At 42.7% G+C, this 144,179-nt stretch overlaps 2 protein-coding genes across 3 annotated transcripts; both read right to left on the bottom strand.

Moving 5' to 3' along the window:
- Window positions 1-36,498: 36,498 nt before the first annotated feature.
- On the bottom strand, window positions 36,499-62,139 carry EDEM1 (ER degradation enhancing alpha-mannosidase like protein 1). Its single transcript, XM_079933156.1, has 12 exons — window positions 61,426-62,139; window positions 56,266-56,338; window positions 52,865-52,968; window positions 51,522-51,693; window positions 50,103-50,286; window positions 48,262-48,436; window positions 46,587-46,707; window positions 45,939-46,109; window positions 44,010-44,083; window positions 43,044-43,140; window positions 41,667-41,870; window positions 36,499-40,423 (listed from the first exon to the last, which is right to left on the bottom strand). Exons 1-12 carry the CDS (start codon window positions 61,941-61,943, stop codon window positions 40,334-40,336), a joined length of 1,983 nt encoding a protein of 660 aa, XP_079789282.1. The 5' UTR covers window positions 61,944-62,139; the 3' UTR covers window positions 36,499-40,333.
- Window positions 62,140-70,191: 8,052 nt separating this feature from the next.
- ARL8B (ARF like GTPase 8B) lies at window positions 70,192-136,163 on the bottom strand. Of its 2 annotated transcripts, none has more exons than XM_079933018.1 (7): window positions 135,822-136,163; window positions 87,172-87,248; window positions 85,751-85,824; window positions 85,033-85,126; window positions 74,874-74,941; window positions 74,221-74,291; window positions 70,192-72,340 (listed from the first exon to the last, which is right to left on the bottom strand). In XM_079933018.1, the coding sequence occupies exons 1-7, from the start codon at window positions 136,117-136,119 to the stop codon at window positions 72,291-72,293; spliced, it is 732 nt and encodes a 243-aa protein (XP_079789144.1). In that variant the 5' UTR covers window positions 136,120-136,163; the 3' UTR covers window positions 70,192-72,290. The 2 variants fall into 2 exon arrangements, with proteins under 2 accessions (XP_079789144.1, XP_079789145.1); XM_079933019.1 differs by having other exon boundaries at window positions 70,200-72,340; window positions 87,172-87,252; window positions 135,822-136,076.
- Window positions 136,164-144,179: the final 8,016 nt, after the last annotated feature.

The following is a 144,179-nucleotide window of genomic DNA, read 5'->3' as shown; positions in this document are numbered from 1 at the left end:
CGTGATCAGTTGGTAATGTCTGCATATATAACGAGGAGTGGAAGCCTGTATGCCATCCTGGCGTCCTCCTTCCAAAAGTCACAGTTGTTTAAAAGTTTATTCATCTAGAGTTATCTAGTATGTTTTATTATATATGGATAATTTAAAAGTATCTTTTAATGCTCAGCATAACTGATGGCATTAAAGAAATTACAGTACATATCAGCAATTTTCCACAATGGGCCGCTACTCAGCAAAGTGATCAAGGGTTTTCCCTAGACAACTGTGGAAGAAACTGATAACATGCTTACATCTTTATTGCTCACATCTAAGCTCCATAAAATTGGCTTCACCCAATTGGATTTCTCTTTAAAAATAAATAGTTGTTCTTTCCTATTCTCACCCAACACTTTAGAATTTGAGTGCTATAAAATGACTATGTAACCATGTCTTTCTGCAGTCCCAGCGTACAATCATTGGCTTTTTGCTAGACACATGGTCAGACAATACTGACAGCCTTGTTCAATAAAAGTGATGCAACCTGGTCACACATCTCCAAGGACCACATCGGATCATTAGGTAGAAATTAACTGCCTTTCTTGTCTGGTACCTCATTAAAGTTCAAAAATAATAGTTGTTCCAGCTAGTTAGCACTATTGTACATCTCCGAGTATCACCTGTAGTGCCTTGGTAAGAGAAACGACTTTATCGATTGATATCAGCAGAGACCTGGGAACGAATGATGTTCTGTTCATTAAACAAAAGCTGGAGTGCACAGCGACATGCCTGCCATCAGCGAAGCCAGACAGCCCTTGGCTTAACTGACATCTAAGTGGGACGAGATGAGAAGCCTCCAATTTCTCTTTTCTTTCTTTCTCTTCCTTTCTTGTTTGTGTTCTTTTCTTTCCTTTCTACTTTTCACCCTTTGTTTCCTTGCATTTCTTTTTTGCTTTGATTCTTTCCTTCTTCTTTTCCTTTCTCTCATCTTTCAACCCCAGTTACCTATTTCGAGCCCCTGAGACTGTGAGTTGTGAGCTCGACGTATGTCAAGAGCGCTCTTTCACAAGCCACACCTGGTCTACGAGACAGCTATCAGATCCTTTTCAGAGAAGGGCTTTGCCGCTGGCTGGGGAGGGCTAAGGAGGAAGGGAGCTCGAGTGGACTACCTAGCTGCCTCCTATCTGGTGCTGCCTCCATCGCTGAAACAGAGTAAGAGAAAAGTCTGGTTCCCACGGTCCTAAAGCTTCCTCTAAAATTATGTGGTAAGCTGTGGCTCGAGGCAGATATAGAAGGAAAATAACTTTCATCCACATTCTGTTTCTTTTTTTTTTCTTTAATAGGATTTGGGGGAAATATCATGCCATTCCTCGGTTGCAGCCAATGTTGGCCTACTCCCAGTTTGCACAGGGGCATAGGCTGCCCACTCAGAAAACAAACCAGTACAGAGAGAGCTAAGGGGGCTACACTTCGGCCTGCAGTTTACACAGGTGGTCGGTCACAGCTGAGAGTCTCACAGCAGAAAATTCACCGGCGCTCACAAGGTATGTCAGCCCCTCTCTCCGACAGAGCCCTCTGTCTTGTTTTGCCGCTGGATCCTAGACCCTATAAACCACATCTGACTTCCCTGAGTAAAAGATTGAGACTGAAACCTGGTCTGTGTTTATCATTCAATATTATTAGAAGATCACCTTTATCAAGGGCTTAGAGACACCAAGATTTTTGCATAAATTAACCTACTTTGATTTTCACAACGACCTTGTGAAGTGAGAACTGTTGTTGTTTCCATTTAACAGATGGGGAAACTGAGGCCTAGATGTGTGCACTTATTCGCCTGAGGTCACACAACCAGGGGTGGTGGAGCCATGATTTAAAGCAAAGCAGCAAAGCAGCCGGCCCCAAAGCCCTTGTTCTTGATCCCTACTGCCTCCCTTTAAAAGCCTACAGAGGTGTCTGTACAAGGACTAACCTCAAGTCCACAAAAACCCACAGACTGGGTACCACTGTCCCAGGCCCAGCTGAAGTTTCATTTTCTCTGTGACACCTTTTCTGTTGCCCCAGCCTGCGTGCATCTCTCCCCACAGAGTATCAGTTAGCATGTATTTCCATTTGTACTGAAATTTCACTTCTTTTTTTTTTTTTTTAACCATTTTCTCTGTCTCCCAACTAGACTATGAACTCCTTGAGGGTCAAAACACTTCCTTGCACTTCATATATTTGTCCAAAAAGGAGAGAGTTTCTCCAACGTGGCTTCGCATATCAGAGTCACCCAGGGACCTTGTTAAAAATACAGATGGCTGACACCCGTCCCTGGACTACTGCACTATTCTCTCCAGGAAGGGCCCCAGCATCTGTATCTTAACTCATTTCACTAAGTTCTTCTGAGGCACAGCCAGGCATGTAAACAGTTGTCTTAACTATCATATCTAAAAGAGGTTTAAGGAACTCTCTTCTTAAAATGGCAAAGGAGTCTGGCCATAGACATTTTTCATGACCACGCTACCGACCTTCCTCTACCCCCCAGATCCCCTGCTTAAAGGGGAGTTCTGAGTGGCCCCTTGTGCCCTCAAGTGACCCAGACCCAGGACTGTACTAGACCCTTGAGTTAAGAGGTACAGCCTGGCCTAATAGAAGCCCAGATCCACGCACACACTCCAGGCAAAGCTAAACTGTGCCAAGTGCTGTCCCAGAGGTGTGTGCAAAATGCCCTCGGAGGCAAGAAGAGGAATTTGGGAAGGCTTCTCCAAGGAGCTTACACTGGTTGAAGGATGAAGACGCATTACAAAGAGTGGCACTGGGGATCAATTTGGGGAAAGATCCAAGAATATATGTGAAAACAAGAAGAGGTAGTCAAAATTATCTGGGTTTTTTTTTTTTTTTAAACAACCCCTAAATTGCCATTAATAGTGAAATGGTTATAAACGATAAAATAGCTATACAGTGGAAACTCTACAGATGGAAAACAATGAATGCAGTAGAACTATATATGCTAATGTAAGATAATTTCCAAGATATAGCGTGAAAAAAAAGAGCAAAGTACAGAGCCCTGTGAATTGTATGATCCCATTAGTGCTTAAAAAAAAAAAAAGTAGTGGGAGTTGATAAGACTGGGGACACACACATTCACAAACACCTTTGCCTAAGGCAAGAATACCTCTGGAAATATACATGAAATACACTGGAAAGAGTGACTAGGGGGCAAAAGAAAGAATGTCTCACAATATGCTCTCTTCATATTGAGAGGTTAATGTGCTGTATATTAGTTCTTTGTTTAAAAAATGGGTTAAGTATTTTTTAATTAATTTTTATTGGAGTATAGTTCATTTACAATGTTGTGTTAGTTTCAGGTGTACAGCAAAGTGAATCAGTTATACATATACATATATCCACTCTTTTTAAGATTCTTTTCCCATATAGGTCATTACAGAGTATTGAGAAGAGTTCCGTGTGCTATACAGGAGGTCCTTATTAGTCATCTCTTTTTTATATAGTAGTGTGTATGTGTCAATCCCAATCTCCCAATTTAGCCCTCCTCTCCCCTTCCCTTTCGGTAACTAAAAGTTTGTTTTCTGCATCTGTGACTCTATTTCTAAGTATTTTAAATATATCTTGTTGGAGATCAAATAAAAGGAAAACAAATGCCATCCTACAGAACTGTTCCCTCCTCTGGTAAAAGGAGCCCCATCACTAGGGTGTCCAAATAGAACCTGGTCAACTGCCAGGCCTGATGATGCCGGCAAGGAGCGAGATGGATTCAAGCATTGATGTTAGTTGGATGAGATGCTGGGTACCAAGGCATCAGGAAACTCTCAGACTCTACATGCAATCATCTTCAGGCAGGGCTGGCATCACTGAATTCAAGGAAACGAGCCCATCATCAGTACTCAATAAAGTCACTGAATCCAAAATCTAATTAGAATGTCTACATTTTGAAAGTCTGCTAATACGTAATAAAGCCGCATTTAACCAGGATTTAAATGAAGTTAAATTTGTATTAACAAATACTCTAAAGGTCGGAATCATTACTTTCAACACAGGCAGGTAGCATCTACTACAAATATTTTTCCCCCCATAGGCTACTCCTTGGTTCTGTTGAAATTGGCGTGCCCACTGCCTCTCCCTGTCTCGCTTCAGCGCTGGGAGCCGTAATCTCCTCCTTCCTGCTCCACTCCAGGGCGGCACAGCCTTTGGGATGTGATCAGGTAGCTTTCTCAGGCAATTTCCTTCAAGCTCCTCATTGTTGAAAAAGAAATTTTTTCTGTGGCCTGAAAACCCCTGGTGGGTGTAATTCGAGGGGCTATGTCTCACCACCAGGAGGGTGAATGAAGGCAGGAGCATTAATCAAATTTGGAAACAACGAAGAAACTGTGGGTTCCGAGTGGATAATTAGCAGCCCACAGTGTCAGATTCTAGAACGCGAAAACTGGAGAGCCCTGTGGCTGAGCTGCATCCTTGTGAGATTCAACAGCCAATCTGCAGCATCCCCCCCCACCCCGCCCCCAACCCTGGGCTTTGGCTGCAAATATTACCTCCCAGTGCATAATGTCAATGTCATTAATTTACTGGTTGTTTCTATTTCCTATCTCACTGTCATGAACCACAAGAAAACTATAAATGGATCCATTTGGTATTGTTCCCAACATGGCATGGGGGGTTTCATGAGTGCTTCTAGCCAGAGCAAAGTGTTTCTTGAGCAACTACTATAGACAAAGGACATTCAGAGATGCATAGTTGATGTTTCATCAAAATAAGTAAATGTTCTATGTGGTGTTTCTCCACCTCTGGGCTTCTCATACTTTTCACCCAAACAGAAATGTTCTCCTACCTTTCAAGATTCTACCCCTCCTTCACGGCACAGCTAAATCCTGCCTCTTTAAACACCATCCCTGATTCTCTGATTCGCTTTCTCTTTTGAGACCCCATAGTGCTTTGTATGCTCTGAGAGTACATTTCATGAACGTCATGATATAATAGTTCCCTGCATATATTCCTTATTCTCCCTCCCAGAGATGCTTAATCAGTATCTCTCCCCATTCAGTGCCCAGCACAGAGCCTTAGAAACAGCAAGCTATCAAAATTTTTCAAATGAAGAATAGAAATTACCATGGAATATTGTAGTGGACTGAATAGTGGCCCCCAATATATATGCCCACCCAGAACCCGTGAATGTGTTTACTTGCCAAAAGGGTCTTTGGAAATGTGATCGAATTAAGGATCTCGAGGCAAGATCATCCTGGATCTACCACGTGGGCCCTAATCCAATGACGGATATTCTTCTAAGAGACAGAAATGAAGACAGAAACGTAGAAAAGGAGGAACCCTGTGTTGACCAACGTGAAGACATAGGCAGGGACTGGAGCGATACCGTGACAAACCAGAGACGCATGGAACCATCAAAAGCCAGACGAGGCCAGCAAGAATCCCCTCCTAGAACTTTCTGGAGAGAACGTGGCCCTGCCAACACCTTGATTTCAGACTTCTGTCCTACAAAACTGTGAGAGAACAAATCTCTGTTGTTTTAAGACTCCAAGTTTGTGGTGATTTGCTACAACAGCAAGAGGAAATGAATACAGATATGGTTTCGGGCTTTAAAGAAATTAGTTGGAGGGACAACACAGGCGAATTTTGTGGAAGGATATTCACACATAAAAAGACAACAGTAAAGTCCAGTGTTATGAGGTGCTACATGAGTTGCCCAGTTTTCAGATACCAGTCATTCATTCATTCTGTAAATATCAACTGATCACCTCTTATGTTCCAGGCTCTGATAACACAGCAGTGAACAAGGCGGGCCTGTTTCCAGCCTCACAGAGCTTAGAGACTGGGAAGAAACTGCAAAACTCAAAAGCCCCACAGGGCCCAGGCAGGGGATGGAAAACAATAAGGTAGTGTGGGTGGATCTCTCATTCACTCTCCCCTTTTGATAAAACAGAGATACAGAAAAATAATTCTCCACTTGAAAAAATAGCAGCACAACCATGATCGTAAATTGCAACAAGACTCAGGCTTCATTTGGAGAGAAACAGTAGGGAGGGGTGGGGACTGCAGCAAACTAGGGACACACACCGCAGCTAAGGGGCGGCTTCCTCTCCAGCCCTGGTTGCTGCCACATGGAAATGAGAGCAGAGCGTTAGGGTGCCTATTTTTAAGAAAAATCAGAATTCTAGGTTTTTGACTGCCGTCTCCTTTGAATGAAGGCTCAAACGCTTTTAAAAATGACAAACTGGAAAATAGACCAGTGCACCTAATCCTGCCCTTGTGCCTCCAGTGCCTTTGGCTCAGATATTAAATGAGTTCAAAAGAAAAATATCTCCCTATGAACTGTACCAATCAAAGAATGCACAAAACCTGTGAGACCTGAGATGGACCTTTAAAAGTGGGGATGTTCTTGGCAAGGAGAGGGAGAATATTCCAGGTTAGGAGAGTCTCTCATTGAATGGGAAGCTACATCAAACATCTTCAAGGCCTTTCCAACCCCCAACTGAGGCATAAAGATGGGACTGCATGGGAACCATGCCAGACAAAGAAGAGACAAATGTGTAAAAGGTAAGAAAGTCTGGTAAACGGAGATAAGAGAGTCTTCCTCTTTAAACTCTGTGCTTATGTAGATCAAGTGGAAAAGCAGAGCTTCCTAATTCCTTTCATTGCTCACGCTTATACTCAGAGAGGAAAAAACCATTCCTAGTGAGCATTTTTATGGACTTCTAAAATTCAGAGACATCTTGGAGAGAAAAGGAAGAAGAGGAGTTGAGAAAGCTGAAGATCATTTATGCATTCATTTATTTATGCGTGTAGAGCATCTGCTAAGTGCCAGGAGTTATCTTAGGAGTTGAGGATGCCGCCCTGAATAAAGCCGGCAAAGCCCTCATCTTCAGGGAGCCTCTATTCCCGTGAGGGAAGAGAGAGAACAAACAAATAGACAGTAAATACATAATATGTCAGTTGTTCCAGCCATGGGACTGACTCTCTGGAGAGGAGTTCCAGACAGAGGGAACAGCAAGTGCAAATGTCCTGAGGTGAGACTGATGGCGGCATGTTTGAGGAATAATTTAGGAGGCAGAATTCCCCTCCCTCCCCTGCATGACTCCCATGACTCTGTATGTTAAAGGAATTCTGCCAGTGTAATTAAGATTACTAATCTGTTGACCTTTACTGAGGAAGATTATCCAGGTGGACCTAACCTAATCACCTGAGTATTTTAAAAGCAGAGCGTTTGCTCTGGCTGGATGCAGGAAGGGAAGTCAGAGAGATTCAAAGCATGACAAGGATCTGAGGCACACTTGCTGGCTTGGAGATGGAGAAAACTGCACGGCAAGGAATTTGGGTGGCCTCCAGGAGCTAAGAGTAGCTCTCAGCTGACAGCCAGCAAGGAAGCGGGGACCTCAGTCCTCCAACCACAAGGAAATGAACTCTGCCAATAAGCTGAATGAATTTTGGAGTAAACTTTTCCCCAGAGCCCCCAGACAAAGAGCCCAGCAGACAAGCTGATTTTAGCCTAAGCAGAAAAAGTGGCTCAGCCCACCTGCAGTTCTGACCTACAAAACTTTAAGATAATAACACATGGGGTATGGGGGGGTGGGATGTTTTGAGCAGCTACAATTATAGTAATTTATTATGCAGCCACAGAAATCCAATAGAAACAGCAAGGAGATCAATAGGGCAGGAGTGGAGTTAGTCCAGTGAGACTGTTGAGAAGATGTTATCTGAGAGATAGAGGCCAGAAAATGCATGTCTTTGTATGCCTTGGTCAGACCACTGGATTTCCAACGAATGAGATGGGACGCCCCTTGGAGGGTCTGAGCAGAGGAAACATGGCCTTTACTTGGTCTTGAGAGCTCAGCACTGCTTGATGAACTGATATCCAGAGAAAGAACCCCACCGATAGAGTTCCCGATGAGCTCCAGAGGCACTGGTAAATACTTGATTATAAAATATTCAGAAGAAGCCGGCAAAACAAATGAAGAACAGCCAGAGAGGTTGGGAGATGGACCATATCAAATACAGCATTAAAGATATGCCAGCAGCTGAGAAGAGCAAATTCATCAAGAGAGATCACGTGAGGCAGCCTGAAACGCAACCATGCTTCCCACTTTGTTCAGCTCCCACACGCACTGGGGAAAACGCTTGCAGTAGATGCATTTCTATAGAGCACAAACGTATCTGTGCTGTACAGACTCAGCCTCAACCTGACAATTAGCTATGGCCAGGAATCTGATTACTAATAGTCAGGGACTCAGGGGGCAACCTTTATTAGCAGCGGAGTGCCTCACCAGAGACTGCATCCCAGAGGGAATCGGGCGATTGGAAAGATGACTAAGGAGCCCCGTGGTGGGAAAAATTAACCTGTAGACCACAAGATAATAACAGCAATAGAGAGACAGGCAGAGCGTCCCACACACACACCATGTCAGAAACACCTCAGGTATAATTAAACCCCACTCCAGAATTCAGCACCTTTCTGTAGTAACAATCTTTCCTTGCAGTCCTCGGCATTCTGTGGCCTTGGCAAACACCCCACCTCTTGACATTCGAGAGGTTTCGGTCCCATTTTCAAAGAACAGTCCTGGTGAAGATACTTTTGAAAATATGCTTTGTATCTGTGGATGCCTTTGCCGCTGAATGCTACCCCATCCCATCCCACCCCAGCCCAGGGCAGAATCTGTTTTCATTCCCTCTACCTGCCTTCTCCGTTTTCCCATCCCCATTTCACCACAACCCTTGGGTTGGACATGCCATGGGGACCTAATTGCAGGAGGCTGCCCCAGCAGGAAATGACCGAGATCTCCATGTCACATGGAGCTTGGGGAGGATGCCCTTGTGTGTCCACCGTCAGCACTGGCGACTTGTCCTTGATCCTGGTTCCTGGGCACCGTGGGCTCCTGAAGCAGGTTGAGCTTCCTGGATTTGGGATTGGCAACATGCTTTCTTGACTCATGTCTGATCAGTTTTAGCCCCATTGCCAATTTATCCTGCATTTCCATTCTTGCCCATAGTTGCTTTCTCCTGGCTTCCTGCTCTCTCTCTCTGTTCAAGATCCATGGTCAGAGCCCAGCGCTATTGGAACCAACTGTAACTAGGAATTCTGTAAACTAGGAAAACTCGTGATTCGATCACAAAGGGTGGTTGTGATGATTTGGAAGATAACACATATACAGCCTCGTGCAGGTGGCTGGCACATGATACGTGCTGAACCAACATGAACCATTTTTAGCAGGAAAGCTGGTGGATGGGTGAGAAACAGATCAGGATGGAACTCAGAGACAGAGAATAGAATGGGGATAGAATTTCAGATTCCTACTTCCATGCAGAAGGCCCTGTGCAGTGACCATGGATTCAGCCCTGCAGTCACAGAAACACAGACTCTGGCGCTTGGGAGTTTACTTAGAGCCGTATGAGCGTGAGCGTTCTGTGTTTGAAAATTCTAGGGATGGAAAACTCACTGGAGCCCTGCTTTAGCCTTCTCTGTCACAGTGATAACAATTACGATGTCTTCATTCAATGACTATATATTGAGTGTGCCCTATGTACTAAGCGCTAGGGACACTGCAGAAAGCGGTAGGGGACAGAGTAAATAGGTACCCACCATAAAGAAGTCGTTACAGTCCAGCAGATGGCATGAGTAACAGCCAGGTATGTCTTTCAGATACGGTGATCCAGGAAGGCTTTCTTGAGAAAGCAACATGCGCACTGAGACTTGAGGCAAATGAGAATTTATAAAGCAAGCCAACAGAAGGGAGTGAGGCAGAAGGAGCATCTGAGATGGGGAAAATGGTAGTCATCGTTTACCGCGTCACAAGCTGCTATATGCCAGCCCCGGACACGCCGTCTCATTTGACCCCAGAACACTGTGAGGAAGGTACACTTTTTTCCAGGAAATAACTGAAGCTCAGAGACGTCACCCAAGGCAAGTGGCAGCACTAATACTGAGTCTCGTCAGCATCTAGCTGTGATGCACAGCCTGGTTTTGGAAACCCAAGGTCAGAGCAAGGCAATGGACCAGACCAGTAAGAACAGAAAGACGAGGCTTCTGGGGCAGGGGGAAGGCCAGCAGCCACCATGAGTGATTTCAAACAATTTTCTTAAAGAGAAGTAATACTAGCCATTATGCTCTGAATGATAGGCTTGTGTCAGGCACTGTGCTAAGCCCTCCCCAAGCACCATTCATGGCCTCCTCCCAACACCCGTAAGATAGGAAACACTACACTCCCTGCTTTGTGGATGAGTAAAGGGATGTAACTTCCCCTCCCCTGCCCCCCGTTTCTCCCCCACCACCACGTCCCACATGGACCCAAGCAGAAGCCAGGATTTCAACCTGGAATAGTGACGGCAGAAGTGAGTGATGAGGGAGACTGTGAGACTTTAAACCATGTCTTACGAGCATTGGTTAAAACCAAGTTAACCTGGAGAAAAGAAGAATGCAACAGAGAGCGGGGATCAGACTCTGCGTTGGTGTTTGGAAGGTTATCTCTTAGAAGCTGGACTAGATTCGTTGACTTCAGAACACAGAACTCAAGTCACTGGGTGCAGTGGAGGCTGCCAATGCCCCACCCAGCTCCCTCGTGCCAGACCCATCCTCTCAAACCCAGGCTGCTAGGAGTGTCGGCGGCCAGGTTCTCACAGTGGCACCCTTTTGGGGAGAATTTGCACCACGGATGGTCCCACAGAGCAGCTGAATGTATGCACTGTCGCAGCCACTCTATTGGACCTGAATTTTGACACGCACAATGACTGTCGAAAATCCAGTCCCCTCCTTGCAGAGCTCGCTTTAATCAGAACTAAAGTACAAAAAGACTGCAATTTAGAGACAAAATAATCGCCACGCTACCCTGATTCTCTCCAGCAACTAGACACAAAAACTGAAAAAGGACAAACCAAATATAGCACCTGGGAAATACAGATCTGGAGCTCCTCCCTGCTGCTATGTTTTAATCCTTGGGGCTTTCCCTCGCTTGGATACTTTACAGGTCAACGATTTCCTTTCTCTTCACACACCTAACGTTTACCTCCTCGTTTTCATCAAGGAAAGATGGAGGCAAAAAGCAAAGATGCCTGGCTATAGCAAAAAGCAGTTGTGAAAAACATTACGCCAAGATCAAATATTTATGCTGCAGCAAGCCAGCCAACTGACTGTAATGTCAAAGGATAATACATCACTTGAAAAAAGGGAGGAAAAGCAATCAATGTGAACAGTATAATTTGCCTTTCATCAGGTGCTGTTGAGATCTTGATTTTTTTCTGTTGTTCATCTAACAATGATCATTTAGTACTTCCTTTTTTCTCGCTTAAAAATACGTTTCATTGGGCTTCCCTGGTGGCGCAGTGGTTGAGAGTCCGCCTGCCGATACAGGGGACACGGGTTCGTGCCCCGGTCCGGGAAGATCCCACACGCCGCAAAGCGGCTGGGCCCGTGAGCCATGGCTGCTGGGCCTGCGTGTCTGGAGCCTGTGCTCCACAACGGGAGAGGCCGCAACAGTGAGAGGCCCGCGTACCGCAAAAAAAAAAACAAAAAACAAACAAAAAAAACGTTTCATTTCCCTCCCCCAAGGCCCTCCGATGTGCAGTGTTATTAGATGAGGTTTGCGAAGAAGACATCGAATTCCATATTTTGTACCCTGTGAAAGGGAGCACATGTAGTTCTCTGTAGCCCGTGTCTCTTTTTCAGTGGCTTCCGCTGTTGTTACATGATTAAGAAATTGATTGACCTCTGAGGGACCAGGGCATTTCAAAGAGCACCCATGTTCAACTTACAGATTTCAGTAAATGAGACTTATGAAAAATTAGCAGCAGCCCACTAGTCAGTATTTCTCACGCCTAGCTACCCTTCCCCCCTCCACTACGCCCAAGCAGACAGCAGGTAATAAATTAAGTGGAGAAACAAAAGAAAAATGATAATGAATAATTTGACATCTCTTCGCCATTAATGTTTTCTAAAACTCTACTCTCAGTATTTTCAAGAGTACCATCCCTCTCATAGCATTTTTAAAAATTTTATCATTTACATCAATTTTTTTTTTTTTTTTTTTTTTTGCGGTACGCGGGCCTCTCACTGTTGTGGCCTCTCCCGTTGCGGAGCACAGGCTCCGGACGCGCAGGCTCAGCGGCCATGGCTCACGGGTCCAGCCGCTCCGCGGCATGTGGGATCTTCCCAGACCGGGGCACGAACCCGCATCCCCTGCATCGGCAGGCGGACTCTCAACCACTGCGCCACCAGGGAAGCCCTAATCCTTCAACAAGGTCATACTTAGAAGATAAACTGCCGGAAGATTTATCATCAGACTGTTAATTTCCAGTGAAAATGACCTGATTCTTACAGAGAGCTTAGTGCTTATGGAATTTGGTTCTCCTGATTTTAAAAAATTTATTTATAAAAGCTTTATCAGTATTTAATTCACGTACCACACAATTCATCCATTTAAAGTATATGATTCAATGGTTTTTACTGTATTCACAGAGTTGATTTTTTTTTTTTTTTTTTGAGTAACCTCTTTTGAGTAAGCCTGTTGTTTTTGAATTGGTCTTTTTGGAGAGAACACTAAAGAAAAATCTAAAAGAATTTTTAACCTCATGAACTTTGAACTCAAAGAATCAAATGCTACTTTTCTCCCACCTCACGGCTTCTTTCTTTGTAAATTTTTAGTATTACTTTTAGAAGAGCTCATTCCATCAGCGGAAGCCCTCTATGTCTAAAGTCAGTACAGAGGTACTTTTATCGGATTGAAGCTACATCTTTGCTCTGAAAAGCCTAGTTGGGCTTTACTACTGGAAAATAAACTCTTTGTTTCCCTCAATTTTCCTTACAGACATTTTTGAGCCCAGCTCACTGCAGGCTGACGTTTATGACTTCACATTTGCTCAAGGCAAGTGATGCACTAGCGGTAGCACCAACATGGATTCAGAAAAATCTTTATGAAATATCAATGAACCAAGGTTCACTTTTCACACTGTGCTGCCTGTGTGTGTGTGTGATTTGCATACACACACACATTCATTCATTCATAGAATAGCTCATAGGTCTGATTGTGTTATTTTTTTCCTTTTATAAGAGGAGATAATTAAACATGAACACTTATTGTTCCTTCAATTCCTATACGTCATTCCCTCTCACTCAAGGCTTCCTGCACCTCTTGGAGGGGTGGAGTCCACAAACCTGTGTTTTAAACAAACTTTCCAGGTGACTCTGATGGCCCAACATTGGGAAACAAAGCTCCTCTGCCACATACTGAAGACGAGATATTCAAAGGCAGCAGTGGGTGGCTTCACGGCTGATATTCAGTGACAGCAATGCACCAGAATTAAATCCCAGACTGCTGTCGTCTGAATGTCTGTAACCTACCAAAATTCATGTTGAAATCCTAACCCCCAAGGTGATGGTATTAGATGGGGGGGGTCTTTGGGCATTGGTTAGGACACGAGGGTTGAGCCCTCATGAATGAGATTAGTGCCCTTATAAAAGAGACCACAGAGAGCTCCCTCACCTCTTCCACCATGTGAGGACACAGTGAGAACGCACCACCTATGAACCAGTAAGAGGGCTCCCACCGGAACCCAACCATGCTGACACCTTGATCTTGGACTTCCTCCAGGACTGTGAGAAATAAGTTTCCATTGTTTATATGCCACCCAGCTGTGATAGCAGCCCCAAAAGATACTAACTGTTCTAACGTCTGAGAGCACCCAGATCTACGTGTATGTTCCTAAATGTGTGCTCTATGCCACGTGCAGGGACTACAGACAAACAAGACTCAGCTCTTGACTCTCTCTGTCCGGGGGGATCTGGACATGTAAACCAGTAGGTTACAACACAGTATTAAAAGTACGAAAACAGGGCCTCCCTGGTGGCGCAGTGGTTGAGAGTCCGCCTGCCGATGCAGGGGACACGGGTTCGTGCCCCGGTCCGGGAGGATCCCACATGCCGCGGAGCGGCTGGGCCCGTGAGCCATGGCCGCTGAGCCTGCGCGTCCGGATCCTTTGCTCCGCGACGGGAGAGGCCACAACAGTGAGAGGCCCGCGTACCGCAAAAAAAAAAAAAGAACAAAAAAAAGTACGAAAACAAAAATCTGTACGTTACAAGGCTGATGTGGGGACTTTACAAAACCACCTTCAGGTTTCCTATATCTCCTCTCTCTTCTGACCAACCCTCCCAATCCCCCACCCAAACGCATACCCCACACATATAATACACACACGCACCGTGTACATACACACACCCATGTACACACACCCCAGGTACACACACACACACCATGTACACACACACACCATGTACACACACACAGCATATACTCCCCACTCGCACATCACAGAAATAGGGTTGTTAGATTTAACAAATAAAATACAAGATGCCAGTTAAATTAAAATTTTAGATTAACATATTTGTGATATATGAAAAAGAAATTCATTATTCATCTGGAATTCTAATTTAACTGAGGGTCCTATATTTTACTTGGCAATTCTTCACATCTCTCTGTCTCTCTCTCTCAATCTCTCTCTCTCTCACACACATACCCACACATACCCTCTACCCTACTTCCACAGAGGTCTACTATATTGCTGGAAATCCCCACAAGTAAAGAGAGTGCTGAGTTACTATTTTTTTACCTTTCTATACTGTTTCCTTGAATTTTTAGAAGACATAGCTATTACATTTGAAGTTAAAAATCTAAAAATTGTTCAGAAGTATGTAAAACATGTATTTCATTCCATTAAGCCATCAGCATTCCTGCCAAGTTGCCCTCTCCTCACCAAGTGGGTGAACTGCTACAGAGAGAGCCATGTCTCAGGGAAAGGGGAGAGCTTTGGGAAGGGGAGGAACGTGGGTCCAGTGAAAAGGGCAGCTAGGAATGGACACTGGGGAAGGCAATCGGGAGGCATGGAGACTGCTAAAAGCTTTGACTGCTTTTTTAATGGTAAAACCAATTACATCAGTAGTAGTTACGAGGACTGCTACATGCGGTTGTGCAGTAAGTACACTGCAAAAGGGGCTCTGCTTGCCCCTCCAAATATCCAGAGGGCATCTTTTTCTAAAGTATATAAAGGCTACAAACAACTGCCTCCCATGAGTCGGCACTTAGGAAAAACTGTTACGTGCTAGCTAGTGCGCTAATTGGCTTAAGATTCATGACTCCCTGTGGAGATCTCCCTGTTACAGAAGGAAGGGGACTCCAGGAAATTCCGAGCACCAGTGGGTAACATGGGCACTTCTCCAGTTCATACATTGGAAGCTGTCACCCCTTCTTTAGCCTGGCCCCTTCCCGTCGGACTCCTAAGAGAGGTGAAGAATTGCATTTGCCAAAGATGGCCCGCACTGTGACTCTCCAGCCTGGAAACGAGGCAGGATTGCAGGTGCTTCAACCAATAGAGTAGAACAGAGTTGCTGCTGATGGAGTTGGAGGCTGGGTCACAGCAGGTGAGGCAGCTTCAGCCTCAGGTCTAACGACCCCGAAGCTGCTACGCTGTCAGGAAGCCACGCCAGGTCCAGAACCTGAATCATCCTCATCCAGATACCACAAATGTGCAGGAATGAGCCTCTGGGAGAGACCAGCCCCCTGCAGTTGCGTGACCACCAAACTCTGAGTCTTCCCAACGGAGACCCTGACATCCTGGAACACCAATGTACCACCTAGGAGGAACTATACCTTGTCTGCTTTCCTGACCCACAGGATCGATGGGCATAAATCACTACGTGTTACAGCAACTCGTACACAGTCATAGCGCCTAGAACAGGAGAGCAGAAGGCCAGGTGACCTATGAACCTGGTGAGAGCCAACAAACTCTATCGAAGTCTGCAGAACAGAGTGCTGTAAGCCAGGCCAAGAGCACTGTCCTCACACTGCCAGACCCGGGCTGCTTCCCTCTGGTCTAAACAGCACTTCAAGCCCATCTGACCACAGCAAGACGGAAACTGTGGGACATCAAGAATCACCAAGTGGCAAAATGGCTTTCCTCTCTCATCGTTGCCGCCAGAAGCCCTGCTAAGCTACATCCAGATTTTCCCTGCTCCTCTGGGAAAGTCTGGTTTCCTTGATAGTCTGAATATCACTGGTCCCCAGGGCATGCAGAGCCCATGCAGCAATGAGGCGGGACAGAAAATCTTCCAGGTACAATTGGGCTCCAGGGAGAAGGGTAATCTGATGGCTTGTAGTGTTTTTCCCTGGGAAGAAACGGTGAGGCTGTGGTGCTATCCAGTCTCTACTCTCCTGGGCCTTTCTTGGGATATAAAGCACAAGCTTCTCCCTAACATGTATGGGAACACGCCAAAGCGGAGGCCTAACGAGCAAGTGTGATTTTTAAACCGAGGCGTGCTCAGTAGAGGGCTTGCAAACATTAAGAATTCTCTTATTTTGTGCAGATAGATATGCAGCCTATCTCTGGGAAAAGACACAGAAAGCTTAGGAGACCCCAACAAAAGACTGTTAGAAAGTAGCTACGGTTCATCAATTCCATCGATCACGTATGAAATGAAGACATCATTACATAGTTCAGGGGTCTCAAGGCCTAGGTAAGGGATTTTTCTGAGGGGCTCCCATGACGTTAACGTACAGTTTAATTAAGCACCTGCCATGATATAATGAGGCCCAAGAGGATGTCCCAAATCGCCTCTGTACCTTCATGGGACTCACAATTGAAGCCACTCATTGTTGCCAACAAGTAGAATAGCCAGACTCCACAAAAAGGCTTTGGATCAATTGATGAGACTGTGCAGTGCTATTTAGGAACAAAAATAATGGCACTCAATTTTCATAATTACATGAACAAGGTTAACAAAGACCCCCCCCCCCAATGGAGCCTCTGCTGGTGACAAACCATGAACCTGATGGTCCCGGTAGCATGTTTCAGAGACTGCTTCAGCCAACTTTCCTTATATTATGTACGAATAGTCTGCCTGGAAGGGGCAGCATTAACCCAGGGTCTCTTGTAGAAGGATGAGATACAAGGTACTTCCAACTCTCCAAGAAGTGACATGATGTAGTGGCCCAAGCACTGACCTCAGACAAGTTTGAATCCCAGCCTAACCACCATCCTACAAAACCTTGAGAAAGGCATGCTAACCTCTTTGGGACTCATTTCTCACAATCTGTAAAATGAGGAGTTTGGACCAGGGTGGTACTTCCCCGAATGTGTTTCTTGGAATACTAGTCTTACAAGATGTTTCATATATTTAAATAAAAATAGGAAGGATCCTGTGATCAGACATGTTTGGAACACGCTGCATGTTGCGTCACCCTGTTGGTGAATCACAAGATGCACTGATACCTAAGAGCTCTGAGAAGTCCTACGTTAAAGAAGCTTACTTCACGTTGGTTAACCCAGCACGTCCAAAACGTGGTTGACCATGAAACTGTTCTAACCTATAACTCCTATTAACACTTGGAGAATGGTTCTCTGGAACTCATTTTGGGGAACACTGGGCTATGTTCATTTATTTACTCACTCATGAGTCTCCCAAGTTCCAGAAATCTTTCATTCTACCTTAGTCAGTTTGATTGTTTGAGTGGGATGCCCGGCAGGTGGTTTGCAAGAAAGCCAATGGACTCAGAGCCAGATGTGAGACACCACATGCTTTCTGCCAAATGTGGGTGAGGAACAGCCCTAGGTCTCATCAGTAGGACTCTGGCTTTAAAATATTAAATAAATGAGTTTTCCAGGACAAAAAAAAAGCCTATGGAATTGCTGAGAAATACGTTCCCCATCACGGTGAGGGTTCCCATTATTCTCCATGATGCTACTATACAACAATTTAGCCACTGCCGGGTTGACTGGGATAAACCATTCCTCTTTAATGACCCCCAAAATAGCAAGAATGTTCCCCTCTTTCACAGAAGTAAACAGCTCTGAACAATTTTCTACCACCATTCTGAGAAATGAATAATTATCTTCCTCCATTTCAGATAAAATACCCGTCCCTAACCCAAGGATAGCAACTAGGTTTGTAACCCATTCTCTCCCCTCCTAGGACTGTTGAGGAGAGAAAGACTCTAAGGCCATGTCTGAAATCATAGGGAAAGAGTTCTGTGATAGATTAATGATGCCTGCAAGGGATGGGGGAGCAAAGACATATGCCACGGATTTGCTATCTTGGCTCTAAACTAAAGTGAGATGGAAGCCGCTATTCCAAAACAACAGGATTGTTACAAAAATCAGTCTTAAATTAGCAGGGGAAATGTAAACAAATGCTTGTTTTTTGTTTGTTTTTAATATTGTTCTTTTTACACCACCAGCACTCGAGGAAAAAAAAAGTGTGAAAAATGAGTCCATTTTATTACACTCCCAGATCCTGCTACTGATTCTAGGGGGATTTGAGTTAATAAACCTCTGAGATGGAAGATTGAGTTGTAGTTTCTACAATTCCATTTTATTTCATTATAGATAATATGTACTCACCAAAAGTAACTTTATTATTCTTCTGACATGTTTTATCTAATTCAGGAATGGGCAATTCCAGCCGTGAGATGTGTGTGCTGCACGCCAATATATTCAGAAGCTGGGCAAACCCCTGAGTGCTGGTTGTGCATGAAGAAGGGTCTGTGCTCGTTCCCTCTGGGTCTCCATGCAGCCCCGGTGGCTCTGTGATGAGATTCGCATGAGCATCTTTGACACAGCTGCTAAGACGCCTCAGTCACTACCCCGTAGTGAAGACGGCAGGAATAGCAAAGGTGCTCTGGACTCTGCTCTGTTTTAGGAGCACCTGGGGAGCACCTGCGGGTCAAGCCCAGCCTAGAGCTGCTGACCTCAGGCCCTGAGCACGGAGTCTCCATACTGAGCAGGGAAGCTGTCCATGCTTTAGGCAAGGAACTGCAAGAGACCTGGATGCTAGGGGAGCCTTTCTGTGACGATGGAAATGATCTATAATCTGCCTGTCCAATAAAGTACCCCGTGTGTCTCAGGAGCTCTCATCGTGTGGCTGCCACTGAGAAACATATTTTAATGTATTAAAATGTATTAATATAAGTTTAAATAGCCACTATGTGAGTTTGGTCAAGTGACTTAATTTCTCCAGCCCTCAGTTTTACAGACCTCCCAAATCCATCCGCTTTCTTCTCGCCATTTCTCTGCTAGCCCTCTCATCCCCTAATGCGAGCTATTCTGGCTGTTTCTACCCAGGATAAACACTGTGGCCTCCTAATTAATTCTCCTTGCTGATTGCAGACGGTGAGCACTAGTGAAAATAAAAGTTGAACTAAAAACATCTGTCAATGGCTTCTCAGTGCTCTCCAGATGAAGGACACAATCACAAAATTGGTCAGCTGATAAGGCCCTGTGTGGTTTGCTCCCTCCTACTTTCCCAGCCTAAACTCTCATTGTGAGGCCCTTGCCCTCTGGGCTCTGGCTAATCTGATCTGTCCTTGTCCCTTGAAGCTCTACGCTCCCTCCTGCCCCAGGGCCTTTGCATGTTCTTCCTTTCCTATTCCTTGCCCTCCTTCATCCTCCTCTCTCTCTCTACCATATTCGCTCTTGTACATCCTTTAGAACTCAGCTCAAGCGTTACTTCTCCAAGGAAACCTCCAGTTTGGGTCCCAATCCCTTGCTGTTAAGGTGTTTTAGGATTGTAGTCCACACCTTCAGAGCCCCATCATCATCCTTTTTTTTTTTTTTTTTTTTTTTTTTTTGCGGTACGTGGGCCTCTCACTGTTGCGGCCTCTCCCGCTGCAGAGCACAGGCTCCGGACACGCAGGCTCAGTGGCCATGGCTCACGGGCCCAGCCGCTCTGCGGCATGTGGGATCTTCCCGGACTGGGGCATGAACCTGCGTCCCCTGCATCAGCAGGCGGACTCTCAATCACTGCGCCACCAGGGAAGCCCCATCATCACCTTTCCAACTTCAAGTTCATTGCTCTCACAACAAGGGAGAGCACAGCCTTGTCAAAACTGTAGTAACATCTCAGAGTGGGGAGACACAGCTGGAATATTTAGGAAACTTGGGGGAACTGGTTTAAGGCGGCTCTTTTGTGGGTGTGTGTGTTTGTGAGCACTTTTTTTTAATTGGAGTAAAACTGTTTTACAATGTTGTGTTAGTTTCTGCTGTACAATCAAGTGAATCAGCTATATGTACACCAACATCCCCTCCCTCTTGGACCTTCCACATCCCACCCATCTAGGTCATCACAGAGCAACGAGCTGAGCTCCCAGCGCTATACCACAGGTTGCTACTAGCTAATGCGAGGTCTGATGGGTCATGGGCAAAGTTCATAACAATCATTTAGGATTGGCAGACACAGCCAGGCAAGGGTTTTGACACAGTCTTGAAATGTCATTTGACGAGTCTAGTTAAGAAGCTTATTGCCCTGAGAAAGAGACATTTACCCTAGTGGGAGCTCCCTGGGAGGTCTCGGTTTGGATAAACAGATTTTCTCAAACAGCACAGCTATCTGTAGCTGCAACTTTCTGAACTGGGTAAGTCCCATTAATGCAGGCAGTCAGTAGTAAAGTTGTGTCAATGAAGACCTTGAGCTGGGTGCTGTGCATGGCTCTGCTTCTCAGCTCCTTGGGGAATTTCTAAGTACGCATTTGGGTGCTTATTTGATTAATGTTTCTCTGTCCCTCTCGACCGCAACCCCATGAGAACAGGGACTATATCTGCTTCTCAAAGCACCATTGGTTCCTAACACTTAATCTTGCAAATGTCTAGCAGTAAATATTTGTTTAACAGATAAATAAACAAACAGAAGGAAGGAATGGACCAGTGAGATGTTGCATGGGGTGAGGATATTAAGAGAAAAGTGCCAAGAGGAGGAAGAGGTGGTTATCTGGAGGGAATGAGACCAGCACAAAATGGAGATCACGCCGCTTGATTAACAAACATGTTTCTGGCTCCAGAGATCCCCTCAAGACCCAGCGTGGTTCTGTCTGTCTTCAGTACCTATAACTGACTATCTCTGTCCTTTGTTCTTGCTTCCCAGGAACCTATGGCGCCCTCTTCCCATCAAACCCTTCCTCTATCAAAAACTCAGATCAATTGCACACCATCAATCTCTGCCAATTAAACTCATAGAGCCTTTCTTCCAGAAGCTTCTTCATCATCAGTTTTGTTTCTTGTGGAATCAAAAACTTGTCCCCTCCTAAAGGGAACTCAGGCCACCTCTTCCTCAGCCTCAGGTAAGCAGAGGGTCATTCCACAAACCTTCGCTGAACCTACTCTGTGTGCAGGCAACTTCTTGGGCAAACCTGAGACAGAAAACTGGGCTGACAATACTTCTGACCATCTGCAGAGATCTCTGCTGACAGGGTCCACCCTATGAGAATCCCTGCAGGCAGCGTCCTGGTTCCTTCCTGTGCCCACGCCCTTAGGAGCCGCGCTAGCAGACCGTACTTAGGATTCCTCTGTGACGAGGACTCCCTCCTTGATCAACCTTTACTCAGGGTCCTCTGAGCCCTCTTATCAACTAGGCCTTGACCTTGACCTTCCACATCCTTGGCCAGCTGACTCCAGTTTTAGCAAAAAATACTATGTCCGTTTAGCAAGAATCTTCCCACCCTTGCTATTAATTAATTTTCTCTTAGTTACTTTCCATCCACTGACCCCCCTCACTCTGCTCATTGGCTCTGAATTCCTAGCTCCTTTCTATACTGGAGTCTCTCTCCCCCAGTTGCAGTAACTCAAATAAACTCTGCCTTGCCATTCTTAACAAACATCCAGTGCAAAAGTTTTCTTTTACATGTGAGTTTACAGAGAGACGCCCACGAGCAGGGCATTGGTGCTTACGTCCACACATTAGCATCCTCCCACATTCCAGCATATAGGAGTCCTGGACCGGGACTCTCTTCTAATTGTAAAACACAGAAATCAAACTCAAACAAGCTTAAGCAAAGGAGGAGTGTACTGGTTCCCATTTCTAGGAAGTCCATGGCAGGACTAGATATGGGGCTCAAAGTTTGTCCTGAAGAGAATGTTTTCCTCGAGCTCCCTGGCTCTGCTTTCCCTTTGCTGACTTCATTCTCAGGCAAGCTCAGGGCTCACTTGATCCTCTGTAGCCTCAAGAGAAGGGACATTTCCTCTCTCATCTAGTATCCATCTAAATCCCTCCAAAAACACTCTAAATAGCCCCGTCCAGGTCACACATCAAGCCATGGACCACTCCCTGGTTCTCAGACCAACCAGAGACCCATTTCCACCCTGCTGCAGAGATGATCAGGCACCCTTGGTTGGCAGCCCCACCTAAATCACAGAGAGTGGGGAGGAGGTGGTACCCAAAGAGGGTTAGGAGGAACAGACCAAACTGTAGGGCACATCCACTACTCTAGTTCCATGACAAGTGTGGTCCAGGGACCAGGCGTCACCCAGGAGCTCATCAGAGGCTCCCAGGCCCCAGCCCAGATGTGCTCATTCAGAATCTCTAGGAGTGGGGCCCAGCAATCTGTGTTTTAACAAGCCTTCCAGGTGATTCTGATGCATGCGTTCTGATCCACTGCACTTTTCTACCCACTTGGTCAGAAGTCACAAACTGGGACTTCCCTGGTGGCACAGTGGTTAAGAATCAGCCTGCCAATGCAGGGGACACGGGTTCGAGCCCTGGTCCGGGAAGATCCCACATGTCGTGGAGCAACTAAGCCCGTGTGCCACAACTACTGAGCCTGTGCTCTACAGCCCACGAGCCACAACTACTGAGCCCGCATGCCACAACTACTGAAGCCTGCACGCCTAGAGCCCGTGCTCCACAACAAGAGAAGCTACCGCGATGAGAAGTCCACGCACCACAACAAAGAGTAGCCCTCTCTCGCCGCAACTAGAGAAACCCCATGAACAGCAACGAGGACCCAACACAGCCAAAAATACATAAATTAACTAATAATAAAAAAAAAGAAGTCACAAACTGAAGAGCAGTAGATGTCCAATGGGCTGACAGTCCTGGAAACAAAGAGTCATGAAACAAGGATTATCCGGCACTCACACAGGCTTTCCCATCACTTATTAATCTCTAAATGGGCCTTACTACATGTCAGGTGCCAAGCTAGAGTGTGCATATCCAGAAACAAATACAAAGTCTTCTTAATCAAACAGAAAGAAAGATTTTCAGTCTGGAATAAGCTTTATAGATGTATGATCATACTCTATTGGTGTGATTATAAAATGATACAAGCCTTCCAGAGGCCAATCAAGCAATATATACCCCAAATCATAAACATGTTTGTTTCCTAATAATTCCACTTCTAGAAAAAAAATCCTAGGAAGTGAACAGTGATGTGGATCAAAGGTTATATATAACTCTTGGTAGCATCATTCACCATAGAAAACAATGAAGGCAGTCAGAATAACCAATAATAAGAGAATGGCTAAAGGAATTATGATGCATTTATGAAAAACCATGTTCATGACTAGTTTTTAATGGCTGGGGAAAACGATTACCATAGAATACTACGTTTCACAGAAGCACAACACAGGCTCTGCCTCACTTTCCACCTCCCAGGACTTTTGTATTAGTTAGATACTGCTGTGTAACAACTTACCCACAAACTTAGCACTTTAAAACACTTTAAAACTTTTTATTATATTACAGTTTGTGTGTGTCAGGAATTTGGGAGAGGCTTAATGGGGTTCTCTGGCCCTGGCTCCCTCACAAGACTGTAGTCAACTTAAGACTCAGCTAGAGAAGAACCAGCTTCCAAGCTCACCCTGGTGGTTGTTGGCAGGATGCAGCTCCTCCTGAGCTGTTAGCCAGCGGCCTTCTTCAGTTTCTCATCACACAGGGCAGTGCACCCCAGAGCAAGCAAGTGAGAAGGCAAGAAAGACTGCCAGCAAGACAGAAGTCACAGCCATTGATAACCTAAACTTGGAAGGGACAGCCACCATTTCTGCCATATTCCATTCAGTCAAAGCACCTGCTGACAGGGGCCCACCCTGCAAAAGGCCTTGAAGGCAATGTCACAGTTCCTTGCTGTGCTTGGTGATTCGCCCACAGGGCTCAGGAGCTGCACTAGCAGATTACACCAAGGAGCCCTGTGAGCTTACAGAGAGACGCCTACGTCCAGCCCAGGCACACGGGGCAGGAACTACACAGGGTCGTGAATACCAGCAGACAGGGACCGCTAGGGGCCGCTAGGGAAGTGGCCGGCTTCGCCTCTGACAGCTAGAGGGCTGCCGCCAGAAGCTCACTCGCCCTTTCCCTTCACCCTCAGCGATGCCAAGGGAACAGAGCAGATTTTGAGGACCTGATGGTTTCCACTGAGCCAGACACCAGTGAGAACACGAAGAAGCAGATGCAGACAGTGAAGAGAGAATTAAACATGGAGAAAGATCACTTGTGGAAACACCAAGGCTGAAGATGACAAATATTAGGGAAGTACCGATTCAGTAGCCAGAGGAGACTCGGGTCTCTACCTGGAGGTTATTCCCAGAACCAGGCCTCAGCCAAGACCAGGAGGGACATTTTTAAACTTCTGAAAATAAACCAAACAGGTACTCAGCAAGGTGATAGCAGGAGGCTCTGTGGCAGCCCCACCCAGCTCTCCCTTCCGGGGAGGGGCACCCATTCCTACCCGCCTCCGCACCCGCAAAGCACCAACGAGAGCACTGGCCCCTAGAGATGCACAGCTGTCCCTTCTTCAGAGAATTGCCCTCAGGTGGCAGCAGAATTAAATTAGCTAATATAGGGAGGCACTCAGAACCGAGCCTAGATCATGAATACTTCATGTGAACAAAATCGCCAAGAGAGCGGAATGGTTCTTGGAGGCAAACAAAATCGTATTATTTTTATACATAAAGCACAGATACACAGACAGCACAGATAAACAGGTATCCAGCCTACCAGCGGTACTAAAGTTTCATTGTGGGCGGCTGGAGAGGATCAGAAAGAAAAAGTCTGAGAGGCTCCTTAGCGGTGGGGGGGGGGGGGGGGGGGCGGGCAATAACGCAAAAACAAAGTTGAGAAACGCTGCCCTAGATGGATGCTAACTATGGTAATGGTGTTGGCAGAGCCCCAAGGGCTCCAAATGGCCTCTTTCTGTTACTCGGGAGGATTCCCAGTCTAAGGACTGGTCGGTCCAGACTGCTTTTCCAGCACCCCAACCCCCAGCGGCTCCCCTCCCAGACTGTTCTCAGCACGAGGAAATGCTTCCTGTCTCCTCCAGTTACCAGCACATTTACCCTGGGCCAAGCCTGGCAATTCTTCTCCCTCACCTCCCTCACCCCTGCTTTGCATATTACTAAAATCAAACCACCTCGCTGTGTGGGCTGAGAGAATTTTATTTTGCTCATTGAAATCTATTTTGAAATTGATGGATGTGTGAAGAGTACATGCAATGTAGATTAGCCTCAGAATGACTGATTTCTCATAATTCTGAGAAAAGAGAAATTATTGCCCTTAGAAGGTGTCACCTATCTGCATACAGTTTGGGTTAGAAAGAGAATATCCTTATCAGTACTTTAGTATATAGCTCTCAACCCAGCACCAGGAAACAGTGTAATTTGAGACAATGAATATCATCAATGCCATGAATTCCATGTAACTGTATTTCATTGAGAAAAAGAAAAATGTCTCTCCTTGGCAAACCTGTGCATCTTTGGTGGGGTGCGAAGAGGGAAGGATTGCACTGTACCATCTGGACTGTCAGAAAAGAGATGAAAAATAGCACAGCCGCTCACCCCGCCATCGGGAATTCAGTCACGTGTTTCCGAAACGCAAAGTATGAACACAAGCTAAGGTAAAAAGAAATTAGCGTGACAGCTACTTATTCTCTGCAATGCAGCCAACCCTTACTGAACTCCTACTATGGGCCAAGGGCTGTGGCAGCTGCCCGGCCAATTATCTGCCCTTGTTGAATACTCTCTCCACCAGCCCTCATAACAGAAGAGGTCAAGACTCAATCAGCCTGAAAGTGGCAGAACTGGGAGTTGAACCATGTTTCCTTAGTTTGATATCATGGCTCAAGGGACTGAAAGAGATTCTAGCCGAAAAAGTAAAGTACTGGCTCATCCAACTGAAAATCCCAGGAGTAAAGGCTTCAAGCACGGCTAGATCTAGTAGCTCAAACAACATGATCAGGACTCTCGCCTCATCTCGGCTCCACTTTCTCTGCGTGGGCTTTGTTTCTCAGGAAAGCTCGCCCTGCATGGCAGCCTCTGAAAACCCCGAGCCTAAAGTCCTCACAGCTCAATGACCTCAGCAGTTACTAAAAGGGGGTTTTAAACTTCTTTCTCTCTGCCCTAGTTTCTCAGAAAAGCCTCAGGGCTCAGTCTCGTTAGGGTAGCTCGGAGCCCACTGCTGAAGCATCCACTGTTGGGGGCAGGGAGATGAACGCTCTGACTGGCCAGACTTTGGTCACGTGCCTCCCCCCACTCGCAAACCATGGGTGAGGAGAGAGGAATCTTTTTAAATGAGCAGGGATGAAGATCAGGGTGCCCTTCCCAGAACAAGGATGAAAAGGGCAGCAAAATACAGTCCTGTATATCCTCCAAGAAAAGAACAGCTTCTCCTCCCCTCTCCCACTTCATCCCCCACCCAAAATTCTATCCTCTTACCCTACTTTGCCCTCAAAGCTCCTACCACGTTTTGACATCATAGCGTAAATTTACGTATTTCTGCAAAGGCACAATCTTATCACTATATCCCTGGTACCCCGAAGAGCGCCTGGCACATTATAGCTGTTGAATAGTTTATTTGTTCAATAAAAGAAAGAATGAATCAGAAACAGCAAACCTGCCTCTCAACCAGAAGTAATAAAGGGTTCAGGTGATGGGGCATGTTGGAGGGGAGAGTAAATGACCAGCACACCCGGTAGGTGCTTAACAAATGCTCAGCACCTGTGCACTCGGGCGAGCGGAGAACGAGCCCCAGCACCCAGGCCTCCAGCAGGAACTGGAGAGATGCGGGGGCCTGTCCCAGCAGGTTGGGAGGAAGCCTCACTGGCCCTCCCGGGATGGTGACCTGCCACTTACTGCATAACCCTTAAGTCCCCTTAACGCACAGACGGCAGGCCCCACCCCCGGGGGTCCCAGTCCCTGGGACGGGGGCTGAGTTTGCATTCTGACTAAGTTTCCAGGGCCTGCTGGGGCTGCTTCTGGGACCACAGCTTGAGAACCAAGCTGTATCTAATGGTATTTCCAGTGTCGCCGGCAGCTACCGCGTGCCCCGGGGTCTACGGGACGGTACAGCGGGGAGCTGCCTGGAAGAGCCAGATTCACGAATTTTAATCCATCAGTCCCTGAAGGGAAGCCTTGAGATACAGGACGGGGTGCGGCTCCCCGCCAGCAAACTCCCAGAGTTGTGGCTCTCAAACCGTGATCCTCTGACCACTGACCTCATAACCCCCTGGAGAGATGGTTGAAAAGCAGCTTCTGACTCAGGAATTGTTTAGCAATCATACCAAGGGATTTTTTTTTAAGGTACATAGAAAGAGATTTGTGAGGAGTTGGCATCACCTGGTTATGGAGGCCGAGACGTCCCAGGATCTGCCGACCGCAAACTGGAGGCCCAGGAAGCCGGAGGGGTAGTTCCAGCCCAAGTCTGAAGGCCCGAGAACCAGGAGAGCCGTGGTTTAAGTCCCTGAAGACGACTTATAAAGACCTGAGAGCCAGCAGTCCAAGGGCAGGGAAAGATGGACGCCTTTACTCAGCAGAGAGTGACTTTGCCCTTCCATTCTCATCAGGCCTGCCATGCATTGGATGACACCCATATTGGTGAGGGCGATCTGGATTACCCAGCCAGGTACCGGGGCTGGAGGTGGCAGGAGGGCCAACGGCCAGCCATGCTCTCCTGACGGAGATCCCCACAAAGACCCGCCTGGCCGAGCATCTCCAAATTGAACAGGAGATTCTTATTTAAATGTGAGAAGCACTGCCCCAAGGACTGCTGGGTTGTACTTGAACATAATTAGGTCAGTAACAAGTATTCTCTGAGTTCTCTTAGACTCAGGGCCCATAACCACAGAAGCAGCTGATCAAGGGCAAGAGAGGAAGAAATGGAAGAAGGATTTGCTAAGCAGATGCAGCCACTGCGTGTCAGGCCCTTTACACACACAATTGCTTGAATCCCTGCCAAACCCTATGAGATGAGTATAATTAGCCCCATTTCACAGATGAGGAAACTGAGACTTAGAGAGGTTTACTACCAGCTCGCCCAGCAATAAGGAGCCAGAATCAAACCCCCAGTTTTGACTGCAAATACTGCCCTCTGTCTGCCAAATGGGATAATGGAAAAAAGGCAGGACAGTGAGGAGCACTAGGAGGTAAGGTTCCACGGGACCCAGAAGCTTCTAATATCCAGAGTTGAGGCTCCTTGTGAGAGGCTGTGAGGAAGGACAGTCCAAGGAAGTAGTCATCTGGGAAACTCCCAAGGCACTGAGAGACCCCCTTCCCAAGCTTTCTCTAGAATGATGTACGTGCCCAATTTCATATCAAGCTGAAAGCAAGTTGAGATGAAAATCAAATCACCCACCTGAACACTGAGGAAGGCCTGGTGTGCTTCCAAAAGAACAGTCTGGAAGTTTCGACGTTTCCCCTGTTCTTACTTCCCATTGTTCTGAAGTATCATCACCTGACTATGCAACTCATGGTGTTTCCCCAGCTGTACTCTCTGGAAAACAGGAACCCCAAGACACACGGCACTGTGAGTCTTAACTGAATAATATATATGAAAGAGCTTGATCCTGGGAGGAAGTCTCTACAGAGAGGCCCAGTGTCCTCACTGTCATTTTCACCATCACTCATATTTCAACGAGCAGCCTGCCAAGAATTCAGTACAAGATTCCAAAGGACCATGAAATGACATTTTTCCACGCTGTGTTTAAAACATGCCAACACTGTATTTTTCTATATCACTGGTGGCTAAAACTATACTTTTTTAAAAGCACCATTAGGAAAAGTGAAGCAATAGTGGTCTCTTGTGGAAGTAAACAGTACATACAACAATTTATATATTGTAGAATGTGAATCACACAGGATCTTTTTGAAGCCCATTGGTAGAAAAACGCCCCTTTTTCAGAGTGGATGGTTTTTGAAGGCTCAGGCCTAAAACCTGAGGCTATACTTGGGAGCCTTTCCTCAGGGCCATGAAAATTTGATTCCTCCTGTCAACCACCAGCCTTCCCGCTCTGCTCCCCTCCATCAGCCAGGTGGGTCTGAAGCAGGTGTTCGGGAGATACGCTCTGAGATTCAGCGTTGCATTGAGTTTCGGTGGCTTTGTGCTGGGCATACAAGTGCATTTTCTTCAAATATCACTGTCAAAACGGGGCCACGCTACTTAAAGGCTTTCCCTCCTGGACGTCCATTCAAAACTGGGCTGCACAACATGAATGGACCTAGAGATTGTCACACTGAGTGAAGTAAAGCAGACAGAGAAAGTGAAATATCGTATAATATCGCTTATATGCGGAAGTTTTAAAAAATGATACAAATGAACTTATTTGCAAAACAGAAACAGACTCACAGACTTAGAGAAGGAACTTACGGTTACCGGGGGAATGGTGGGGGGGAGGAATAGTTAGGGAGTTTGGGATTGACATGTACACACTGCTATATTTAAAATGGATAACCAACAAGGACCTACTGTATAGCACAGGGAACTCTGCTCAGTATTATGTAACAACCTAAATGGGAAAAAAAGATTGAAAAAGAACGGATACATGTATATGTATAACTGAATCACTTTGCTGTACACCTGAAACTAACTCAACATTGTTAATCAACTATACTCCAATATAAAATAAAAAGTTAGAAAGAAAAAAAAAAAAAACTGGGCTGCAACCCATTGACCACAAACCGCTGTCTTTGTTTGTGACCATGAAAGGCAAGGAAAGACTAATGCTGGCGTAGGTGTAGCAGAACTCAAAGGCCTGGAGGAGGACCAAAATACTTGGTAGATTTCTCCACCAAATGATGCACATTCTTTTATTTTCCCCTCTTTTGATGAACATTTTGCCATTTTTTTATGCTGCACCAGAACTGAATTATGACTTGTATTTCAAGATTTGGGAAACCAATTTCACATACGACAAATTTATTATGAAATTTGACATAAACACTGAGAACACCTAAAATATGTGCACCGCATAAAGAATAAAAATAAGGTGAGCATTCATGCAACTAAGAATGAGCATTGCCAGGACCCCGGTGTGCCTCTCCAAGCACATCCTCTCCAGGGATGACCCTTAGGCTAACTTTTATGATAATCATTCCCTTGTTTTTCTTTACAGCTTCCCACAAGTGTTTGTATTTCTAAGCATACATTTAGTTCGAGTTGCTTTTGAACTGCACATAAACGGAGCTTCTCTGCTCTGTCTCTGCTCTATAATAATCCATTGTATTGATACAAATCAACTTCCTTTTTTTTTTTTTTGCGGTACGCGGGCCCCTCACTGTTGTGGCCTCTCCTGCTGCGGAGCACAGGCTCCGGACGCGCAGGCTCAGCGGCCATGGCTCACGGGCCCAGCCGCTCCGCGGCATGTGGGATCTTCCCGGACCGGGGCATGAACCCGTGTCCCCTGCATCGGCAGGCGGACCCCCAACCACTGTGCCACCAGGGAAGCCCCAAATCAACTCCTTTTGATGAACGTTTGGGTCTTTTCCAGTTGTTCACATTGGCAAACAATGCTGCTATGAACAGTCTCATATGTCACCTGATTCCCACATGCAAGGGGATCCTCCAGGCTGGAAGTGGGAACACGTTTTCTGTAAACGGACATACAGTAAATATTTGGGACTTTGCAAGCCAGTCAGTCTCTGTCTCTCGCAGCTATCCAACTCTGCCATTGTATCAGGAAAGCAACCAGGACCAGATGTCAACAGAACGCAACAGATAACACAACCGTGCTGCAACGAAATTTTAACGAAAGAAAACCAAAGCAGATGGCAGGCCAGATTCGGGCTATGGTCCCATAGTCTGCGGACTCCTGCTAAAGATGGCCTGCTGAGGAGTGCAACTGCCGGGTCCACCCCACTGCACAATTCCATGGCAACCCGAGCGTGCACTGCACAGCCTACTGCAGCCAGAAGCCGCAGCCCAGCCTGCTGAACCAAGGCCACAGCCGACTCTGCTGGGTGAGGCCAAACGCTTCCCCAGAGTGGTTCTGCAAGTTTGCATTCCCCCCGCGGTGTGTTCGCATTCCCCACAGCGGTGTGAAGATGCCCCCTTCACTCACATCCTTACCATCCTTGGCATTACTAAGTTTTGCAGAACTCAAGGGTGTGCAGTAGTTTGGCTTTGCATTTCGCTAGTAAGTAGCTGAGTCCTGACTTCATGCATTTCTGACAGCAGCCCTACTCTTGTGTAAACTGAAGATAAGTTGTTTTCCCTTGGGCACCTGAGTGGCAGAAGCCTGTGCTTCTGTATCTCCCTCTTGCCCCAGAACCAGGCTGACACATTGTGGAGGCAATGATGTTGATAATCCAAATCACGTCTTAGAACTCTGAAGCCTTCCTACTGAGGAGAGACAGGCAACCGAGAGTGGTGGTTGAGGCGGAGGCCATTTGGGGGTTGGGGGGTCGGGATACAGAGCACAGAACATATTAAAACCCTGAAAAATAAAACCACCTTACTAGCGAAGAAGGCAGAGCAAGCAGCTGTCTCAGTGGTTTCCAGGGGACCCTGGATCTTGTAAAACTGGCCTGGCTGGGGAAGCAGGGAAGTTAGGGTGTACGTGCCAAGCGGGGAGAGTCCCTGTTACCACCCCTACTTCACCAGAGCTACGAGTTCTGGGTTGTTTGTCTGTATGTGGGGTCATCTGTTTTATAAATTCAATCACTATATAATTTTTATCTGAGGATTTTTATCAGCTCATTAAAAAAACTATAGACCACCATTCAGTATTAGTCAACTTACAGGAAGCCAATCCAAGCAATGGCCCCCATGAATATACAGTCACCCCTCGGTATCTGTGGGGGATTGGTTACAGGACCCCCAAGGATGCCAAAACCTGATGACGCTCCAGTCCCTTATATAAAACATCACAGGGAAGTTGTCCCTCTGTATCTACGGATCCAGAAAGCCAACTGGAATGATACAGCTAGCGTTTAAGATCTGGATGCGGAAGCCACCTACTGGCTGGGTGACCTTGGGCTGAGATCCTCCACTTCTCTGAATCTGTTTCCTCGTGTGCAGAATGGGAGTAATGATGGACCCTCTCCCATTGGCTTAGTCTAAGTGTTCACTGAGATAATGCATGGGAAAAGCTTGCTATGTTTGAGGCAGAAAATGCAAGCAGTAAATACTGGCTGCTGCTATCTTAGTAGTTTTTATAAAATGCAATCAGGAGCATAGTGGAATATCCCCTATGTAAATCCACATAAACTCATCTGCCTCAGAACCACATGTCTCCTGTTGAAGAAGTAGGCTCAGCTTGGTTAGATAACAAGAGGCCAAGAACCCAACTACTTTCCCTCTTTGCTCTGGCTGCCAGGAAGCTGAGGTTCCGTAACCAGAGGGTTGAGGGTGTGTGTTAGGAGAGGGGCATACAAATGTGAGCCACAAAATTACATACATACATTAATTTACATATTAATGTGAATGTAAGTACAGAGAGTAGGCAAAGGGTATGTAACCAAAAAATGTAGGAACAAAAGAGCTGAATCAGGTAATTTTAATTAAAACATTGTAATTTTTATGGATTTTTATGTTATTATTTGTTAGCGTTTTAATAGTTGTGATTTGCTAGACTTCTCATCTTACATACATATTCACTTTTACATTCACTTTCAAAACTTTATATTGTTTTTCTTAAAGGGATCCCTCTAAAACTTGGATCAACCCCTGCAAGACATAGAAAAATCGACAGTGTCCTTCCTACTGCAAGATTTCCCAAGGGGCATGGCTGCAGGGAAAGCTCTAAGCAGGGCTCTCAAACTGTGGTCCCCAGATTGGCAGCATCAGCCTCACCTGGAAACTTGTGAGCAATGCAGATTCTCAGGTCTCACCCCAGACCTACGGAGTCATAAACTGTGGGGTATGGCCCAGCAATCTGTGTTTTCACAGACACTCCAGGTGTACTGGAGGCACTCTGAACTCTGCACACCACTGGCTCTCAGGGAATCCATTTCCAGATCCTCAGGGTAAAAATATGCTTTTGTATTGATCCTTTCACCTACAATCGATCAGCTTGAGACCTGACCTACGATCTACCAGTTCTCAGCACCCACAATCCCCTCTTCTACTTTATCAGAGGGCACGCCTCTCGCAAACCCAGAATCTCACCACTCTGGTTGCACAGCCGTAGCGAGCTTCTATTCTGGGGCACCAAAGGGTCCATGTGAAATATTTTTCATGTAATAACCTGCCTTTTCCCTTCCCTCCTTGTTGGCAAACAGTGCCTTGCTCCAGAGGTTGTCTCCACACGTTCCATTCCTGCAGCAAACTACAGCGCGACTTCCTGCCAGCATCTCTCCATCCTAGAACTTGGAAGGGAGATGGCTATTACTGGACATGCATTACCACAACTATTAGGACTGAAAAATGAAATCAGACATTTCCGGTGAGCAAATAAGCCTGATAGGGCCAATTAACTTGAAAACAAGGATCCGCTTAGCCAGTTATGTTAAATGATGGATACATTTTTCTAAATTGAATAAGTCTACAGCTTCAAGGTTTTGATGCAAACATATTTAAGGGAGGTCATAAGATAAAGGCACTTACTTTTTTTAATGTATTATCAGAGATAATATTGCATTTAATAATATTTTAAAATTTCCCAGCACTTTTGAGTATTTCAGGTTACACAAGGTGCCTCTAAATTGAAAAATAACAGGTACAAAAAATAATCATTTGACAAATCTTGGAAGGCCTTTCTGGAATACATACCAGAAAGTGCAAAAGTGAATGGCTCTAATAACTGAATAACAAATCTTTTTGCAAGTCAGTGGTTTCCAAGTCTTTGCTTGCAACAAAATTGAAAGAGAGCCCAATTTATTTGTCAGCAAATGGATTCTAAAACTTAAGTTCTGATCATAAACTACTGGGTAATTTTGGGCATATTGCTAAGTTCAAAGAATTAAGATATCTATAGCTATAGATATTTATATATAATAGCTATAAAAACTCTTTGTACTTCTATCCACTTATTTATGTGAATGAGGTTACATCTGTAAAAATGAAAAATAGGATAATTGATTCTAAAACCCGTCTCATTCTGGCAATAAGTAGTGTTCATCCAGAGACATACAATTCAATTAGAGAGAGAGAGAAAAAAAACAACAGTTATTTAATAAAAGGAAATCTTTCCAAAAGAATTTTACCTTTTTAAAAATTAGCAAAATACATATTTACGCTATTTATATAGTAATTGTAATGTTAGTTCAATCCTGAAGAAATTTTTTACTACTTGGAGCTTTATGGTCACAGAAAATGTTAGACCTTCTATTTGTCAAACTATGTATGTTTCTGTGGCACAGTGTGAGTGGGTGGCAGCAGAACTTTAAAGGACTGAAATATATTAAATCAGTAGAAAATTCTGTGGTGAAAAAGGAATGAAGAAGAGCTTGTTTGAAAGTGCTTTTAAATAGATGATGGTAGGTAACAAACTGCAATGGTTTTTAGATTTAAACAAATATATTTAAGAGAGTAACTTTCAGTTTCATTTTAAAATGTCCTTATTTACCCACAAAATCAGTTTAGGGTGGCCCAGATGGGTTTTCCAGCAATGGAAGCCGGCTCTTGGCTCCCTTCTGGTTTTCTTGCTAAGCAGGTGTCAAGCTTTTCAAATAACAGGGCAGTGTTCTCCAAGAATTTGATCAGCCTGCCACTGAAGATGCCCTTCACCCTGCTCCCTTCAGAGTAGAGCTTCCTCAATGTACCCCATGATGCCAGAAATCCCCGCCTTGGAAAGGTGGATATTTGAGGAGGACCAAGCTCTTCAAAGAGGGCATTTCTGTTGTGTGGAGGCCATGTGGACCCCCAACTGGCCTGCCTGCCTCCTTCCCACATCCCCACACAGGCACGGAGATTATTCTGAGCTGTGGGGAAAGCCTCTGGCCCGGGCCTCTCCGAGCCAGTCCCAGTTCTTATCCCTCCCTGGGGTCCCTGTTTAAAGACTGTAGGGCTGGACTTCCCCGGTGGCGCAGTGATTAAGAATCCGCCTGCCAATGCAGGGGACACGGGTTCGATCCCTTGTCTGGGAAGATCCCACATGCCACGGAGCAACTAAGCCCCTGTGCCACAACTATTGAGCCTGCGCTCTAGAGCCCATGAGCCACAGCCACTGAAGCCCACGTGCCACAACTACTGAAGCCTGCAAGCCACAACTACTGAGCCTGTGCTCTAGAGCCTGCGAGCCACAACTACTGAGCCTGCATGCCCTAGAGCCCACACACTACAACTACTGAGCCCACACGCCGCAACTACTGAAGCCCACGTGCTCTAGGGCCTGCATGCCGCAGCTACTGAACCCACATGCTGCAACTACTGAAGCCCACGCACCTAGAGCCTGTGCTCTGCAACAAGAGAAGCCACCGCAATGAGAAGCCCGTGCACCAAAACGAAGGGTAGTCCCTGCTCGCCGCAACTAGAGAAAGCCTGCGCGCAGTAACGAAGACCCTACGCAGTCAAAAAATAACTTAATTAAAAAAAAAGACCATAGGGCTTGTCCTGGGTATCAAATCCAATTTGGCCATGATTAAAGGAACACACACACAGAGGCTGCCGTGTGCCAGGTGCCATGTTAAGCACTTTACACATAATGATCCACTCAGTCCACTCTGTGCATGTGGACTGTTATCACCATCCCATGTAATGGATGGGAAAACTGAAAATGGATGGAATAACTGTGTAACTTGGCACAAAGCTCGTCAGTGGCAGAGCTAGGACTTACCCCAAAGACCGTGGATCCGGAGTCCCTACCCTCACCCCGACACCCTCCAGCGCTGCCCACACAGGATGCTCCAGTCCACTCGCTCCACAGCTGACCGAGGGCTCCAGCTACCAGGGCTCTGCATCTTGGAGAGGGAAGGCGGGGCTGAGGCGTGATCTATGGCCCTTCAGCTGTCCACTGGCATACTGGGCCTGCTTGGACTTGAAGTCAAGAGGATTACAAACCCATGGGACTTCATACACACACTCACCCTGCCTTACGGTGGCATGTGTTCTGAGATCAGCAGGTGCTTCCAAACTCGGGACTGCCCTTCACCCTGTTGCAATTCAGGATTTTTATAAAGCCCCATCAAAATTGCAATGACACAGAGCTGGGACACCAGGATGTCACAGGGGCAGAATCAGCAATCGCTTCAAGACCCCATCAAGGTTCAGGCAGCAGTAGGCATGGAGGCCATCCCTCTGCAACCCTCCTAGGTCGTGCTTCCCCTGGACCATTAATCCCATCTTAGCCTGTAAAAAGATAGGAGAAAAGAATTGCCTTGCTTAAGGTAACACCAAGAATTCCTTCCAGGTTCTAGAGAGACTCAGGTAAATGGCAGCAAGAATTGAGAGTGAGTCAGGCCTGGGAGAAAGGAGGCTAAGGTGAAGAGGTTAGGGATAGGACAAAGGTCATTAAAAGTGGCTCTGAGTGAAGGACGGTTAAATGAAGGTACGACAGACAAGCCTGAAGTGGTATTCCGCAGGGCTTAGCTGTAAGGAAACAAAATAAAGTTTTTATTCATCCTGTTTTATAGACTCTGCTCCCCTCTTTATCCTCTATATAATGTGTATGTGTGAGTATATAAAGGAGAAACAAAATGACAACTCAAAAAAAAAAGAATCTTTTAATAAAAATTACTCATAAAAATCCTAATAAATTTCAAAGAGCAAGATATTTCTTAGTACATTTATAAAGAACATTTGGTCCTTTTACAAAAAGCTCCCTTTAATTTAAATACATTTCTTATTTACAGATTAAACATAAAATATCATCTATAGTTGCAAAGCGTATTGCACGTTACAGAGAGAAGCATTTGTATATTTCAATAGGTTTTTCCCAGAGTTTCCAACTCTAGATTTTTTTGTGTGTAAAAACATATTTACCTTTCTTGTGCATAATAAATAAAAATGCAGCCTGTGTTTTGCTATTTAAAACTAAAACAAAATACCTTTAAAAATATTATTTCTCTGCCTCTCAGTAAGAGGGAAGGGGGGTAACAAACAAATCAGGAAGGTCCACAGGTACTTAACATTCTCGCCAGATTCACATGTAAATTCAAGTGGGAACGTAACCCTGAGCCCTGCAAAACCTGGGGACACACAGCCCAGCCGACTCGCCTTCTCACTTTCACAAGAGTCCCTGCCCTGCAGGAACAGGCACTAGAGAAGGAGCTGGATGTCTGGGAATGGAAAAGGAAAGAAAGATCAAGACTTTTTTTTTCTAAAGTCCCTGCTCAGCCACTCTAGGGCTGGGGCAATCATCCGGCCCGACCTGGTCACCAGCATTAAATTTGCGGTCGGCAAAAAGAAAGACAGACCTCTAGAAAAAAAGAACTTCTGATATTTTGTCTACAAAACCCAAAGTGAAGGATGACAGTTTGTAATCATTCATTAACTGAGCTAAGAAAATAGCTGAGAGGGATGTTTTTCTTTGGTGGAGGACACAGCAGGGAGGCGAGAGAGGAATCAAGCTGAGACCCTCAGATTGCACGTATCCAGCCAGGGAGCTAATTTCCATCTGCACAGACACCATCCTGGTGCATAAACACACAGAAAACTACTGGACTGATGTGCACACGCCCCATGATCCAGGACAGCCTCAGAACCTGGGGATTCAGTCGCACAGAGCAGTCACACAGAGCAAGTTCTGACGCAAGATTTCCAAGTTCTGAAGGGAAGATTTGAACATGGAAGCTGGATTTCCACCAAGGCCAGGACAATTGGAGAGCTAGCAAACACTTCCTTCATCACCTCCTCCTCCAGGAAACGGAGTTCCTCAGTCACAGCATCTCAGCCAGCGAAGCCTGCCCTGGAACAATTTAGAACTCTGTGGTGGGACATTTAGACTCCACCCACAAAGGTAGCTATAAGGTAGCTTCCCACAAAGGTTTGGCGAAACCACTTTCATTGTGTGAACCAAAGCAGAGTCTAGACATTAGCTACACACAGGATTGCAAGGATGGTGCAAGCTGTCAGCTGTTCCAAAGCATGGAATGTTTGGAATCAGGGTGCTCCTAGGGCAAATCACAAGGGAATTTCCCTGACACTCCCCTCCTCAGCCCTCGCCTTCCTGATCTCCCACGACCCAGAAGAAACAGCAAAGACCCTGAAGGACATATCACAGTTGTTGACACTCTGACCTTTAAAGAGAAAGCAAGTTTTGAACGTGGCTCAAAGGACCTTCTCCGTAACTAGCCACGAGACGGGCATTCTGGCATCTAGTCACTGACTACATGGCATCCAACTTCAGACTGGGCAGTCTGGAAGCTCAGCAACCGGGGTGAGAATGGGTCGCTCACCCTCGGACTCACGACTGGTACAAGTCCAGTGCCTGGAAGCCAAGGGGGTCTGAGACTTAATACAAAACATGTCTCATGCCAGCCTGTAGCCGTGAGGTGCCTCTGTGGCACTCAGGCCCAGGTCCCTGTTCCAGAGCGGGAGGGAGATGGGATACCTGAGCCCAGAGGAGGGGGAACATTGGGGTGCGATAACCTAACAGTGTGATCACAAAGGGCCCACTTTCTTCCCTGAGGTGCCCCATTCTCCCAAACAGCTCATTTATAGTCCCACCTTGGTTTACCTGGAGAACAGGTGCAGGGATGCTCATGCAGGTGTGTGTCTTTAAAAGGGGATATTTTGGGTTTACTGAGGCAATGAAAATATTTTAAATATATAGAGTATTCTCAAAGAAACTTTTCTGTTCAGTAGATGAGACAATGTTGACAAACAGAATGCTTCTGAAATGAAGAAAAAATGTAAAACAGAAGCATTTGATTTTTTTTCTTTAAAACATTTGCACAGTAAATGTTTAAAAGACAGAGGTGACGTTTATTACTGAAAATCCCTCTTCTAAAAACCTCAAAGAACTGAATTAGATATCTATTTTAAAACCAGCAACACTTAAATTTTCAAGAATAAAATTCCTCCCTTTTGACTGAAAATGCAATGGCTTACACAGCATTCCTTTCTAGCTTTAAAAAGACGAAAATAAAATCATTTGAAGTATCCTAGCGGTGACGGGTGAGCCACACGACAGGTGAAACTGGAGGTTTCTAAGAGACTTCCTACCCTTTCTATTGAGGTTCATTTCAACCTCTGACGTTACAGGGAAGCCAAAGCTCAGGGTTCTGGTTTCTCTGAGCCCTCTGCACAGTTCAAAGAGACACAGTTCCGTGCTCACTAAAGAAATAATACCAACAAAGAAAAGAGGCGTTTTAGCACAACTTCCTCTTTATGTATGCTTGCTTAAAATATCAGGCTGAAAGGCAAGGACTGGCCAAGAAGTTTCCAGAACCTGCCTGATATCCATCCCATGCCCCTTTCGCTGTGGTCACACCATGTAGCAATACAAAACAAGGCGGTTAAAATCATAGCAGCAGCTGTGACATCCAGTGGCCCAAACCAAAAGAGTATAAGGCACCCATCAAAAGCCTGCATTGCACAGAGAAATGGCTCAAGGATGCCAGAAAGTCATCTGATCATTTCTTTCTCCCTGACTTAGCTGATTGGCACTAGACACAGGAAACAAAAAGGAAACAATTCCAACCCAAACGTGGTCGGAACTGATAATCCTTGGTTAGTAAATATAAGACAGATGAAAGCTCAGACGATCATAGGTATTTTTCTCTCCCTTGAAAGGCACCTGGTTCTGAAACTATGGGAGATCCTCAGGCGAGTTCACAATAAATGTAGAACACCATCCAAAAGATCTACCTGTTAAGCTCTTAAACTGTGAGGCGACAACTTAAGAGACTGCCTGTTAGAATTCGGATAAATTCGTGAGCAAATAATCTGTCAACACCGTGACGAACTGCATGGGGCGCAAATGCATAACTGGATGATTTTTCCCCATGTGACCGACAACCGTGGGTGGAGACCTGGGACACAGCCCAATTATCCAATAAGAGAGAGAGGATGACAGAATGCAGTAAATAGGGATGTCAGGGAAACCGCAGGCCCTGCTGCACAGAAATTCATTCACACTCCTCTGGCAGAGAGGCGGCCAGGCAGCGGTCACACAAGCGCCGGCAGAGAAGACTCGACGGATTCCACAGTAGGAAGGTCTGGAGATCCAGCCAAAGAGGCCCACCCACGGTGCACAGTAACATCCGCACGTCGTAAGAAGCCAACTCCTACGTACCTTCTCACTTCAAAGTACATCCTTAAGACAAACAGGGCATTTTATTGAACAGAAGAGAAACGCTAAAGTATCCAAGAATCTACCAGATGCGGCTGGGGAGCTGGACAGAGATTCCTACACCATCGTGGACAGCCAGACGCCTAGCCTCCTCCACTTCGGACTGGGTCTCAGCCTGGCCTGGGTTCAGCTGTTTTAGGTCCAGTTTCAGATGAGGCCACACAGGGGAGAGCAGATCAAATCAAGCCAACCATCTGGTCAATCTGTCGCATGTAGACGCTCTTTAAGGGCAGGGAATATCGCCTTTCGTCAGGAACACGATTGCACTAGAAAGAAAGTAAATGAGGGACAATTCGAATTTTGAGTTAAGACGCCATGTGTTAATTCCTCAGATGTGACTGGATGACCTCCCCTGGGGTTTCTCATCCTGGCACTGTCAACACTTGGGGCCTGTCCCGTGCACTGTGGGATGGTCAACAGCATCCCTGGGCTCTCCCGCTATATGCCCCCTGCCCCTAAGCCCCAGCTGTGACAACCAAGATTGTCTCCAGACATTGCTCAATGTCCCTTGAGGAGCAAAGTCACCTCCAGTTGAGGACCACTGATGTAATTTAATTTCCTCACTTCACAGGTGAAGAAATGGAAACCCAGGGAGGCTAAAACACATGCACCCAAGTGAAGAGGGGCTAGGACTAAAACCTGCACCCCCTGGGTCCTCAATCCACCCAGAATCGCAAAACATGTTTCAGCTACTTGAAAATACTGTTGTTTGTCTGAGTCTGTTGCTCTTCTCATCCACAGCTAAACCCAACGCCCCCCACTCGTGCTTTTTGTAGGTGCTCTGCCTTCTGCCAGAGCGTCCCTCCTGGGAAGCCCCCCCTCATCATTCCAGGAGCTACTGAGAGGCAACCTCCTGAGTGAAGCCCGCCTTGTTTTCCTGGCAGAATAATTCCTCCCTCTTCGGTGTTTCAACAGCACTTCACACAGCCTCCTACTGACAAGCACCCGGGGGGAACCGGTCTCTACACTGGGCCCTGGGCCCATCCAGCACCAGGACCCCTCTGACCGGCCCGCATCCCTGGTGCCCGGCACAATGGAATCGGGTCTATCAGACAAGTGTCTCCTTCAGTATAAATCCGGGCTCCACCACGCGGCTCCAGCGTGTGACCTGACCCTCTCTGTACCTCCCTTCTTCTGTCTGTGCAGTAGGGATATTGCGATACCCACCCCTCACAGGGCTGCTATGAGAAGTTAGCATACTCAAGCATTCAGCACAGTGCTTAGCATGTGGTAAGCTCTGTAGATAAACGTTGGCTATGATATTCTCTCTCCTTCTGTTTTAGCCTTTCCTCTCAATCACGCTTTGCTTGCTTAATCTACACTCCATGGCCTAATATAAATTTCAGGGTCTTATCTACAGCTACAGAAATGGCCTCCTTCTGAGACTCTTCTCAAATTACCCAACCCGAGTGTGCCATGAATATTCTGTCAGACACTCTGGATGATCATGTGATGAGTAGTGTTTTCTCTTCCTCCAATTGCAAACCACCCCTGGAGAAAGCAACTTACATTGGAGCTGGAGTTGATGACTTTTAGCTCATGAGGTCTCGGCCTGTGCCCCGACTTTCCCACTGGGTCCCGCCCTCCCTCTTCAGAAAAGAACTCCTTCCAGGGTGACTCCCGGAGATGTGCGTCCACAGATACAATGTGTCCCTCAGTTGTAAACATGTATCTGGTTCCAGATTTGTGTACTGGATTCTCCTCATCAAAGAGCTAGTAGAAAAAAGAAAAGAAAACATACAATTGTAGCAGGTTTGGAACCACTTCATAGGGCGGCTGAGTTAAGACTACTCAGGGACAAGAACCTGCTTGGCTCTCAGGCCAACTCAGGCTGTGGGGCGGAACCCCCAGTCGTGTTGAAACTCAGACACCTGGACTTCCCCGATCCCGCCCAGACCTAGAGATTAGAAAGCCCGGGCCTACGACCCAAGCGCCACTAATCTGTAAAAGCCCTAGATGATGCCCCCACGCTCTCCGGAGAGTCCCAGCGCTGGAATCCTGGAACCACCCCCAGCTCACACGCACCTAGGCCTGAAACTGGAAAAGCCTGGAGAGAAGGAGGTCGGTGGTTCATCCTTCACCAGGTCCCCAGGGCCTGACACACGTGCCACCGCGTGGCGCACTCCTGTGTGGGCTCTGAGGGCACAGGGCACCCCAGGCAGTCCTTCCTTCAGCAGCAGGCATGGGGGGTGGAGGAGGGCGCAGCGGGGGCATCTAGAAAGGACCCCTAACCCAGGCGTGCGGTAAACGACGCATGAGGAAGAACGCAGAACTCTTAGAGACGGAGGAAACCTCACAGGCACCTCAGGTATTTTACAAACGAGGAAGAACACTCGGCACAGCTGCTCCGTGTTCACACGGCTCCTAGGATGAGAACAGGGTCGGCCTGGGTCCTCCCCCTCCGCCACCCCCCGCAGCCCTGAGTTCTTTCTCCAGGAACACCTTGGGGGTCTCCTCCATTCATTCGCTCCAGAACTTGCCCCGTGAATACCCCGGACCCCACGGCTGCCGGACGGGATGCCCGCCAGGCTCTCGGCAGCCGACCGGACTGGCCGCACTGTGCAGTGTGGGAGACCTCGGTGCCCACAGGACCTGGTGGCAGGACCACGTGGCCAGCGGGCGGTCCCCCAGGAACCGTTACCTGCACTTCACACAACGTGTAACCCAAAGAGTGTCTATGTGTGTACTCGGCAGTGCCTCCCGTACGAGGTCAGGAACCACGGAGCAGACAGCAACGTGCCTTTGCTCCGACAGTACTGCGCCCCTGGGCCGGCGAAATGTCCAGCCTGGAGCAGCGCCTGGTGGCGTATGTTAGATGGAAGGCGGAGGAGTGCTTCCTGTCAGCAGAATGGAGCACTTCCGGGGTTAATCTGACAACACACCTACCAGATACAAGTATTTACAGGTCTCGCTGAGGAAGAAGCTCTCCATCCGGTCCTCTTTGGATTTGTCGATGACATGATGCAGCGTAGCGTAGCCACACCTACAGAACAATCACCCAGTGAGGCCCACCTCTGCTCCTTCCCACCTGCTTATTAACTGAAGAGGCAGAAGTAGCCTATTCACAGAGCCAGCAAGGCATCAAACACCCCGTGAGAAACAAACTAAGGTAGGTTTAAGGGCTGTCCTTTTCCAGCCTAGATTGTCTGCAAACTTCATTAAAAAGTGGTCTGGCTGCCGAATCATCAGGTTAATGGCAGCAGAAGGGGGGTGGGGGTGGAGGACAGTATTTGCCAAAAGCATAACAGGACACCAAGAAAATGACTCGCAGCAAATTCAAAAGGACTGATTTAAATTTCGTGTCCCAATACTTGCATAGACTGACTAATCACTTGATAGTCTAAGACAATATTTTGTAAGAAAATACTCATGATATTATAGCTAGGTAAAAAAAGCACATCTCAAAAAACTGAAATAGAGTTTTTATACATATATACACACATTATAGATTTATATATAAATATATAAAAGAGCATAAAACTACGTACTTCAATGCTGATGGCAGTTATCTCTGCAGGTGGAGATTACAGTGATAATATTCTACCTCTATATTTTCTATATTCCATGAACTTTTTAGTATATATATTATTTGTATAACAGGGGAAATAAGTTACTTAAAAAGAGCTCATATAGTCTGCTGGAACCCTACAGGAATAAAGGTGAAAAATAAATTTTAATTCCCACTATAATGGGCAGGTTCTACTACACAAAAAGTAAGCAATTTCCCTACAAAATTAACATTAACGACCTGTTCTAAAAAGTAAAATGCAAAATAGAATAATATTACCTCAGCACAACTCAAATGAAATCAAAAGTGGCCAACAGAAAAAGGATGGAACTTAGAAAACTAACTTGACTTTTGTGTACTTTTCCAGACTCTGCAGGATGTCCATTCCTACATGGAGGTAGAAGGGATTCTTGGTTGCCTAGAGAGAACACGAGAGAATGTGATCCAGCGGGGGCCTGGAAGACACGCCGTCAACACACATCGCGGTGATTGCAGGACGGTCCCGAGGAGATGAATCACTGTCCAAAGGTAGGCACGGGCCAGTTCACTTTATCCTGAAGGGTCGCGAATGTTACAGGATTAAGGTGTTCTGTTGGTTCACATCAAAGCGCACCTCCAATCTGCTTAACTTGAACGGGGTGGGGGGCGGGGGCGAGAAGATCTGCCCCAGAGCAGATCAACTCACTGCCTTTGGCTCTCGTGATCCCCATCATGGTCAGAAATGAAACAACGCCTCACTGACAGCCCCATATCTGAGAACAAATCCAGTTTCTGTGTTGCCTCAGAACTCGCTCGACACTTAAGCTGCGAGCACAGGGGAACAGGACGTGGCCCCCATTCCACCCACAGCACCGTGAGAAGGGCGGGGACAAGAAGACTCTCAAGTATCTAAGGAGGCCTCCACGTGCTGTGCTCTCTCATCACCCTAGGAACTCAGTCCCTGGGTTGCTGCTTCCTCTTCTGTCACGTGCTCATAGATGGTTTCGTTAGGGGAAAAAAAAAATTCTCTGGGAAGATGAGACTTTTATCCCAAAACTAGTTTGAAAGTTGGGGATCACCTATAATTCGTGCCCAGTGCCAACTGCGCAGCACCAAAAGCAAACGAGCACAGGGTCAGCTGTGTCTGGATTAGGAGGGCACACGGAGCAGCTTCTGAAGGCAGGGCGGAAAGCCACAGATTTCTCTGGATTCTAAGAAAGTAGTCAGCATGAGGAAGAAGCTGCAAGAAGAAAGAAGCAGTGACAAAACAAAGAGGCATCAACCCAAAGGCAACAGACCTAAGCTTAAGAGGAGAACGCAGCCAGCACCCGAGTGTGTCACCCTCGCAGCGCGAGTGGCCGGACTCTACCCTGGGATCTGGGATCCGGGAGGCGAAACCAGAGGCCACCTCCCCACCCCTGAGAGCTTACATACAACTCACAAGGTCTCTCTACACCTGAAGTCACTTACCAGTTGCATAGGATTTCTCCCTTTTTCAGAAGCAAATGGCAAGGATTCGGTGCTAAAAAAAACTATGGAATAAATCTAAACTACTAATCCTACTACCAGAGCTCATGAGATCTCCTTGCGAGGGCCTGCCCACTACACGCGTCTGCCGAACGCACGGAGGGCCAGCTTCTGGGAAAGCGAGCAGCTCGTGCTGCTGAATTTGCGAACGGCTGACAACTCTCGATGTGCATGTATGTACGGCACGCCCAGAGGTATAAATATCGGCCTTAAACCGTCGGGGAGAAGATTCTTCACAGTTAGAGTGACATTTCCTCTGGCATTCAAGTAATTCCACAAAAGAGGAACACTGTATGTGTTTTTGAACGATTAACAAAAGTAGGCACTCAGACAATCCCAGAAGATTCCCTTTCCAACTAAGAAAAATAATTTTTCTATCTGAATACTTTACACAAACCAGGGTTCCACAGTACATGAGGACAGAAATGCATCCCCCAACAAGAGTTGTTTGGTCAAATAAATTTGGAAAACAGAGAGTACCAAATCTTCCTCTTGATTGAAGGATGTGAGAAACAAGCCCTGCAGTGAAGATACGACTCAGCTTTGCAGACTGTAGGGCAAACGCGTACATGACCGCAGACGTCTTCCCTGTCCCGTGCGACCAGGACAGACACTGAGCGCTAACAAGGCTCTGGGCCGGTGGTCACTCTAACGGTCGCTGTGAAATAACACTATTCCCCACCTGTCAGCAAGTGTTCCCTACGAACCAACTGCTACAGGTCTTCCCAGCATTTCAACACAAACTACTGTTCAACAAGCTCTCGTACCTGGTAGAGGAGATACGTAGACTCCACCAGCTCAGGTCTCAGTGGGTAGAAGAGCACGTCGGGGGCCTGCAGCTGCCAGTTGTACCTCTCGGGGAGGGCCCCATAGCGCTTCCATATGGCGTAGTAGAAGGCGTGCAGGCAGATGGCGTCTTCCACGTCTCCTATCAGAACCTACAGGGAAGGCGCAGGTCACCAGGCTAAGACACTGTTCTCAGAGCGGCAAGACGTGACACAGGCCCTGGGCTTCCCCCTCCCCGCACTGGTCACCTGACCTACAAACGTGGCTGGAGACAAAACCAACCCAAAAGGAGCATCCCAGACAGACCCCCCCCACCCCCCATCTGGCCATCAGTGCCAAAGCCCTGAGAACTGCACAGGACAAGAGGCTAGCTGTACTCGTGAATGGAGAACGGACAACTGAGACATGAATCACCCAAAAGTCACACGCCGTTACTTTTCTGGCATGGCTTTGCACTGATTTAGTGTGGAGTAATGCCCAAAGAGAATAATGGGGACGTACTGTGCTATTCACTTCCCAAATCTGAAGGAGCCAGAGAATGTTCTGGTACCATAAAAAGAAAACAGAGGGGGGAAAAAAAGCCCTTTCCCAATGACTGCTATTTCTTAGCACACAGGATTGCGAAATACCTGCAGTCCTGGGAAGAACGCCTGCAGAGAGTCAATCCACGTGTTCATCAGCTGCCCGCTGAACATGTTCACGTTGACGTAGAGGGGCGGGTCCCCTTCCCCCTCGTTACAGGCTTCCCGACTGAGGAGCCACGCAGAGAGGCCAAAGGGGAGGAAAGAGAAACAGCTCAGGCTCTGTCCCCCCAGCAGCCCCTGGCAGCTTCTCTTAGATGGAATCAACATTAACCTTTTCTCCTCACTCGTTCTTTAAACCTTTGCAGACAGGCTGCCTCCACCTCTCAATACGAGACTCTAGCATAAGATGACACTTACCAAAGGATGAAAGCTCTAAACTCAGCCATGGTAACACACTGGGATTTCACTGCATTTTGCAGAAAGCACTTTGACAATCAGGTTTGAGAAATACTTCCACGTAATTTGGTATATAGCATGGGTCAGTTTTGACCTGAGTGGGGAAGTCTGGTTATTTCTGCACAAAAAAAAGGAGTCTCTTCTCTAATAAAATCCTACACCACGGGCCTGGAGGAACACCTCAGAGCACGAAGCTCAGTGATTACTACTAATTTAGTAAATTTAGGGGCTTTAAAAATCGAAAAGGATTGAACTCTGGCCAAACAGCCTCTTACTAAAACACATCACTTGAATGATCCTACAACAGCTAGGGTAGAAATGGGCAGGCAACTAGTAGCTATCACGTGCACTGGCCACTTAACACACACACGTGCACAAGGGAAGACCCAGGGAAGGCAGAGGCGGCACCAGGGTCGAGGCCGCTGCAGCTTCCAATGGTACTTCTCTTCTGCCGTCCTGAACGCACAACTGACAAGCGGCAAGCAAAGCTGTTTTAAACAAACACAGAGGGAAAAGAAGGTGGCAGCTGTCCTTTCTCTCATCAAGTATAAAGATCAATCCTAACTTCTTTAGAAAGTGAAAGAACCAACACAGCTGTGCCGCATTACAGCGCTATGTGCAATTTAAACCAGCGAAACAGAGGGGTGTGTCACTCTTGAGGCAGCCAGTCTCTGGGCGGCCCCCAGTGGCCCCCGCCTCCTGGCTGTCACACCCTTGTGCAGTACCCTCACAGACTACATCAGCCCTGGTCTGTGTGACCAACAGTGTCCGGCAGAAGTGCTGGTTGTCATTCTGAGATTAGGGCATGAAAGCATATGACATCCATTCTGGTAGCTCTCTTTCCATCTCTCTCAGATCACTCATTCTGAGGAAGCCAGCTGCCATGAGCTGCCTACAAAGAGGTCCACATGGCAAGGAACTGACACTTCCAGCCACAGTACGTGAAGAACTGAAGGCTAGGAGGGGACCCTCCAGCCCTGAGTGAGCCGTGACAAGGCTGCAGCCCTCACCAATAGCTTGTGGATGACCTCGTGAGAGCCCCTGGATCAGCCCAGCTGCTCCTGGCTTCCTGACCCTCAGAAAACGGGTGAGATAATGTTTGCTGTTTTAAGCCACTAGGTTTCAGGGTAATTTGTTACGCAGCAGTAAATAGCTAATACACCTCTTCACCACCCCCTCAAATGACTAACAAACAACTAGGAGGCAGTAAAATGAGGGCAGAGACCAAAAGACCCTGTGAATCTATGTTGAGAAAAATACGAACATTTCAGAATACATTCTGTTTGCTTGACGGGACAGTAAGAGAGATGGTGAGGAGACATACCCTCTTCTTAAGTAGTTCTGAATACTCTTATATACAGCATTAAACATTTCTAGGTCTTCTTTTTCTCCAAAGAGAATGTAAGATTTCAAGAGGTATTCATAGAAGGAGTCCAGTCCGGCACCCAAGCCACTCTGCTTTCCGACCCAATGGCCCGTCTGAATGTTCACAACATTGCCTGTGAAAACAAGCAAGCTCGTCAGGGCCCCCGGGTGGGGGGCCGGGGGGCCTCCTACTTCAGCCCCACTGCTGCTCAGCACTTTCGTCCCTCACAGGAAAGAGGAGGGATGAACGCGTGGCCCTCTCGTCTTTATCGGTCCTATCAGCAGCATGGGTGGCCAGAGCTTCCTGAACATACAGTGTTTCAACACTGACACAAAAATGGGGAAAACATTTAATGCACAAGAAAACTAGGCTTGTCGTGTTGCTTTTCCAGGTTGACAATGCATTTCAAAAGCCTAAAGGGTGTTGTTCATCAGAGAATGATAAATTTTATAATTTACATTATCTGTAAAATGGAAAAAAAAAAGAAAAACGGAAATAATTCAAATGTCCAACATCAGAAGAGTCAATGGACTGTCATATAGACTTTAAAGACAATAACTGTGAAAGCAACACAACAACTTGAAACCACCTGCATTATTTGCCAAATGAAAGGCAGAATAAAAATATCTATATTATAATTTGAAAGTATACAAAAGTTGCACATGGGGCTTCCCTGGTGGCTCAGTGGTTGAGAGTCCACCTGCCGATGCAGGGGATGCGGGTTCATGACCTGGTCCGGGAGGATCCCGCATGCCGCGGAGCGGCTGGGCCCGTGAGCCATGGCTGCTGAGCCTGCGTGTCCAGAGCCTGTGCTCCGCAACGGGAGAGGCCACAACAGTGAGAGGCCCGCGTACCACAAAAAAAAAAAAAGTTGCACATGACAGGCTGCAAGGGCCTATGGAAAATTTTAAAGTTGACAGTTTGGGGTGACACTGGTAATGGGGTGACGGGGCAACTGTTTTGTTTCTACTGTTATTGTTAAATACAAAAAATTTGTAAATAAATTGAAGAACTTAAGGAACAGTAATCGAAGATCACTTCTAAAAAGCAGTGCTTTTGCAATGACACTCTAGGCTCCAGGACCACCAATCCAGTTCCTTCCCGATGACAAAAAGAAAATATTTCTCAAAATAAGACAAACAGTTACAAGAGGCAAACAACCTATTTTAAAATAACATCTCGAGCTAGTAAAATACTGATAATCATTGAAGATAAATAATGAGTACATAGGGGTTCATTATTCATTATACTTTTTCCTACTTCGCTATGTTTGAAATTTTCCATAATAATTTTTTAATAACATCTTGATCAAAATTCTCAAGGGAAAAAAATAAAATCTAATACAGGTTTAATCTGGGCTTTTAACCTACTACCACATGCCGTGATTTTTTAAAAGGAGGAAGTCACTCTACCAGTTAACTCTAAATTCCTAACTCTAACTTCCTATCTTTGGAACCTTATACTGAAGCAATATAATCTGCCTCCGAGGCAGTTCTTTTTATAGCATTTAACAATCATCTTCAAGTGGAATATGCCAAGGGATTCAGATCAGAAGGGAGCCCTCAAATAGGAAGAGCATTACTCTGTCCCATCAAACCTTCCACCCACCCTCTAAGTGAAAAGTCACAGGGAGAAATCAGATGTGGCAGACACTGACGGAGGGCCCTTCTCTCTGAGCTGTCAATTTTCAGGTTCAGTGGTACAAGGAAGAAGGAGTGGAAAGGAGGGAGGGCCCCAGAGAAGAGGAAAGGAAAGGGGGCGATGTGCACAGTGCCAAGGGCCTCACAGGTGCCCCACACCTAACAATCCCGTATCGTTGCTCCGCAGGTTCCAAAGGGCTTTCACGGCTCTCCTGGCCACCCACTCAAACGTGGAATCCCCCAGCAGTCGACTCAGAATCCCAAATTCCACCAGCAGGGAACCAGCGCCGGCCGTGCACGTCTCATTATTACTGTCAGGAGGAACGCCTGTCTTTAGATTCACCTGGGGACAGGAAGAGACAAAGGATTTGTGGCAGAAGTCAAGGAGCCCACAGGGCTAGAAGCCCAGGTTACAGCGACCACACTCCACTAATGAACCAAGCTCACCACAGGGGGAGTCAGCCCGCTGCCTCCCACTTTACATTCAAAAGGAAAATGGGAGTAAGTTTAAGACGCAAACAAGACAGTACGAACACCAGAGCCCTGTGTTATTAATAAGAGCAAGCCTTGGGGGAATCATTGTAACGCTATTCACTAATCTGCCTCTTCCCAGCAGGTTCTCTTCATGGTGACGCAGCATGAGGCTTTGGCACTGGGGACAAAGGCAAGCTGTGGAACCACGTAGAAATTTTAAGTGAGCTGCTATGAACTCACTCCTGCTCAGCAAACATTAACAAATCTTGGACTGGGAGAGAAATGAACCCAGCGAGCAAGTGACAGCCTGTTTGATCACTGAGGCTCAGTGGTCTGGCAATTCTCCACTGGTTGCTGACCCAAAGGCTGACTCAATTCTCAGAGGGGTTCTGGACTCAGTAAACCAGATGCCACAAAGACAAGAGTCTCATGCCAGACCTTGCATTTAAATCAGCAGCTAACTTACTGGTCTGTACAGGTTTTATTTGAAAGATCCACATGAAGTATCCAAAAGAACATTCGCTGAGCTCCTATAGCGTACATGTGGGGAAATGGACCCAAGTCAGAAATGAAGACAAACTGCCCCCACTGTTTTGCAGCAGAGGATGTAAATCCCACCTGCAAAAGGGGTTAAGAATACAGAGCACAGGAACATAACTTCCTTAAGGGAAAGGATTAAGTCAAATATGTCACTGTGGGCTTCCCTGGTGGCGCAGTGGTTGAGAGTCCGCCTGCCGATGCAGGGGACACGGCTTCGTGCCCTGGTCCGGGAAGATCCCACATGCCGCGGAGCGGCTGGGCCCGTGAGCCATGGCCGCTGAGCCTGCGCGTCCGGAGCCTGTTCTCCGCAACGGGAGAGGCCACAACAGTGAGAGGCTCAAGTACCGAAAAAAAAAAAAAAATTTTCACTGTATGCCCAGCACACAACAGGTGTCCAGTAAATGCTGAATGAACTAAAAACCATTTCTATCATATTTAGGGCCAAATTCTCTCAAGGACATGGCTTTCCTCTTCCGCATCAGCCCCACTCCTTCCCGCAAATAAATTCATCAACAAAGAGTTTTAATTCGGGAAGGTGGTGAGTTGTTGACGCCGTCTACCTACCCGAGGGTAGGGGATCCCTGTCCTGGTGTTTTCAAAGGCAGGGAGGAGCCGCACGGCCAGGTCGTGAGCCATATGCAACAACTCATTATCATAATCCTTAATCGTCATGTCACCAAAGGGCTGCTTGGAGTCGGTTATTATTCTGTGGGCAGAAAGAAGGCTTCCCAGGACCCTAATGGCAGGAAAAACAAAAGAAGAATAAAATCACGTTGGTTGTAAATGTGTACAATGCAGCTCAGAATGACAGAAGCAGGCTTGAATCCCCTATGGACTTAGCACTGCCTGAAATCAGAGGGACTGGACTTAATGACCCCCTGAAGTTCTTTCCAGCCGTGATAGTAAACGATCATTGTTAGCTAACAGCGTTATGGAAAGGGAGAAAGCGAACCATTCTTCTGAGGCTACTGAGAATAATCCCACTTGAAGTAGTAACAATGTTTAGTCATTTTCATCATCTCATCAGAAGGGAGTGTCCTAATCATTCCCAGAATAAATAACACCTTTTAGTATTAATAAACTACTCTTGGTTTCTCTCACATGGGGAAAAAACTTAGCAAAATAAAAAACAGAAAAGAGCAAGACAACAAACACTAAGTAACTTTTGTAGTTCTGGCTGCCAAGCAACGTCCAATTCTCCAGCTTCTGCTAAACAGGCAAGGTGGGGAAGAGAAGGAGAAGGAGAGAATGACCCGACTGACAGGCAGGCGCCCCCAGCTTAGATCTCAGTCCCTCAGCAGCCACGAGTTCAGGTCCCCCTCCAATGAGGTGAAGCAGATTGTGACATTTTTCAGAACAAATGTTTTCATAACTTTACTTTTAAATAAACGCTACATCTGGAATGTTATGCAGTGATACAACTTTCAAAGTTTAAATGGAATAGGAAGGCAGTCGCAATCTATCAAACTAAAAAGGCAAGATATAAAACATGAGCCCAGTACATTAGAGAGACGGAGAGGGAGGGAAACCCAAATGGTCAGCAGTGGTTTTCTGCAGGCGGTGGGTGACAGGAGAAACCATGATTCCTTCAGAAATACATAGGGGTTTTCCTAGGACACAGTGGAGGAAATGAGACCAGACATAAAGTGAAATAATGAAAAACTCCTTTAAAGGGACATCTATCTTAAACCTGCATTACAATGTGTCTTTCTATTTGGCCCCAAATAGAATTAATGAAATGGCAACTGTTTCAGTTTTGATCAATGCAAAGCAGATGAAAAAGGGACACAGTGCCCACAAGGTCTGCACGGACTCCCTACCTGGACCCCGGGGCTGGTGGACCCTCCAGGAGTTTTCTCCTTACACACCCAAAAGCAGCCTTCAATCCGTTTGATGTACTATTTTACCTTATCGTGGCCTCAAAGACTTGGACGGTGGAATCTTTGTCAAATGACACTGTGTTGATCACTAACTTGACTGCTTTCTGGAACTCGGATGAATTTCCCATTATCTTTAAAAAGAGGAACACAAACCATTACAACGGCCTGAAACGACACTGAGGCTGCATGATCGCAGGAGCTGGGCCACTTCATCTGAATGTCTGTACGTGTGGTTTTGCCACTCGTGGGAGAAGAAACACAAAAGGCAGAAGAGCACAGTTATCTCTTAGAACACATTCTGGGACAGACGGCAAGCCCATTTCCACCAAACTCAAGCATCCTATCTCCAAATGGCAAAACTGTGTCAGTAACTCCTCATAAAATCATTAGCAGCCCTCCTCGTCCTGCCCCATTCTCCCTCACCTTCTGTCTGATCTTGTTTAGCGTGCAAGGCATTACACTTCCAGAAATTCCTGAAATGAGTAACAATAAATCCAAAAACTGAAGAAACGAAAAACATGGCTTTCCCTCTGCTCCTCAGATAATGCAACAGCTTGGGCGCTTAGCTCCCAGGAGACCGAAACACCTGGAAAACTGACTCCTTGCTTGTTACCCAGATGTCTGAACACTTTGGGAAATAGTGGTATTATCTTTTGGAGCATAGCATAAGACCAATGACATTCAAAACAAACAAAACATACAAATAACCAGCTCTACGTCCTTTGTAAGAAATGTTCTAGAATTAGGATTCCTATTTTGGGTGTGTGGATATGGTATCATTCCAAGCTTCTCTCTCTTATATGAACTGCAAATTGGACATAAAATTTGATAAAAATAACCTGAATAGAAATGCTTTCATGCCGTTCAAAATTTTATGACAATCCTGGCACTATAACGACATCATAAAGACACCAAAAAAAAAACAAAACAAGAAAAAACAATTTCATTCAGACACTACTTATTTCAAGTATGTCTTATTTCCTAGTGTTTATTGATCTAGTGCAGCTTTTTTTCTTTTTCTCCCCCTCATTGTTATTTTGCTGTTACATGCAGAGCAAGTACAGACGTTTCTTTTCTGGCTTTCGGTTCTTTCTTTTTAAAAGATTATGCGATCATGCTGCAAGTTGCATCGAACAGTCAAGGGACTGCTATCGTCAAAGTGTTTCCAAAGCACACCTGTTAAAGTTTGTTTAAAATGTCAGCAAAAGAAAAGGGAAGCGTCAACAGAAGTAACACCTGAAAAATAAGCCTGAAGTGTACCTTAAAGACCGGATGTTCTACAATGAAAACCACAGAGATGGGTCTGTTTCCCCACAGATGTTCACCAGCAGCAAACTCTGTTATAGCAGCTGCAGGCACTGATATGATCTCAGATCACGTGGAGGACGGCAAAGGAAGCCAACAGCTTTCAATGATATATTGTAATTTGCCATTTTAGACAGCTACGGAACAGAGTAACGAGGCTCTGAAATCGTTCACTCAGGCTCAAGAAAAGCTGGACTGCGTTTCTTTACTTCTCAGAGCCTTTAAACTGCTGGTGTGCATGGTGGCTCTCCAGTAGTGGGACAGACTGGTAGAATTTCTCAAGTTCATTTGGGAGCAGAACTCTTCTTTGAGGGAGGACACCCTTGGAATCTGTGTTGGGAAGTGCCAGGTTACTAGAAATTCATTTTCTTAACACGTATTTGCCCTCCTATCATGTATCAGACACCATGCGGTGTGGACAGAGTGCAGTGACTGTAACAGGGACAAGGTCTCTATACTTCAAGAGCATGGCAGACGGATAAAAAGACACAATGGGGCAAAAAGAGAGAGGGTCAGGGGGAAAAGGTGTGCTTTCATAAGCTATATATGAGTCTTGGGACTTTTTTTAGAGCAACACTTGTAGCCTGAGCCAGCCTCTGGTCCCCTCAACAAGTTAACTCTAATCAGGGTGAACACACCCGTCCGGGCACATTTTGACCAGTGATGGTGGATGACTGACAGGGAGTAGCAATCACTTCAGAAGGAGAGATTGGGAAACTAAACTGCTGTGCAACTACAGCCTGGCAGAATGAAACCCCGGGCTCTCTGTTAGACCATGAGCCTAGGGGAATTGAGAAGGACCGCTCCAGCTCTTCCCAAGTTCCGGTAATTCTACTACTAGCAAGATCTGGGACAGCTGTAATGCAAACTTAGCTAGTGTTACCCAATCCTAACTCCCGACAGCTTCAAACTCTGTTTAAGGAAAGTTAAAATGCGGGATTTGGAATCGACTACAGTACAAATTTTCTTATGGTAAAGGTGTGCCGGACAACGGAGGAGAGCAAAGAGGCAGTAGAATCGTGTTTACTAAGGAAATTTTTCAGCGCTACGCTGGGATATAGTCCCTTGCTGTATTCTACAGCAAAGGGTCGTGAGGCACACCAAGCACACAGGGCAGCCTGGTAGCAAGAACCATGCCTGGTGCCTGACTGCCTTCCACGTGCTTTGGCTCATCTGTCTAGAGGCCTCCAGCTGCCTTGAGGGAAACCAGGGCTGAGCATGTAAAGGCTGCTCCTGAGCTGGCAGCCCAAGTCTGGAGGGGGTAGTGTCCACAAAACACGGACAGCAAACAAAACAAGAGTGTTTATACAGAGGGTCTCTGCGCAGGGGCTGGAACCAGGGCTCAGACTTGATTTTGGGGAGCCAGTAGCTGGGGCACATTTCAGGGGATCTTGTCCCCTGGAGATCTTGAAATCCTGAGATCCTGTCTTTTACTTCTGAAGTCTTAACTACAGTAACTGTATACTGGTTCCTTTAAGGAATAAGATAGTGGGGACCCTGCAGAAAAATAGGTTTCCCCCAAAACAATCACATTTTCTTTTTTTTTTAAAAAACATTTTTTAAAAATTTATTAATTTATTTATTTTTGGCTGCGCTGGGTCTCTGTTGCTGCCCATGGGCTTTCTCTAGTTGCGGTGTGCGGGCTTCTCATTGCAGCGGCCTCTCTTGTTGCGGAGCACGGGCTCTAGGAGCACGGGCTTCAGTAGTTGTGGCACATGGGCTCAGTAGTTGTGGCTTACGGGCTCTAGAGCGCAGCAGGCTCAGGACTTGTGGCACACGGGCTTAGTTGCTCCACGGCATGTGGGATCTTCCCGGACCAGGGCTCGAAACCGTGACTCCTGCATTGGCAGGTGGATTCTTAACCAGTGCACCACCAGGGAAGCCCAACGATCACACTTTCTCCTCTGCTTTTTTAGGAGAATCACATTTCCCCTCATCTAACCTTCAATGTTCTTCTTGCTCTCAGCATTAAGCTCATTAAAATAAACAATAGCTATCAGAGCTATGAATACATGTTGAGAATCACGTTTCCTGGAATTCTCATCCCTGGGGGAAAGTAAGGGTAATTAACTCCAAAATATCTTAATTAATTTTTAAAAATAATAATAAAGCTGAACACTTACTGCAAGTGTATCCAACGCATCAACAAGAGTCAGCGAATAATTCCCTAGGACATCATTGATGTTCAGATTTGAACTGAAAAAGAAAGAAAATTAAAATTAAACAAAGGTACTTTTAAAAGATAAAAGAGGCAACAAAACTAAACACTCATCAGAAACTAAAATGGCTGGACACTTATTTATTCAGGGACTACTGTGGGTGGATCAGTACGGCAATGGTCCTTCTGCCTCACAAGGGACAGTCTCTATAGTGGCACAGAATAGCAGAGACACACACGCTTATACTATAGTGGAAAGAACACAAAACGGGAAGTAAGGAAATGGGAAACAAGAGTCATTGCCCTCTCCAAGATACAGTTTTGACAGCACAAATGACCTTTCTGTCCAGCTTCAAAAAGCTCTGATTTCGAAATCATTAGGAATGAAAAAGGAGAGGCCCTGTCACATGACCTGCAAATAAAACTTTAATACAGAGATCAGACACTGGCGCAGATTACACACACAAAGCAGCAAATAAATACCTCAGTTACAGGCTCAGTATCACTCATCTGTCCTTGGGGTGGGGGAATACATTAACTGCTTTGTATCATTTTTTCCCTAACATACCACCCAAAGAATCCCCACCAGCTCCATCAATTGTGAGGAGCTGTTGTTTTACCATGAACCAAGCCAGGGCTTCTCGTAACTGCAGCTGCATTAATGATTCTACCACACACCTCCTGCCCCATGATCAACACCAGTCGCCCACTGTGAAACGATCTTAAGACACCAACTTCAGGGCTGCAACGAGGGTAACTGACAGTTCTTTACAGCACTAAAAACGACAAAGATAATACTAATACATCTGGGAAAGGTGGGGACGGAGAAATAGTGCAAGTCATAAAGTCAGCTTGACAAATTCTAGGGAGTTCAGCTATTCCTGTCCCGTTCCCACAAACCCTAGAAAGCAGCTGCAGAAGCTTGAAAAGATTTGAAAGTAAGGAGAGAAACGAAAAAGATGAAAAAGATGTAAGTCAGGAGAGAAAGAGGATGACTGTTTCAAGATTACGTTTATGAAAAACCACAGTGAAAACACCCTAGTTTTATCTTCAGCAACTGATTCACCGTCATTATGATGTCTTCCATCAAACCCCAGACCACGTCACCTGCTCCGTGGCTCTCTCTGATGGGTCCTGTCTCACTTCCCTACGGGCAGCATCTCCGTGTTCCTGTTGCTCGCCCTGCTCTCTGAGAGGCCTCCTATGTGCCTCAGCTGGGGCGAAGTGGGCCCCACGTGAAACACACCTCACATCCGATTTTACCTGAGCCTTTGTTTTAGGCTGATTACGTCACTTAATCTAGGACAAAGAATGTAGGGCAAAATTGTACCTCCTTTTTTTTTGAAACAAACTATCTAGAAGGGGCGATCTAGGAACCAGGGCTCTCACATGTCTCTCCCAAGCCACAAGGCCAGCACACCACACCTGCTGAAGAACCGCACCTGCTGCTTCTAGCTGTCGATTCTTTCTGAATACATGAATATGATTGCAGAAGGTCCTCTGAAGACGAGAGCTGTGGGTTAAGCTCAGCCCTTCAAGGGCAGTGCCAGCCAGAGAGGATATAGGAAGTGTCAAAAGCTGGAGGGGAAGGCCAAAGGAGACAGGGAGATCCTCAGTGCTGCCCACTCAAGAACATTCTACTGAGCCGAAATATCTACCTCCACTGGTCTGCTGCTCAGAAACCAGGAGCTGCCTCCAACAACCCACCTCATCCCAACACGGGTCGCTCATCACCTAGCCTCCAGGCTGGATGCTGGGTGAACCCCGTGGGACCACCCTCCCCTGAGGCGTATCACCCTTTCCACCTGCACCGGCCCTGGAAGGGAGGACTAATCTGGAGCACTGCACTCCTTCCCATGGTTTACTGTGCTTTTCCTTTCAGGCTATAACTACACCGGACCCAGTTTTAAAATACTTCTCAATAGAACGCCCAAGCAGCCACGACAGAGAACAATTATAAGAGTTGGCACAAGAAAAAACGTGTTTGTAGTAACTGGTGGTTCCTTCTCTCCACTCAGGCAAATCCACTCAAAGATCCAAGGCGTTCATGAAAACACTTCCAAATTCTTTTCTACCAGATTGTTACACACTCTTTCAAAATGTGCCAAACTAGAAAAAAGAAAAATGGGGAGGGCAGGAAGGAAACAGGAGACTCCACGGAAGCCTGTTGGCCTAACGGCACCAGATTACCGGGCATCCATTGAGGCCAGCCCACCGTGCAGGCGAGACGGCGATCCGTCTGTCCTGTGCAAACCTGACCAAGAACTCAAACTTCAGGTACAAGGCTGGGTTCAAAAGTGCCCATCTTTCCACATAACCAGCTGCCGAACCACGACGGCTCTCCACTTAAGATACCCTGTGTGCCTGTTCGTGACATTCACCCCACGCTGCATTTTTAAGGTTCTTATTACCCCCAAACAGAGAAGATGGAGAAAACTATGGCCTTTCACAGAAAATTTCTGGCGACGCAGCTAACATAATGCTAACATAGCATGTTCAAAATTAAACGCATGTGTAAAAAAGAAAAAAAAAATTCCACATATACTTAACCTGTAACAGCTGTTCAGAAATCTACCTGGTGCTGTGTAGGCACAGAGGTAATATAAGAAACAGTCCCTGTGTTCCAGGGATTGACAATCTGGGGAGACAAGACAAAGGGAAAGGAAGGTGAACACACAACAGTACTCAAGTCTCACACGATATTAAAAGGTGGAAAAGCAGCTCAAAGGAAAGGAACCGAAAGGAGAACTGAGTAGATCAAGGACAGTCATCTTCAAACAGTTCAATGGTGTCATGGAAAAAGACTTGAGCCTGACTCTGAAGGAAGCCAAGATTTTAGGAAGAAAGGGGAATGCAGAGGAGGCCATCTTAAACTAGGGGTGCCTAGGAACGAGTCGGTTTAGGGGCCAGCATCGGTTTGGTTTGATTTGCTTTTTTGTTTGAACAGCAATATGGTTGGGGAGAAACAAAGAAGGGTCATGCACCCAAGGTCTGAACTAACGTTATTATTCATGAGACTGCAAAGTTTCAATATCCAGACTTACTTGAAGAAACTTTTGAATTTGGATCCTCCAACCCAAATCGGGGATGTGAGAGGAACTGAGTTTACATAGTGATTTGTAGCTGGACAGACACGTTTGCTATTTTTAAAAAAGTGTTCCGGTTTTATTTACTTCGTGTCAATACTCTTCATCCTACCTCCAGTCAAACAAGACACGTAAGATAAGCCTCAAGTAAACGTGACTAAAAAGAGAAGACAGGCACATTTAGCACTCATACTTTGTTTCTGTACTTTGTACATAATATTCTAATGGCTAAGTTACTCTCTTTTTTAAGTGAGTCATTAGAATTCACTTGACAGTAATCATTAGAATACATTTGCTTAAAATAAATATCTGAAAGACTTTTTATTACCAGTTATTTATTGCAGGGATGTAAATGTGGCCTGCTCGTTTCCTGAAAAGACTAAAGTCTGAGAGGAGTTAAGTGAAAGGAAAAGGACTAAGAAAAATTAACTTTCCACTCTTTACGAGCGGCCAGCGTGAGGGTCTACTCAAGGCTACCATAACCCCAGAGCTCTTTCACCTTCTCAAAGACACCAAGGCTGACCAACCGAAAGGGCACAACCCTTCCCACATGGCATCCCCTCAATATCTCTAACTCCATCTTTCCAGAAGCAATGTATCTGTCTCAAAGCAACCTGACCTCAACTTATCCAGACTGTCACTGAACAGTCAAACCAAACCACTCATCAGCAGATGTCATCCCCAAGCAAAGAGAACTAGTTAAGCAAAACAACTCAATTTCCTAAAATCTGGAAAAGCCTAGTAATTTTTTTAAAAAAAACTTACTTAAAATTTTTCTCAAAAAAAAAATTGAGATAGAAAATACATTTCTATGTATAAAGCCTGACACAGTGAAACATGAAAAATATAACTCATCAGTTTCCTACAACTTTAAAAAGGCCAAGTCTTTTTTAAGTTAACCTGGGATGTCCCCCTGGCTTCACTAAAAATCATGCTCTCCAAATGCAATTTAAGACAAGAATCTGTAGATAATCCAACCATTTTTAAAACTCTTTAAGTCCCTTTAGTGTATGGGCTTCCTTTTTAGGACCTAAGGACTGGACTCTGAGGCTTTTCATCAGGTGAAGGAAAACACAGGCCTCAAATGTCCACAGGGACCAAGCAGCTCAACTCCTCCGCTGCCAAATGAGGGGAGCGGCCGAGAGAAAGGCAGCCATATCCAGCCTGACAGGGTCAGTGTCAAGGCACACCGGTTCCCTCCAGCTAGGAGGTCCTTAGCTGGGTGTGCTGTCCTCTTGGACTCTGATGTCATCAGCAGTAACCCTTGAAGCTCAGCCTCTGCAAACACGGCTGATGGAAGGGGAAGACTGGTAGATCTTCCCTGACAGCCCTGCCACCAGGGTGGGGGAATTTATGGAACAGACCCTACAGAGCAAGGAATGTCATCTTGAGCATCAGGACCCCAAATCTGGGCCACGCAGCCTCTCTCTCTCCCTTCCATCTAACCATCTCAGCCTAAGGAGCCACCCCTGTGATAAAGGAGAAAGGCTGTAGCCCTGCTCTGCCTCAAACTCACTAGATGGCTTTAGAAAGTCCCTTCTCAGGATCAACTCTTGAATTTTTATATTTTTATACAGTAAAGTTGGAGTTGGCTAGGTGGAGGGAGATAAGCGCCGTTTCGAAGCTGCGCTTACAAGGGATTTCATTTTGATTTGACTTTCACTTGGAGAAAGGATTGCAGACGGAAGTCTAAGGCCCCCCAAGCCACCCCTCGGTACTGCCACTGTCCCTTCCGGTCTCTGGGCCTCAGTTTCCCCATCTGTAAAAGAGACTGCGCTGACAGCTGTCCAGTAACAGAGATTCCAGGAGAAGCAAGAGCAGGACAGCCAGCGGGCCGTCCACGCAACCCCCAGCCCAGGCCGACCTCAAAGGGGGTCGGTCAGCCGAGGCGCCGGACGGGTGGGCGCTGCCCCCAGGACCCTAAACGCCCGGGCACCAATGGGGGGACCCGGAGGAATGAAGGCTGCACCCGCCGGGAGAACGGAAGGAAGCGCGTGCGGCGCGCGGTCCTGGGCGTCGGGCCGGCGCGGGCTACTCACGGGTCCCCGCGGTCGGGTCCTCGGCCGCGGCAGTGGATGGGGTTGAGCTCGTCCTCGGGGAAGGCGTGCGCCATGTAGTTGTCGTAGCCGAACACGAACATGCCCCGCGCCAGGTCGCGCATCTGGGCGCGCAGCTGCGGCGGGAAGGCGCCGCTGTAGCGCTTCTCATACTCGTCCCGGCCGCGGCCCCGGCCGCCCAGCACGTAGCCCCAGTGGCCTGGGCCGCAGACGTCCGGCCCGGGCCGCCGCGGAGCCCGCCGCCGCCCCGCCGCCGCCCCAGGGACCTGCGGCTGCAGCCACGATGGCCCCGACGGCCCCCCGGGCGTCCCGGGCCGGCCCGCGGGCCCCGAGGCAGGAGACTCGGGGCCGTCGGGGCCCCTCAGGCGCTGGAAGCCGAAGCTGAGCGGGAAGCGCTGGTAGAAGCCCATGCTGGGCCCCAGCCCGAAGACGAGCCATAGCACTCCGTGGAGGCCAAGCCGGAGGAGCACCAGCCCCAGGACGAGCGCTCGCCATTGCATGGTCGCGCGGGCGCCGCGGGCATTATTTACAAACGCGGGGGGCCTTCCCCGCCGACCACCGCACCCCACGTCCACCCAGTAGCTCCGCTCACTTCCCCTTTAAGGAACTCCCTCGTGACGCACCAGGAACTGGCCCATTATCTCCACACCCCCAGCACCTCGGGCCCGGCCGGCCAGGCCCCACGTTCGCCCGCCCAGTCGCCCGGATTGGCCCGGCCCCGGCCCGGCCTCGCGGGGCGCGGCAGCGGACTCCCTCCCGCGCCATAGGCCACCCGTACGTCTCCAGCGCCGCGAGGCCCCGCCCCTCCTTCCGCCCCGCCCTCCGGGCCCCGCCCCCTGGGCGGGAGGATTCGGATGGGCTGGCGTGGCGAGTAGGGACCGCTCGGGCTCCGGACGAGGGAACTTTCAGCCAATGGGAGCGCGGCACGGGAGCGGACGGCCGCGGGACAAGGACGTGGCCCCGGGCCCAACCGGTTCCGCGTAGAGCCTGTTTCTCCCAGAGCTAGGAAGGAGGAAAACTACTCCAGCTCTATGTTAAGGATGGTGACAGGTAAAAGACGTAAGGAACGAGGAGGAAAAAGGACATTTCTGTAGGACAGGGTTTTTAATTTGTCTGTTATGTGGTAGAGGATGTTTTGTGGTAGAGGATGTTATGTGGTAGGGGATGTTATGTGGTAGGGATGATACTATCCTTAAGCTTAAGACTGCACAAAACGGTATCCTGAATTCTTTATGTTAAAACATCCTAATTTGTAGTCTTTTAACACTTTTTTTATTGAAACACCCTAACTTGGAAGAATTGCTCACGGTGATTGTTCCCAGGTCCTGTCCTAGACCTATCGAACTCCAGTGGAGTGTCCCGAGAATGTGTGTATAACAAGTGTTCTTGAGCAATTCTTAGCATCCGGCAATCTCAGGAAATATTGAGTTAGGTTACATTGCCTTTGTCTCGGAAATAGGATCTTTTTAAAAACAGATACAGCGGTAGGAGTGAAGGCTGCCGCTGCCACCACCGAAGTATTTTTACTAGATCTATTTAATCATGTCCCCTCCTGCCCCTCCCACTGCCACCATCTCTCCTGTACAGTGCAGCAGTGACCTATCCTTTGAGGTGTGGGATAGATTCCTGGTCACTTTACACCTCTGTATCTGCTTTCCATAATTAATAAGGTGGCAAATGTCAGCTCTGAAGGTCTACTGCTTTCATGTGATGACTCAGCAGTTGAGGGGTTTTGTTTTCTTTTGCTTGCTGCACTTGAAAATGTCTGCTAAGGTTTGCCCTCCATAAGCTTAGACCATGTGCCTCTTACATACCGAGGTTCCCGAAAAGCTTGGGAAGCACGGCCTGATGGGTGGCTCAAATCAGAGATTGGCTGAGTGACCAAGGGAGTGATTAAGGATGATAAAGTTGTCACGTGGCACACTCATCACATTCTCAGAGTCAGAGGACTTTTAGCAACACAGAGGAGGTATAATGGGGACTGAGAAGGAATCCAAAGAAACATTTGATGCTAACACAAGGTAGCAGGCACATAGTAAGGCCCTTTTTGTTGGCTGAGCCGTATTCCTGTCCAAAATCCTGAGATAGGCCTGCCCAAGCATTGAAAAGACTGTAAAGAGTTGGAGCGTGGGTCTTTTGCCTATACAGATTCTTTTCCCCTGTGAAAGGCACCTAGGGACCCTGCTGAAAGTCCAACACCAGCGCTTGATCCTCAACTTTCAGATCCGCCTTCCTGGAACTTGCAAACTGAATGTGAATATTAAGGACCGCGTTGTATGTTTCCTCCCTAAGTTATTTTACTGCAAATCTTAACTCACCACAGTCAACTACAGACCACATGGATAATAGCTCCTGTTTTCACATTAGAGACAAGGTCTAATAAAAACAAATCTTTTTTCGTAACCAGAGAAAACCATCTAACTTTTGAAAGATGCTTTTCATGGTCAAACTGACAATACCTGCCAACTGTATATGTCTGGCGAGTTTCAAACTACTTTCACGTGTACTCATTTAACCTTCGCAGAAAACCTTATATGCTCTGTTCCATAAACCATAAGGGAAGAAGTCAGGTTGGGGGTCTCAAGTCCTCCAAGTTAGTTGGCTCTAGGCAGAAAAAGCACTACTGCCCTGCTTTCTCACACTTTAGTCCCAGAAATTTACTGTAACTAGCTGGCCCTCAAAGCAAAGAAAGACTGGTCCTTCTCTATTCTTCCCAAAGCAACAATGCTGACACTAGTGTCCTGCAAGGCACAGCCTAGGATTTAGGGGCCAGGTTCAGAAAATATCTCCTTCTCGAATTAAACTCAACAACGAAAATCTTGTGCTAGCCCTTTAGATTAGACTAGACTCCCCTGAAGGTAAATGTGGCTAAGACTGGAACAACACCCGTATCTAACTAGAAAACCCAACCTTAAAAATCAACTCCTTAAGCGACTGTTTTGTGATAGGTTCTTCCACACATAAGCTCACAAAAGCAACAGGGGACTGATTAAAAAGAACACTGAAATGCGCCGTGGTAAAAATGGGTGACGCCAAAGAGATAACAGCTACGAACCCAGACTCAGAAGTCCAGCTGCCAGGTGTTCATATCTTAGCGCTGCCCTCTGAGTAACCTTGGGAAGTTACTTTTCAGGACCTGTTTTCTCATCTGTAAAATGAGGGTGATAAAAACAGTACTTACCACATACGGTTGTGAGAGTTACATTCTTTATTGTATATAGTATACCTACAACAGTGCCACATACATGGTGAGGCCTATTATTACTACTCATCTACTCTGTGTTAAGACCAGCAACTAGTAAAAGTACCTGGAACATATAAGGCTGAGGTCTGTTGGATGAATTAAATAACTAAGCCCCTACAATTTTCAAAGCACTATTTTAGGAGAAAAATGTGTCTAACTCAACCGAGCATAAAGTAGGACAAGGGCTAAAAGTTACCACAGTCTAAGAACAGTTGAAAAAGCTTTGAATCCTCGTCTAATTCCAGTTCTATTTAACTTAACCTGTTCCAGCTTCCACACATCAAGGTCCTAAATCTGTGTGATTTGGGTTACGTCCCAAAAGGTCATCCTCATTCAATCACCCTCTTACTTTGATAGTTGAAGGAGATGACTGCTTACTTCTATTTCTGTGCCTTTAAAGATATCCTCCACTGTAAATCAATAGACATTACAGTTCTGGGGATCAGTTTTGTGAGGCTGAGGGGGTGAATCAACGCACTAGTTTCCTAAAAGTGCAAACCCTGAAAAAAAGCTCTGGCCCTTTCTTTTTTTTTTTTTTGGTAGGTACGTGGGCCTCTCACCGCTGTGGCCTCTCCCGTCGCGGAGCACAGGCTCCGGACACGCAGGCTCAGCGGCCATGGCTCATGGGCCCAGCCGCTCCACGGCACGCGGGATCTTCCCGGAGCGGGGCACGAACCTGTGTCCCCTGCATCGGCAGGCAGACTTTCAACCACTGCGCCACCAGGTAAGCCCGCTCTGGCCCTTTGATGACCCTAAAGGGTAGTCCCAGAGCTTCCTATATTAAATATCAGGACTAGTCTATAAAAAGGAGGGATTTTTCTACTCTAAAAAGTTATGTGGGCTTCCCTAGTGGCACAGTGGTTGGGAATCCGCCTGCCAATGCAGGGGACATGGGCTCGAGCCCTGGTCTGGAGAGATCCCACATGCCGCGGAGCAAATAAGCCCGTGCGCCACAACTACTGAGCCTGCGCTCTAGAGCCCGCGAGCCACAACTGCTAAAGCCCGCGCGCCTAGAGCCCGTGCTCCGCAACAAGATAAGCCACCGCCATGAGAAGGCCGCGCACCACAAGGAAGAGTAGCCCCCGCTCGCCCCAACTAGAGAAAGCCTGCGCGCAGCAACGAAGACCCAACGCAGCCATAAATAAATAAATAAATTTAAAAGGAAGAAAAAAGCAAAAGGTTATATAAACAACCCAAATGTCTATCAATAAGGACCAGTTAAATAAATTACGGAAACCCGACACAGTGAAAACCACACACAGTGAAATGGGAACCATACTGTCAAAGAAAATGAGGAATTCTCTACATAGGGCTGTGGAAATATCACTCGTACATAGCAAATGGAAAAAAGTTATGTTCAAATACCTCCTATACAAGAGACTTTTTAAAAAGTATATATTTCTATTTGTTTCCTGTATTTTGTATAAAACACTAGAAAGATAAATAAGAAATTGATATAAGGGTGACCTATAAGACCAGGTGGTAGTGGAAGAGTGGTTACTCAGTCATGGGTGGGATCAAGAGTTCCTACGTCTTTTTATGTATTTTCAATTTTTGAAACATGTAACATACATATGAAAAATCAACTTATTCAAAAAACAAATGGAACTTGGAGAAAAAATGATGAGCTTTCTGGCCCACACTTTTATTTTTTTAAATAAAGTTATTTATTTAGTTTTGGATGTGCCGGGTCTTCGTTGTTGTGCGCGGCCTTTCTCTAGTTCGGCAAGCGGGGGCTACTCTTCATTGCGATGCACGGCCTTCTCATTGCGGTGGCTTCTCTTTGTCGCAGAGCACAGGCCCTAGGTGCACTGGCTTCAGTAGTTGTGGCTCGCAGGCTCTGGAGCACAGGCTCAGTAGTTGTGGCACATGGGCTTAGTTGCTCCGTGGCATATGGGATCTTCCAGGACCAGGGATCGAACCCATGTTCCCTGCATTGGCAGGCAGATTCATAACCACTGCACCACCAGGGAAGTCCCTTGCCCACGTGTTCCAACTACTATACCACTAAATCAAACACTGCAACTTTCCATTGAGAACTGATTTTCATCACCATTCACGTGCCATGCCCCAGCCCTTAAGTTACTGATGCGTCCAGAAAGAGTAGGAATAAGTTCCTAACCCTTCTTTGAAGGGAGAGGAGAGCTAGCAATTTCATAAATTGGTTCATGGTATGACAATTTCTTTTTCCTTAGGGGATGATACAAATAGAAAAAGGAGTCATCTAATTCATGTATTGGGTAACAGTAGATAAAAATGATGGACTCTGGGGCTTCCCTGGTGGCGCAGTGCTTGGGAATCCGCCTGCCAATGCAGGGGACGCGGGTTCGTGACCCGGTCCGACAAGATCCCACATGCCATGGAGTGGCTGGGCCCGTGAGCCATGGCCGCTGAGCCTGCGTGTCCGGAGCCTGTGCTCCGCAACGGGAGAGGCCACAACAGTGAGAGGCCCGCGTACTGAAAACAAACAAACAAAAGATGGACTCTGAAAATGTAGAAACAAGACTGTACATTATGTGATACAAATTGTACAAAACTGAGGGTAGGCCAAAGCTGTGGATTATATAAGAGCTGGTTGGAGACATACTATAATTAGCAATCTGTTGATGTTCTATTTCCCATGTTCAAAAGGGAACACATTGATTTTGTTGGGGGATTCCCCCCCACTTGCTATTTTAAAGGACTGTTTTCTAACTGCCCCCCGTTTCTCCAAGCTCTAAATAAATTTTAGCAGAACTTAGCAACACAGCAGTTATAAAGTGTTAAAACACTCACTCTATAAACATTTGCCCCCAAATTGGTAGTATATCTGTGGTTTATATTTTTCCACATTGTATACCAGAATACACGTTTTTCTGCAGTCTGGGAGAAATGCTTTAAAATTTTTAAATGGCTTTCAAAGTATAAGCCCGTGTGGTTACAGCATTTCCTCCGAACAAAATGTAAGTTATTACATCATTCTATAAAATGTCTGTGATCTCCAGTCCTTAACTATGTTAAAAGTTACAACATGTAAACATTTCTGTGGTTTCAGGATTATTTTCAAGCAGAAGGAACACACGCAACACTAACACAATCACTAGGACAGACACTAGGAGCAGCGGGCTTTTTCATCTCTCTTCCCTGCTTTCTGTTTCACCACCAGCCAAATCTCTAGGCTGTTAGAACCACAGCCTGTGAGTAGGAGAAATAATATTAGAAATCCTCTACTCTTCATTTTGCAGAATGGAAAACTACGGAGCCAGAGGGGGTTTAGCAACTCACCACGGTCACACAATCAGTTAACAGCAAAGAATTCATTCTCTTAAATGCCGATCCAGCACTCCTGACAGAACCAAGTGAGCATTTTAAGCTGACAATTCTTTCCCCACCACAACCCTTTTATGAATGCAAGACCTGCAAGCCCCAGTAAAATGAGGCTAAGGTCCCCGCCCCCTCCTGATTCCTGCCAGGAAATGTGCATTACCTAAATCACCAGCTACCTTGGGATTTTAAAATAGAATTACCTCACACAGAGAGCGCTTGTTAATGAGATGGAAGAATGAATGACTACTGCTGTTGCTCAGATTAAGGAACTTTCCACTGAGTCTGTCTAGCATGTCAATGACTTGCTTCTGTTTCCCTAAGAACATTCAAGAGGCAGCAATTACAAAAGTACCCACTTTTATTAACAGCTGAATTTTAAACAGAAATTGTGTGGAGGATATTTACTAATCAACAGGAAGCACCTGCCGTGGGTTGTACATTTGTAGAACTGCAAACTGAAGGGAAGACGGGCAAGCCTAGTGTTTGCTTTAAATGTCTTCCTATTCAAGTATCTTCACTGATACACATCCTGCTGAGGGTACAACCTTTAAAGTTGCTAACAAAATGAAAATATTTCACGTACTGAACATGGTGGTTCCCCCAATGGCACATTTTTAGAGAACAGAATTCAGCCAATTGGATATTACAGATATGGTTCTGGCTACAGTAAATTAGCCGCTCCAGTTCTCAATCCGCCAGCCCCTGAAGAGGTTGGAATTACCAAAGCAACAAGATTTCAGGGTAACTGCATGAATAGAATACACAAGGCAATTACTTCCTCAGTCAAAAACAACAAACACAAAAGCAGACACAGTCCAATACACCCAATTTACTTGACAGAATTGAAGGGACTAATTTTACTTTATTAAGATTTTTTTTTTTTGACGTGGAACTTTTTATTTTTTTAATTTATGGCTGCATTGGGTCTTCATTGCTGCGCGCAGGCTTTCTCTAGTTGCGGCGAGCGGGGGCTACTCTTCATTGTGGTGTGCGGGCTTCTCATTACAGTGGCCTCTCCATTGCGGAGCACGGGCTCTAGGTGCGCGGGCCTCGGCAGTTGTGGCACGTGGGCTTCAGTAGTTGTGGCTCGCGGGCTCCAGAGCGCAGGCTCAGTGGTTGTGGTGCACGGGCTTAGTTGCTCCGCGACACGTGAGATTCCCGGACCAGGGCTCGAACCCGTGTCCCCTGCATTGGCAGGCGGATTCTTAACCACTGCGCTACCAGGGAAGCCCTGATGTGGACCATTTTTAAAGTCTTTATTGAATTTGTTACAACATTGCTTCTGTTTTATGTTTTGGTTTTTTGGCAGCGAGGCATATGGGACCTTAGCTCCCCGACCAGGGATCGAACCTCACCCCCTGCATTGGAAGGCGAAGTCTTAATCACTGGACCACCAGGGAAGTCCCCAAAGGAACTAATTTTAGAAGTCTCAATTTTTGAAAGCAAACATAGACTCAGAAGCAGGGTGAAGCAAGCTAAACGTATATCCTCTCCCCAGCCATGCCCTCAACACACTCCTCTTTCAAAAATCGCTTTATAGGAAGCTGTTGAGAAAACAAGCAAACTGATAGCTTGACTAAATGGCTCCACTGATTCAATAAAAGAATTTAAACCTGATACCCAAGTACTTCTGTCCTAGAAGTGCAAGATCACACATCCAACTGACAACACAATTTGGCTGCACAGAAGGACGGCGTGCACACGGAGGAAGAGCCGAGTTGAACTTCTCTGAGTAAAAATACATAAAATCGTTTCCCCAAGAGCTTTGATGGGATAAACGTTCACTTCTATAGTGCAAAAGATAACATACTATACAAAACAGGTCAAATGTTTTACTTTAAAAGTGTGCCTCTTTGGGAAAAACTACCAGGTTTGATACTTTAAATCTTTTCATTCTGGAACTGAAGTCAGCAAGTAGACATATCTTGTAATTTCAGTTTATTAATAGTTTTGTTATGATTTTTAAAACCAGATTACAAAATGCTTAACTAACTCAATACTTATTTTTAAAAAGTCCTAAATTTGGTGTATTATGACAGTTTACAAGTAGTAGCATTTCCTCCACCCCACCCCCCACCCCATCGCAAGGTCAATTCTGTGGATATTTCAAAGTTTGTTTCTATTTTAACTAGCTCACAGACCCAATTCTTTAAGAGCTGAGCTGATTTCTTTCTAGCACATGGTCTACAGACCCTGCTCATGGTAACCTTCTTTCCACCCCCTTCCAAAAAGGTCAGCACCTTCCAGCATGATGGACATTTTAAGTTAAAACCGTCAATACAACCCTCAAAATGCAAGTTTATTGAATAAAGCTGAGAAGAGCAGTAAAACAGACAAAAAACGCATCCACCTAAATAAAAAAATTCACATATTTACAAAGTTCAGTAACTGTTAGGTTCCACATGCAGAGGTTAATGCACAGGAAAATGTTGGTAGTAGTATCTGGATGTCTTGAAACCCTGGAAGCAATGAACAGACACACAAACACATTACGGTTTAGCTGTAGGTCAATTAATGAACCTATGCGGTCCCCACAGAGTCACACATTCTTGTTCTGATTCCTCCTTTTAGGCACAAGCAAATTGCCACATTCTTTGTAATGGTTCACAGTGACCATTAATGGTGTTGAAGTACAGTAGCAAGTTTAAATATCCCTTCATTTACAGAACCATCCATCCCATCAGGGAAGTATGCAACATGCTTCAAAGAATAAGAACAGAATTTTAAAAGCCAAGATTCTACTCATAAAAATGTGAATGGAGAAAAGCAAATAGTGTCTGTGCAACACGGTGCAGTATTTTGTACAGAATATCATTAAGGCCATGGCAGTCTATAAATTAAAACTGATATCATTAAAAGAACTTACTGTTGACTGCACTTCGAGTGCTCAACATGTCTGGAAATGCACTGTCTACATGAGTGCTGCTTAACAAAAGAAACAAAATCACACATAGTGTGAGGCAACACATACGCAAGTGTACCACAGAGTTTTATCTACTACAGTGGGCTACGTAACAATTTACAAGTGCTCCAGTTTTAATATGTCCCTTTATGTGCATGGAGATCACTAAACTACAAAACACGTTCAGGTAAGTTTTCATACATCTCTGTATCATAGAAGCAAACAACAGACAGCATCACTTCCTCACCTCTGTGTGATTATTCAACAGCCCGCAGCCGTTGTGCATGATTACATCAGATAAAGCAGGCAGGTCTAGAGTTGTCACAATAAACAAGATGTCTAATGGCACCAGACAAAAGAGTGCCAAACCTTACATCGATAAGAGAGAAAAATAAGAATTTTTATTTGTTTCTAAGTATCTATTGTGCTGAAAGTCAACTTTATGACGGAATATAAAAAGTCAAGAGTTAGAGTGTCATGCAGCAGCACTGCTTTAGTGACTGGAGAGAGAAAGAACAGACAGGTGTTTCAACAGTCTGACATTCTTAACACGTTTATTATATTGGCTAGAATGCTCTAAATTCATGAAAGCTTTTGAGAAAATCTTCAATTCCCAACCCCTTAAAAAAGTGTGTTGAACCAGGAAAAAGAAAAGAAAAAATATAGAAGTAATGATCTGGACAGATACAAAACAGCATGCCTCAGTTCCTCCCGTACCCCCGACTGCTATCTGGAGAAGAACTCTCAGAAAGCAGAATGTGTTTAAAATTCATCGCCCAAGATCTTGCCAGTGTAAAGAAGGAACAACAACATTGATCTGGTGCCTCTATTCACTCTTTGCAGACCGTTTTTTAAATTCCTAAGGTGTAATTATACATTTCACATGCATTTGTGAGATATGTAAACATTTTGTTTCTATCCCACATGAGTCAGGCTAAAGGTTTTCTAAATACTGTGTGTGGCACTAGAAACTTCATGCTGTATCAAGTCAGTATCAGTATTAAGCTACTGGACTCTATAATGAAATATCATAGACAGACATTTACTGAAAACCAATATAAAAACCTGGCCCAGAAAGACCAGAACAGAAATATGCAATTTTTCTTGATTTAAGATGGTCAAAAGTGTGGTTTTTTTTTTAAAAAGCTCTACACACTGTTTAAGACAAGTATGTATAAGAAGCCTTTTTGTGTGCTGACTTTATCATGACAACTCTAGCTGATTCTTTATGAAGGGTTAAGGATACACATCTTCAGCAGTGCACATGAGAAATAAACTCTGAAAAAGGCAATTTCTTGGGTTTAGGAAGGACCATATTCTGGGAAGTACTTCAGAGGAACGGACAATAATTCTGGGATTGTAGCCAGGAAGGACTGGAAGACTTCAGGAGATGCTTCAGCTTCTTCTAGATTTTGAATGTTGAATAAGCCACTGAAGTGTGATATCTAAAGATGGAGGGGAAAAGAGTGAAGATGTTACGATACCAAAGTTAAGAAACTAAATATCAGAGAATATTTAAAACGCAGCTATTTCAAAGCATATCCTGGGCCTGCCCTCTTCTTTTCTGCCTCTATACTACTATACTTATATAGATATCTGTATCTATCCCACTATTCTTCATTCCCTGACCTTCAAGAGGTTAATCTGGAAACATGAGAGACTGAAGAGTCTCCAATTTAAAAGCTAGATTGTGTACAGAACAGCTTGTGCCTTCCTTTATTCATTCAAAAGTTTACTGATTGCCTGTAAGATCAGGTATTGTGTGTGAAGCTCCAGGATGCAAAGAGACGGGAAAACCACTCTCTGCCCTCGAGGAGCTTTCAGTATGCTGGAAAACATGCAGGTAGTCGTCTGGGTTTGGAGGACAGCCTCCACAGAATTCCAGGTAAAAGAAAGAGCAAAACACATAGGATAAGCAGAGGCATGAAACTGTGTGGAGCTCTGGCTGGATGACAAGTGATAAGATGTGGCTGAAGCACAGGGATGGGTGAGGGGGGTGCCACTCATTGCTACGGCTAGAGCAGGGGTTCTCAAGCTCACCCTTTCCACATTTGGGGCTGGATAATTCTTTGCTGTGCACAGTACAATATTCTGCAACATCTGTAACCTTGACCACAAGATGCCATTATCACCACCCCCCCATCCTCAGCTGTGACAAGTAATGGCTCCAGATTATCTCCAAATGGCCCCTGTGGAGCTCAGCTGTTCTCAGTTGAGAACCACAGGCCTAGCGGGAGCCAGATAACCTTGTGTGCCATTCTAAGATGCTCAGAAGTTTGGATTTTATTCTCAAGTCAACAGGAAGTCATTGGAGAATGTTAAGCAGGGAAACCATACTGTTTATTGTAAACTGTTAAGTTTATTGTAGTAAATTCAACAATGGCAACCGAGGAGGGCAACTTGGAAGGCTGCCAGTATAGAGACTATCACAACAGGAACAGGAAAGGGCCGAAGGCCTGAAGCAAATCAAGTGCTGTAGGAATGGAGAGGAATAAAATGAGGAGCATGTTCAAAATATAGAACCTAACAGGACTGACCAAATGCAGGGGGTGAGAAAGAATCTTCTGGCCTGAATAAGTGTGTGTGTCATGGAGCTGCTGACTAACAGTAGCTAAAGGAAGAACAGGCTTGAGAAAAAAAGACTAAGAATTCGGCAGCAGGCACACCAAGTTTGAGATGGAGAAGGTAGCACATGGAGATGTCCAGCAGGTTGTTTCATCTGTACAGATCTGAGGAAGAGATGGAGACTGGCAAGACAGCATCATAGAGGTGGCAACTGAAGCTACAGTGGCCGAGAATAGCCAGGAAAGGCACTTAGACTGACAGGACAAGGCAGCTAAGCAGGACTGGTACTTTGCTATGGCAGTCCTAGGAAATTAATACAGACATTAAGTAGATAAAGGGTATTCTGGGCTTATCCTTTAGAGAGCTAACATACTGCAGTAATATATTTTGATTTTGACACATGCAAAATCATAATAATGCCTATAGACCAATTTTTGTAAAGTCTTATTTCAAAAACATCATCCTGTTATAATGCACAGCTGGACACTAGCTCTGCAAAAGTTAATACAATAAATTGATATCACATAATGCTTAACTTCGTGTCTCTTTTGCATTTACTTCTTTAAATAGCGTGGAGCAGATTCAGGATTTTATATTTGTTGTCAAAAGGTATAATGTGTACTCTTTTTCCTGAGGCAAAAGCAATAGTACTTTATAAGGGAAATCACTTAAACAGAAATGGAGATAATAAACAGTAAAAAGCATGAGACATCCCTTCTAATGATACCCACTTCTTCCACAAACACCAGTCATTTCTTACCTATATTATCCTTTTCTTTGCAAGAAATTGAATAGCAGCAAATTTCTCTATCCTGAATAGCAGACAGATTCCTATAAAAAGCAGAATTAAGAAAATAAGTCTGTGCTTAAAACAACTGTCATCTTTTCACTCACTGCTCAATTTTGCTTGTTTTTTGAATTACTATACAGAAGAAATTATTTTACTGATACTAAAATTTTACGGGGACTTCCCAGGTGGCGCAGGGATTAAGAATCCACCTGCCAATGCAGGGGACAAGGGTTCAAGCCCTGTTCTGGGAAGATCCCACATGCCACGGAGCAACTAAGCCCGTGTGCCACAACTACTGAACCCATGTGCCACAACTACTGAAGCCCACACGCCTAGAGCCCGTGCTCCACAACAAGAGAAGCCACTGCAATGAGAAGCCTGTGCACCACAACAAAGAACCAATGCAGCCAAAATTTAATTAATTCATTCATTAAAAAAACAATGTTTAAGGGGAAAAAAAAATTTACAGGTTCACTTTTCTAGTATGTCAAGATTATGTACTCCAAAACGTGACTATGATCATTACTGAATAATACAGCAATGCTAAACAAAGCAGTGAGCAAAACAGTATAATTTAGAACCAAATTATTTTTAAAAAACCATCATTCATTCTTAAGACATACATTTTTTCAATTAGCTGTTTCTCATCCAAGGCATTAGGAAGATCTCTCTTGTTTCCAAGTACTAGCACCTTTAAAAAGAAAAGATACTGAGTAAATTTTACCTAAGAAAATGTCACAGAAGCATACCATATGCATATCTGTAGACATTAAAATCAGGATGTTACATCATGCCATAATTAAAGTATATTTATGTGACTGGTGGCCTATCTCATTCATTTAATCATTCAAATTAGAATTTATTCTAACTCCTACCATGCACATGTCCTTAATTCAATATGTGGCTGCCAACTTCTATTTGAAATATTCTAAGTCTACGGTATACATTCTGCTATTTCTTAATAAATCTTTACCAAGAAGTGAATATGATCTTAACAACCAAGGGTGGAGGAATGAGTTTAAACTATTTTTACCTGTTAGTCATTAATCTAACAGTAAACATGTAAATAAGCCTTTAAAATTCTACACCCATCCTATAAAATATAATGTATAAATATTCTAAGATAATGGATAAGACTGGGGTTCAGAATAAATGCAGTAGCCATAAACTCTGAGAATAAATATCACCATCTGATTGGTAGATGTGCTTTGAAAAACAAGGGAAGTGGAGAGGGGCGTCCCAATCATCGCTCTATCTTCCCCAGGTACATCCATTCTACCTTATGAAAAGCAAAACCTATGAGTACATATAACGTACTTGATAACATCCTTACTGAGTCAACGTTCTCTAAGAAACTGTATCTTTGACCAATCCTGAGAAAGTACACGCCATGTCTACCTTGTCATCTTGTTAAACACTGATCAAACCTATTTCTTTCACTTAATACATGCCCCTACCCCCACCCCTAACTCCAAACACGGCGACTGATTCTATTTCTAGGCCCTAGACGCTTAGTTCTCACGAAGGAGAAAGAGCCAAGGACGGAGACAGACAGCCAGGGTCACCAGGAGCTCCCCGGGGAACGCTAAATCACAGGGGTCGGAGAGCCAAAAGCCAAATCTTAGCGCCTGAGGTAAGCCCGTCCTCCCCTCCCCAACTCTTACCCCTCTCTACACTCTTATTTAAGTCACCCCACGTTCTCAACCTGGACCTGTGTGAGTTTTAAAAACTGCATCATGGTCATTTGTGATCAGTTGTCAGTTTGGGGTTGCCTGACATCTTAGCCCTCTTCCTACATTTAAGAAATCTTCCACCTTATGAACCTGCCTCCCAATAAAGCTTCTTGCTTCTGTAGACAACTTCTTTTCCAACCTTCCTTTCTGCTGGAGAATGGACACATAATCTAGGATCAACCAGAACTACAAATGCAGAGTCAGTACTGCAAGAAAGTGGGGATAGAGAATCCATTCTGCTAGGGAAGGGGCATCAACTAAATGACCTTCCAATCGGAGCAACTGTGTCTGGTGTTCAGAAACTGCATGAAGTCACCAGACTTACTTGATGGTGTAAGTCTGGATGTGGTCCTAGCAGCTGCTGAGCCTCCCTTGTTCCAGCCTATTTTCTGAAGATGGTTATGGGCAGCCTTCTCCCAGACTCGGTGAGATACCCAATATCCTTTCAGTAAATTCCTTTCTACTTAAATCAGCTTTCTTTTCTATTGCTTGCAACTAAGAACTCTTACGGTGACCAAGGTAAGACTGATTCTCTTACTTATGGTATGTAAAACTAGTTGTTAACATAGAAGAAGAAGAATAGACTTTGAAGTCAGAAAGACATGGAGTCAAAACCTAGCTGTGCCAAAATGCTAATGACCGTGTGATCTTGAGTGAATAACAACTATTACAAAAGAGGGATCACACCATCGACCTCAATACCTTGTGAGGATTAACTGAGACAACATACCGCGAGGATCTGACACTCGTGAACTGGTCATGAGGGTAAAGCCTAGTCCTTTCCAGCATCCCTTAGCTCAACAAATGGCACCACCTTCCACCTGACTAAAAGAGCCAGGAACTAGGAACTATCCTTTATATCTTCCCATGTAAAACTACCAAGTCTGGTGGCCACTCTTCCTAAAGATCCTTCCAGTCTATTTCCTTCTCACGACCTTGTCTACGACCACCCTAATCCATGGTACTCTATTTTGCCAAGACAACTTCAATAGCTTCCTAAAACTGTCGTCCTTACAGTCACGCTTCAATCCATTCTTAAAGTGACATCAGAATGATTTAGATGATAAATCTCATCATTTAAAAACATCCAGGGAGGGCTTCCCTGGTGGCGCAGTGGTTGAGAATCCGCCTGCCGATGCAGGGGATGTGGGTTCGTGCCCCGGTCCGGGAAGATCCCACATGCCGCAGAGCTGCTGGGCCCGTGAGCCATAGCCGCTGAGCCTGCGAGTCCAGAGCCTGTGCTCCGCGACGGGAGAGGCCACAACAGCGAGAGGCCCGCGTACCGCAAAAAACAACAACAACAACAAAACACCCAGGGAGCTTCAAGATGGCGGAAGAGTCAGACGCAGAGATCACCTTCCTCCCCACAGATACATCAGAAATACATCTACACGTGAAACTGCTCCTACAGAACACTGACTGAACGCTGGCAGAAGACCTCAGACCTCCCAAAAGGCAAGAAACTCCCCACGTACCTGGGTAGGGTGAAAGAAAAAAGAATAAGCAGAGACAAAGAACCGGGATGAACCTGCACCAGTGGGAGGGAGCTGTGAAGGAGTAAAGGTTTCCACAGACTAGGAAGCCCCTTCGTGGGCAGAAGCTGCGGGTGGCACGGGGGGGAGCTTCAGAGCCATGGAGGAGAGCGCAGGAACAGGGGTGCGGAGGGCAAAGAAGAGAGATTCCCGCACAGAGGATCGGTGCCGACCGGCACTCACCAGCACGAGAGGCTTGTCTGCTCACCCGCCGGGGCGGGCGGGGCTGGGAGCTGAGGCTCAGGGTCGGAGCACAGGGAGAGGACTGGGGTTGGCTGCGTGAACACAGCCTGAAGGGGGTTAGTGCACCACGGCTAGCCGGGAGGGAGTCCGGGAAAAAGGTTGGAACTGCCTAAGAGGCAAGAGACCATTGTTTCCTGGTGCGCGACGAGAGGGGATTCAGAGCACCACCTAAATGAGCTCCAGAGACGGGCGCGAGCCGCGGCTAACAGCGCGGACCCCAGAGACAGGCATGAGATGCTAAGGCTGCTGCTGCCGCCACCAAGAAGCCTGTGTGCGAGCACAGGTCACTCTCCACACCTCACCTCACGGGAGCCTGTGCAGCCCGCCACCGCCAGGGTCCCGGCATCCAGGGACAACTTCCCCGGGAGAACGCACGGCGCGCCTCAGGCTGGTGCAACGTCACGCCGGCCTCTGCCGTTGCAGGCTTGCCCCGCATCCGTACCCCTCCCTCCCACCGGCATGAGTGAGCCAGAGTCCCCGAATCAGCTGCTCCTTTTACCCCATCCTGTCTGAGAGAAGAACAGACGCCCTCAGGCGACGCAGAGGCGGGGCCAAATCCAAAACTGAACTCTCAGAGCTGTGCGAACAAAGAGAGAAAGGGAAATCTCTCCCAGCAGCCTCAGGAGCAGCAGATTAAATCTCCACAAACAACTTGATGCACCCTGCATCTGTGGAATGCCTGAACAGACAATGAATCATCCCAAATTGAGGAGGTGGACTTTGGGAGCAATGCTATATATATATTTTTTCCCTTTATCTCTTTTTCTGTGTGTGTATGTATATGCTACTGTGTGTGACTTTCTCTGTATAGCTTTGCTTTTACCATTTGTCCTACGGTTCTGTCTGTCCATTTTTTTTTACTTAAAACATTTTTTTCTTAATAATTATTTTTTATTTTAACGACTATTTTATTTTATTTTATCTTCTTCTTTCTTTCTTTCTTTTTTTTCTCCCTTTTTTCTGAGCTGTGTGGAGGACAGGCTCTTGGTGCTCCAGCCACATGTCAGGGCTGTGCCTCTGAGGTGGGAGAGCCAAGTTCAGGACACTGGTCCACAAGAGACCTCCCAGCTCCACACAATATCAAATGGTGAATATCTCCCAGAGACCTCCATCTCAACACCAGCACCCAGCTTCACTCAACGACCAGCAAGCTACAGTGCTGGACACCCTATGCCAAACAACTAGCAAGACAGGAACACAACCCCACCCACTAGCAGAGAGGCTGCCTAAAATCATAATAAGGCCACAGATACCCCAAAACACACCACCAGACATGGACCTGCCCACCAGAAAAACAAGATCCTCATCCACCAGAACTCAGGCACCAGTCCCCTCCACCAGGAAGCCTACACAACCCACTGAACCAGCCTTAGCCACTGGGGACAGACACCAAAAACAACGGGAACTACGAACATGAAACCTGCAAAAAGGAGACCCCAAATACAGTAAGATAAGCAAAATGAGAAGACAGGAAAACACACAGCAGATTTAGGAGCCAGGCAAAACCCCACCAGACCTAACAAATGAAGGGGAAATAGGCAGTCTACCTGAAAAAGAATTCAGAATAATGATAGTAAAGATGATCCAAAATCTTGGAAATAGAATGGAGAAAATACAAGAAACGTTTAACAAGGACCTAGAAGAACTAAAGAGCAAACAGAGATGAACAACACAATAAATGAAATTAAAAATTCTCTGGAAGGGATCAATAGCAGAATAACTGAGGCAGAAGAACGGATAAGTGACCTGGAAGATAAAATAGTGGAAATAACTACTGCAGAGCAGAATAAAGAAAAAAGAATGAAAAGAATTGAGGACAGTCTCAGAGACCTCTGGGACAACATTAAACGCACCAACATTGGAATTATAGGGGTCCCAGAAGAAGAAGAGAAAAAGAAAGGGACTGAGAAAATATTTGAAAAGATTATAGTTGAAAACTTCCCTAATATGGGAAAGGAAATAGTTAATCAAGTCCAGGAAGCACAGAGAGTCCCAGACATAATAAATCCAGGGAGAAACATGCCAAGACACATATTATTCAAACTATCAAAAATTAAATACAAAGGACAAATATTAAAAGCAGCAAGGGAAAAAATACAAGTAACACATAAGGGAATCCCCATAAAGTTAACATAAGCTGATCTTTCAGCAGAAACTCTGTAAGCCAGAAGGGAGTGGCAGGACATATTTACAGTGATGAAAGAGAAAAATCTACAAACAAGATTACTCTACCCAACAAGGATCTCATTCAGATTTGACAGAGAAATTAAAGGTTTACAGACAAGCAAAAGCTAAGAGAATTCAGCACCACCAAACCAGCTTTACAACAAATGTTAAAGAAACTTCCCTAGGCAGGAAAAAAAAGACAAGGAAAAGACATACAATAATAAAGCCAGAACACTTAAGAAAATGGTAACAGGAACATACATATTGATAATTACCTTAAGTGTAAATGGTTAAATGCTCCAACCAAAAGACACAGACTGGCTGAATGCTTACAAAAACAAGACCCGCATATATACTGTCTACAAGAGACCCACTTCACACCTAGGGACACATACAGACTGAAAGTGAGGGGATGGAAAAAGATATTCCATGTAAATGGAAATCAAAAGAAAGCTGGAGCAGCAATTCTCATATCAGACAAAACAGACTTTAAAACACAGACTATCACAAGAGACAAAGAAGGACACTACATAACTATCAAGGGATCAATCCAAGAAGAAGATATAACAATTCTAAATATTTATGCACCCAACATAGTAGCACCTAAATACACAAGGCAAACACTAACAGCCATAAAACGGGATATCGACAGTAACACATTCATAGTAGGGGACTTTAACACCCCACTTTCACCAACGGACAGATCATCCAAAATGAAAATAAATAAGGAAACACAAGCTTTAAATGATACATTAAACAAGATGGACTTAATTGATATTTATAGGACATTCCATCCAAAAACAACAGAAGACACATTCTTCTCAACTGCTCATGGAACATTCTCCAGGATAGATCACATCTTGGGTCACAAATCAAGCCTTGGTAAATTTAAGAAAATTGAAATCATATCAAGTATCTTTTCCGACCACAACGCTATGAGACTAGATATCAATTACAGGGAAAAATCTGTAAGAAATACAAACATATGGAGGCTACACAACACACTACTTCATAACCAAGAGATCACTGAAGAAATCAAAGAGGAAATCAAAAAATAGCTAGAAACAAATGACAATGAAAACACGACGACCCAAAACCTATGGAATGCAGCAAAAGCAGTTCTAAGAGGGAAGTTTATAGCTATACAAGCCTACCTTAAGAAACAAACAACATCTCAAACAAACAACCTAACCTTACACCTAAAGCAATTAGAGAAAGAAGAACAAAAAACCCCCCAAAGTTAGCAGAAGGAAAGAAATCATAAAGATCAGATCAGAAATAAATGAAAAAGAAATGAAGGAAATGATAGCAAAGATCAATAAAACTAAAAGCTGGTTCTTTGGGAAGATAAACAAAATTGATAAACCATTAGCCAGACTTATCAAGAAAAAAAGGGAGAACACTCAAATCAATAGAATTAGAAATGAAAAAGGAGAAGTAACAACTGACACTGCAGAAATACAAAGGATCATGAGAGATTACTACAAGCAACAATATGCCAATAAAATGGACAACCTGGAAGAAATGGACAAATTCTTAGAAATGCACAACCTTCCGAGACTGAACCAGGAAGAAAAAGAAAATATGAACAGACCAATCACAAGCACTGAAGTTGAAACTGTGCTTAAAAATCTTACAACAAACAAAAGCCCAGGACCAGATAGCTTCACAGGTGAATTCTATCAAACATTTAGAGAGGAGCCAACACCTATCCTTCTCAAACTCTTCCAAAATATAGCAGAGGGAGGAACACTCCCAAACTCATTCTACAAGGCCACAATCACCCTGATACCAAAACCAGACAAAGATGTCACAAAGAAAGAAAACTACAGGCCAATATCACTGATGAACATAGATGCAAAAATCCTCAACAAAATACTAGCAAACAGAATCCAACAGCACATTAAAAGGATCATACAGCATGATCAAGTGGGGTTTATCCCAGGAATACAAGGACTCTTCAATATTCGCAAATCAATCAATGTGATACACCACATTAACAAACTGAAGGAGAAAAACCATATGATCATCTCAATCGATGCAGAGAAAGCTTTTGACAAAATTCAACACCCATTTATGATAAAAACCCTGCAGAAAGTAGGCATAGAGGGAACTTTCCACAACATAATAAAGACCATGTATGACAAACCCACAGCCAACTTCATCCTCAATGGTGAAAACTGAAAGCATTTCCACTAAGATCAGGAACAAGACAAGGTTGCCCACTCTCACCACTATTATTTAACATAGGTTTGGAAGTTTTAGCCACAGCAATCAGAGAAGAAATAAAAGGAATCCAAATCGGAAAAGAGGAAGTAAAGCTGTCACTGTTTGCAGATGACATGACACTATACATAGAGAATCCTAAAGATGCTACCAGAAAACTACTAGAGCTAATCAATGAATTTGGTAAAGTAGCAGGATACAAAATTAATGCACAGAAATCTCTTGCATTCCTATACACTAATGATGAAAAATCTGAAAGGGAAATTAAGAAAACTCTCCCATTTACCACTGCAACAAAAAGAATAAAATACCTAGGAATACCTACCTAAGGAGACAAAAGACCTATATGCAGAAAATTCTAAGACACTGATGAAAGAAATTAATGATGATACAAATAGATGGAGAGATATACCATGTTCTTGGATTGGAAGAAACAACACTGTGAAAATGACTATACTACCCAAAATAATCTACAGATTCAATGCAATCCCTATCAAACTACCAATGGCATTTTTCACAGAACTAGAACAAAAAAATTCACAATTTGTATGGAAACACAAAAGACCCTGAATAGCCAAAGCAATCTTGAGAAAGAAAAACAGAGCTGGAGGAATCAGGCTCCCTGACTTCAGACTATACTGCAAAGCTACAGTAATCAAGACAGTGTGGTACTGGCACAAAAACAGAAATATAGATCAATGGAACAGGATAGAAAGCCCAGACATAAACCCACACACCTATGGTCACCTTATCTTGGATAAAGGAGACAAGAATATAGAGTGGAGAAAAGACAGCCTCTTCAATTAGTGGTGCTGGGAAAACTGGACAGCTACATGTAAAAGAATGAAATTAGAACACTCCCTAACACCATACACAAAAATAAACTCAAAATGGATTAAAGACCTAAATGTAAGGCCAGACACTGTGAAACTCTTAGAGGAAAACATAGGCAGAACACTCTGTGACATAAATCACAGCAAGATCCTTTTTGACCCACCTCCTAGAGAAATGGAAATAAAACCAAAAATAAACAAATGGGACCTAATGAAACTTAAAAGCTTTTGCACAGCAAAGGAAACCATAAACAAGACGAAAAGACAACCCTCAGAATGGGAGAAAATATGTGCAAATGAAGCACCTGACAAAGAATTAATCTCCAAAACATACAAGCAACTCATGCAGCTCAATATCAAAAAAACAAACAACCCAATCCAAAAATGGGCAGAATACCTAAATAGACATTTCTCCAAAGATATACAGATTGCCAACAAACACATGACAGAATGCTCAACATCATTAATCATGAGAGAAATGCAAATCAAAACTACAATGAGCTATCATCTCACACCGGTCAGAATGTCCCTCATCAAAAAATCTAGAAACAATAAATGCTGGACAGGGTGTGGAGAAAAGGAAACCCTCTTGCACTGTTGGTGGGAATGTAAATTGGTACAGCCACTATGGAGAACAGTATGGAGGTTCTTTAAAAAACTAAAAACAGAACTACCATCCGACCCAGCAATCCCACTACTGGGCATATACGCTGAGAAAACGATAATTCAAAAAGAGTCATGTACCAAAATGTTCATTGCAGCTCTTTTTACAATAGCCAGGAGGTGGAAGCAACCTAAGTGTCCATCATCGGCTGAATGGATAAAGAAGATGTGGCACATATACACAATGGAATATTACTCAACCATAAAAAGGAACGAAATTGAGTTATTTGTAGTGAGGTGGATGGACCTAGAGACTGTCATACAGAGTGAAGTAAGTCAGAAAGAGAAAAACAAATACCAATGCTAACACATATATACATGGAATCTAAAAAAAGAAAAAAAAATGATCAGAAGAACCTAGGGGCAAGACAGGAATAAAGATGCAGACCTACTAGAGAATGGACTTGAGGATATGGGGAGGGGGAAGGGTAAGCTGGGACAAAGTGAGACAGTGGCATGGACATACATACATACAGTACCAAACGTAAAATAGATAGCTAGAGGGAAGCAGGTGCACAGCACAGGGAGATCAGCTCGGTGCTTTGTGTCCACCTAGAGGGGTGGGATAGGGAGGGTGGGAGGCAGACCCAAGATGGAGGGGATATGGGGATATATGTATAGCTGATTCACTTTGTTATACAGCAGAAACACATCATTGTAAAGCAATTATACTCCAATAAAGATGTTAAAATAAATAAATAAAGAGAAACAAACAGTCCCGCCCCACACAGCCTCTTCTAGTGTCCGGGCCGCCGCAAGCTCGCCACACTCTACCCCACCCTCCTCACTCTGCTCTGTGCTCAAGAAACACTGGCTTCCTCCCAGTGCCCCACCTCCTCCTACCAAAGAGCCTCTGCCTGCAACTCCCTTTTCCTCCAGCTGTCACATCCCTCACATGCCTACACATCCCTCACATCTCAGCTCAAGCAGCACTTCCTCAGGGAATCCTTCCTTCTTCCCTCAAACTACATTAAATCTCCCCTCTAACTTACAACTCAATAGCCCCTTGTACCTCTCCCTTGTAGCACTGATCACAGCCGTATTATTCAAATGATTTCATATCATCTACCTAGCTTCCTACTAAACCATAAGCTCCATGATTGTAGGCAGCATGTTTCTTTTCACTTCTGCTCACTACTATTTCCCCAGGACTAAGCACTGCTCCTACTACATACAGTGCAATAAACAGCTGGTTAAGAAATGAATAAACAGCACACTGCACAGTATGTGGCAGATACTCAGTAAATGTAAGCCTTCCACGCTTTAAAACAAAAGACATTTTACTGATTTCAAACACAATAAATAAAAATGTGTAATTATACTTGTAATAATAATTATAAATATTATAATTATATAATATAAAATTAACCAGTACTCCATACTCACTGGAATTCCTTGTAATTGTGGCTTATCTAGAAGATTATGTAGTTCATTTCGAGAGGCTTCTATCTTTTCACGATCTGCAGCATCTATCATGTAGCTTTACAGAAACATAAAGTGATCTCAATATGTCTCCACCATATTCTTTGATGATCGCAATTAATAGATGTTTTAATTTTCTTAATTTATACTACTGTAACTGTTCATTAAAATAAAGTCCTCGATTTTAAAAGGCTGGCACCCAAAAATACTTTCTAATAGACTGTTCTACAAACTACTATATATAAAATTAGATAAGCAACAAGGATATACTGTATAGCACAGCGAATTATGCCCATTATCTTGTAATAACCTATAATGGAATATAATTAAAACTACTGAATCACTATGCTGTATACCTGAAACCAACACAATACTGAAAATCAACTATACTTCAATAAAATAAGTAGATAGGTAGACTGTTCTTAGGGGGCTAATACATGATAGTAAAACATTTATATCCATTAGCTCTTAGCTACATAAAAAGCAAATAAAACTCTCATTCTATTTTTAAAGTCTGATGCTAATGGGATTACACTAAGAAAATATCTAAGAAAGACTGTTATTGCCCGAAGTAAAAATTGAGCCTTTAAAAGTATGAAAACCAGCGTTTTTCCCTTGAAACCTAAACTGACTGCAAGGGGGGAGACGGGGCGGGGGGGGGAGGGGCGTGGAAGCAGCTTACACAATAGCGTTGACCCCTCTGCAGTACCGTTCCCACATGCTCCGGAAGCGGGGTTGTCCTCCTATGTCCCAAATCTTCAAATCAAGATAGACAGTTCTTAATAAAGATATTTCAAATAACACATTGAAGAAAAAAGCAGCAGAAGGAGGGGACAAAGATCAAGCAGATATGCTCATTTCCACAGTATTAGAGCCAAACTGCTTTTGAAAAACTTGAGGTCAAACAAGCTCTTAATCTGGAAGTTCTTGGGGCCACTTCTAAACTTGAAGCTCATACTTAATATGTTTACATTAGACCTAATAGGTGGTGCTTGAGCAAACATTTAGTTTCTGTGCAATACTTTCTTTGCCTGTTAACCAATAAATTTCCAATATTGAAAATACGTATTTTTTGAAATAGCACTCTTAGAATCTGCATAATCAGCCGTCATCCATATTTGGAGTCCAAGACAGAAAAAAACAGTTCATTCAGAATCTATTTTAGTTGTCTGATTGGGTATATATTAACATCTAAAAGTTTTTAGTTATTCTGTACATAACAGAAAACATTCCTACCTAGGTGCTTTTCTTATATAAAATTATTTTACCCATATGAAAGCTACTACCCACAGTAATTTCACTATTATGGCTACTCTGTAGGGCTATGTAAAGGTCTGAAGTCATGATATTTATCTTTAGGAGGCTTCCAATTTAGCCATAGACACTGGAAACATGCATGAAGACACACACGAAAAATTAGCAGCTTCATTAGATAAGCTATGGAACGAATTTAGTAAACAGCTTCTGTGAACCACAAGAACTGGGTAAAATGGCCATAAAGTTCAGGCTATAGAAGTAAACTCCCCCCATGAACAGGGAAGCCAAAAATAATACTACTAATAAATTAAAAAACAGTCCAACAGTCCATTATTCAAACCTATGAAACTTATTCTAGAAACAAAATTATGTTAAACTAGTTAACTTTTTACTGTTTTATAGTTTTAATTTTAGGGCTTATTAGCAAAGAAAGGGAAAACTAGTTTACCATATTTGCTACCACAAATATAATACTAAATTACCAACATTATAAACAATTATTATCTTTCAATATAAAATATCATTCATGAAATAATGTAATAATATCACATTCCAAATACTCTGAAGATGGGATTTTTCTTTCCTAGGGACACCTAAATCCCAAATAATACTTCTGCCAACCCATATGCTAAGTTTTTTATGGGCACTTAACAACATTTCAACACACACATTTTGATCTATTAGAGCAAGAAAGAAAAAAACTTGATTTACACACTTTTTTCGAATATGCCCACTCATTAATTAAGAACTGCCAATACTCATGTAAAACGCAAAGAAACAAACAGAAAAATTCCTAGTTTGTATCTGCTAACAATGTAAATCAAGTATGGCAAGAAGCTGACGTACCTTTATTGTGACGTTACCTTTAGTTACTTTCCTCATGTTGAAGCCCACTGTAGGTATCATATCTTCACTGAATTGACCTGACTGAAAGAAAACATTTTTAGACTAGTCGTTGTTTATTAAAACGTGTAACACTGCAAACCTTTCACATCAACATTACTCTGTACCCATCTTAGCAAATAACTAATTTTTTAGTGACGATAACAATATACCTTAAGAAAACACTCCTAATAGCCATAAATCTTGAAGAGGTGCATTATTTTTTTCATTCAAAGACATAGTCTTCCATTAAAGATACTTCTGAAACTACTATAATTTTTTACATATTTTTAAGTTTAAGAAATACTGTACAACTACATATGAACATTTATTAATTCTTGCACCTATACGTGAATTTTTGCATACAAGGTACAAGTAAATCGGAAGTAAAAGTTCAAAGTTTTCTATTTTTAGGATTGAAATTATTTTGACAATACTGTTAAAATTCACTGTTGCTTTTCTGAGTCAGTCTTTTAACAAGGCTTATAAAATGTTTTCTTCATGAACATGATCCTCCCTTATGTAATCAATTATTCCCTTTTTGGTTTCTGACTTTCCTGTCAGAGGACTAAAATTAAATATCTTCTAAGAGTATTTATATTTTTAAATTTAAAATGTTCACCCATCTAGGATTTGATTATACAATGCAAGAAAGGCCCTTTTTACAAATGTATAACCTATAATCACCTCACTCCTCATTTAATATTTATGTATTTACTTAGTATTTATTTTTGGCTGTGCTGGGTCCTCTTTGCTGTGCACAGGCTTTCTCTAGTTGCGGCGAGTTGGGGCTACTCTTCGTTGTGGTGCACGGGCTTCTCATTGCAGTGGCTTCTCTTGCTGCGGATAACAGGCTCTAGGTGCGTGGGCTTCAGTAGTTGTGGCACGTGGGCTCAGTAGTTGTGGCTTGGGGGCTCTAGAGCGCAGGCTCAGTAGTTGTGGTGCACAGACCCAGTTGCTCCGCAGCATGTTGGGTCTTCCTGGACCAGGGGTCCAACCCGTGTCCCCTGCAGTGGCAGGCGGATTCCTAACCACTACGCCATCAGGGATGCCCTCACTCCTAATTTAAAAATCCACACTTTCCTAACTAGATTGATGTGATATGCCAAATTCCATATAGAGACAATTCTATATCTGAGTCTTCCATTCTTTTCCATTAGTCTGTTTATTTCTAATTGGAAATAAATTAGGACTACATGAATTACTGTAGCTTATCCTACATATTATTCTATATAGCAGATCAAGAAGTTGGAATGTTCAGGAATGTGTTTCATCTCTCGCATTTGAAATAAACTTTAAAAATTAATAATTCTGTTAAAATACTAACTTCCCTTTATCAACTCTTGATACTTAACCAAGTCTCTCCACCTAGGCACATGGTTTGTCCACTCAAACATTCAAATCCCTTATATCTTTCAGTGAAGTATCATAATTCTCTAACAGGTCTTCCATCTTTCTTGTCATATTCTTTATTTTGACTGCAATTATGAAGTACACCTAATGAGTCACAATTGACACAGATTTTATATATTTACATATTCATATATTTTATTTGCCAAATGTTTATTTCTCAAGTGGTCTCTTATTTATTAGGTACAGCTCGGGATTATGAAATGTATCAACGTGGGAGTGATTAAACAAATGGAACTATTTTCAAGGCCCTAACACTGGCCAATTGTTTGCCACACATTCATTCCAAAACTGTCTACAAGTACCAATTGTACCAAGCACAATGAATTCCAATTTTACAAATTAATTTCTTCTACATAACCCCAAAAGTGTTCTACTTTAAAAATTTTTCCCCTCCTGTTCAGTGGAGTTTGGGCTAATCTCAAAAAAATGTGAAAGAGAGAGAGAGAGAGAGGAGAGAAAGAGAGAGAGAGAGACAGAGTGAGAGAGACAGAGAGAGAGAGACAGAGAGAGAGAGAAAGAAAGAAAGGAAGGAAGGAAGGAAGGAAGAAAAGAAAGAAAGAAAAAGGAAGAAAGAAAGAAAGAAAAAGAAAGAAAAGAAAGGACAGAAAGAAGAAAGAGAAAGAGAGAGAAAGGAAGAAAGTTAACACAACCATAATCACTACTTTATTTATACATACAGACATTATAATTTTCAGAACTTTCACATATACGATTTATATGTGTGAAGATCTAGTCATGATATCAAAACTACATATATCATAACTAGCCATAACACAAGAACAAAAAATATAACCTGAAAATGGGCAAAGGCAAAACCAAAGGCATAATCTATGAAAGAAATAATAAGATAACTTCATTAAAAACTTCTGCTCTGCAAAAGACAATGCCAAGAGACTCGGAAAACAAGCCACAGAGTAAGAGAAAAATATGTGCAAAAGATACTCTATAAAGGACTGTTATGGGAAATATACAAAGAACTTTTAAAACTCAGCAGTACAAAAACAAACAATCCAATTAAAGTATGAGCCAAAGATCTTAACAGACATCTCATCAACGAAGATATACAGATGGCAAATAAGCATATGAAAAGATGCACCACATCATGTGTCACCACAGAAATGCAAATTAAAACAATGAGATACCACCACAAAGCAATAAGAGTGGCCCAAATCTGGTATTCTTTGGTAACACCAAATGCTGATGAGGATGTAGAGCAAGAGGAACTCTCAGTCATTGCTGATAGGTTTGCAAAATGGTACAGCCACTTTGGAAGACACTTTGACAGTTTCTTACAAAACCAAACATACTCTTACCATACAATCCAACAATGACACTCCTTGGTATTTACCCAAAGAACTTGCAAAGTTAAGTCCACACAAAAACTCACACATTAAATGCTTACAGCATCGTTATTTATAATTGTTAAAACCTGAAAGCAACCAAGATGTCCTTCAATAAGTGAATGGATAGACTGGTATATCCAGACAATGCAGTATTATTCAGTACTAAAAGAAATTAGCTATTAAGCGACAAAAGACATGGAGAAGCCTCAAATGCATATTTAATGAAAGACCCAATGTGGAAAGACTACATGCTGTATGATTCCAACAATATCACATTATGAAAAAGTCAAAACTATGAAAACAGTAAAAATATCAGTGGTTGTCAGGGGCTGGAGAATGAAAAACAATATGGCAGTTCCTCAAAAAATTAAAAATAGAATTACCACATGATCCAGCAATTCCAGTTCATTTGGGTATATACCCAAATGAAAGCAGGAACTTGAAGAAATATTTGTATAACCACGTTCACAGCTGAATTATTCATAATAGCCACAAAGTGGAAGCAACCTGAGTGTCCACCTGCAGATGAGCAGATAAAGTGTGGTCTAGTCCTACGATGCAGTATTTTTCAGCCTTAAAAACCTTATTCATGGACTTGAGCACACGGGGAGGGGGAAGGGTAAGCTGGGACAAAGTGGAAGAGTGGCACTGACACATATACACTACCAAATGTAAAACAGACAGCTAGGGGAAAGCAGCCGCATAGCACAGGGAGATCAGCTCGGTGCTCTGTGACCACCTAGAGGGGTGGGATAGGGAGGGTGGGAGGGAGGCATAAGAGGGAGGGGATATGGAGATATATGTATACGTACTGCTGATTCACTTTGTTATACAGCAGAAACTAACACAACAATGTAAAACAATTATACTCCAATAAAGACATTAAAAAAACCCAACCTTATTCATGCTACACCGTGGATGAACCTTGAAGACATTATGCTAAGGGTAAGGCAGTCCCAAAAAAGACAAATACTTCATGATTCTATTTAAATAAGGAGCCTAGAGTAGTTAAATTCATTAAGACAGAAAATAGAATGGTAGTTGCCAAAGGCTAGAGAAGGGGGAAACAAGGAGTTAATGCTTACTGAGTACAGAATTTCAGGTTGGGAAGATCAAAGGTCCTATAGATGGACAGCAGTGATGGTTACACAAAAATGTGAATGTATTTAATAGCACTGTACACCCAAAAATAGTTAAGATGGTAATTTTAACGTTTTGTGTGTTTTACATTTTTTAGAAATGTATGATGTAAAGGGAGGCAATTATCCCTACTACTTTACAGAACAAGAAAGAAATTCCCAAGGTCACATAGCTCAATAGTTGCTGATTACATGTCTTACAGATCGCCACTGTGAACTGTAATAGGCTTTAATTAATATCTGAGGAGAGGTGTGTATGAGATAATGCTTCATTTATTTGGTATATTAGGGAAAGGTGCTATACATAATAAAGCAGCCAGAAATTGTAGCTAAAGTTTCTAGATAACAAAACTTTTAAAAAAGCTTGCACAGAAAGCTTTCTAAAATGAAATACATACTTGGTTAACTTCTCACAGTCTATGGAACATGATTTAATGTGTACTTGGTGTTTCAGGGTTATTTTATAAATTGTAAAAAGAGAAAACTAGGGACTTTCCTGGCGGTCCCGTGGTTAAGAATCTGCGCTTCCCAGAAATCTCTTGCATTCCTATACACTAATGATGAAAAATCTGAAAGAGAAATTAAGAAAACACTCCCATTTACCACTGCAACAAAAAGAATAAAATACCTAGGAATAAACCTACCTAAGGAGACAAAAGACCTATATGCAGAAAATTCTAAGACACTGATGAAAGAAATTAAAGATGATACAAACAGATGGAGAGATATACCATGTTCTTGGATTGGAAGAATCAACATTGAAAAATGACTATACTATCCAAAATAATCTACAGATTCAATGCAATCCCTATCAAACTACCAATGGCATTTTTCACAGAACTAGGACAAACAATTTCACAATTTGTATGGAAACACAAAAGACCCCGAATAGTCAAAGCAATCTTGAGAAAGAAAAACAGAGCTGGAGGAAACAGACTCCCTGACTTCAGACTATACTACAAAGCTACAGTAATCGAGACGTGTGGTACTGGCACAAAAACAGAAATATAGATCAATGGAACAGGATAAAAAGCCCAGACATAAACCCATGCACATATGGTCACCTTATCTTTGATAAAGGAGACAAGAATATAGAGTGGAGAAAAGACAGCCTCTTCAATCAGTGGTGGTGGGAAAACTGGACAGCTGCATTTAAAAGAATGAAATTAGAACACTCCCTAACACCATACACAAAAATAAACTCAAAATGGATTAAAGACCTAAATGTAAGGCCAGACACTGTAAAACTCTTAGAGGAAAACATAGGCAGAACACTCTAAGACATAAATCACAGCAAGATTCTTTTTGACCCCCCTCCTAGAGAAATGGAAATAAAAACAAAAATAAACAAATGGGACCTAATGAAACTTCAAAGCTTTTGCACAGCAAAGGAAACCATAAACAAGATGAAAAGACAACCCTCAAACTGGGAGAAAATATTTGAAAACAAAGCAACTGACAAAGGATTAATCTCCAAAATATACAAGCAGCTCAATATCAAAAAAACAAACAACCCAATCCAAAAATGGACAGAATACCTAAATAGACATTTCTCCAAAGATATACAGATTGCCAACAAACACATGAAAGGATGCTCAACATCACTAATCACCAGAGAAATGCAAATCAAAACTACAATAAGGTATCACCTCACACCAGTCAGATTGGCCATCATCCAAAAATCTACAAACAATAAATGCTGGAGAGGGTGTGGAGAAAAGGGAACGCTCCTACACTGTTGGTGGGAATGTAATTTGTACAGCCACTATGGAGAACAGTGTGGAGGTTCCTTAAAAAACTAAAAATAGAAGTACCATACGACCCAGCAATCCCACTACTGGGCATATACCCTGAGAAAACCATAATTCAAAAAGAGTCACGTACCACAATGTTCACTGCAGCACTATTTACAACAGCCAGGACATGGAAGCAACCAAAGTGTCCATCGACAGATGAATGGATAAAGAAGATGTGGCACATATATACAATGGAATATTACTCAGCCATAAAAAGAAAGGAAATCGAGTTATTTGTAGTGAGGTAGATGGACCTTGAGTCTGTCATACAAAGTGAAGTAAGTCAGAAAGAGAAAAACAAATACCGTATGTTAACACATATATATATGGAATCTAAAAAAAAAAAAAAAAAAGGTTCTGAAGAACCTAGAGGAAGGACAGGAATAAAGACGCAGACGTAGAGAATGGATATGAGGACAAGGGGAGCGGGGAAGGGTAAGCTGGGACGAAGTGAGAGAGTAGCACTGACATATATACACTACCAAATGTAAAACAGATAGCTAGTGGGATGCAGCCACATAGCACAGGGAGATCAGCTCGGTGCTTTGTGACCACCTAGAGGAGGTGGATAGGGATGGGGGGAGGGAGACACAAGAGAGAGGGGATATGGGGATATATGTATATGTATAGCTGATTCACTTTGTTATAAAGCAGAAACTAAAACAACAATGTAAAGCAATTATACTCCAATAAAGATGTTAAAAAAAAAAAAAAAAGAATCTGTGCTTCCATTGCAGGGGGCTCAGGTTCTATCCCTGGTTGGGGAACTAAGATCCCACATGCCATGCAGTGCGGCCCAAAAAAAAAAGTGGAAATACTTAAAATATTTTTTTTTAAAAAAACAAGAAAACTAAATTTGATAACCTTTAAGGGCCCTTCTGGTAGTAAAATTTTATGATTACGACCATCAATTATAGTACCAGCCCATGATGAAATGATGTAGGGGGCTGTAGTATACACGGCTGCCCCTGAACTTTCATAAATGTTCATCTCTCTCTTCACCATTACTTCTCACTGCTGGCAGATGTTAACAATAACTTTCCCTAATTCACCTGGCACTGCTAATCTGCAATGGCTGAAAATTGGGTAATCAAATCTTCGGGTTTTTAATCCCCAAATGTCTTGAGTACAGCAAAATGTTCAAAAATCATTCATTAGCTTTTATGAATGGATGCTGTGGTATAACAACTTTACAGACTTGGAAGCATTTTCAACTTCTTTCTTCGTATCAAATCTTAATCGTCACTTTTCAAAGTTTGTGCTGAATGACTAAACCACTAAGCTGGCAGTTGTGCTCTAAATAACAGAATTTATTTCTATGCTGTCAAAATGCCACTAGGCTGAGACTAGCAATTCAGGAAACAAGTAGATGCTTTAAAAGTACTACTTAATTGTGTATCATGCTATTTATTTTAACAAACACTTAAATAATGTGAAGCACTGTTTTAAGTACTTAGTAAATATTAATCAGTATTAACTTACTTAATCCTTTTAACAACCCTATGAAGTAAGTAGCATTATCCCCATTTTTCAGATGAGAAAACCAAGGCAAAGATAGGTTAAGTCATTTGCTCAAAGTCCCATCATTTTTAAGATCTGTGAAGAGAAGTAAAAATATGCTTTCATACCTGTCTTCCTAAATACGATATGAAACATAAACTGACCTTCTCTTAATAACACAAATTCAAGACCACAAGTGACACTCACTGTGATTTTGTGACAGTGGACAGAACTGCAGTTATCAATGTGTACCCAAAGTCACAAGGTAGTATCTTTGGAATCTGGCTTCGGACAAGATAAAATTGAAGCAAAATAAAACGGTAAAAAAAAAGACTATCTCAAGGTCCAGGAATCTTATCACCAATTACACTACTTACTAACTACATGCAAGTCATCTTACCCTCAGGATTAAGCTTTCTTACTAGAGAAAAAGGTACTTGGAAGAGTATTTCCAAAATCACTTCGAGCTCTAACATTTATGGTTTTATGTTTTATTCATAGGCCTCTCATTTAAAATATAGTTAAGAAATGAATGCCTACAGCAGTAGGAAAAATGTGGCTCTTTTTTTTTTTTTTTCCAAAAATTCATTAGTATACCAAAGGCTAAAAGCAGACCTTGTCCCATAAAGTTTTGTTAGTGTCAACTTCAGCAAACAGAGCTGACCTAAATTTATTACTGCAGATCGTAGGAATGAGGCAAATAGAAAAGGGGAAGGAAAGAGAACAACCAAGGCAAAAGTTAACACCACGAAGGCAGAAAACAGGAGGCAGTGGACCTGTATTAGTGAAAGGACACTTCATTGAGTGTACTCTAAGACAATAAGAATGGGGGAGGGGTCTATTCTTTGTAAACAGGTTAATGTACAGAGATGTGCCATGCAGCACTGGCTGCTTATATACATGATACCTGACACTAGTGAGAACACAGTGAAATACTCATACATTTCAGGGCTTTAAAGTAGACTCCAAATGGAACAGATTAGACTTTACCATTGCTCTTTTAAATGAACAAATGCAGAAATCAAGCTATTAACAACATGGTAGTAGAAGTTTCTCTTCGCTTAATCTGTTCCTCTGTAGTAGCAGTCCAATCCAATTCAACAAACTTTAAACACAAGTGGAAAAATACCTGCTTCGACAAATGTCTCACAGTCTCTTTCTCTAAGAATCTTTTTATTTTTTAAGGCTTTAGTTATCAAGCTAAAGAATGAAATAAAGAGCACAACAAAATACTCATACTAAATTTCTCCTTTCAGCCAAAGAAACTACTTTCGCATGTTAAGCAGAGTGGTCATCTCACACTATGACTCAGTTGTTTAATCGCCAAAATTTACACACTTGACAAGTGAGAAGATATGGCCAATAAATACACAAGTTAGTCATTTTTCTTTCCAAGAACTTTTAATTCAAATGGAAAACTGTTATTATCAATACTCATTTTCCTAGTTTGTAGCATTATTACGCTTCTTATATTTCACTAATAAGCAGAATTACTGATAATATTGCTCTTTTATTTCAATTTACAAAAGTTAAAAAAAATGGCAACCTATTTTTTACTGAAGTTGTTTAAAATGAAAGGTAGATCTAGGGGAACTTTTGATGAGGAGTAGGGTATTTCCATGATCTTAAAGTGTACCCCACAAACTACGCATCAGTTGCAGAGGGAAAAACAAGCAATTCTACAATGGAGAAATCAGACAACATCTTGACTTCACATGGGCTTCTCAGATGGACTTCATGTGCCTACAGAAGTATTACTACGAGGACACAATATCCCCCATATAGTATTTCAGCTGAGAATGCATAAACTAAATCTAATCATGAAGAAAGATCCAAAACAGAGGAACATTCTCTTAAAAAGGCAGGGGAGGGAGGGTAATTTTTCAAAGACGTCAATGTCATAAAAGATCAAGGCTGTAAAAATGTTTCAGACTAGATAGAGGGGACTAAAAAGACATGACAACTAAATGCAGTACCTGACCCTAGACTGGATCCTGCACTGGAGAACAAAAACAATATAAACAACATTATCGGGTCCAGTGACAAAATAGGAAGAGGTAAAATGTGAGGTTATCATTTTCTAACATATTTTCTTCATAATCTAATCATGAAGAAACATCCAAAACAGAGGAACATTCTCTTAAAAAGGCGGGGGAGGGAGGGTAATTTTTCAAAGATGTCAATGTCATAAAAGATCAAGGCTGTAAAAATGTTTCAGACTAGATAGAGGGGACTAAAACGACACAACAACTAAATGCAGTGGCTGACCCTAGACTGGATCCTGAACTGGAGAACAAAAACACTATAAACGACATTATCGGGTCAAGTGGCAAAACAGGAAGAGATAAAAATGTGAGGTATCATTTTCTAACATAATGAAGTTGGCAACTAAATTAGTTATGCAAGGGAATATTCCTAAGCTTAGAAAACACAAACTTAAGTATTTAGGAATAAGGGCCATGGTACATAGACCTTACTTACCTAAGGTGACACACGCAGTGCATGAATGATAAAGCAAATGAGGTAAAATGTTTGACCTCAGTAAAGGGTATATAAATGTTTTTTGGAATGCTTTTATTCCCGCAAAATTTCTGTAAATTTGAAATTGTTTCCAAATAAAAGATTTCTTAAATGGAATAATCAAATACCATCTTCTTGTATATCATATCTAGGACACAACTAGAATTAGAAGATAAATTACCTACTACAATAGTAGTGAAATTCATGAATACATTCAATCACAAGGAATTATGACAACTAGTTCAGGAACAAGTCATTGCTAATCTTGTTTTGTCCTTTAATATTCTAAAAGAATACTAACTTACAAATGTCTTCTAATAGAAAAATCCATGTTTTATAGTTTCAGTGTAAGGAAAATGCCTCTGGGCTTTAAAATTGGCATTTTAAAATCTACTCCAATGTTTTAATATTTATTTATAAGCTGGGAAATGAATTAAACATAGTGTGCTCTTCCAAGTCTAAATTCCTCTTAGTTTTGGGGAAAACTGTCCCACTTAACACATATTCTTCTTTTCTTTCTGAACATTTCATACAGTAGTTACCACTGTGAACACATACATCGTATCTAAGGATATCTCCCTACAACCTCTTTTTAAGGGGCTAGAAAAGACCATTCACTACAGCAGTATTTCAAGGATCATACAATGTTCATTTTCTATTTTAGAACATTTTGGACATTTCCTTAAATAATTTCCCAAAAGACAGTAATTTGTTCTCAGTTTTATGTGCCAGAGTTACTTCCAACTACAGACAAAATTGCTTCCCACAGGATGTCAGTTTAAAAGCACATGTTAAGATTCATTTGAGATTTAAATATTAGTAACCAAGGAATAATGTCTCTCAAAATCCCAGTGGGTTTGTTTGTGTTTTTTGTTTGTTCTGAGAGGGAGGGATTCTCTTCAGTCCTTACCAGAAAAAATTAAGTAGCATGCAAAATTTTTAAATGTTAGGTTTCTTAGGGGCATAATCAATTAAGGCCTCTCATCTCCAAATGGCCCAGATTCTGAAAATGGGCCATCATTCCAAATAAACCAAACTGAAGAGCTATTTTTCTGAAGCAAATTAAGTAATAAAAACTTTCTGCAGAATCATAAAGTTCCAGGATTACCCTTCAAAAAGTGGCGTAATTTGCAACAATACTGACTCAAAAAAAACTTCTAACTCTTCAAAAAACACTAGCCAAAAAGATAAAGGCATCCCTAGATTCTGGCATGGACAGGCCCCCGTGTAGACTGTGGTCTAGATGCCAATGTTTTCCATCTGGTCTGCCAACTCAAACTGACTGGCAGCGGCTTCCCCCTGGGCACAGTGAGTGCTGTGCTCTTCTTTCATCTGTGTTATCCACACAGATGAGGGAGAAGTGCTTGTGGCTCTCATGCTAGGCATTTACAAACTCTGGTCTAGATGTTCTAATGTCGGCAGGCCAATTATAAAAGCCTACTTTGCAAATGATCCAATCATCAACAGCAGACACAGACAATGAATCTCTATTGTAATGATTCACAAACAACTATTATTGTTCACCCCCTCCTTTATGGTTTTATCAACCCACAAAGCTACTGTGCCTCTGCCTTTATTCATTCATTTATTCACTCACTTATTCAACAACAGAGAAAAGGAAAAGAAAAGTAACTAGGAAACAAATATAAAAACATCACACAACAAATATATCCTACAGAGGAGATAATACAGGATGACTGGGTACCCAAGGAAAGCCTCTCTGAAGGAGTGATATTTAAGGCTCCAGACCCACTCGGATGCATAATATGTAATATTTAACCCTTAACTGCTATCCTGATCCTCATAAACCACTCAAGAATTGTCTCTCTGCTGTCAGAGGCACTCTTGATATACTTGTGGACTGAAGACCACTCCTTTAAAGGGTCCAGTTAGGCAAGTCTCCAGGTTTTAGGATTGAAATTGCCAGGTTTTTTTGTTTTGTTCTTTTTTGATGGTAAATTTATGGTAATTTGGCAAGCAATCAGTTTTGCCTTGGGAGGGACTTCAGGTGAATAGTTTATTTTTAAAGTTAACTATTGGTTAGGTTTTATCTATACACCCCAAATAGTAGCAACATGAATTAAAAGTTATTTTTAGGTAGCAACATTAAAACTAGGTGAAAGACACTATGTTTTCTTTGATATGAAACTATGAAATCTGAATATAACAGATGAGAATTCTTTAGATAAAAACTTTTTACTAAGCGGGCTTCCCTGGTGGCACCATGGTTGAGAATCTGCCTGCCAATGCAGGGGACACGGGTTCAATCCCTGGTCTGGGAAGATCCCACATGCCGCGGAGCAACTAGGCCCGTGAGCCACAACTACTGAGCCTGCGCGTCTGGAGCCTGAGCTCTGCAAGAGAGGCCATGATAGTGAGAGGCCCACGCACCGCGATGAAGAGTGACCCCCGCTTGCCGCAACTGGAGAAAGCCCTCACACAGAAACGAAGACCCAACACAGCCAAAAATAAATAAAATAAATTAACTGAAAATCACAGCCGAATTTTAAAAAAAAAACTTTTTACTAAGCATAATGACATAGGGAACTAATTAAATGCCTGTCACTGTAATTCAACTCATTTCAAACAACTAATTAATCCCTACTGCCTGCTAATACCAATAGAGCTACTATGCAGCAATCTCCTTTACAAAGACAAGTCTTGAGGATTAAAATGTTCTCAAACCCACAATTTCAATTAGGAGCCTGAAAACTCTCATTCCTGCTAACCTCTATTCCTGAAGAAAATTCACTTCAAAAGGTCTCTAATGACTATTTCCTACGTTCACTACGACTTTCACTAACAGCACATTAGTAACGGTTTTACTAAATCTACATCCAAAGAACTGCTGAAGAAAATTAATTTGCTAGTCTATAGAACAATTTGCTAGTAAGCATCCCTAGTCAATCACTGGGCAACCACACCACAGTGCAGCATCTTCACTCAGTCAGAAATTCTGATGATGCAATAACAATGTAAAAAAGGGCCCCAAAAGAAATCAGCGCTGGAGAGCTTTAGCAAATACAGTATTTGCTAACTTGTCAAGTCATTAATATGTCTGGATGTATTTCCCATGAACATCAAGAGCCCACTATAAATCTGTAATAAATACTTGTATCTTTATATGAAAAAAGTCTACTAATCTTCACATGTAGGATGAAGCATGTTCTGAAGTCCGAAGCATGAGGGTCAGGGGAATTAGCATACAAGTCACATTTTCAGGCATTGATACTATTACTACTGATTGGTCTCTAGACAATTCTACTACTTTTTTTAATTTTACTTTCCTTTGTAACAAATACCTTTTCATAAAGAAAGTGACAAGAGAAAGAAATTAAAGGAATCCAAACTGGAAAGAAAGTAAAACTGCCATTGTTGGCAGATAATACGATAGTACATATAAAAAATTCTAGACACCATCAAAAAAATTCATCAGGCTTCCCTGGTGGTGCAGTGGTTGAGAGTCCGCCTGCCGATGCAGGGGACACGGGTTTGTGCCCCGGTCTAGGAAGATCCCACGTGCCGCGGAGTGGCTGGGCCCGTGAGCCATGGCCGCTGAGCCTGCGCGTCTGGAGCCTGTGCTCCGCAACGGGAGAGGCCACAACAGTGAGAGGCCCACGTACCACCAAAAAAAAAAAAAAAAAAAATCATCAATGAATTCAGTAAAATTGCAGAATACAAAGTTAATATATAGAAATCTATTGTGTCTGTACACACTAACAGTAAACTATCAGAAAGAGAAAGCAAGAAAAAAAATCCCATTTACAACTGCATCAAAAAGAATAAAATATCTAGGAATAAACCTACCTAAGGAGGTAAAAGACCTGTACTCAGAAAACTGTAAGACACTGATTAAATAAATGGAAGATGACACAAGATGTAAGATAATATACCATGGTCATGTATTGGAAGAATAAATATTGTTAAAATAAACATATTACCCAAGATAATCTACAGATTCAATGCAATTCCTATCAAAATACCAATGGCACTTTTCACAGAAGTAGAACAAATAATTCTAAAATTTGTATAAGAACACAAAAGACTCTGAATAACCAAAACAATCTTGAAGAACAGAGCTGAAGATACCACACTACCTGATTTCAAGCTATTCTACAGAGCTATAATAACCAAAACAGTATGGTGCTGGCAGAAAAACAGACACATAGATCAAAGGACAGAACAGAGAGCCCAGAAATGAACCCACACTTGAAACTGAGTCTCCCTAAAACTAAGTTCCCTTACCAAGTTTATCATTAATCTCTCTGTCCTATACTTTATTCCCTTTCTTGTCTCCTCTGACCTCAATGCTGTGCTAACTTAATACTAATCAACCAGTTGGATGACTGAAACTGCTGTTGTCGATGCCATCGATAATGTACTAAAACTGCTATCATAGATATCATATCAACATTAACGTACAAACTCAGGTTGTCCTCCAGGGCAAGATGAGCTAACAGACCCCCAACCCATGGACCACTTGGCAGATACTCATAAACCAGACTCCCAAAACTTCAAGTAAGAAATGTCCCATGACAATGATTAATCCCAGCCTCTTTGTTCTCCCCCCTTTAAAAAAACAAAAACAAAAAACTAACTCAAAGACCAAGTTGGAGTGGATCTGAGGCTTGCCTCCTACTCCCTTGCTGGCGTCCTGCAACATATCCTTACTTTGCTGCAAACTACCACTATCAGAGTTTGGCTTTCGGCACCATGGGCACACATGCCCTTTGCTGGATTTCACACTAGATTAATTAATCTATGACAAAGGAGGCAAGAATACATGATGGGAAAAAGATAGCCTCTTCAATAAATTGTGATGGGAAAACTGTACAGCTACATTAAGTGTAAAAACTAAAGTCATAAAACACCTACAAGAAAACATAGGCCATATGCTCTTTCACATTAGTCTTTTTTTTTTTTTTAATATTTATTTTTCTATTTGGCTGTCCTGGGTCTTAGTTGCAGCACGCGGGATCTTCGTCGAGGCATGCAGGATCTTTAGTTGCGGCATGAGGACTCTTTTAGTTGGGGCATATGGGATCTAGTTCCCCAATCAGGGATCAAACCTGGGCGCCCTGCATTGGGAGAGTTGAGTCTTAACCACTGGACCACCAGGGAAGTCCCCTGACATCAATCTTTAGCAGTATTTTTTTGGGTATGTCTCCTCAGGGAAAGGAAACAAAAGCAAAACTGAACAAATGTGACTACGTCAAACTAAAAAGCTTTTGCACAGCAAAGGAAACTATCAACAAAGGAAACAAGCTGCCTACTGAATGGGAGAAGATAACATGATATGGATTTAATATCCAAAATATACAAAGAACTCTTAAAACTCAACATCAAAAAACAATCCAATTAAAAATGGGCAGGGCTTCACTGGTGGCGCCGTGGTTGAGAATCTGCCTGCCACTGCAGGGGACATGGGTTCGAGCCCTGGTCTGGGAAGATCCCACATGCCGCAGAGCAACTAAGCCCGTGAGCCACAACTACTGAGCCTGTGCGTCTGAAGCCTGTGTTACACAACATAAGAGGCCGCGATAGTGAGAGGCCCGCACACCACGATGAAGAGTGGCCCCCGCCTGCAGCAACTAGAGAAAGCCCTCGCACAGAAATGAAGACCCAACACAGCCAAAAATAAATGTAAAAATAAATAAATAAATAAAAATGTTGAAAGATGCTAATCTTAAGACCTCAACAGCAGAGATAAATATTTTTTAAAAAAATGGGCAGAGGACATGAATAAACATTTTTTCAAAGAACACATACAGATGGCCAACACACACATGAAAGGATGCTCAACATCACTAATCATCAGGGAAATGCAAATCAAAACCACAATAGGATATCACCTCACACCTGTCAAAATGGCTATTATCAAAAAACATCAAATAACAAGTGCTGGCAAGGATGTGGAGAAAAAGGAACCCTTGTTGTGTGCTGTCAGTGAGAATATAAATTGATATAGCCACTATGGAATAGTATGGAGGTTCCTTAAAAAATCAAAAATTGAATTACCATACAATCCAGCAATTCCATTTCTGGGTTTTTTCCAAAGAAAACAAAAACACTAATTCGAAAAGATATATGCACCTCATGTTCACTGCAGCATTATTGACAATAGCCAAGATAAGGAAGCAACCTTAAGTGCCCACCCATAGATGAATGGATAAAAAAGATGTGGGGTGTGATATGTGCGTGCGTGTGTATAGATATATATACATTCAATGGAATACTAGGTATAAAAAAGAATGAAATCTTGCCATTTGTGACAACATGGATGGACCTAGAGGATATCATGCTAAGCAAAATAAGTCAGACAGAGAAAGACAAATACAGTATGATTTCACTTATATGTGGAACGTAAAAAACAAAACAAATGAACAAACGTAGCAAAACAGAAACAGAGCCACAGATACAGAGAAAACAGAGAGGAGGAGGGTGGAGGGGATGAGTGAAACAGCTGAGGAAAATTAAGAGGTACAATCTTCCAGTTACAAAATAAATGACTCATGGAGATGAAATGTACAAGAGTGGGGGAATACAGTTAATAATAATGTAATAACTATATATGGTAACAGATGATGACTTACAGTATGATCATTCTGTAACGTACTGAAATATCAAGTCACTATACTGTGCATCAGGAACTAACAGTATTACAGGTCAATTATACTTCAAAAACAAACACTCTTTTTAGAGGTCAGATTTGTGGCTACCAGAGGTGAGTGGTGGGGGGAGGGGGAATTGGATAAAGGTGGTCAAAAGGTACAAACTTCCAGTTATGAGATAAATAAGTACTAGAGATGTAATGTACAACATGATTAATATAATTAATTATAATGCTGAATGTTACATATGAAAACTATTAAAAGAGTAAATCCTAAGCGTTCTAAGGGAATTTTTTTCCTTTTAATTTTATATGAGATGATAGATGTCACGAAATTTATTATGGTAATCATCTCATGATGTACATAAGTCAAATCATTATGCAGTACACCTTAAGTTTATACAGTGCTACATGTCAGTTATACTGAACAAAATAAGTGATTTTCTATATTTAAGTTTCTTTCCCTCTTTCTGGGAAGAACTGGGTATTGATGGAACTAAAATGAGAAAGAGACTTATTTTTCACTGTATGCCCTTCTGTGTGTGCATGTACAGCTTGTTCAAAAAAAAAAAGATTATAAAAAGAAAAACTTTCCTTCAAATCCTAAAATAGGCTTCTGTTATTAAATTTAAAAAGGGGATTCCTAAAGCCAACCAAATGGTACACATCAATGAGTTACATACATAACAAAAGCCCTTCAGTCTTAAGAAAAACACTGTGATGGAAATCACAACTTGTAACCTACAAATGGTAAAATGAATCTTGAACTCTTTTAAAACAAAATAAGAGGGGACTTCCCTGGTGGCACAGTGGTTAAGAATCCCCCTGCCATTGCAGGGGACACAGATTTGAGCCCTAGTCCGGGAAGATCCCACATGCCACAGGGCAGCTAAGCCCGTGTGCCACAACTACTGAAGCCTGTGCGCCTAGAGCCCATGCTCCGCAACAAGAGAAGCCACCAGCATGAGAAGCCCGTGCACCTCAACAAAGAGTAGCCCCTGCTCGCCGCAACTAGAGAAAGCCCGTGCGCAGCAACGAAGACCCAATGCAGCCAAAAAAAAACCAAAAGCCTAGTCTTTATTGAAACTCACTTTCTCCAAATGTAAAATGAATATAACCAAGTCTCTATCTCAAGTTAAATGATTTAAAATACATACACCATTTAGAACAATGCCTGTTTTGGGCACTGGTTACAGGTACAGGGGAAGCATTGAATATTTGCTATCATCATCATCACATAGAGTCCATCAAATGTGATGTTAAAAAGTAGTTCACAGTGTTCTGGTTAAGATTAGGTAAACACACTCCACCCTGTCCCTTCCACTGAATGTAACTAAACACCATGGACAGAATGCACGCAGCAGCTAACTGAGAACTCTGAAAGTAAGTGTAGCAGATAGATTAGACAATGAAATCAGAACTCAAAACACAAGCAATCTCTTAATTTACGACAAAGGAGGCAAGAACATACAATGGAAAAAAGACAGCCTCTTCAATAAGTGGTGCTGGGAAAACTGGATAGCTACATGTAAAAGAATGAAATTAGAACACTCCCTAACACCATATACAAAAATAAACTCAAAATGGATTAAACACCTAAATGTTAAGACTGGACTCTATAAATCTCTTAGAGGAAAACATAGGAAGAACACTCTTTGACATAAATCACAGCAAGATCTTTTTTAACCCACCTCCTAGAGTAAGAGAAATAAAAACACATATAAACTGGACTTAATTAAAGGCTTTTGCACAGCAAAGGAAACCATAAACAAGACAAAAAGACAACCCTCAGAATGGGAGAAAATATTTACAAATGAAACAACAGACAAAGGATTAATCTCCAAAATATACAAATAGCTCATGGAGCTCAATATCAAAAAAACAAACAATCCAGTTAAAAAATGGGCAGAAGACCTAAATAGACATTTCACCAAGGAAGACAAACAGATGGCCAAGAGGCACATGAAAAGATGCTCAACATCACTAATTATTAGAGAAATGCAAATCAAAACTACAATGAGGTATCACCTCACGCTGGTCAGAATGGCCATCATCAAAAAATCTAGAAACAATAAATGCTGGAAAGGGTGTGGTGAAAAGGGAACCCTCCTGCACTGTTGGTGGAAATGTAAATTGATACAACCACTACGGAGAACAGCATGGAGGTTCCTTAAAAAAGTAAAAATAGAACTGTCATACGACACAGCAATCCCACTACTGGACATACACCCTAAGAAAACCATAATTCAAAAAGAGTCATGTACCACAGTGTTCAATGCAGCACTATTTACAATAGCCAGGACACGGAAGCAACTTAAGTGTCCGCGGACAGATGAATAGATAAAGAAAATGTGGCACATATATACAATGGAATATTACTCAGCCATAAAAAGAAACGAAACTGAGTTATTTGTAGTGAGGTGGATGGACGCAGAGTCTGTCATACAGAGTGAAGTCAGAAAGAGAAAAACAAATACCGTATGCGAAGGCATATATATAAAATCTAAAAAAAAAAAAAAGTACTGATGAACCTAGTTGTAGGGCAGGAATAAAGAGGTAGACACAGAGAATGGACTTGAGGCCGTGGGGTGGGAGGGCGAAACTGGGGTAGCATCGACATATACACACTACCGAATGTAAAATAGTTGGCTGGTGGGAAGCAGCACCATAGCACAGGGAGGTCAGCTCGGTGCTTTGGGATGACCTAGAGGGGTGGGATAGGGAGGATGGGAGGGAGGCTCAAGAGGGAGGGGATATGGGGACATGTGTATGCATATGGCTGATTCGCTTTGTTGTGCAACAGAAACACAGTATTGTGAAGCAATTATACTCCAATAAAGATCTATTAAAAAAATTTTTTAATAAATATATCCTCAAAAAAAAAAAAAACACAACATAAGCAATCTGATGCTATTTCCTAGTTGCTTCTTTGCTTTTTTTTCTTCCCTCTCAATCTCCCAGAGCCTGGATCAAAGGCAGCCCAATTGCCAGAAATGTATACCAAGCATGAACAGAAAAAGCTTAGAGAGGAGTCTTTTCTTTTTGGTAGGAGGACTGTGTATGGGTGTTTGTGGGGGGGGGCCGACAGGGAGGTGGGTAATAGGACAGAGAAAGTGGGAGAAATGCCCTGGGTTTTATCCTTTCTCCTGCCATAGCCCCCAGACAAACCAAGTCTTGAAGCTGTGAGCACCTAACAGCAGCTATGGCCAAGCAAGTACCTTGAGAAGAGGAATCTTCTCTAACCATAGCAACTGTGGAAAGTACTTGGGGGTGGGGTGGATGAGAAGAGCACTGGGGGTGGTAGAGGGAGAAATCCCTGTTGATTTGTTTTTTCTTTTTTTTGGTCTTTCTTCTCTCTCCTACCACTTAGCTCCTGAGAGATTCAGTTGAGGGAAGGGCACAGCAAAGCAAGGAGACTGACTCCATCCAACCACCCACAACTTTATAGCCAGAGGATCAGGAAGCGGGGAGGGGGAGAGCCCTATGAGTCAGTATCAGGGAGATTCATAAAGAAAGGGACTAGGGAAATGAACCCCATAAGTTGTATCTGAACTCCTGGGCTCATCCTCAAACTGTGGTATGTGGGTCTGACCCTAAACAAAGGCCTTGAGAACTAAACTATGAGGTAGACCACTAGCCAGACTTCTGGTTAATCCTCTCAGTAGTGTACAGGCAGGAATGATCCAAACAGTACTACTGCAAACTAGACTGACATAAGAACCAAAGACCAAAGACCAAAGAAGGTTGATTGGAGCTTGTGGCCTGAACCTAACTGGGCCAAATGCCTGCTAAAACAAAACAACAAATCAACATTCTCCAAAGAATTTAAACAAAACCCAGAGTCTCATAATATTCAAACTGTCCAAAATAACTGAATATGTAAAGAATTAAGAAAATTTCAAGTAGCAAGGCAAAAAGACACTGAACAGATGCCAACATCAAGATAACACAAATAACGGAAATATCAAAGACTAGCTACCATAACCATACTCCAAGAAGGGCAAACACTGTTGAAATGAATGGAAAGAAAGTTTCAGAGGGTAAATAAAAGCCATAAAATAGAACCAAGTGGAAATCTTAGAACTGAAATATACAATAACCAAAATCTAAAACAAACAAAAACCACCTCAATGGATGGGCTAACAGAAGAATGGAGGTGACAGAAAAAAACTCAATGAAGTTGAAGACAGATCAAGAGAAATTATTCCAAGCTGAAAGAAACAGAAAAAAAGACGGGGGGAAAAAATGAACAGAGCCTCAAGGATCCATAAGACTATAAAAACGTCTAACATTCATGTCATTGAAATCCAAGAATAAGAGAAAAAGAATGATACCACAAAAGACTTCAAAGAGTCAAAACAATCTTGAGAATAAAGAACAAATTTAGAGGCACGATGCTACCTGATTTCATACTCTATTACAAAGCTGTAGCAATCAAAACAGTATTGTATGAGCCTAAAAAAACCACAAAGATCAATGGAACAGAATAGAGAACTCAGAAATAAACTGATTTATGACAAAGGAGCTAAGAATATACAATAAGGAAAAGACATCACTCCAATCAATGGCATTGGGAAAATTGGACAACCAAAAAACTGGATAGTGGTCCAGGTTCACTGACCAAAGAATGAAACTGTACCACTCACTATCTTACACCATATTAAAAAAACTAACTCAAAGTGAATTAAGGACTTGAACATAAAAGACCTCAAACCATAACGCTCCTGGAAGAAGACATAGGCACTAAGCTCCTTGCCACAGGTCTTGGTGACAATTTTTTGAATCTAACACCAAAAGCAACAAAAGCAAAAATGAACAAGTGAAACTACATCAAACTAAAAAGCTTCTGCACAGCAAAGGAAACCATCAACAAAATGAAAAAGCAACTTACCAAATAGGAAAAATATGTGTAAATCATGTATCTGATAAAGGGCCCATATCCAAAATGTAAGAACTCATACAACTCAAAAGCTAGCAGAACAAGCAATTGGTTAAAATCTGGTCAGAAGATCTGAAAACACATTTTTCCGAAGAAGACATACAGATAGCCAACAGGTACATGAAACAGTGCTCAGCATCACTAATCATCACGGAAATGCAAATTAAAACTACAAGAAAATATCACCTCACACCTGTTAGAATGGCTATTATCAAAAAAAAAAAAGAAATAACAAGTTTTGGTAAGCATGTGGAGAAAAGGAAACCCCTGTGCACTCTTGGTGGTAATGTAAATTGGCACTTTTGGCCACTTTGGAAAATAGTCTGGAGGTTCCTCAAAAAATTAAAAACAGAACTACCATATGATCGAGTAATTCCACTTCTGGGTATTTATCTGAAGTAAATGAAGACTCTAACCCAAGAAGATATATGCATCCTTATGTTCAGTGCAACATTATTTACAACAGCCAAAATATGGAAACAACCTAAGTGTCCAGTGTCGAATGAAAAGATTTTTTAAATGTGACAGATTAATAGACATATACACATGTGCACACCCATACAAACACACGCACAATGGAACATTATTCAGTCTTTAAAAAGAATGAGATCTTGCCGTTTGGAACAACACAAATGGACCTCAAGGGTATTATGCTAAGTGAAAAAAGTCAGACAAAGAAAGACAAATATTAAAAGCTCTCACTTATATGTGGAATCTAAAAACAAAACAAAACAGCAAAAAAACTAAGCTTATAGATAGAGAACAAACAGCTGGTTGCCAGAAATGCGTGATGGGGGGTAAGAGAAATGAGTGAAAGAGTCAAAAGTTACAAACCTCCAGTTATAAAATAAGTAAGTCATGGGGATATAATGTACAGCATGGTGACAAAAGTTAATAATACTGTATTAAATATCTGAAAGTTGCTAAGAGTAAATCTTTCAAGTTCTCATCACAAGAAAAAAAGTTCCTTGGCAACTATGTAAGGTAACAGAGGTTAACTACACTTATTGTGGTAATCATTTTGCAATGTATACAAATATTGAATCATTTTACTTCACACCTGAAACTAACATAATGTTCGATGTCAATTATACAATAAAGAAAAAGAGAGCAAATGGCTGAAAATGTTCAAAATTTGCCGAAAGACAAACTTACAGATTCAAGAAATGCAACAAACCCAAAGCGGGGTAAGCTCAGAGAAATCCACACCCAGATACATCATAATTGAACTGCTGAGACCAAAGACAAAGAAAAACATCTTGAAAGTAGCCAGAGAGAAATGATATATGACATGAGAATAACAATTTGAATGATTATGAATTTCTCATCATAAATAATAAATGCTTATTCAAAAGTGCTGGGTGAAAAAAAAGGACTGTCAACCTAGAACACTATATCCAGGGAAAACATCCTTTAGGAATGACGATAATAAAGACATCCTCAAAGGAAAGAAGACTAAAAGAATTTGCAACTGGCAGATATGCTCTAAAAGAAATACTAAATGAAATTCTTCAGCCATAAAAGAAACTAACCTAGAGCTTCAGTAATTAAAGGAAAGCAAAAGAAATGATAATATCTGGGTAAATATAATAAAGTATTTACTTTCTCTTTACTATAAAATGTTTGATGGTTGAAAGTAAAAATTACAACATTGTCTGGTATGGTTTTCAATGTATGTAGATATGATATGACAAGCACAACATAAAGGGAAAAAGGTAAACGAACCTATATGGTGGTAAGGTTTCTACATTCCACATGAAGTGATAATGTACTAATTTCAGGTAAACTAGGTAAAGTATGTCTATTTTAATCCCAAGAATAACCACTAAAGGAGCCATACAAAGATAACAGTCAAAACCTCAATAAATTAAAATACTGAAGAATGAATAGAAAACAGAAGAGGAAAAAGGGAACAAAAATCAAAGGAGACAAACAAAACAAAATGGTAGAACTAAATCTAAACATACCAATAATTACAGTAAAAGTAAGTAGTCTAAACACACCAACTAAAAGACAGACTGTTGGAATATATATATTTTTAAAAAGACCCAACTATATGCTATCTTCAAGAAATCCAGGGCTTCCCTGGTGGCACTGTGGTTGAGAGTCTGCCTGCCGATGCAGGGGACACGGGTTCATGCCCCAGTTTGGGAAGATCCCACATGCCGCGGAGCGGCTGGGCCCGTGAGCCATGGCCGCTGAGCCTGCGCGTCCGGAGCCTGTGCTCCGCAACGGGAGAGGCCACAACAGTAAGAGGCTTGCGTAATGCAAAAAAAAAAAAAAAAAAGAAATCCACTTCAAATATAATGACAGAGGTAGGTAAAAAGGAAAAAGCTAGAAAGAGTATCACCATGCAACGACTAACCAAAAGAAAGCTGGAATAGCTATATTAATATCAAAACAGACTTCAGAGCAAGAAAAATTACCAAGGATAAAGAGGGACCCTAAATAATGATAAATCAATTCACCAAGAGCATATAACATCCTAAACATGTATGCACCTAACAACAAAGCTTCAAAATAAATTTAAAACTGATGGAACTAAAAGGAGAAATAAACCCACAATTATAGAGACTTCAGGATTCCTCTCTTAATTGATAGAACAAATAGCAAGAAAACAAGCAAGGGTGCAGAAGTTAACATCACCAACAACCAACTAGGTCTAATTGACATTTATAGAACACTCCACTCAAAAAGGGCAGAATATACACTATTTTCAAGTAAACATGGAACATTCAAGATAAACCATATGCTGGCCATCAAACAACACTTAAGCAATTTTAAAAGGTTCAAGTCATACAAAATATGTTCTCTGATTGCAATGGAATTAAACTAGAAATAATTACTACAAAAGTATCTGCAAATAACCAAATACTTGATTATATATAATCTATGGGGCAAGGAGGAAGTCTCAAGGAACTAAATCAAAAACACATCCAAATTTGTGGGATGCAGCTAAAGCAATGCTTAGAAGGAAATTCAAAGACTCAAATGTTTATATTAAAGAAGAAGGGTATCAAATTAACAACTTTAATTAGAAAAAGAAAAGATATGTACAACATGATGACTATAGTTAACACTACTGTACGGTATATTTGCAGGTTGTTAAGAGAGGAAAATACGAAGAGTTATCATCACAAGAAAAAAAAAATTTTCCTCTTTTTTTGTATCTAGAGGTGATGAGTATTAACTAAACTTGTGACAATCATTTCATCACAATATATGAAAGTCAAATCATTATGCTGTATACCTTAAACTTACCCAGTGCTTATGTCAATTATATCTCAATAAAACTGGGGAGAGGGGGAGGGAGAGCAAAATACATCCAAAATAAGCAGAAGAAAATAGTAAGAGCAGTAATTAATAACACTGAACAGAAAATCCATAGAAGTAAATCAATGGAACCAAGAGCTGGTTCTCTAAAGATAGATAAAACTGATAAACTAACAAATGAAAAAAGAGGAGACAAAAATTATGGATACCAACAATGAAGGAAGAGATATCACTAAACTCTACAGACATTAAACGGATAATAAGGAAATACTATGAACTCTATGCACACAAATTCAACAACTCCAGTGCAATGGACCAATTCCTTAAAAGTTACAATCTATCAAAACTTACCAAGGAAGAAAAACTTTAACAGTCCTCTATTTATTAAAGAAATGGAATAAGTAATTTTAAATCTTCTTAAATAGAAATCTCTAGGCCCAGACAGAGATTGGTGGGGAAGGGTAGCGGAGTGGGAGCATGCCAAGCTCCCCTGCCAGGAGGTTACTGGTGATAACTCCTCGATGGTTCCTGGTATCCCAGGAACCATTTATTCTAATTTTCAGAATACAACAAATCAGTTCCACACATACAGCTGCTTCCCCGAGGGTGTCTTTTCTCTTCTGACTGTACCCACATTTCAGTTTTAAGCAGTGTGAAAACCTGCTCCAATATTCTCTAAATAGAGAAATAAAGACAAGATTAATCTGTGTTGGAATTTATCCATGAAGCTTGGTTCCTGAGGCACCAAAAGAGCATCAAATTTAAAACTGCCACACATGGTCCCCAAAGTGAAGAAAACAAGCTATCATATCCTGTATAGGAAGATGATGCCATGACCATTGCCACCTCTGAAAGAATATGAGTAAGAAGGTCACTAGGAGCCCCGCAAGCTCTGTATCGCATATTCCCCTAACTTCTCTTAGACAGGACACCCTGTAGGAACTGAACTGACACATTCAGAACTCCCAGGTCCAATATCATCCATTAACTACTTTTGCTTCCTGTTCAGCTCCATTTCTTTTTTTTTTTTTTTTTTTTTTTTTTTTTGCGGTATGCTGGCCTCTCACTGTTGTGGCCTCTCCCATTGCGGAGCACAGGCTCTGGACGCGCAGGCTCAGCGGCCATGGCTCACGGGCCCAGCCACTCCGCGGCATGTGGGATCCTCCCGGACCGGGGCACGAACCCGTGTCCCCTGCATCGGCAAGCGGACTCTCAACCACTGCGCCACCAGGGAAGCCCAGCTCCACTTCTTTAAGGGAAGTTATACAGGAGTTTTTCTAGGCCATGAAGAAATCTAACTGTTGGCAACGTTTTACACAATTGTCTGAGTATGCCTCAATCTATTTCCAGGCAAACAAATTTCACTGCTCACTGAAACTGTAATATCCATTAGTGGCTTTTTAGATCTGCAATCAAACAAATGTCAAAGACATTACTTAGAAGGTACCAAGAAACCATCTCCTAGTTTAGAACTTAATCCATGACTACTATTGCTACTTGAAACCCTTAAATGTTAGAATGAAAAATCCTCTAAATGTAACCTAGGATTACACCATATCTTGCCTGATGACAGTATATGCGTGATCTCTTATCAGTTCTCGTTTCCATCTGGAAGATAAATGAAGCTACTAAAACCATGCTCCACAATTATTTCATAAAACCGAAAGGCAATCCTCCCTTATCTTTTAAAGACTAGCCTAGGCATTCTTTTTTTTTTTTAACTTATTTTATTTATTTATTTTTGGCTGCATTGGGTCTTCATTGCTGTACATGTGCTTTCTCTAGTTGCGGAGAGCGGGGGCTACTTTCTGTTGCAGTGCGCGGGCTTCTCATTGCAGTGTTTCTCTTGTTGCGGAGCATGGGCTCTAGAGCACAGGCTCAGTAGCTGTGGCACACAGGCTCAGCAGTTGTGGCTCATGGGCTCTAGAGTGCAGGCTCAGTAGTTGTGGCGCAAGGGTTTAGTTGCTCCGCAGCATGTGGGATCTTCCTGGACCAGGGCTTGAACCCACATCCCCTGCATTGGCAGGCGGATCCTTAACCACTGCGCCAGCAGGGAAGCCCTAGCCTAGGCATTCTTGACAGAAGTAGTGGAGGCAAGAAAATGTTTATAAACACAATTCTGATGTCAGACTCTGGAGAAAGCAAACTGTGGGACCTATCATTAGGATACATTAAAACATGGATTTTAATTTATTAGTCCTTTACTGCCTACTTGTAACACTTTCTGGCCTTGTGGATTTACAAACTTATCTCCTCCACTAATAATGTCATGTGGGTTGCTTTATCTTCCCCACTGTAAAATGTTTAGTAGCGTTGTTTACTTTTTTAAATATTAAAGTTAATAATTCCCTAAAAACATATTAAACTAAAACACATCAATTCTTTTAGCTATCTATTTATTTGTGTATCAGCGGAGGCATCTCTTATTCAATGTTTATCAGTTTGGCAGTACAGTGGCATGGCTGCACAAAATGATCTGAATACGTTCTCTCTCAGTGGCTATTTTTCACTCTCTGGCTCTCTGGGTGTCCCCAAAGAAACATTAAACACTGTAAAGTTACTCCATTAGCCCAATCAGTGTTATCAGAATTGCTTCATACTGAAACTCAGCTCTTAAATGATGGACAGTCATGAAACACTGAGTCACTGTACACTGCTCAGGTTCCAAACTGCAGAGCCTTCTAAGATGCTAACATCATTATTAATTCAGTAGCTGTCTACAACCCCACTTACTACCATCCGGGTGGGGAGCTTGGCAGGGAACTGAAAGTGCAGAAAGAGGCTGAAGTAACAAGAATATTTTCCAGTTATATGTGATTACTGCATCAAGAATACATTAGTTATTAGCTAGGATACATGTTGCTGGCTTACCCTATTAATAACAATAAAAACAATAGCAGCACACCACCATTTGATTTATTGGCCTCACTTTACAGAAATGGAAGTTAGAGGTCAAGGTGTCAAGGTCACACACTCAGCTATAAATAGTGGCAAAACCGGGATTTGAATCCAAGTCTAAACTTCAAAGCCCTAATGTTATTCACTACTTGAATATACTACTTCAGGCATTTGAGGGTTATTTGTTGATAAATAAGCAAGGGTCATCATCTGTCCAGAAGCTTGAAGGCAACGTTAGGATGCTCAAAAGCAACAACAACAAAATACACACTCAATGGTCAATTGAGAGGCTGTAAATAGATACTATGCTAGTATTCTACTAGCATGTGCAGTAAAATACCAACTTAGAGCAATCAGAATCTCTCCCACCAAGCCAAAACCAGTAACCACAACTAAATGTACAAACAGGAAGACAAACCAAATAAACCAGCAAAATTTTCAAACGGTTGCTCTAAACATCCTAGCACATCTACAGTGGACTATGGCAAAGGACAGTCTGTTATTTTAGTTTCTCTCTCACAATAATGGAAAACCTTCACCAAGAATCAGAAATTGGTCCCTAGCACCCATTACACCTCTACCCTGACTCTCAGGAGCCTTTCATCCCCCGCTGAAACTGAATCCCTACTCAGTGCTCACTTGAGGAGTGAGGGGTTTCCATTTCACCTACCATCTAAACGGAGCACATGCCCCTGCCCTAATTCCCAAACATCACATCAACCACAATGATAAGTACTAACTATGGAGCATTCACTACATGCCAGGGATTGTGCTGATTACCTTACCTCATACCATGCGTCCCTGGGGTACCTAGTCTCACTCCCACATCACCAATGAGCAAACTAAAATTCTGAGGGCATCACAGAGCTTTGACAGATCTAGAATTCAAATTTAGGCCTGTCTGACCCAACATACTTAAACATGACCTGACTCTGCTTCACTCTATTAAGTCAATAATTATGAAGCACCTACTGAGTCAGGCCCAGATCTACACTTAGGGGGCATAAATAATAATAAGTAAGTTTACAGTCTGGAAGTAGGGACAGATGAACAGATAACTGGCTCAAATACAATTCTGAACAAAGTATTATGACAACAGAGCAAGGGACAATTAACTTTGCCTGGGAGAAGAGCTGGGGCAACATTTCACAGATCTGGGACCTAAACAATGTGTAAGACAGTGTCATTTAAGGAAAAAGGAACACTGGGAGATAAAAACTGTATTGTAGGCCAAAATTAAAGGGGGGGGGGGTGTTGATATCTTGGGTGTCTCATTCTCCTTCATTACCACAGTCTAACATGGATTCCAAAGGCCTGCTTCCTCTATCCTTCTCCCCACACCCACACTGGCAAATTTAAGACCCCCTCCTAAGTCTCACAAAAACACAACAAAACACTAAGATTTAGAAATGCTCCTAGAAACGATAAAATAGGGGCTATTTAAACAACCAGTAAAGGAGACAAAGTATTTGGCAACAAACAGCCAAAGAAAGCTAAAATCGCATATGGAACAACACAAGGTCATGTCCAATTTCCAAACTAGTCTGTAACAGGACTTGGAAGAACTGTACTTATCAGGTGGCAAAGTACAACCCTAAAGGATTTGTCGGTCACCATGGATTCATCATAGTTCGCCTTCTTTATGGAATACAACATTCAGGCTGAGCACTGGAGTTGAATTCCAGATCTATCTAAAAACTGTGTCACTTAAACCTTTCTTTACCCTATATAATGAATATCCACTTAACAAAGGAGCCACAAAAAATCATACAATGCATTGTGTGCAAAAGCACTTCATAAAACAGTCAACTGTTTCATTAACTAAATGAATGAAAAGATTTTTCTTGAATGCCCTGTGTGATGGAAATAAAGGAAAAGGAGGATTAAGAAACAGTAGGATGGGGCTTCTCTGGTGGCACAGTGGTTAAGAATCCGCCTGCCAATTCAGGGGACACGGGTTTGAGCCCTGGTCGAGGAAGATCCCACATGCCTTGGAGCAACTAAGCCCGTGCACCACATCTACTGAGCCTGCGCTCTAGAGCCTGCGAGCCACAACTACCGAGCCCATGTGCCACAACTACTGAAGCCCGTGCGCCTAGAGCCCGTGCTCTGCCACAAGAGAAGCCACCGCAATGAGAAGCCCGCCCACCGCAACGAAGAGTGGTCCCCGCTCGCCGCAACTAGAGAAAGCCCACGCACAGCAATGAAGACCCAATGCAGCCAAAAATAAATAAATAAAAGAAATTAAAAGAAATAGGAGGTCTAGGAACATTCTTTGTGTTAATCACCCTTGAGAACGACATAGTGTAGGTGGCACAGCCACTTCCTGTCTTGTTTTATGGTAATGTCCACATTCGAAGATGAACTGATGTCTTTGAGCACTTTGAGCACTATAAATCCACGACAGACTGCACTAAGTGAGGCTCTAAGCAGACATCAAACTGCCTGACATGAGAACTGAGGATCACACTTTGTTTTCACAACCACACAGTAAAATAATCAGTAATGTAACCTGACAAGAAAGAAAAAATGATATTCTGAGCCTAATACTATCTACAAGCTTACCCAGCACCTAAGAAAAAATCCCAACAAATCGGATACTCTTTATGTTTAAAGAAAATAAATGACACATAACAACTTTTCTCTTCAGTAGAAAGACACTAAACCAGACATGTTCCAGGGATAGAAACATTCCTCTTCAAAGTAGCAAGGGCTTCCAAGACTATAAAAGAGTATGAGTCACTCTGAACACACAGCCTTCATTCAGCAGCGGAAAGGACCTGTTATGGAAGGCCTTCATTCTGGGCACAGATTAATGCACCTAAGCACCAAAAATAAATCAAGATAGTCCAACTGGGGCTTCCCTGGTGGCGTAGTGGTTAAGAATCCGCCTGCCAATGCAGGGAACACAGGTTTGATCCTTGGTCCAGGAAGGTCCCAAATGCCGCGGAGCAACTAAGCCCATGCATCACAACTACTGAGCCTGCGCTCTAGAGCCCGTGAGCCACAACTACCGAGCCCGCATGCCTAGAGCCTGTGCTCCACAACAAAGAGAAGCCACCGCAATGAGAAGCCCACACACCACAACGAAGAGTGGCCCCCACTCGCCATAAGTAGAGAAAGCCCACGCGCAGCAACGAAGACCCAACTCAGCCAAAACTAAAATAAATAAATTTATTTAAAAAAAAAAAAGATAGTCCAACTGCAATTCTAAAGAAGTGGAGATATTCTGCTTGGTCCTTGCATACTAAACACTGGCAAGATTTTGGAGGAAATTTCAATTCTCAGTTTTAGTGCCACTGTACGTAAATATAGTACTAATTCCCTTCCCAAACAGCATTCCCTTTATATCATTAATTATATAATACATTCTATACTCAACTTATCCCCTTCTCTTCACCCATTCCACCTTTTCTACCCCAATATGTGCTACTTGTTGATCACACAATCACATTTCCCACCATTCACTTAAATCCTTTTTAAAAAAACGTTTTTTACATCTTTATTGGAGTGTAACTGCTTTACAATGGGGTGTTAGTTTCTACTTTATAACAAAGTGAATCAGTTATACATATACATATGTTCCCATATCTCTTCCCTCTTAGGTCTCCTTGCCTCTCACCCTCCCTATCCCACCCCTCCAGGTGGTCACAAAGCACCGAGCTGACCTCCCTGTGCTATGTGGCTGCTTCCCACTAGCTATCTATTTTACATTTGGTAGTGTATATATGTCCACGCCACTCTCTGGCTTTGTCAAAGCGTACCCTTCCCCCTCCCCATATCCTCAAGTCCATTCTCCAGTAGGTCTGTGTCTTTATTCCTGTCTTACCCCTAGGTTCTTCATGACATTTTTTTCCCCTTAAATCCATATATATGTGTTAGCATACGGTATTTGTCTTTCTCTTTCTGACTTACTTCATGCTGTATGACAGACTCTAGGTCTATCCACCTCATTACAAATAGCTCAATTTCGTTTCTTTTTATGGCTGAGTAATATTCCATTGTGTATATGTGCCACATCTTATTTATCCATTCATCCAATGATGGACACTTATGTTGTTTCCATCTCCTGGCTATTGTAAATAGAGCTGCAATGAACATTTTGGTACATGACTCTTTGAATTATGGTTTTCTCAGGGTATATGCCCAGTACTGGGGTTGCTGGGTCATATGGTAGTTCTATTTGTAGTTCTTTAAGGAACCTCCATACTGTTCTCCATAGTGGCTGTACCAATTCATAGTCCCACCAGCAGTGCAAAAGTGTTCCCTTTTCTCCACACAGTCTCCAGCATTTATTGTTTGTAGATTTTTTTGATGATGGCCATTCTGACTGGTGTGAAGTGATACCTCATTGTAGTTTTGATTTGCATTTCTCTGATGATTAATGATGTTGAGCATTCTTTCATGTATTTGTTGGCAATCTGTACATCTTCTTTGGAGAAATGTCTATTTAGGTCTTCTGCCCATTTTTGGATTGGGTTGTTTGTTTTTTTCATATTAAGCTGCATGAGCTGCTTACAAATTTTGGAGATTAATCCTCTGTCAGTTGCTTCATTTGCAAATATTTTCTCCCATTCTGAGGGCTGTCTTTTCATCTTGTTTATGGTTTCCCTTGCACTGCAAAAGCTTTTAAGTTTCATTAGGTCCCATTTGTTTATTTTTGTTTTTATTTCCATTTCTCTAGGAGGTGGGTCAAAAAGGATCTTGCTGTGATTTATGTCAGAGTGTTCTGCCTATGTTTTCCTCTAAGAGTTTTACAGTGCCTGGCCTTACATTTAGGTCTTTAATCCATTTTGAGTTTATTTTTGTGTATGGTGTTAGGGAGTGTTCTAATTTCATTCTTTTACATGTACCTGTCCAGTTTTCCCAGCACCACTTATTGAAGAGGCTGTCTTTTCTCCACTCTATATTCTTGCCTCCTTTATCAAAAATAAAGTGACCATAGGTGTGTGGGTTTATGTCTGGACTTTCTGTCCTGTTCCATTGATCTTTCTGTTTTTGTGCCAGTACCACACTGTCTTGATTACTGTAGCTTTGTAATATAGTCTGAAGTCAGGGAGCCTGATTCCTCCAGCTCCATTTCTCTTTCTCAAGATTGCTATGACTATTTGGGGTCTTCTGTGTTTCCATACAAATTGTGAAATTTTTTGTTCTAGTTCTGTGAAAAATGCCAGTGGTAGTTTGATAGGGATTGCATTGAATCTGTAGATTGCTTTGGGTAGTATAGTCATTTTCACAGTGTTGATTCTTCCAATCCAAGAACATGGTATATCTCTCCATCCATTTGCATCATCTTTAATTTCTTTCATCAGTGTCTTATAACTTTCTGCATACAGGTCTTTTGTCTCCTTAGGTAGGCTTATTCCTAGATATTTTATTCTTTTTGTTGCAATGTAAATGGGAGTGTTTTCTTGATTTCACTTTCAGAGTCTTCATCATTAGTGTATAGAAATGCAAGAGATTTCTGTGCATTAATTTTGTATCCTGCTACTTTCCCAAATTCATTGATTAGCTCTAGTAGTTTTCTGGTAGCATCTTTAAGATTCTCTATGTACAGTATCATGTCATTTGCAAACAGTGAAAACTTTACTTCTTTTTCGATTTGGATTCCTTTTATTTCCTTTCCTTCTCTGACTGCTGTGGCTAAAACTTCCAAAACTATGTTGAATAAGACTGGTGAGAGTGGGCAACCTTGTCTTGTTCCTGATCTTAGTGGAAATGCTTTCAGTTTTCACCATTGAGGATGAAATTGGCTGTGGGTTTGTCATATATGGCCTTTATTATGTTGAGGAAAGTTCCCTCTTTGCCTACTTTCTGCACGGTTTTTATCATAAATGGGTGTAGAATTTTGTCGAAAGCTTTCTCTGCATCTATTGAGATGATCATATGGTTTTTCTCCTTCAATTTGTTAATATGGTGTATCACATTGATTAATTTGCATATATTGAAGAATCCTTGCATTCCTGGAATAAACTCCACTTGATCATGGTGTATGATCCTTTTAATGTGCTGTTGGATTCTGTTTGCTAGTATTTTGTTGAGGATTTTTGCATCTATGTTCATCAGTGATATTGGCCTGTAATTTTCTTTCTTTGTGACATCATTTTCTGGTTTTGGTATCAGGGTGATGGTGGCCTCACAGAATGAGCTTGGGAGTGTTCCTCACTCTGCTGTATTTTGGAAGAGTCTGAGAAGGATAGGTGTTAGCTCTTCTCTAAATGTTTGATAGAATTCGCCTGTGAAGCCATCTGGTCCTGGGCTTTTGTTTGTTGTAAGATTTTTAATCACAGTTTCAATTTCAGTGCTTGTGATTGGTCTGTTCATATTTTCTATTTCTTCCTTATTCAGTCTTGGTAGGTTGTGCATTTCTAAGAATTTGTCCATTTCTTCCAGGTTGTCCATTTTATTGGCATAGAGTTGCTTGTAGTAATCTCTCATGATCTTTTGTATTTCTGCAGTGTCAGTTGTTACTTCTCTTTTTTCATTTCTAATTCTATTGATTTGAGTCTTCTCCCTTTTTATCTTGATGAGTCTGGCTAATGGTTTATCAATTTTGTTTATCTTCTCAAAGAACCAGCTTTTAGTTTTATTGATCTTTGCTATCATTTCCTTCATTTCTTTTCCATTTATTTCTGACCTGATTTTTATGATTTCTTTCCTTCTGCTAACTTTGGGGGGTTTTTTGTTCTTCTTTCTCTAATTGCTTTAGGTGTAAGGTTAGGTCGTGTATTTGAGATGTTTCCTGTTTCTTAACGTAGGATTGTATTGCTATAAACTTCCCTCTTAGAACTGCTTTTGCTGCATCCCATAGGTTTTGGGTCATCGTGTCTCCATTGTCATTTGTTTCTAAGTATTTTTTTATTTCCTCTTTGATTTCTTCCATGATCACTTCGTTATTAAGTATTGTTTAGTCTCCATGTGTTTGTATTTTTTACAGATCTTTTCATGTAATTGATATCTAGTCTCACAGAGTTGTGGTCAGAAAAGATACTTGATACGATTTCAATTTTCTTAAATTTACCAAGGCTTGATTTGTGACCCAAGATACGACCTATCCTGGAGAATGTTCCATGAGCACTTGAGAAAAGTGTGTATTCTGTTTTTGGATGGAATGTCCTATAAATATCAATTAAGTCCATCTTGTTTAATGTATCATTTAAAGCTTGTGTTTATTTATTTTCATTTTGGATGATCTGTCCGTTGGTGAAAGTGGGGTGTTAAAGTCCCCTACTATGAATGTGTTACTGTCGACTTCCCCTTTTATGGCTGTTAGTATTTGCCTTATGTATTGAGGTGCTCCTATGTTGGGTGCATAAATATTTACAATTGTTATATCTTCTTCTTGGATCGATCCCTTGATCATTATGTAGTGTCCTTCTTTGTCTCTTCTAATAGTCTTTATTTTAAAGTCTATTTTGTCTGATATGAGAATTGCTACTCCAGCTTTCTTTTGGTTTCCATTTCCATGGAATATCTTTTTCCATCCCCTTACTTTTAGTCTGTATGTGTCTCTAGGTTTGAAGTGGGTCTCTTATAGACAGCATATATATGGGTCTTGTTTTTGTATCCATTCAGCCAATCTGTGTCTTTTGGTGGGATCATTTAGTCCATTTACATTTAAGGTAATTATCGATATGTATGTTCCTATTCCCATTTGCTTAACTGTTTTGGGTTCGTTATTGTAGGTCTTTTCCTTCTCTGTGTTTCTTGCCTAGAGAAGTTCCTTTAGCATTTGTTGTAAAGCTGGTTTGGTGGTGCTGAACTCTCTCAGCTTTTGCTTGTCTGTAAAGGTTTTAATTTCTCCATCAAATCTGAATGAGATCCTTGCTGGGTAGAATAATCTTGGTTGCAGGTTTTTCTCCTCCATCACTTTAAATATGTCCTGCCAGTCCCTTCTGGCTTGCAGAGTTTCTGCTGAAAGATCAGCTGTTAACCTTATGTGGATTCCCTTGTGTGTTATTTGTTGTTTTTCCCTTGCTGCTTTTAATATGGTTTCTTTGTATTTAATTTTTGACAGTTTGATTAATATGTGTCTTGGCATGTTTCTCCTTGGATTTATCCTGTATGGGACTCTCTGTGCTTCCTGGACTTGATTAACTATTTCCTTTCCCATATTAGGGAAGTTTTCAACTATAATCTCTTTAAATATTTTCTCAGTCCCTTTATTTTTGTCTTCTTCTTCTGGAACCCCTATAATTCTAATGTTGGTGCATTTAATGTTGTCCCAGAGGCCTCTGAGGCTGTCCTCAGTTCTTTTCATTCTTTTTTCTTTATTCTGCTCTGCAGTAGTTATTTCCACTATTTTATCTTACAGGTCACTTATCGATTCTTCTGCCTCAGTTATTCTGCTATGGATCCCATCTAGAGTATTTTTAATTTCATTTATTGTGTTGTTCATCGCTGCTTGTTTCATCTTTAGTTCTTCTAGGTCCTTGTTAAATGTTTCTTGCATTTTGTCTATTCTGTTTCCAAGATTTTGGATCATCTTTACTATCATTACTCTGAATTCTTTTTCAGGTAGACTGCCTATTTCCTCTTCATTTGTTAGGTCTGGTGGGTTTTTATCTTGCTCCTTCATCTGCTGTGTGTTTTCCTGTCTTCTCATTTTGCTTATCTTACTGTGTTTGGGGTCTCCTTTTTGCAGGCTGCAGGTTCATAGTTCCCATTGTTTTTGGTGTCTGTCCCCAGTGGCTAAGGTTGGTTCAGTGGGTTGTGTAGGCTTCCTGGTGGAGGGGACTAGTGCCTGTGTTCTGGCGGATGAGGCTGGATCTTGTCTTTCTGGTGGGCAGGTCCACGTCTGGTGGTGTGTTTTGGGGTGTCTGTGGACTTATGATTTTAGGCAGCCTCTCTGCTAATGGGTGGGGTTATGTTCCTGTCTTGCTAGTTGTTTGGCATAGGGTGTCCAGCACTGTAGCTTGCTGGTAGTTGAGTGAAGCTGGGTGCTGGTGTTAAGATGGAGATCTCTGGGAGATTTTTGCCATTGATATTGTGTGGAGCTGGGAGGTCTCTTGTGGACCAGTGTCATGAAGTTGGCTCTCCCACCTCAGAGGCACAGCACTGACTCCTGGCTGAAGCACCAAGTGCCTTTCATCCACACAGCTCAGAATAAAAGGGAGAGAAGGAAAGAAGGAAGGAATGGAAGGGAGGGAGGGAGGGAGGGAGGAAGGGAGAGAGGAAGGGAGGAAGGGAGGAAGGGAGGAAGGGAGGAAGGAAGGAAGGAAGGAAGGAAGGAGAAAGAAAGAAAGGAGCGAGGGAGGGAGGGAGGGTGGGAAGGAAGGAAAGAAAGAAAGAAGATAAAGTAAAATAAAATAAAGTAAGATAAAATAAAATTAAATTAAAATAAAAAATAATTATTAAGAAAAAGATTTTTTTAAAAAAAAGGAAGGATAGAACCCTAGGACAAATGGTGGAAGCAAAGCTATACAGACAAAATCTGACACAGAAGCATACACGTACTTACAAAAAGAGGAAAAGGGGAAAAAATAATAAATCTTGCTCTCCAAAGTCCACCTCCTCAATTTGGGATGACTCGTTGTCTATTCAGGTATTCCAAAGATGCAGGGTACATCAAGTTGATTGTGGAGCTTTAATCCACTGCTTCTGAGGCTGCTGGGAGAGATTTCCCTTTCTCTTCTTTGTTCTCACAGCTCCCGTGGCTTTGCTTTGGATTTGGCCCCGCCTCTGCGTGTAGGCCGCCGGAGGGCATCTGTTCTTCGCTCAGACAGGACGGGGTTAAAAGAGCCGCTGATTCGGGGGCTCTGGCTCACTCAGGCTGGGGGGAGGGAGGGGCACAGAGTGCGGGGTGAGCCTGCGGTGGCAGAGGCCAGTGGGACATTGCAGCAGCCTCAGGTGCGCCTTGTGTTCTCCCGGGGAAGTTGTCCCTAGATCCCGGTACCCTGGCAGTGGGGGGCTGCACAGGGTCTCCAGAAAGGGGGTATGGATAGTGACCTGTGCTCGCACACAGGCTTCTTGGTGGCGGCAGCAGCAGCCTTAGCGTCTCATGCCCGTCTCTGGGGTCCGCGCTTTTAGCCGCAGCTCGTGCCCGTCTCTGGAGCTCCTTTAAGCAGCACTCTTAATCCCCTCTCCTCGCGCACCAGGAAACAAAGAGGGTAGAAAAGGTCTCTTGCCTCTTCTGCAGGTCCAGACTTTTCCCCGGACTCCCTCCCGGCTAGCCGTGGTGCACTAACCCCCTGCAGGCTGTACTCACGCCACCAACCCCAGCCCTCTCCCAGCCCCGCCTGCCCTGGCGGGTGAGCAGACAAGCCTCTCGGGCTGGTGAGTGCCAATTGGCACCGATCCTCTGTGCTGGAATCTCTCTGCTTTGCCCTCCGCACCCCTGTTGCTGCGCTCTCCTCCGCGGTTCTGGCTCCGAAGCTTCCCCCTCCGCCACCCGCAGTCTCCGCCCGCGAAGGGGCTTCCTAGTGTGTGGAAACCTTTCCTCCCTCACAGCTCCCTCCCACTGGTGCAAGTCCCGTCCCTATTCTTTTGTCTGTTTATTCTTTTTTCTTTCACCCTACCCAGGTACGTGGGGAGTTTCTTGCCTTTTGGGAGGTCTGAGGTCTTCTGCCAGCGTTCAGTAGGTGTTCTGTAGGAGTTGTTCCACATGTAGATGTATTTCTGGTGTATCTGTGGGGAGGAAGGTGATCTCCGCGTCTCACTCTTCCACCATCTTCCACTTAAATCCTTAAAAAGGTCTTTGACTACAAATTCCCCTTTGCCCTGTACATCTGATTCAACTGTTCAACTGTACCCACTCCACTTCCATAATAAAGCTCACTACTTTCTCTTACTCCCCACCCCACTTAATTATCTCTTAACTAGACTTCTGTAATAATCTTGCAACCAATTTCCTTCTTGATGCTCTCTATATTGCTACTAAATTAATCCTTTGGAAACACAGGTCTTCATTCCCGTGAACAAAATCTTCAATGGCTCCCCATGCCTACAGATTCAAATTTACTCAAGGTTTTGTGTTAACTGATTCAACCCATTTTTCTAGGCTTTTGGGTTTTTTTCCCTTTGTGCAGGTTACACTCAATTTGACAAAAGTTCTTGCCCTCAATTGTGTCTTTGCTTCTCCTACTGTTCCTTCGTGGCACTGGAAGCTCCACAACAGAAGGAACCATATCTCTCTTGTTCTTCATTATGCATATGTTGCCTAGAACACTGATTCAACTATCCACTGAATGAATGAAAACCACCCTACTCAAAGCTCAGCTCCATGGCCATTCTCAACACAGTCCCACCCAAAGCCAGCAAACTGCCTTTCTAAAACTCCCCTTATGTCTTCCGTGAGGGTGGGGAGATTCCCATAACATTATGTGCCAATTTTAAGGCACTTAATATTTCTATCCTATACATGGCTATTATGAGGCAAATACTCTACCACAAATAACCCTGCCTGATACATTTATGAATCATCTCCTACCATGATGCCTTGCACACAGTTTGAGTATAAAAGAATAGATACACTACTTTGCTGTTATATTCATTCATTCACTCAACATTTAGAGAGCTTACTATGTGCCAGGCACTGTTCTTTGCCCTGGGATGCACCAATGAAAAAAGGAAAAAGCCCTGCCCCTATGGAATTTATATTCAGAAGACAGATGAAGACAATAAGCAAGATAATCTCTGATGGTGGTAAGTGTGGTGAAAATTACAATGGAGGTGACATGATCAATCCTGACTGGGGAAGATACCTACCATACACAGGATGACAGGAAAATGTAAAGGTTAAAGCTGGTCAAATCATTTGGCCCACTTCCTGGAACTCCAAAGAAAACTACAAAATGAAAGTTTTAGGCGCCAACATTTCAATCACTCAACAGTGGAAAATCATGCCTGTAACCAAAATGTACACATAAGGGTTATTTAAAGCCTGTAACATTCTTTTTTTCTTTTTTAAAAAAATATTTTTAAGATAAGGGTAGATGTTGGTTCCTTGGATTGAGAGAGGAAGGGATCAGGAATTCCGTCTTGAACTGACTGAATGTGAGTTGCCTATTAGCCGTCAAAGTAGGTAAATCAAGTAGACTACTCGAGACCACTCAGCATGTATAGCATGATCCCATCAATGTTGTCAAGAAAGCATATACTGGGCATTATGCTAAGTGAAATAACTGAGACAGAGAAAGACACATATATGGAATCTAAAACAAAACACAAAATATCCCAACTCATAGACGGAGAACAGATTGGGGCTGGAATAGGTGAAAGGAGATCAAAAGGTACAAACTTCCAGTTACAAAATACATACAGAAGTCATGAGATGTAATGTACAGAAAAGTGACTATAGTTAAGAATACCGTATTTTATACTTGCAGTTACTACGAGAGTAATCATCACAAGAAAAAAAATTCTAACTATGTATGGTAGTGATGTTAACTGGACTTACTGTAGTGATTATTTCACAGTATATACAAACATAGAATCGTTACATTATACAACTAAAATTAATATATTATATGTCAAATACATCAATTTTTTAAAAGCTGATATTTGTATATATAAAGGGAGAAGAAAAAATCTGAAGGATATACAGCTTAATGTTAATAGTGATTAAATCTTAATGGTATTAAAGATTATTTTTTCCAATCTGTATATCCACACTACTTTTTTAAACAATATGAATTTTGTGTATTTTTTTAAACGTTTTAAGTTTTTTAATTCAGCCACTGAATGAAGAAATAATAAGATCAAAATAAGGAAACCAACAGCTAGTGGAGTGAAACAGGTAGACTATAGAGGGAGAAAAAAGTGAATTTCCTCCATTTCCCAGTTTTTCCTCTGAAAGAAACTATTCAGAAATGATCAAATCTATATATTTGTGTTAAACCATTCTCCAGACAAAATGAGCTTTCAAGAAAAAAGTAAAGAAAAGGTAGCCTAGTGATGTGTGTCTAAACCAGACCTTAAGCCACCTTAAGAAAGGAAACTCTGCCAAAAGCCCTTTCTGGCCCAGCCTGCATGCAGTCTGCAGAGCCCAGTTCTCATCTAGGGGAACAGGCCAACACAGACACAGCACACTGCCTGCTGGGGCTTGCAAATTTACAGCTGTCAACAGTGACTAAAATCCACTTGGATCTTAAATCCTGGTTTAAAAATTACAACAAACATACACAAAAAGCACTACTATGGTTTAATACAAATTTAAAAAGTTCATCTAAGCATATATTTGTACAGGACCCCTGAATTCTAGAGGGCAGGTACTACTCAAAAGGTTCACTCTTTTCTTCCTGTTGGGATCCGTCTACCTTTCCACCTCTTAAATAAAGCAGCAAACCATCTCAGTTTTTCTTCTGGCAAGAGGCTGGGATCTTATAACCGGCATTTTATATTGGAGCCTTTACACTTTTATTTTATTCTCTGATCTGTGAGTAAGAGTTCCAATTCCAGATATAGGAAAGCACCACTAAATTCTCAAACAATAAGGTTGTCAGTGCTTATTCACTCTTCACAAGCATCAAAACCGAAGAACAGAGAAGTTAAATGACTTGTCCACAGTCCTGCCATTAGTCAGTGGTGGGACAAACAAAAGAACAACTCATATTTCCAATTCCCTGTAAATTCTTTCCATAACAAATAATACAATTATATATACACACACACAGACACACAGACACACACACACAGTCCAAGGAGAAGTATATAGATCTATTAACCTCATTTTCTAAAAGGAAGAATTATAGGAGTAGGTCCATCAAAAATAACTAGCCTATCCAGGAGGCTAAAACATTTTTTCTACCAGCCCACCTCAGCTATCAAAAAAATTCAACATGATAAAATATAACGTGCTCAAAACTTTTCCAAGAATTAAACAAAACCAAACCTTACTTCCTAAACAAAAGCTACAAATATTTAAATATAATTAAGAGAAATCTAAAAAATAATTGAGCATAAAGGCTGATGATTACATCAAATGTTACCCCTGACACATAACAGTTACCATTTAGAGCGCTATGTGCCAGGCACAGTGCTAAGCACTTTACATACATTCATTTAATTCTGAAAACCACTCCAGGAGGCAGTTCTTTGACCATCTACATTTTACAGAGGAGGAAAAAATGAAACACACAGATGCTAATACAAGTGATATATAGCCAAGTCAATATTCAAATCCAAATCTATCAGATTCCAAAACTCTCATTCCTAACATTATGCTACACTTTGCATACTGAAATATGAATATGGGTTCATAAAGACACTTGTTCTTAATTTTATATTTTAAATGTAATATTTGTCCATTGCAAAATACATGTTAGCACCCAGTGTATGCCAGAAACTGTTTAAGACACTTGGAACACATCAGTGAACAAAAAAGAGAGAATTCCCTGCTCTCCAGGAGATCATATTATAGTAACCTAGCAGCTAACACATGCCTTATTTTGATCACTGTTCAGTGTTTTAGAAGTATAAACCCATAATAACTCCATGAGGTAGAAACTACTATTATTCCTATTTTACAAGTAAGGAAGCAGATACTGAGCGGTTAGATAACTTGCCAAAAATAGTACAGGTGTTAAGAGTCAGGATCTGGACCTAAATAATCTGGCTTTCAACTCCCAACCTCCATGCATTCTAATTCATGTAGCCACTTATACATATTCCAAATAAACTCAACCATACCACATTCATATACCAACAAATTTAGGCTCAAAATATATTCTTATAGTAACACTATTTTGGTAGATGCTTAAGTAACTGTCATCAAGTAAATTGATACAAAAGACATTTTTAGACGCATTTTGCCAATCATCATACAATTTTTTTTTAACAACAAATGATTACTTTTCTAGCCCAGTTTAAGAGGAAAGGCCTCAATTTTCAAGAAAAGTGTCACTACTTAGGTACCTGAATCCTAAAATTATTTTGCCAGTATTATAATTTTTTAAAAATACAGTATTCTTAGAGATAATTTCTAAATGAACCCTAAAGCTTTATTAATATTTTAATTTTTTAAAAAAGTTTGTCCGGATATGAAATAAGAATCTTATTCTATTATATAAAACTGGGAACACTATGAAATCAGATCCAAATACAAGATCCAATATCTAATTTACGAAACAATATAACGGGACTTCCCTGGTGGGAGAGTGCTTAAGAATCCGCCTGCCAATGCAAGGGACACAGGTTCGAGCCCTGGTCTGGCAAGATCCCACATGCCACAGAGCAACTGAGTCCGTGCGCCACAACTACTGAGCCTGTGCTCTAGAGCCTGCGAGCCACAACTACTGAAGCCCGCACGCCAAGAGCCTGCGCTCCGCAACAAGAGAAGCACCGCAATGAGAAGCCCCTGCACTGTGAAGCCCCTGCACTGCAATGAAGAGTAGCCCCTGCTCACCACAACTAGAGAAAGCCTGTACGCAGCAACGAAGACCCAACACAATCAAAAATAAATAAATAAAATAAATAAATTTATTAAAAACAAAAAACAATGTAACCTTTAAAAAAAATAGCACAATAGAATGTAAGACTTGTGGTTTTTACTTTGAAGAAAGAAATTAACTCAAATCACTCCATTACAGATTTCAATTTTGGTTTGTCCTGTCTCAGAAAAACTAAATGCCTTAAATTATCGTTTGATTTTGACCTATTCAGCAGACAGGTTAATATTTCTTTCCTTTGTTTTTTTCGTACAAGAGTTCAAAAGACATAAATCAACTTTTACAAGTATAAATGATACTCAAGTTATAAACTTAAAAATTTCATATGCTATAGCTTCAAAAAGTGGTCTACCTGGCAAACTTTCTTAGACTCTGGTTTAGGAAAAACTGCTTTTAATACACCCCCCGCAAAAAAAGTGAGCAGCATCCCACTATAATAGGCAAGACTAGGTAAGGACTGCACGGAAACATGCCATAATTCTGGAATACAAACCCCTAAGACAATCCACCAGGAAGTTTAAAACAAATTAGGCTGTGATAGCTAAAGGGGATGAGCTGTATTTATATGGCTTGCCTGCAAAGTTTAGTAAAAAAGAAAATTGAAAAAGGAATTATGTTCTCTATAGTCTCAGTCTTAGCGGTTGCTGAAGCATAAATAGGTACTTCTTAAAACATTAAACAAAGAAACAGAGCAATTATCTGATAGGATAGTTTTAAAATACTGCTGGTTAACTTTACCTTACCAACAAAACTAAGTATGCCCTAAAAATACCACAGGACAAAGTGCTTAAATGAAGTCCAAGTTTTGTTCAGAAGACCTTCTCAGTAGGAGTGCATACTTTCTGGAAAGCAATTTGGCCATTTGACATGAAATATGTTCACACCCTTGACCCAGTGATGCCAACTCTGGAACCCATCCTCAGGAAATGCAGATCAAACTGATGTACAACAGCAAAACCCTGCAAACCACTCAACTGTCCAATAATGAGGAAATGATCAAATATACGTGGTATATCCACAAGATATGCTATAACAGGATAAATTATGAAGGAATTAAAGATGGTTTTAGACACAGAAAAATGTGTACACCGTAATTAAAAGAAAACAAACCAGGATACAAACATTATAAACATTATCTCAAGACTTTTTTAGCCGTTTAGATATATACTTTTTTAAAAAAAAAAAGATGAAAAGGAAATACTCTGGTATGCTGACAGTAGTTAACTTTGGATGGTGGAGATAACAAGCGGTTTCTTCTATTTTATAGTATTCTTTTCAAATTTCTACTAATGACCCTGTGCTATTTTGATAATTAGGGGAAAAAAAGATCTTCTAAAAATAGTATGTAAATAACTCTTCTTTAATAGGTGCAATGCATTTTGTATCCATGTTCACTGACATTCCACTTTATCTCTGAGAAACACAGTGCTTTAAGTTGTGAAATATCCTCTAAGTTAGTAATTTAAAGTGCCTTAATGCACTCTTAACAGCTTCTTAAGGAGAACATTTTGTTTTGAGATTCTAAGCCTGCATGGAAAACACAATGGGAAAGGGGAAGGGGGTAAAGAACTTTGAAGAAATGCTCCTTGGCAGGATGCCTCCTGTTCCACAACTCTGAATCTGTATCTGAAGATGACCTCACTGGAAGGCCAGCTCCTACAGTCAAGTTTCAGATTTGCTAAACTTTACAGGTGAGCATGTTTTCTTTAAAAACTATTTTTGCCCTTCTTACCCCAAAGTAATTCAATAAGAAGCACTGTGATCACAGAACTATTTCTGCTCTTAAAAGATATTAAACGTAGTTCAATAACCCAACAATGCCTGTTAGCCAGTTATTTAAATGTCCAAACACAGTAGTATAATATTCCACTATTGCTACTTTCCATAGATTATCATTCTTTCCTCTAATTGATGTCCTCAAATACACAAACACTGTGTGTGTGTGTCTGTGTGTGTGTATATTCCTCAAATGTTAGTCAATATGCTTAAGAAGGTTGGATCTAAAAAGCTATCCAGATTTGTAAGAGGAGTATATTTATATTCAAAAAAGATGTTTAAAGGATTAAGAGCTCCCAATTCACAGCTCTATGGTTCTAACCTCAGGTAAATCTGCAGACGCAGAAAGTGCACTGGCCATGGGTTCTAATTTTATCTCTGCTACTAATTAGCCTTAGGAATTTCACTTAACCTTTCTGGATCTCCTACCTACAACTATAAAACGAGGGTAAAATTAGACCACTTAATTAAGGTTTTTACAAACTCTTAAAAAAATTATTCTAGGTGCAGATTTCTACCATTTTTCCAAATATCTCCTTTTTCTAATTCTCAGCAGTAACAAACTTTTCCTTGGATTAACCTTTGAGCTCTCGATACTTCACAAAAAAGTAGATAAATTTTTATAATACTACTAATTTCAAAAATACACAATGTCTATAAAACTTATCCCATAACATTTTGGTAAATCCTATTAAACATTTCTTCATAAGTATCCTATAACCCATCTAAGGGTCTCAGTTAAAAATAAAGATTACTCAACATACATTACACATACAAGACACATGCTTTATTACGTCATAACTGCCATAATACTTAGCAATGGGCAGTATTTCATTTCCTAACACTAATCAAAAAAATTAAAGACTAGATGTGTTTCTTTTCTGTTTTTTAATATTCAAAACAAAGAGAACACTACGTATATTAAGTGTCTCTACATAAAACATTAGATAACATTAAGTATCATTTGGGGTTTGAAACCATAAGAATATGAATTTGAGGACTGAAACTCTCTGTAAGCAAACTGCCTAATTTCAGAATGGACCAAACCCTGCATATAAATAATTCAGCTTCACAAACCTTTTGAGTAAGTTAAATGACATCACTCAAAGTTGTCTTAACTTTTAAGGCAGAAAATAAAGACACATTTTAATTTGACGTTTACAAAAAGTTGATGTCTACCTAAGAAAATTGGCTTCACCTGAAGCTTTTCCTACCTGGAAAGTTACTTGTTGAATTTGAGAAATAAACGGCCAACTTTCTAAAGTAACACGTAGGAGTCAACGCGTCTGAATTTCTGAGTCTATAAATCAAACACTTTATACAAAGAATAATGCAGTTGATTTTTTTTAAGATAAAGCTAAATTTACTATTTTGGACACACTGTTTCTATCTAAAACTCTGTAAATTCACTTTTAATTACTAACTTTTTCCTCACCCTCAATATATTCTATAGGAACCACAGATTAGATTAAAGTCTGAGGTTTAAAAAAAGGCATGAAATTTACTGAGGTCTCTTTTTTTCCAGCATCTTAAAGGCCACGGGCAATTACCGTCACGATTTTTTCTTAACAGAACCTACCCACATCATATCATTCAAAAAGAATGGTATAGGGAATTCCCTGGCGGTCCAGGGGTTAGGACTCAGAGCTCTCACTGCCATAGATCCAGGTTCAATCCCTGGTCGGGGAACTAAGATTCCCCAACTCGCACCGCGCAGCCAAAACAAAACGCAATGAAGAGTCTAACATTAAAATAATAGCTCACTTTGAGTTCAACAGCTTTCCAGATGTTAAAATAATCTAATGCAAAAAAGGGGGGAACAGAGAGGACATGATGTGATTACTTGCCACAATCTAGGAATCCACTACAGCAGTCCACATTTGGATACATACACAAATTCAAAGACGGAAATGACCCCAGCTAATTCCTTTCTGAATATTTTTCAAAATATCGTTTCTGCATTAAACGAGTATACCCACTACAAATAATAACATCAGTTACCATTTATCTAACCCCTTCTATAGGCAGGCATGACGCGAGTCACTTAACATCTGTCAATTCATGTACTCACAGCAACTCTGTAAGAAACCCATTATTATCTCCTCTTAATAGATGGGAAATCAAGGACTGAAAGAGGATACAAGGCTGCTAAGTGGCAGAGCCAGACTGCAAACCCAGGGATGCTTGACTTCAAAGTTCATGCTCATTATATTAAACTACACTGTCTACTGGAAACATAAGCATGAAAATAGAGCTTGTATTTTTAGAAGTTCCTCAAAGATTTACTAAACTTTTTTTAGGTTTCCCAAGAATAACTACTTCTCTGCAACAAACAAGACTGACTGTAGTAATATACCTATATACCCTATAAAATAATTCAGTCTTGTCAAAAAGATAGAATTTAGGAGGAGACACCAATTCTTATCTGAAAGGAATATCAGAAAATGTACAGTTAAATGAGCTCAGCTGCACTCAGGCTGAGCTTTTCCACATCACACAAAAGTTCGAATATGGATACTTAGCGCAAAGTCTTTCCTTACTAATGTTAGTGGTACTAGACACACATGCCACTTTTCTATGACTGTTGAAAAAAGTCACCTCAAGCACCCCCCCAATCATATTATACAAAAAGAGCCCAAAAAGTAGGCCATGCAACATTCCTCAAAGGAAGTTTGGAGTTCTGCTGATCTCTATTTCTCCAAGTCTTACTCATTCCTGTTGCTCTATAACTGCAAGGACTGAGAGTCACGAGTTACACAAGTTGTGTTCCCTAACAAGGAAGTCGTGTTTGAATAATTCCAGTAACCCAACCAGTTGGACAGCTAGTCGCCTATTTTTTCACCCATCATCTAAACGGTGGAGGAACTGCTGCCATCTCTCTTTGGAGTAGCTGGGCAAGCACAAGCCCCTATCAGCTAAGACTGAGGCACAGCAACTCCTGGGCTGTAAATAAAGATTGACGAGAATCTTTCGCTCTTATTTCTTCCCCAGCCAACCAAACAAGCAATATTGAATCATCCTCCTTCCCCTCAATCACTGCTGAATAAACACCACATTATATATAGGTTCCCAGGGCAATTTCCCTCCCAGACACCCATTCCCTGGGCGCGGAATAAGCTACGTTCCTGCCCAGACCCTTCCCCTCCCTTCATTTAAGAAGCACCACCACAAAAGACCACCCCCGCTTTTTCAACGTAGTTAACTTTACGCTGGCTGCAAATCTTACCCCCTAGATGAGGACATTTAGCTCTAGAACTGCAAAGACCCCCTAACTGCTCGGCTTAATAAAAGCTGTGCATTTATAAGTCAATTATACTTCAATTAGATATGTAAAGTGCAGAATAAAGTAAAATAAAAGCTGTACACTACTCTGGACTGGCTGGAAATGTCCCTCCCCAGCTTTACCGGTGAGCGCAGCACAACTTGATCTTGGCCCCTCGGGGAACGGGTGAAAACCAGTAACTGAATTACAGCGGAGAAGCTGCCCACAGAATTCAGGAATGAGTCCCCACCGGTCCCCTGCTTTCCTACATCGGGGCTCTTCGTCCCGAGTGGTTAGTTGAGAGGATCTCAATTTTTATGCTTTCTCACGGGACACACGGAGTCGCCAAATCCCACCCTTCAGGAAAGTGACAAGCTGGAGTTAACCCTTCCGCTGCCTTCACAGACCAAACCCGAAGGAAACCCCAATCCCCCAAGCGCCTTAAAAATGTGACAAGCCCAATTCCACCCTTTCCAAACCCCGGCCGCGTTAAGAACACGGCGCTTGGAAGAAAACAACTAAATGGAATTAACCCTTCAGCTGCCGATCTCAGCGCTACACTTCAGCCACCAACACACGCGAAGCTCCGAGTCCTGACCCTAGGGGAGGTGACAAGCACGGCTACTCCCTCCCCCAACACACACACACTCCCAAGAGCCCCGCCGCGCAGAGGGGACCCCCAAGCCAGGCCTGCCCGCGGACCCCGCGCCGGACGCGCGGGCTGCGGCGCCCCGGGCGGGTGAGCGGGAGGGCACTCACCGCGATGACATTGACGAAGGTGGTCTTGCCCGAGTACTGCAGCCCTACGAGCGTCAGCTCCATCTCCTCCTTCCAGAAGAGCGAGCGGAACCAGTCCAGCAGGCGGGAGATGAGAGCCAGCATGATGGCGGCCGGGAGGAAGGACGGACGGGCGAGCGGGCAGGCAGCGGTGACGACGACCTCCACACAAGTGGGCCTCGGCCCGAACCCCCCAACGGTTCCTCGGGACCCCGGCTCGACGCTGGCGGGCACGGGCTGGCGGCGGCAGTGGCCGAAGCCAGGAAGCCGAACGGGTCATATGACTCGCCCTACCCCGCACGCTTGTCCCCGCGCTGCCGTCTGCGCCCACGGCAAGAGCGGCGGGCCCCCACCCCCACCCCCCCGGCCAGGCGCGCCCGCCGCCTACAGCGCCACCTGTTGGGGCCTCCGTGCAGCACCGCGTACCTGCGAGCCGCCCTTGGGCTCCTTTCCTACTACCCTCCTTGGCTCATTCATATTGGTTCATTCATCTTTCATCCTCTACAATTGTTTATTGACAGTCCGCTCTGTGCAGAAAGACTTCAAAACTCTGGGGATACAGCATGGAAATCCCTGTCGTATATAATAAAAGATGGAAGCCACATGTATTTATCAGTAGAGAAGTGATAACTCCAGTATGTTCCCAAAAGGGAATACTATAGAGCTGTTTAAAAAAGAATGAGAAAGTTCTATATAAACTGATATGGAATGATGTCCAGGAAATATTTTGAAGGAACATAAATGCAAGAGGCCAACTATGGATTAAATGACATCTTCAGTATAAGATGGGAAAACAAGAATATATATGTACATATATACAAATACGTATTGTAGTTGCATAAAGAGATACTGGGAGACTAGTAAAAATGGTTTTCTATGGGGGTCAGGGAAACTGGATAGTCAGAAACTGGATAGTTCCCAGAAATGGGAACGAGCCTTCTCTGGATATCTTTTTATATCATTTTCACTTTCAACCATGTAAATAAGTCACCTGTTCAAAAGTTTAATTTAACTAAAAAGTACACTAAAATATCTGCAAGGTTTTCAAATTTTAAAAAATACCTTCCCCTGAGGAGCTTACATTCCAGGGGGGAGATACGTAACATAATAAACAAATAAATATAAGACATAATGCCATGTAGTACTGAGCATTATAAAGAAAACTGAACAAGAAGACACAGGAGTGGTCCCTGTTCTAGGGGTTAGGGTCAGAGTAGACCTCTCAAAGGAGTTGGCCCTGGATGGGAAGACCTGGAGGACATGAGAATGAGAGCCAAGCACACATCTGGTGGAAGCACGTTTCAGACAGAAGGAACAGCAAAGACTCTGAAGGGGAAAGGCACATGGAATGCTCTAGGAATAGAGAGACAGTCATTGTGGTTAGCTCAGAATCCTAATACTAAGAGATATGGATGGAGAAGGATGCAGGGACCAGAGGAAGTAGGGTATGGTCGCCCTAGTTCAGGTCTTGATATGATGGGGAACTTGGAGAGTGAACCAGTTTATATTTTTAAAAGTTTTCTCTGGCAGCTCCATGCAGAACTGACTGTAGGAAGGCATTATGGGTTGAAGTGTGTCCCCACGAAAGATACATTGGAGTCCTAACCCCCAGTACCTCAGATAATGGCCTTCTTTGGAAACAGGGCCATTGCCAATGTAATCAGTTAAGATGGTCTTAGTGGAGTATGGTGGACCCTTAATCCAAAATGACTTCTTCTCCTCAAGAAGACTAGAAGATACACAGACACAGGAGGGGAGAGACCCATGGGACAACAGAAGCAGAGACTGAAGTGTTGCAGCTGCAAGCCAGGGAACACCAAGGAATTGCCAGCAAACCACCAGGAACTGGAAGAGAGGCACCAGGAACTGGAACGGATTCTCTCTCACAGCCTCAGAAGGACCCAACCTTGCCAATACCTTGATCTTGGACTTCTGGCCTCCAGAACTGTGAGGCAATACATTTCTGTGGTTTTGAGCCACCCAGTTTGTGGTCCTTTGGTATGGCAGCCCTAGCAAATTAATACAGAGGGAAAGAGCAGAAGCAGTGAGATGGGTTCAGAAGCTCTTATACTAGTGTAAGGGAGTGATGCTGGTGGCTGGGCCCAAGACTTTGGACACACTTAGGTGTCGGCTGCCACGGACCTTCCGTTCTAGAGAGAAAGACAGTGAACAAGTCAACAAACTAATTTCAAAATGAAAAGTTGAACATTCCTCAGCCTTTACAATTATCATAATTTCCTTCACCTCTAAAACCATTTAATAGAAAAGTCACTTCTTACCTCCTGATTCTAGTTTCAGAGTAAAAAAACACAAAACCCCTTTTATCAGTTGTTCCCAGTGGTGAGGACTCAGCACTTCCACTGCCCAAGTTCAATCGAGTTCAATCCCTGGTTGGGGAACTGAGATTCCGCAAGCCACGCAGCAGGGCCAAAAAAAAAAGAAAAAAAGAAAAGAAAACTTTATAAATTATTTTTTATCATAAAAGCACAATATGATGGTTGTAAAACCATCAACTAGTAGAGACGTATGATAAGAAAAAGGGAATCTGTCTATTGGCATCCTCAAGTCCCCATCTCTGAAGTAACCCATTTTAAGAGTTTACTCTTTTTTGATCAAACAAACATTTATACACATATACGGGGTAGAGAATTTTCTCTTATGCACAAAAATGGGAACATGTTGTAGGTATTATTCTAGAGCTTCCTTTGTTCAGTTATAGTTAAATACATTTCATGAAAAAGAAAGGCATAAATATTCAAATAGATATTCAAAACATCGTTTCCTAATCACTTTAATACAATTTACTATTAGCTATATTCTTTTCTTTTTAAAATAAATTTATTTATTTTGCTGTGTTGAGTCTTCGTTTCTGTGCGAGGGCTTTCTCCAGTTGTGGCGAGCGGGGGCCACACTTCATCGCGGTGCGCGGGTCTCTCACTGTCGCGGCCTCTACCGTTGCAGAGCACAGGCTCCAGACGCGCAGCCTCAGTAGTTGTGGCTCACGGGCGTAGCCGCTCCGCGGCATGTGGGACCTTCCCACACCAGGGCTCGAACCCGTGTTCCCTACATTGGCAGGCAGATTCCTAACCACTGTGCCACCAGGGAAGCCCTTGGCTATATTCTTGAAGCTATTTACAAGTAGTGTATCCATAGGATGGAAATACCATATAATGGAGAACATTTCTTCCCAACTCCGAGTTCATCGATTCTCATTGGTAGTTTGAAATTAACCACTCTGGGAGTATTTGCACCATGGAAATTGGCAAACACTACAATTTAGGCTACAACTTACCCTTCCCTGGAGAGCCAGTTGTTAGACATTTACTGGCACACTACTGATAGTACCTAATTCATAGCACTAAAGTGAGAATTAAATAAAATAATAGTAAATTATATTAAGTAAGATAATGAAAGGCAAGATGATACACTTTTTGTGTATAGTGTTCATAGTATAGAATGAACCTTCTGATCACAGCTCCTCTACCTATCAGCTGTGTGAACTGTGCAAGCTGTCTAACCTCTCTGTGCCTCTAATTACTGTAAAGGGAGGTAATATTGCTATCAGCCTCAAAAGGTTATTGTGAAGAGTAAATGAATTCACATGAAACTCTTATTATAGCACCTGGTGCAGCATTCACATTCACTAAATGTTAGTTATTATTTCTGGAACATAGCGACTCAGGACATTTGGTTAGCAATTCAGGCGCTCAGTTTCTCATTTGTAAAATAGGGGTAAGGATACCACCCTTATTTGATATTTTAACTGAAGAGGCATTTTCTTCTGGAGTCAGTCCATCATGTACAAAGTCCTGTGGGTACTCTTCCCTTTGAACTTTATCTAGAGTTAAGTTTTAAAAATGGGAATTTTTCCTATACATTAAAGTTGAAAAATCTGTAAGAGAAATTAAGGAAACACTCCCATTTACCACTGCAACAAAAAGGATAAAATACCTAGGAATAAACATACCTAAGGAGAAAAAAGACCTGTACACAGAAAACTATAAGACACTGATGAAAGAAATTAAAATTATACAAACAGATGGAGAGATATACCATGTTCTTGGATTGGAAGAATCAACATTGTGAAAATGACTATACTACCCAAAGCAATCTACAGATTCAATGCAATCCTTATCAAACTACCAATGGCATTTTTCACAGAACTAGAACAAAAAATTTCACAATTTGTATGGAAACACAAAGGACCCCGAATAGCCAAAGCAATCTTGAGAAAGAGAAACGCAGCTGGAGGATTCAGGCTCCCTGACTTCAGACTATACTACAAAGCTACAGTAATCAAGACAGTATGGTACTGGCACAAAAACAGAAAGACAGATCAATGGAACAGGATAGAAAGCCCAGAGATAAACCCACACATCTATGGTCACCTTATCTTTGATAAAGGAGGCAAGAATATAGAGTGGAGAAAAGACAGCCTCTTCAATCAGTGGTGCTGGGAAAACCGGACAGGTACATGTAAAAGAATGAAATTAGAACACTCCCTAACACCATACACAAAAATAAACTCAAAATGGATTAAAGACCTAAATGTAAGGTCAGACACTGTAAAACTCTTAGAGGAAAACATAGGCAGAATACTCTAAGACATAAATCACAGCAAGATCCTTTTTGACCCACATCCTAGAGAAATGGAAACAAAAATAAACAAATGGGACCTAATGAAACTTAAAATCTTTTGCAAAGCAAAGCAAACCATACACAAGACGAAAAGACAACCCTCAGAATGGGAGAAAATATTTGCCAATGAAGCAACTGACAAAGGATTAATCTCCAAAATATACAAGCAGCTCATGCAGCTCAATATCAAAAAAACAAACAACCCAATCCAAAAATGGGCAGAAGACCTAAATAGACATTTCTCCAAAGAAGATATACAGATTGCCAACAGACACATCAAAGGATGCTCAACATCACTAATCATTAGAGAAATGCAAATCAAAACTACAATGAGGTATCACTTCACACCAGTCAGAATGGCCATCATCAAAAAAATCTACAAACAATAAATGCTGGAGAGGATGTGGAGAAAAAAGGACCCTTCTACACTGTTGGTGGGAATGCAAATTGATACAGCCACTATGGAGAACAGTATGGAGGTTCCTTAAAAAACTAAAAGTAGAACTACCATATGGCCCAGCAACCCCACTACTGAGCATATACCCTGAGAAAACCATAATTCAAAAAGAGTCATGTACCACAATGTTCATTGCAGCTTTATTCACAATACCCAGGACATGGAAGCAACCTAAGTGTCCATCGACAGATGAATGGATAAAGATGTGGCACATATATACAATGGAATATTACTCAGCCATAAAAAGAAACGAAGTTGAGTTATTTGTAGTGAGGTGGATGGACCCAGAATCTGTCATACAGAGTGAAGTAAGTCAGAAAGAGAAAAACAAATACCGTATGCTAACACATATATACAGAATCTAAAAAGAGAAAAAAAAAAGGTTCTGAAGAACCTAGGGGCAGGACAGGAATAAAGACGCAGATGTAGAGAATGGACTTGAGGACACCGGGAGGGGGAAGGGTAAGCTGGGACGAAGTGAGGGAGTGGCATGGACATATATACACTACCAAATGTAAAACAGATAGCTAGGGGGAAGCAGCCGCATAGCACAGGGAGATCAGCTCGGTGCTTTGTGACCACCTAAGACGGGTGGGATAGGGAGGGTGGGAGGGAGATGCAAGAGGGAGGGGATATGGGGATATATGTATACGTACAGCTGATTCACTTTGTTATACAGCAGAAACTAAAACAACAATGTAAGGCAATTATACTCCAATAAAGATGTTAAAAAATATGTAAATAAATAAATAAATAAATAATAAAAATGGGAATGCAGGATCATGTGCTCAGATATATTCCCAAGTCATGCGTAAAGGTCAGGAATCCCATTGTCCTGGGAATGTGGATGAAGAGGACAAGGCAAGTGATCAGAATAACCCATTTGTTTGCTACATGGCTGTTGTATAAGAAATGGAAAACTCTATGGCATCAGACCTGGACGCATCCTTGAAGACCATTCTAGTTTTGGCTATCAGAAAAAGAATTTGAAAAAGAATAGATACATGTATATGTATAGCTGAATCACTTTGCTGTACACTTGAAACTAACACAACATTGTTAATCAACTATACTCTAATATAAAATAAAAAGTTTAAAAAATTAGAAAATAAATAAATACAATAAAATAAATAACTCTCCCCAGGTGGGTGAGAAGTTGATCTGTGAACTTAGTTCCAGATCCTCCATTCTTTGGCCACTGAATAAAGCTTGTGCTGTGTCGATCTCAAAAAAAGAAAGAGAGAGAGAAGAAAACTGAGGCACGGAGGAGGAAATATCACAGCTAGCGACATGATTTTCAGTTGTAATCTTAAGAACAGGCACCATTTCTACTTAAACTAATAAAGTCATTCTGAGAAAATGAGTGGTTAAGGTCTCATCTCTTAGCTGTCTGTTTTGTCAGCCTCATATTTGTCTAATGAGATAATAGTTTTGGACAAGGAATAAGACGGGTGTGACACATTCCATATGTTCCCACTGGCCTAATTATCAGTTTCACAGCATTTTAAAATGACAGCACCTGAGCCTTCTCCACAGGACATGGCCGCATCTTGGCCAAGTCAGTCAAAGAGCCAGAATCTTTCCTTAGCCATGGACATCAGCCCAGGTCATAGAGAGAGCCCTTCAAAATTGACAAGGGGCAGAATGCCAGCTTTGTCTTTTAAAAAGAGCATCAACCTCAGGAAAAGGGAAGCAAGAACCAGTTAGGGAATTCTCTTTAGAAGGAACACTCCTCATTATTCTAAAACTGAACTCGTCCACCCCGTTGTAAGAAAAGTCAATGATTTGAGAATTCCAAGGGTGGAAAACAGATACTAAACAGACGCTCGGGGTGATGCAAAGAGCACTCTGCTGGCAAGGAAAAGCCTTACCTTGAATAAAAAGTTCTTATTCTGGCTTTAAAACCTAAACAGTGACCTTGGGCAAGTCACTTCCCTCCTCTGGGCTTTAGTTTCAACTGTCTCTGAAAGGAACCAAGTGAGGTAAAGAAATGAAATAAAATGCAACAAAGTAGAAGAAACAATAGAAAAAGAAAAGAATACAGGTACTGGATAGAAGCATTAACTTTTTTCAAATAGATCTCTCCATCCAGGTCATCTGTGCTTTTCGGTGGATTTGATTACCGGTCAGTGTTATGGTTTCGGGGGTAAAATTGTAAGCAGATAGGGAAGGGGGTGGCGGTCCTGGAGAAAGAGAACTAGGCCTGGCTTTCTTGACATAAGAGAAGCCATTTTTGGTCTAAGCCATTTCGTGATCTAAGCCTGGCCACAATGTTGATCTTTGAGCAGGTCTCAGTAACTAATGATCTGAAGAAAACAAGGGAAGACAGGAACAAAAGAAAAGCAGTCAAGAAAGCAATAGTTCAGCAACAAAACAGAGTCCTAGTTCCTCCTCAAGGGATCTACCTAACAACCTGACACAGATCTCCAAGTTTTGCAGAAACTAAGGCCCCACCGCGGTGGAGGAGGGTAACAACATGCTGAGATCCCAGACTGGTCAGAACCCAAGGAATGATGATGTTGACCTTTTCCAACCCTCCTGACTTAAATCAACCAAAGACTGGATTCTGGCCACCTCTGCCCCAATTCTATCCCGCATTCCCTTCTGCTCAAGCCCCTTCGTGAATATGCATGTACTCAATTTAAAATGTCCCCCTTTGCTGTTTAGGGAGACGCTGCTTTGGGAAAAGATCCCCAGTGTCCTCCTTACTTGTTGCAAGTGATAGATCCTTCCTTCTCCCCATCTTTGGCTTAGTTGTGCTTTGGGGCTCAACACCCACCAAGAGGTGAGTCCAGGTTGGGGGTAACAAAAGCCTGCCCTTTGGAGTCAAGCGGGAGCAGGTTTGCATCCCAATTTTCTCCCTTCCGACTTCTGGCAAATTACTTCACCTCTCTGAGCCTAGATGGAAATAATACCTGCTTCTCGGGGCTGTCACGAGAGTCAAATGAAACAACACAACGACGCCTCAGCACAGGGCTCTGCCCACAGAAAGTGCTCCTTTAATCCCACTGTCGTTACTTCTCACATCTGGGATCCCGAAGCCTAACGTGGAAATTCCCTCTTGCGTGTTCCTGTGACAGGCACGCCGCCCAGTAAGTGACTGACCCAGTCCCCTCCTAAGCATTCCCATTCTACAACCACACGCCCTGGGGGTCCTCTCTCTCGGCTATCCTCACAGCCACTTTAGGAGCCCTTAGGATACATACAGTGGTTTCAGTGTTGGAGCCGGGGTTTCTCAACCACAG

Source organism: Stenella coeruleoalba (assembly GCF_951394435.1).
Source record: "Stenella coeruleoalba genome assembly, chromosome: 10".
Taxonomy (NCBI): domain Eukaryota; kingdom Metazoa; phylum Chordata; class Mammalia; order Artiodactyla; family Delphinidae; genus Stenella; species Stenella coeruleoalba.
This window is presented reverse-complemented; position numbering and strand designations above follow the sequence as displayed.

Bases quoted from the DNA above. Each gene is read 5' to 3' on its own strand.
- ARL8B (XM_079933018.1), bottom strand. From the start codon at position 136,119: ATGACCCGTTCGGCTTCCTGGCTTCGGCCACTGCCGCCGCCAGCCCGT. The intron at 85,825-87,171 runs GTACGTCAGCTT...CTTGATTTGAAG, and splicing joins AAGGTAACGTCACAATAAAG to ATTTGGGACATAGGAGGACA. The intron at 85,127-85,750 runs GTAAGCTGCTTC...GTTTCTGTAAAG, and splicing joins AGAGGGGTCAACGCTATTGT to CTACATGATAGATGCTGCAG.
- EDEM1 (XM_079933156.1), bottom strand. From the start codon at position 61,943: ATGCAATGGCGAGCGCTCGTCCTGGGGCTGGTGCTCCTCCGGCTTGGC. The intron at 51,694-52,864 runs GTAAAATAGTAC...TCCTGCCATTAG, and splicing joins GTCTTTGAGGCCACGATAAG to GGTCCTGGGAAGCCTTCTTT. The intron at 46,110-46,586 runs GTATTTCGCAAT...CCTTCCCTGTAG, and splicing joins CGTTCTTCCCAGGACTGCAG to GTTCTGATAGGAGACGTGGA.